Source organism: Nyctereutes procyonoides, unplaced genomic scaffold (assembly GCF_905146905.1).
Source record: "Nyctereutes procyonoides isolate TBG_1078 unplaced genomic scaffold, NYPRO_anot_genome, whole genome shotgun sequence".
Taxonomy (NCBI): domain Eukaryota; kingdom Metazoa; phylum Chordata; class Mammalia; order Carnivora; family Canidae; genus Nyctereutes; species Nyctereutes procyonoides.
The window spans coordinates 10,973,067-11,117,245 of record NW_026575049.1 but is presented as its reverse complement, the minus strand read 5'-3'; the positions used below and the strand labels follow the sequence as shown (position 1 = coordinate 11,117,245).

Here is a 144,179-nt window from a genome sequence, read left to right as displayed (position 1 = left end):
ATTTGCTCTTCTCATAGGTTGTTTTCACTATTGCTTTAATGTCTTTATTTCCAGTGAGGTTAAACACTTTTCCATACGTTAGTCATTGTATTTCCTCTTTTGTGTATTGTTGCAAATGCTTTCTGCCTGGACCATTTCCTTCTGAGTCATGATTACCTTGACACAACTTTTTTTCACTCCTAAAAAATATATTATGTATAACCTCATATCAAAACTCAGTCTAAAATTTCCTTCTATCTAAAGTCCTATCTTATAAAATGAAGAAAAAAGGTTTTTAAAGATTTATTTATTTGAGAGAGAGAGAGAGAGAGAGAAAGGGAGAGGGGGTCCCAAGCAGGCTCCTCGCTGAGCACAGGGCCTGACTTGGGGATCAATCTCAAGACCCTGAGATCACAACCTGAGCTGAAACCAAGAGCCTACACTTAACCCACTGTGCCATCCAGGCACCCCTAAAATGAATTAAATTTTTAAGATATCTAAGGAAATATATGCCCTACAAACTTATTGTAACCATTCATTGCCAAAGACATTTTTCATCTGCACCTGATACTTCAAATATGACTTAAATTTCCTTTCCTCCCTCCTCTAAATATGCCCAAGAAGAATTTTTAATTAATATGTTGGAATATTAAGAAATTTTATTTATACAGCATAAAATTATCTTCTGAACAGCACTGAATAAATAAAATTATTTAGGGAAAAAAATGTGCCAAACAGACCTAAAAAAATAAGCCTACTGGGCTGGAGCTAATTCTTGGTCTATTTTCAGCAATCAACAGAGCTATCAAGGAACTTTCAGGACACACCTGTAGTGCCATAGGGGAAGCAATCATTATTTTATTTTCACGAGTCAGGGACTTTATTATATAAAACAGTGTTTTTCAAACTGTGAGTGGGTTAAGAAATCAGTTAAGTGGGTCAGACTGGCTTTTTTTTTTTTAATGAAATAGAATGGAAAGAAAAATAAAAAAAATTAAAAAGAGCATCACACGTAATTAAAGGTAAATCTAAAAATAAATAAATTAATTAAATAAAGGTAAATTTTCATGTGATGTGCCAAGTCACTATGTCAAATGCATCTCTACCTAGGCTGTGGTCAAAAAGATTTAAAAGTACAGGACTTCAGGATGTTGCAAGAAGGCATCCCTGAGAAGGCAACATTGCAACAGAGTTCAACACTTTTTTTTTTAAAAGATTTTATTTATTTATTTGAAACAGCACAAGCAAGAGCAAGCATAGGAGGTGGGGCAGAGGGAGAGGAAGAGAGAGTCTCAAGGAGACTCCGCACTGAGCACCCAGCCTGACATGGGGCTCAATTTCATGCCCCTGAGATCGTAACCTGAGCTGAAACCAAGAGTTGGACACCCAACCGACTGAGCCACCCAGGCACCCCAAGATTTAACTTTTTAATCAAGCATTTTAAATGTGATTTTTAAATCCAAATGAACATGTTAATAAATAATAGTGGACAATTGCTGAGATTTAAGGTATATGAACTGTTTGATGCCCTATTATGATGAATATTCGTTTTCATACATATTGTTAATCATTTGCTCAACAGGTGTTTATTCTGTGCCTGCCAGAGGAGGCTCGCCTTTGTACTGGGCCTAGGGCTTGAACTGAGAAAAATATCAATTTAGTTCCTGCTCTGAGAAGTGCCCAGTCTACTGGGGTATTCAAAATTAGAATGTAGGCCAAGACAATCACAATGTGCTAAGTATATGATAAGAGAGTAGAGGGGGCAAGTCCCTACTTAGGGGATCAGGGAAGCCTTCCTTGGAGGAATGATGACGAAGCTGAGGTACAAAGCATGACATAAAATTATAGTGACTTCCAAATTGTTGGATTTGCCCTCATTTAAAGTCGTAGTTGAGCCCATCGGCATTTCAGTGGTGCTAGCTAGCACTGGCTTAGTCCCTACTCTCTGTTCGGAAACATACAGAAGGTTAGGGAGTGTTTACCCACCTGTCCCCAGTAAAGTTAGATCTCTAATGATTCTTTATCTTGTGATCATAAAGTTAGGTTTCTCCTTGTTTACTAAGAAGGGCAAAGAGCACTCCTGCAATACTCGGAGGTGTGTTTTCATAGGTGAGCTGTTGATTCATCCCCTGGAGACTGTGAATGTTTGTCCTGCAGAACTGCATCTCCACCTTAGAGTGCTGTTGCCCAGAATCCTGTTTCTTCACCTGACATTGCAAACTGTTTGTCATAGGAGGTCAGACTAGTTCGCCAGCCTTGTGATAATGAACCAGTGCAGACCTCGCCGATGCTGCTGTAAGGAACCCGATCACTATCAAAGGCTGTTGGTGTTCTTGGCCTAAGGAAGATCCCTGAAGCTTCTTCCTCCTTGCGGTGATCAGGCAAATAAAATAGATAGGGGAGCCTAACCCAGTTCATCTTAAGCAGAACCCCAAATCTCATTGTGACCAAAGTCGGGCCACCAGGAGGAACACGGAGCCCAGGACTCCAGGTGGAGGGAACTGAAGACTGGGGGTGGGGGTGGGGGTGACAGGCCAGTGCAGGTGAGTCTGTTTCAGAAAATTAAAGTGGTTCAGCTGCAGGGCTTCTGGGGATGATGGCAGGCTGGCTAGATGTGGGGCATTTCCCTCCCCCCGCCAAACTTCATGTACTATTGCAGTGTCCTCCCCAAGTGGCTTTTCATAACCATTCGCAGTTTTAGCCAAAGCATTTAGCATTCTCTAAAATACTAGATGATGTCTTACCCATCTATCTTCTCCCTCTCCTTAGAATGTAATTGGCTCCTAGACAACAGGAATTCTTGTCTATTTTGCCTACTAACACCCTGCACCCCGAGAATGGGGGACTAAAACCTGTTCGGAAGCCCAAGAACAAGGCTTATTATTTTTGATCTCCACTCTAGGTCCAGAGTAATATGAGTGGATTCTTTGCTGGCCCTCTTCCCACCCCTCATCCTTTACCCCCCATGTTAGTATTTTTAAGTATTTCCCTTTGGGCTGTAAGAAGAGCCTTACCATCTCTCACCTGGAGGGTAACGTCTAGAAAACTGTCAGATTCTGAGAGCTGAGTGGGGACGGAGGCCTGGGAGTTCCTGCATTTAATGTTGTGGGTTTGTTTTTTTTTTAAGTCAACATTTCCACATTTGTAGACTTGTGAGAGCAGGTCTATATCCACATCAGCTCAGCTCAAGAAATAGAAGCGAAAAGCTGATTGTACCATTTCTTCCCATTTTTATGCTTTAAACTTCTGACAGTTTTCTCCAACAGTCTCTCTTTGGTCCCATTTATCAATGCAAATATTAAGATGTGTCCATTCACTTACCTTAAGTCTTTAACATGCTTCTTGTGGCTCTCTGATCCGACTCTTGTTCTTCTACGCACCACCCCCTCCCCCATGAGTCACACCTTCTCTCTCTATTTCCTTTACACAAAGGAAGCAGAAGCCTCATACAGGACTGAAGCCACATGTATTTCTGATCAAAGAGGAGGAGGTGGAGGGAAAAGGAAGCAAGGGAACTGGCTGGAAGGCCAGGAGCTCCCTAACACAGCACATACAGGATGTTTATGGAAAGATCGTGGATTTCCTTAACTCTACCACATGTATATAAAGGTTCCAGCTGACTTTACATGGACTTGATGAACTTCATTTATCCATGAAGTCACATTGGCGAGGAACACGGTCTTCAATATCAACTCCTTCTTTGCAAACCCTTCTACTAATTCTTCAGCTTCCAAGCTACCACGTGCAAATGGGCTGCAAAGACAAGTCACGATCGCAATTTCGACAGCATTTATCAATGGGGACTGTGAAACTCTCAGATGATGTTACCTTTCTTGAACAATATTGATACTTTACCTGATGGTGCTTCACTTGATTTTTTTTTTTAACATGGCAGCCAAAACACAAATTTGCTATTGGTAACAATGAAGAAATGTTTTTTAGTAGAATTCTTCTTGGGGAGAACACTGTTTTTGAAGCAATGTCTTGGTAAGGTCTTTTGGGAGTATAAAGCAAAGACTAGCGACCCAAGTATCCATCAGTGGATGACCAGATAAATAAAATGTAGCATGTACATAGGATGGCATATTATGCAGCCTTAAAAAAGAAGGCCATTCAGACACGTGCTTTCATGTGGATGAACCTTGAGGACACTGCTAGGTTAAATAAGCCCATCACAAAAAGACAAATACTCTATGATTCCACTCAGATAAGGAACTAGGGTAAACAAATTCATTGAGACAGAAAGTAGAATGAAGGGGCCCCTGGGAGGCTCAGTTGGTTAAGCGCCTGCCTTCAGGTGGGCTCATGATCCCAGAGTCCTGGGATCAAGCCCTGCATCCTGCACCGAGCTCCCTGGTCAGCAGGGAGTCTGCTTCTCCCTCTGCCCCTCCCCCTGCTCATGCTTGCATGCTCTCTGCCCCTCTCTGAAATAAATAAAATCTCAAAAAAAAAAAAAAGAGAGAGAGAAAGGAAAGTAGAATGAAGTTTGCCAAGGGCTGGCGTGGGGGAAATGAGATGTTTTTAACTTTTAATGGGTAAAGTTTCGGTTTTGCAAGATGAAACAGTTCTGGAGATGGGTTGTGAAGATACTTAACACTACTTAACTGTAGTCTACTTAACTGTAGACTTAAAAATGGCAAATTTTATGTGTATTTTACCACAACTAACAAATCTTGAAAACCTGTAAAAAAAAAAAAAGACCAAGAAATACAATACTGAAAGTAATCTAACATTTTAAAGGTTTACTGATTTAAGTATAAATCAGTAAATTAAGTATAAAAATAAATTAAATATAAATAAACCTTTTGGTGGCTTTCAAGCTTATACAGTTGTTTCTAAAATAAAAAATATATAATACAGATTTTTAAGAGACTATCTTTACATTCTTTTTCTCATAACTCTTCCTGTCCTCCTGACACTTTCATACCCCAGTCCCACTGGATTGGGGCATTGACCACTGTCCCACAGCATTCTATTTGGGAATGGCTGGATCAACCTAGTAAGGTAAAATTAACAAACTCCTTATTTTTGCTGAGGGTGATAGTTCCCAATACAGAGTTGCAGAGCCTCTACATAAGTCAACATTGTAGGTCAAAAAAGGATTGATTGGTTGATTGATGATTGATTGATTTTCTATATATTTTCTCACCAGCAACCTAAGTCCACAGTGGGGCCAGGAATCTGTGTTTTTCAAATGGTCCCAAAGTATTTATGATGATCAGCCAGGATCACCAGACTAGAGGGGAAGCATTAAAATATTTTCATGGACAAGAAAATAGTTGGGAGTAACACTCTAAAGTGACTTTGAAGCTCTTACTAAAGTTCCAAGTTTAAATTAGAAGACTCTTGTCAGGAGAAACCCTTACACTAGCAAATTGGTTTGAAATTCTGTTTTCTCTTACACAAACATCACAATCATATAAACAACTTGATTTCCCTCCCTCAGTTGTTATAGGGTATAGCATAGGCCTAGCTGAAAGTGTGTTAGTATTCTTACCTGTGCTGCTGGGAAAGGTAGGCTCAGAGCTTCCTGGGCTTGAGACCTATGTAGTCACTAAAGGGTCCATACTTAGAAGAGCCCCATACTGGGCCTGATGCTCTCCAGTTGCCGTCTTGAAATTCTTTTTGTTTCTTAGGTTTTAATTTTAATTCCAGTTAGTTAACATACAGTGTACTGTACTATATTAGTTTCAGGTGTACAATATAGTGATACAACAATTCCATATGACACCTGGTGCTCATCACAACAGGTGTCTCCTTAATCCCCATCACCTATTTAACCCATCCCGCCAGCCCCCTCCTGTCTGATGTTATCAGTTTGTTCTCTATAGTTAAGACTATTTCTTGGTTTCTCTCTCTCTCTCTCTCTCTCTCTCTTTTCCTCTGTTCATTTGTTTTGTTTCCTAAATTCTACATATGAGTGAAATCATAGGTATTTGTCTTTTTTCTGACTGATTCACTTGGTGTTGTACTCTCTAGTGCCAGGCATGTCATTGCAAATGGCATGATTTCATCCCTTTTATGGCTGAGTAATATTTCAATATACATATCAGATTATATATATGCATATATAAAATTATATATTATCCATTATATATGGATATATTCCATGATATATATAAAATGGATATATTTATATATATATGATATATATATCACATCTTCTTTATCCAATCATCAACAAATGGATATTTGAGCTATTTCCAAATCTCAGCTATTATAAATAATTCTACTATAAACATGGGGTGCATGTATCCCTTTGAATTAGTGTTTTTGTATTCTTTGAGTAAATACCCAATAGTGTGATTGCTGGATTGCTATCTTGAAATTCTTTTTTTAATTCTTAATAACTTTTTAACAAGGGGCCTCACATTTTCATATTGCACTGGGCCCCAGAAATTATCTAGCTGGTCTAGATCTTGGGGTACTGATTGATGCTCTGGGCTCAGTTGGGGGAAGGGTTATGTGAGCAAAGAAGCAGGATTGTCCCTTTTATTCAAGATTCAATGTAGCTATTTTATACAAAATTTTCATAGTGATTTTGCCATATAGCATGGCAATACTAACACTAGAACCCACAGTTTAAAGAGAATCTGGAGCACATAATAGTTACATACAGTTTCAAACAGAAAGCCTTACAAAGACGGGTGTAATTTTCTCATAAATATTTACAAGTTTCAAATTGCTGGCTATCAGTCACTCCATTTATCTTGGTGTTTCTTTGTGAATGAAGTCTATCCAGTGTCTACATCTTATTGAGAAAAATCTGTGAAGCTAATGTAGTAAGATGAATCAAGAATGCCAAAAAAGAAAGTTTCCATCCTGAGCCAAAGAATGAATCACTTGTGCATTCATATGTTGTAGAAATTATGATTCCTTTTTTCCAGTTTTACAAGGCCGACACCTATCAGAAACACTAATTCTTACGTAACTGATTTAGACGAGGGCTCAAAAGCCATAAAAAGGCTGTTCATGGAAACAAAGAATGTATTTGTATGCTTATCTGGGAATTCTTGCCAGAATCCATTCCAAATCAGCAAAGTAACACTTACTTTTACATTTGTGCTTTAGTGAATTTTATGAACCCCAAAGGTAACTGATTTTTGCTTATAGAGATATAAACTGATATTAGGAGAGGAGACTGGGGATATGACAAAACTGAAATGTTTGTGCCTATTTATTAGGCATGATTTTCCTCGGGGCGCCCGGGTGGCTCAGTTGGTTAAGCGTCTGCCTCCAGCTCAGGTCATGGGCCCGAGGTCCTGGGATGGAGCCCCCGCATCAGGTTCCCTCTTTCTGTCAAATAAATAAATAAAATCTTAAGAAAAAAATCTTTAAAAATCCTTTTAAAAAGCATGATTATCCTTCCTCATCAGAAATCACCATAAGTCAGCTTTCTCAAAAGGCACTGACATCCAACGTCTGTGTTTCACTTCCTCCTTAAGGCACCTAATAATGCTGGCACGTGAAAAGTACTCAGCAAACCCTCTCTTCACCCTCTCTCTGATTATGGCCTCTCAGGGATCAAGCTCCTCCCTCCAGCTAATTTTCCACCCTTAACTGTCCTGACTGGGCACACACCCACAGGTAGTCAACTTTTCGTAGTCTCTCTTGGATACTTCCATTACAATTTACTCGTTCTTGGTCCCACTTCTTCTGATTTCCAAAATCAAAATAATCTAATATTAGGATAAAATAATTTCTATCCAAGGCTCATGTTTCGATGAATTAATGTATTAACAATTAGCATTCTATTCTCCTGTCTGTTTTGGGGGGTGTCTTTTTACAATAACGGTGTTTCAAGACAGTAGCCAATGAGTGACTGTGAAAGTTGAAATTATGGCTAGGCAACTGGGAGTCTGAAATACCTCTGAGTCTCATAATTTAGACAACAGCCTATGGGCAGGATTGGCTCTTTGTAAAAGATGCTTAATCATTTATTTAAGCATCAAACATGTCCTAAGGACTTAGCCTGTGCCAGGGCATAACACATTGAACAAGATGATCAGGTCCCTGTTCCCTTGGAACTTACATTCTAGGCATGTTCCCCACATAAATCTGTAAAAAAAATTATAAGGAAATATTTGGTAATGATCACTGCTATGATGAAAATAAGACCTGGTAATGTGAAGAAAAGTGACCACCAGGGCATGGACTGAGGGCTACAGCTGAGTAGTCAAAGATGTCCTCTCTGAGGAGACGACACTGAGGTTAAGACCTGAATGATAAGAAGGATGACATGGGATGGTCTAGAAAAAGAACATGTCTGACATGTGGGAAGAGCTAATGCAAAGGTCCTAAGGTTCCAGGGTCTTGTGGCTAGAATGTAGGTCACCAAGGGAGAGGTAGGCAAGGGCCAGTTTATGTGGAGTCATAGAGGCCAGGAGGAGTCTTTGGGTTTGATTCTTAGTGTGACTAGAAGCCACTGGAGTGTTTCAAACAGGGAAATGACCAATTCTGCTTACGTTTTCAAACAACTTTGTGGCATTCGGGTTGTGACTTGACTGTAAATGCCAGAGAGGGAGCAGAGAGGGCAATGAGGACAGAGATGATGGTGGCTTTGGATCGGGAAGGCACAAGTTGAGGTGTCAGCAGCAAAGTCAGGATATATTTGGAGACTGACTCAACAGAAATTGCTGCTATATTGCATATGGCAGCGAGGAAAGGAAAGAGGCGTCAAGACTGTATTCCTGGGTTTGAGTTTGAGTAACTGAATGTATAATTATAGTGTCATTTTCTGAAATGGAAAAGCTGGGGAGGGGTTTGGTAGAACAAGTTGTAAGGGGGAAATCAAGAGTCACATCTTCAAAAAAAAAATACTGAGTTTGAGATTCCTGTTAGACATCCAGGTAGAACTGTCGCATGAGCGTTTAGATATCTAAGTCCAGAGCACAGAGAAGTCGGGGAAAAAAATTTAAATTGGGGACTCATTGGCATATAGATGGAAGTTTAAGCCATGGGGTTGGATGAGATTATCTAAAGACAGGGTAAATGGAGAAGCTGAGGAGTCAAGAACACCACCACTTAGAGGATAAGCAGAGAAGTCAACAAAGGAGCCATTGAGAAGTGGCCATTGGAGGTCTTTGGCAATCTTGACCAGGTAGTTTCAGGGTGATAGGAACAGAGTGAGGGGATTAAAGAAATATAGACACATACTCCCTAAGCTTGGGCAATACCTTCCAAAGCTGTGCTGGTCTAGGAGCATACCATTTTTTCCATGTTTTTTTTTTAATTTGTTCTATGCTATGTGGCATGCAGAAAATATGCAACAAAAAAATACTGCGAAGTTTTCACTGCCACCTACATCGCTCATAAATCTTGTGATGCCCTGAAAGAACCACCAAATAACCAGCATTAATAATTTTATGGGGTAGCTCTCCAAGCCAGCATGGAGGAATAACTAATAAAAGCAATTGTAAAAAAGGCTAACAAACATAGAAAAGCTGACTGGGAATAACTTATGCCTGACAAATCTCTATGTTGTAATACTACCAAAGCTACCACAAACACATGGTATTGACTTCTGTAGTTAAGGCATTCACATTATAACCAATCCCACAACTAGCAAAATATTTATCTAGAGCTATGACAGGCTTATTTCACTCGTCGCAATGTGCTACTGAAAGAGCATCTATTGCGCTGAATTCAACAACTATTTTTGTTGATGATGCAGATGGTGAGGGGAAGGGGCTGTGATTACTGCTGAAGGAGATACAAGGATGAGTCATAAGCTGTTCCTGCCTTCAAAAAGCTAGCAAGAACTCTCCTATCATCGGGCTGCCACCACAGCAGGGGCAGGGGCTGAGTCTCTCTGGATTACCATTGCAACCCAACACCTAGACATGGAAGGTGCTGGTCTTGGTCTGTTCAGGCTATGATAACAAAATACCAAATACTGGGTCACTTAGGAATAGAAATTTCTCACAGTACCAGAGAATGAAAAGTTAAGGATCGTGGTGTTGGCAGATTTGGTGTTTGGCAAGAGCTTCTGGTTCATAGACAGCTGTCTTTTTGCTATATCTGCATATGGTGGAAGGGGCTACGGACCACTGTGGGCTCTCTCTCTCTCTCTCTTTTCTTTTTTTTTTTAATATTTTATGTATCTACTTGACAGAGGGAGAGAGCACAAGCAGGGGGAGCAGCAGAGGGAGAAGCAGGCTCCCCAATGAGCAGGGAGCCCGAAGTGGGGCTCCATCCCAGGACCCTGACCTGAGCCAATGGCAGACGCTTAACCGACTGAACCACCCAGGTGCCCATAGGGTCTCTTTTATAAAAGCTTAAACCTATTCATGAGGGCTCCACCCTCATGACCTAAGTACCTCCCAAAGACCCCACCTCTTAATATCCTCACCTTAGACTTAGGTTTTCAACATAGAATTTTGAGGGTCATAGCGGCACCCCAGACAACAAATGAATAAATGAGTGAATTTAAAGTACAGAAAGACCGGTGTATCTGGTGCAGAGTAGCTATTGAGCAAACAGCTCAAAATACATTACAGGATAAACAGGAAAAACATAAACAAGGGGATATAGGACTATGACTACCAGAAAAAAATTTTTTTTGAAGACTGTGATTCTTAAAATATGCCTTGAAGGCGGCACCTGGTTGGCTCATTCAGAAGAGCTTGTGACTTTTTTTTTTTTTGAGCTTGTGACTCTTAATCTTGGGGTCATGAGTTTGAGCCCCATGTTGGGTGTAGAACTCACTTAACTAAACAAAACTTTAAATGGGAGGAGGGGCAGAGAAGAAATATAAGACTTTTGAGCACATAAGGAGATCCTTTAAAGAGGAAAGAGAAAGGATGTACATGCTAAAGGAGGCCCTTCACTGCCAGCCACATGAAGCCTACTGCTTGAGTTCCTTATCTAACATAGAGCCAAATATCCTGTAGGGATAATGGGCATCAACGTCCTGGGTGGGGGTCCTACAGGGGCAACTTTCAGAGGAAGCCATTTTCTATGAACTAGTACCTACACCCCCCACCTCACCCCCGCTGACCTTATCTTCCTGGGAAATAGTGGTTTGGGTTCGGTCACCTATAAATTTTGGATGAAGATGCTCAGCCATCCAACTCCAGCTATCATGCAAATAGACTAGAGAGTCTACAAGACAAGTAGAGCTCAAGTCCCATGCCCTTCCGACCCATCTGGAGGCTCAGAGAGGTGTACACGGGCAGCCACGAATGGTTGGCCTTCCTACCCGCTTTCAGGCAGGAGCACAGGCCAGCATCAAGGTCATGGAGGGCTGACTGACAACCTGGAGCCTCTGTGGAATCTTGCCCTGTTCACCCCCTTCCCAGCCATTCAGGGGCAGATGGCGAAGATCCTGGCAGGTCTAACAGGCTATTAGCAGGACAAACTGGGGGAAAGTGCCTCTTGCTCGCTCTCTCCTTCCTGTCCCCCCTGTCTTCAGCTGGTGTCTCAGAAATGTCCCAGGTGTGGTTTAGTAGAAGGGAGAGAAGTGGAGCCAGCTTCGTGAGTGTGGGACCTGCACAGTTGCTCAGGGCTCTTGCTTTCGCCGTCTTGAAGTTCTTACCAATCTTTGAACAAGGGACCTCACAACTTCATTTTGCACCAGACCCCACAAATTGTGTGGCCAGTCCCAGAGGCAGATGCTGGTCAGAATTAGCCCGTGGGGAAGAGCAAGCTCAGGCCTGACTCTCACCGGGGCCTTATTCTGGTGCTGTTGACCGCTTCTGGGCAAGTTCTTTCTCCTCCCAAGCACACCCAATGTCAGAACGGAGGGACCCGGGACTCGCTAACCAGGCTCTGAGGGAAGAACAGGGAACAGTTCTCAACTGTGACATTTCTTGCAAGGCTTATATTTTATCCTAAAAAAAAAAAGATATTTGCATTCTGTCCCATAATATATCTGTTGGGTACTTTTTGAAAATAACCTAGGCCTTTCCCCCCAAACAATCTTGACGTAAGACTGACACTTGAAGAAGACATCCCCTCCTTTATCCCTTGTGCATAAGGGCTTTCTGCCACCTGCCCCCCAAGTAACCTCCCAAGCTGTAGCAATGGGGGCACAGGGCTCAAGGAGAGGCTCTGTAGCCTCCGGCTCAGCAAACACCCCTCGCAGGACTCCAACTTCCTCTCTCTCCTCACTCGGCCCTCCCCGTGGCCTTCCTTGGCACATTATGTAACTCACGCTTTCTGGCTCCTTTTTCTCTGCTCTTCTTCCTTTTCCTCTTCTTATAAAGGAACTCACATGTGCTCACTAGAACCCAACCCTAAAAGTGCTGTTTCCCCTCTCAGTCTAGAGGTGCCTCTTGGCCAGGCTGGTTGGCATCTGATTAGGCCTCCTGGCTCCTGGTAAGGCTCTGCTGTTCTGGGTCCTCCCCCATGTCCCAGAGTCCACCCCTCTTCCCTGCTCTGGACCCAAAACCAGAGTTGGTTACACATGGTTGGTGTGTAACCAATTCCAACCATGATGACAGTCAGGGCTCCCTGTGCCCTCCCCGGTCTGCACACACAGTACCTTCTTCTCAGAATGCTTAAGGACCCCTACTCATCCTTGGGGCTCAGTCTAAAGACCACTTCCCCTGGGAATCCTGCTTTGTACACCCCACACTGAGCCAGTCCCCCCTCACTGTTCTTTCTTCCCCTTTGAGGCATCCTTACCACTTTGTACTCCCTACATTCCTGCCAACTTGCCTGTATCTCTCACTAGGGCCCCAGCATGAGCAGGAAAGGGAACCTGCTAGCCTTCTTCTCCATTATACTCCCCAAACCTGGCAACAAGAAAATTGTGGAACGCTGTTGAAGGCTCGGCACTGCTAAGCGATCTTCATTTATCATCTCACAACAATTCTAGAAGGAAAGGATTAGGTGTGCCCGTTTAGCAGATGGGAAGAGCAAGGCTCGGAGAGGTTAAGTTGCCTGAGGTCACACAGTAGGAGGTGGTTCCGTCGGGTTGTGAGACCTTAAGATCTCTATGTTTGGGATCCCTGGGTGGCGCAGTGGTTTGGCGCCTGCCTTTGGCCCAGGGCGCGATCTGGAGACCCGGGATCAAGTCCCACGTCGGGCTCCCGATGCATGGAGCCTGCTTCTCCCTCTGCCTGTGTCTCTGCCTCTCTCTCTCTCTCTCTGTGACTATAATAAATAAATAAATAAATAAATAAATAAATAAATAAATAAATAAATAATAAAAAGACTAACATTTAAAAAAAAAAAAGATCTCTATGTTTAACTCTGTCAGTTGGAGCTCAGTTAGAGAAGGAGAACCACCAGGAGTGATAGTGAGGGGTTTGTTTTAGGAATTAGACCTAGACGGGGTCATTGTTGGCGCCCATAAGTGTTCGGTGTGAGGCTCTGGCTCCTGCATCTGGTGCTGGGCCTGCAGGCCAGATAGTGGGGAAGGAGAGGGGGAGAAAGCAAGGCCACTCTGGAGCCTGCGGACACCCGCGGGACCCCCGTGGGTATCTCCCTGCCTCCGGGCCTGCAGCATCCATGCGCGGATAACTTCCAGGAGCGGCAGGCACCTCTTTCTGGGGTACCCCCCCCAGGCCTGGGGTCACAGAGGCTGACAGAGGAGAACTGGTGGGGTCTCCGGAGCTGAGGGCCATGCCACCGAGTGAATCAGCAGGGATGCGACAGTGTGTCGGAGCTGCTGCTGCCTCTCTGGTGCCCTGCCCTGCCTTAATCTGTATTCACTCCCCTTCCTGCTGGCTTCACTGTTACAAACCACAGAATAAGATTTCCATTCCCGAAATTCAATGTTTGCAACATGATAAATCACATAAAAGTACGTAGTTCACTGATGTCCTCTGTCCTCAATCATTATTTGGAGGCCAACTGTATCCCATGATTCATAAGTGGAGGAGGGGAAGGTCCTTGCCTGGGTCAGCCATCCCATCTCATGACTAGTTTTTCAGGGATTTCCCAAAAACTGTACTTGGAGTACAAAACCCAAAGCAGTTTTCCAAGCTTGCCACTCTCCCTGGAGCTCCGTGTGCTCACCAACCCAGAACCTCCCCGAACCCTGTCCTTTTGGGGCTTTACATTCATTTCATAGACATGATTGATTGAATCATTGATCATTGGTCATGATCCAACCTCCAAGCTCCATCTCCCTCTAACCACGGAGGTGGGACTGAAAGTACCAACTTTCTATGTTTTATAATAAATTTAAAATTCAATTAACATATAAGTATTATTAGTTTCAACGATAGAGCTCAGTGATTCACCAGTCTTATATAACACCCAGTGCTCATCACAGCACGTGCCCTCCTTAATGCCCGTCACCCAGTTACCCCATCACCCCCTCCCCTCCAGTGGCCCTGAATTTGTTTCCTGTGATTGAGAGTCTCTTATGGTTTGTCTCCCTCTCTGAGTTCACCTTGTTTTATTTTGCCCTCCCTTCCCCTATGATCCTCTGTTTTGTTTCTTAAATTCCACAGATGAGGGAGATCATAGGATAATTGGCTCTCTCTGATTGATTTCTATCTCTCAGCATAATACCTTCTAGTTCCATCCACGTCACTGCAAGTGGGAAGATTTCATTCTTTCTGATGGCTGAGTGATAGTCTATCGTGTGTCTACAGACCACATCTTTATCCATTCATCTGCCCATGGACATCTGGGCCCTTTCCATAGTCTGGCTCTTGTGGACATCGCTGCTCTAAACACTGGGGTGCAGATGCCCCTTCAGATCATTACATTTGTATCTTTGGGGTAAATCCCCAGTAGTGCAGTTGCTGGGTCGTAGGGCAGCTCTATTTTCAGCTTCTTGAGGACCCTCCACACTGTTCTCCAGAGAGGCTGCACCAGCCTGCCTTCCAACCAACAGTGCAAGAGGGCTCCCCTTTCTCCACATCCTTGCCAACACCTGCTGTTTCCTGACTTGTTCATTTGAGCCATTCTGACAGGTGTGAGGTGGGATCTCATTGCAGTTTTGATTCATATTTCCCCGATGCCGAGTGATGTGGAGCATTTTTTCATGTGTTTGTTGGCCATGTGTGGGTTTTCTTTGGAGAAAAGGCTGTTCATGGCTTCTGCCCATTTCTTGATTGGATTATGGTTCTTTGGAGGTTGAGTTTGATAAGGTCTTTATAGATTTTGGATACTAGCCCTTGTCTGTTGAGACATTTGCAAACATCTCCCATTCTGTAACACTGTGTTTTGGTTTTGTTGTTGGCTGTTTCCTTTGCTGTGCAAAAGCTTTTTATCTTGATGAAGTCCCAGTAGTTCATTTTTGCCTTTGTTTCCCTTGCCTTTGGAAATGGGTCTAGCAAGAAGTTGCTGCAGCCGAGGTCAAAGGGGTTGCTGCCTGTGTTCTCCTCTAGGACTTTGATGGATTCCTGTCTCACATTTAGATCTTTCATCCATTTTGAGTTTATCTTTGTGTCTGATGTAAGAGAACAGTCCAGTTTCATTCTTCTGCACGTGGCTGTCCAATTTTCCCAGAACCATTTGTTGAGGAGACTCTCTTTTTTTTCCATCGGAGAAAGTTCCAACCTTCTAACCAGATGTCTGGTTCTCCTGGCAACTAGCCCCCTCCTTAGGCGTGGCCCAAAAAATCACCGTATTAACATAACAAGAGACACCTTTAAACTCTCATCACTTAGGAATTCCCAAAGGTTTTAGGAACTCTGGGCCCCAGGGGTGGGGGGGGTAGGGAGCTTATCCATAAAAGCACGCAAAGAATCAACAACAGCCAGGGGACATTTTGACTATAAATACCAAGACTGTCCAAGAACGTTTGGTTCGAGCAAGGCGACACGTAGCTGATCTAAACAGCTCTCTGAAGACCTGGGGGCAGTTAGGCCTCCCCGGTAAGGGCCTGCGGTGGCCTGAGCACCAACTCCTATAAAGATACACTTCAACCGCATTGAGACTTTATTCCTTTTTTCTCTGCTTGCCTGGAATTATGTGATTAATCCATCACTGGTTTGGGGTATGTTATTTCTTTATTAGTTCATTAAGAAACCTTACCCTGTAACGCTCTGGGCTTGTGAGATTCCCACAGCAAACCTGCATTAATTGCTGGCAAAGACAAACTCCGTCTCCGAGCATCATCTGCCTTCCAAAACAAAACAGCCTATGATCTCAATATTGACTCTGATGTGTGTGAAGAAATGTAATAAAAATTACATGAGCATGTAAAATAGAGCATACAATTGTCTCTGTCTGGGCCCTCCACTTCTCCTTCAGGTTTCAACTGAGACACACCTTCCAGAAGCCTCCTCTGGCCTCCACTCATGCCCACCCCTACCCGACTAGCAACTTCTGTTAGTCTGTGTCACAACATCCTACAATGAACATGGTCATTGAGTGGCTGGTTGTCCGAGCCTTCTCCAATAGAATATGGACTCTATTAAAGTGAAGATTGTTTCCCCATCTACCACGGCATCCCCAGTGCTGAGCGTATTATGAAAAGTTCAGTAAGTAATTACTGGTGATGAAGGACAGTTGGAAGACAGGTTGGGCAGGGACAAGGGGCTCCCTGCCCCAAGCGGAAACCACCCTTAAAAGGACTTTGCACCCCCTTGGAAGGAGCCCTGAAGCCTTTCCCACGTGATGCATAGGTGACCTGACTGGGTGACAGGAACAGGGAGGGGTAAATAGACTAACAGCCCACCAAGGAGCCCATACAAACCCCTAGACTTAGGAACCCGGGTGACAGCCCCCTGGGGTCCCCTCTCCTTGGGAGCTCCATGCCATCACCTGGCAATGGCTCAGTAAACCTTGCTCACTGCCCACCACTCATCTGGTCTACCAAGTGGCGTGACCAAGAACCATAGGTACCAACGAAGGAGAGAAAAAGCCCCGAAGCACCGGCACCCTGACTGGATGAATCAGTTAACCATGAGAAGACAAGAGAATTTGTTTTGGGTATGGTCTAAATGTGTTTATAATTTGATTTTGTGGAATCCATAGTTGAGGGATAAGATTTAGGCTGTTTTCATAAGAACCACGAGAAAATAAATGATTAGATTGTGGTGTCTAAGTGTGGTGTCAATTGGATGAGGGCCCCCAAATGTAGGGTGGAACCTGTGGCTGGGAGGGGGGTAAGGATTCACCTGAGGCAGACCAAAGGAGATAGACGTTTATTGAATCCACGGCAAGGGAAGGGAGGGCCCTACAGGGAGGGAGGGAGGGCCTGTCTGCCTGGAGGAGGAGGGGGCATGGTTGTTAAAGGGGGAAGGGGAGGAGGGGGGACGGCAACATGAAATTCTCCCTTTTCTGGTGACTGGCTGGTTAGTGAGGGCCTAGGAGTGTTTTGAGGTGGATCCCCTGTATTCAGTCCAGGGCTTGGGGTCACTTTGGGCCCTTGCATCTTGATCAGGTTTCCATTGCTCAAGCCTGTTGTCTAACAGCAGCCTCTATAGCACTTCTGGGCCTCTTGACTACTACTACTATTGATCAAGTGTAGTATCCGTTCTTATCAGGTTTTTTTTTTAAGATTTTATTTATTCGTGAGAGATTCAGAGAGAGAGAGAGAGAGAGAGAGAGAGAGAGAGAGAGGCAAACGGAGAAGCAGGATCCCTGGGGGAAGCCCGAGGTGGGACTCGATCCCAGGACCCCGGGATCACACCCTGAGCAGAAAGCCATTTAAAAGCAGCCTCTGCATAGGTGAAACAGAACTTTCAACTACATTCAATTAGTCTCTTTGTCATTCTACTTTATGTACCTCTTTTTCTTCCTTTCTCCCCACTCCCACTCCTTTTCTTTTCAAGGCAAGTGTGGGATATTAACAAGTCAGGGGGTTTGTTTCTCAATTATACAGGTTCATTGTTGTTGTTATTGTTGTTGTTTAATGAGCCAAAAGATCGCTATTTCTCAACATTTGACACAAAGTAGAGAAGGCAATAGAATTCAGTAATTACACCATTTCCTGAGAGACACGAAGACATTTATCATCATCAGATGGTTTGATAGCCACATCATCTAATGACCGGATGAAATGCTGCTAAATGTTATGACCTTGCCTTTGGAAACTTGCCTTCTCAGGCCCAGTAAGCTTTCTTTCAAATTTATCATATATATAAAGCATAGCAGGAAAAGTATTTTGTGCTCAGAGACCACGCTTTTAAGAGAAAAAATCATCATCCTAGCAATTGCTCCCTGACACTAAATTATTGGAATTGATAAAAATCTATCGGGATGCCTTGGTGGCTCAGCGGTTGAGCGCCTGCCTTCAGCCCAGGACGTGATCCTGGGGACCCGGGATTGAGTCCCACGTCGGGCTCCCTGCAAGGGGCCTGCTTCTCCCTCTGCCTCTCTCTTTCTCTGTGTCTTTCATGAATAAATAAATATAATCTTTAAAAAAAAAAGGTAAAAATCTAACCCACGGTTGGCAGTAGGTTGGAAGATGCTAGCATGTAGAAGTAAAAGAAATAAATGTATATCAGACCTGGAGGTATTTTTCTGGACTAACTTAAATTTCACCCTTGCTTAGATTTTTTTCCTGACAGTGGTTCTCAAGTGGTGTGTCAGGGACACACTGGAGTGTGGGATCCAACTTTGATCTGATGAAAGTGCAATTCGGTTTCACTGTCAGTAGGTAGAGAAAATGTTGAGGGAAGAAGGTCATGCTATGCAGTGTAGGATGTGGTCCAAACTGCTAAGGATAAGATGTAAGAGGCAGAAAGTAAGGTCAGGCCAGCTCCCAAGAAAGGTCACGGGTTTCTGAGGACATACGGTGTTCTCTAGTAGAGAATGTAAGCTACATGAGGGCAGGGATTTGGCCCGTCTTGTTCACAGCTGTAATCCCTATTGCAGTGCCTGGCACAGAGTCAGCAATAGGTATTTGATAAAGGAATGAGTGAGTGAGTAGATGGAAGTGAGAGAGTGGATCAGGACCGTATGTAGGTCTACGCCCGCGGTGGCATAGCACTGAAGGGGAACCATGGAAAGAGGGATGACGGTGGACGCCTTTACAGTCATGCTACATTTTGTCATACTCTTCTAGGAAATAAGCTGTGCTTTTTGATGACTTAAATAGCATTTTTCAGTCCTTTAATTTTTTTTCTGTATGCCATCAAGAATTCTAGAATCCAGGGGTGCCTAGGTAGCTCAGTTGTTATGTGTCCCACTCTTGGTTTTGGTTCACATCAAGATCTCAGGGTCATGAGATCAAGCCTTAAGTTGGGCTCTCTGCTCAGTGGGGTGTTTGTTTAAGGTTCTTTCCCTCTCCCTTTCTCTCTCCCCACTCATGCTCTCCCTCTCACTCTCTCTCACATAAATAAATAAATAAATAAATAAATAAATAAATAAATAAATAAATAAATAAATAAAATCTTTTAAAAAAAAAGAATTCTAGGATTCAGAACTTTATCTTCCTGAATTCCTATTCTTTATGAATCTCCTAAGGGAATGCTAACATATTTACAGTTCTACATCCTAGATAAAAAGAACAACTTTGCTTGGATTTTGATAGCTTCCATAGCAAATAGAAAACATAATCACCATCCCTAGAGAAATGCTTGTTAAAAAGATGTACAATTCTTAAAAGGGGGGGGAACAAAACAAAAATAGGTGCAGTACATGAGACAGAGTTCTTGGTTTAAACAGAAAGCTTGAGTTAGGCTGTGTTCTTTAAATTTCTGGGTCCCACTGTTCAGATACCATTCCTTGGTAGTCAAGGAGAAGGATCAAATCTTGGACCTTCATGGACACCATCTAGCTTTTCACTAACAACTTCCATATGCTCTGCTAAATATCATAATCTTTCTATTCTGCAACATTATGAAGTCACTTTCTTCTTTTGTGTTTATCAAATAATGGCAAACCCAGTTTTGGTGAAGGGATAGATCTGATATGGGGGAGCTGGTGTGCAAGAGGTAGGTATAGTGCTGCGAGAGAAGTTCCAGAAGAGTCACACTTGACATAAACACCAACCCCTCTTAGATATATAGGAAGCAGCAGGCAGTGGAAAGAATCAGTGAGTGGCATGAGGACAAGATATCATTCATTTTACATGGGAAATTTCAAGAATTTACCTTTTTTAAGGTGATTTTTAAGAGCCGTTTTCTGTTTACAATGAAACTGAGAAAGAGGTGCAGAGGTTTCCCATGTACAGGTATCCCCTGCTTTTCAAAAGTTCGTGATACACCACTTTGCTTTTACAAAAGACCTCCATGAGTGAGGATCTGTTTCTGATTTTTACAGAAAAAGGTGAAAAGGAAAATTAGCCTTCAGTGACCGCTTTGCAGCAAGCCACCACAGAGGCAGCATGCACCCCAAGCAGTGGGAGTGGCCCCACCAAACTCACCGCGCTCAGCCTCTCAGCATCGAGGCTCCATGGCTCGAAGCTTGTCTGTGAGCATCTCCGTTTTATCTTGATTATTGTGTGCATCCAGTAACAAGGTGTGTCCTAAGATATCAGGATATTGTGGGGGTTCTGGGAATGCCCCCAAAAAACTTCCACGTGAGTTAATGACAATCATTTCTTTGCTTTTGCCAGTTAGCCTTATGAAAGTTCTCGTTGGAATGCTCTACTTCTGATAGCGGGGGGAAGCCTGTACCCCTGCCACTACGCATGGGTAGCCTCTCGCATTATGAGCATCACTCGCTAGAATGGCACATTTTTCATGGAGGATGAACCTGTCTAGACCCCTCAGAATCATCCAGAGTCCCTAGTTACCTTAGGGCTCGCTCTGGTACGTTCTATGTGTTTGGACAGATGTATAATGACATATAACCATCATCATCACTGCCCTAAACACCCTTTGTGCTCTGCCCATTTACATCCCACCCACCTTGGCACTACTGATCTCTTTATGTCTCCACAGTTTTGCCTTTTCCAGAATGTCATATAGTTGGACTCATATAGTATGTAGTCTTTTCAGATTGGCTTCTTTCTCTCAGTACTATGCACCTAAGGTTCATCCATATCTTGTCATGGCTTGACAGCTCATTTTTTTCTTAGCAGTGAATCGTGTGCCATCACTGGATTGTACCACAGTCTATTTACCCATTCCTCACTGAAGAACATCTTAGTTGCTTTCACATTTTGGCAATTAGAATAAAACTTCTATAAACATCTTTGTGCAGATTTTTGTGTGGACATGTTTTTATATCATTGGAATAAATATCAAGGAGCAGGATTGCTGGGTTGTATGGTGAGAATTTGTTTAGTGTTGTAAGAAACCACCCAACTGTCTTCCAAAGTGGCCACATTGCATTCCCACCAGCAATGTATTAGAGTTCTGTTGTCCCATGTCCTCACCAGCATTTGCTGTTTCAGAGTTTCAGATTTTGGCTATTCTGATAGGTTTTTAGTGGCACCTTATTGTTATTTCAATTTTCATTTCCCTGATGACATACGATGGGGAGCATCTTTTCATACAATTATTTGCCATCGGTATATCTTCTTTGGAGAAGGGCCTGTCAAGGTCCTTGCCCCATTTTCCAGTCAAGTTTGTTTTCTTATTGTTGAGTTTTAGGAGTTCTTTGTGTATTTTGGATAACAGTCCTTTATCAGATGGGTATTTACAAATAATTTCTTTCAACCTATGGCTTGTCTTCTAATTGTCTCTCGATATTGTCTTTTTGCCAAACAAAAGTTTTTCATTTTAATGAAGTCCACCTTATCAGTTTTTTTTTTCATGATTCATGGCTTTGGTGTTGTATCTCAAATGGCATCAACACACCCCTGATCATCTAGGCTTTCTTCTATGTTACCTTCTAGTTTTATAGCTTTGTAAGTGTTACATTTGTGAAGAGTTATAAGGTCTATGTCTAGATCCATTGCTTTTTTGCCTGTGGATATCCTGTTGTTCCAGTAAAATTGATTAAACAGACTATTTTGGGATCCCTGGGTGGCGCAGCGGTTTGGCGCCTGCCTTTGGCCCAGGGCGTGATCCTGGAGACCCGGGATCAAATCCCACATCAGGTTCCCGGTGCATGGAGCTTGCTTCTCCCTCTGCCTATGTCTCTGCCTCTCTCTCTCTCTCTGTGTGTGTGTGACTATCATAAATAAATAAAAATTTAAAAAAATAGACTATTTTGCTCCATAGCATTGCTTTTGTTCCTTTATCAAAGATCAGTTGACTATATGGAGGTCTATTTTTGGACTCTATTCTGTTCCACTGGCCTATTTATCTCTTCTTTGACCAGTGGAGTACCACTACTTTGATTACTGTTGCTTTAGCATAAGTCTCAAAGTTGGATTGCGTCCATCCTCCAACTTTGTTCTTCTCTTTCAACACTGTGTTAGCGATTCTGGGTCTTTGGCCTTTCCATATAAACTTTAAAATCAGGCCATCCATTAATACCAACAAAATAACTTACTGGGATTTTGACTGGGATTGCATTGAATCTATTGAGCAAGTTGGGAAGAACTGACATCTTGACAATATTGAGTTTTCCTGTCCCCAAACATGGAATATCTCTCTGTTTATTTTTTTGAGACCGTTTATCAGAGTTTTATGGTATTTCTTATATAGACCTGGTACATATTTTGTTGGTTTTATACCTAAGCATTTCATTTTGGGGGGTGCTAATGTAAATTAATTTCAAATTCCACTTATTCATTGTTAGTATATAGGGAAGCAATTGCCTTTTATATATCAACTTTGTATCCTGCGGTCCTGCTATAGTCACTTATCAGTTTCTGCAGCGGTTTTTTAGTCAATTCTTTTGGATTTTCTGCACAATCATATTACCTGTGAACAAAGATAGTTTTATATCTCTTTCCCAGTTGTATGTCTTTGCTTTTTTTTTTCTTATTGTATTAGCAAGGACTTCCAGTATAATATTGAAAATGAGTAGTGGGAGGGGGGACATTCTTGCCTCGTTCCTGATCTTGGCGGAACACCTTTGAGTTTCTCAGCACTAAGCATGATGTGAGTTATAGTTTTTTTGTAAATGGTCTTTTTCAAGTTGAGAAAGTTCCCCCTTTATTACTAGTTTACAGAGAGTTTTTTAATCGTGATTCGGTGTTGGATTTTGTCAAATGCTTTTCCTGCATCTATTAATATGATCACGTAGTTTTTCTTTTTTTAGTCCATGAATGTGATGGATTATATTAATTGATTTTTGAATGTTCAATTAGGTTTACATATCTGGGATAAAGCCTACTTGGTCATGGTGTATAAATCTTTATATACTTCTTTGGAGTTGATTTACTAATATTTTTTAAGGACTTTTGCATCAATATTGATGACAGATATTGGTCTATAGTTTTCTTTTCTTATTATCTTTATCTGGTTTTAGTACTAGGGTAATGTTGACCTCATAGAATGAGTTAAGAAGTGTTCCCTCTGCTTCTATCCTCTGAAAGAGTTTGTAGAGGATTGGTATGATTTCTTCTTTAAGTGTTTGGTAGAATTTACAAGTAAACCCACCTGGGCCTGACTCCATTTGGGAAGGTTATTAATTATTGATTCAGTTTCTTTAATAGATATAAGCTAAAACTTGTCTCCAAAAAAAGAAAGTTATTAACTTGTAGAAAATTAGTAAGATGCTAACAATTTCTGCTTTGTAAAGAAGATAGCACCAAAGGTTATAGTTTATTGTTCTGTAGAACATTAATCAGATATACGTCTAATTTCACAATAATTTAGAATGACATCAGTATTTTTTCTCATACTGATGTATACACACTCTTTCTCTTATCTTTCTTTAAATGAGATTTGTTTACTGCTAATTTTCTTGATAGTGAGTTAAAATAAAAACCCCACCTGTGTTTAACTGTATTTGTATGAGAATTCTTTTTTAACATTTTGAAATTACACTTTTGACATTTTATAGGAGTACAACTTGGTCAAATATTTAAAAATCTTAAAAACACACATGCTCTTTTACCTAGCAATTGCTTATCTAAGTATTGATCCTAAGAAGATAGGATGTGCCCAAAGATTTAGCTCTAAGAGTGATCATGGGTGTGCTGTATATAAAAGCGAGATAGAAACAACTATGCGACATTAGAGGACTGATTGATACCTAAATTTGGTTTAAGAATGGTTTTTTTCTGGGGAAGTGGAATTTGTAGGTTGCTGAAATTTCTTTTATGTTGTTCATATTTTGTGACACTTTTGGAAGAAGAAAAAAGAAAGCTTAAGGATCACAAAGTCTAGTTACACTTCTCATTCTTGTTGACCTCTGTTGAGGTATGTAGCCCATAGCTATAGTCTTTCCCTCTGTTCCAGTTGCTGCCACTTACTCAGGGACCTTCGGCGTCTTTGAGTAGGATTGATCTCCCACTCTCACTTTTCAGTCCTTTCATGTCCCATTTCCAGTGGCCTTCTTCAGTTCTATAATTCACTTCATTCTTCTTCACTTCTGCAATTCAGCACAAAGAATTTTAGACCCAGTGTTCATTCATAACTGTCCATCTCCGATGTTTCTGTGCTTTTTGCTTTGTTCTGCTTTTAGGTGAAAATGCCTTGTTTTTCCGATTAAAAGAAGAAACACATTTGCTGTAAAATTTCTTCAGAAAATACAGAAGGTTTCAAAGGAGAGAATCAAAACACTGCAATCCGGGGCATACCACCCAGCATTTTTGCAACCTTTTAAACTTGTTGTCAGGAAGAGTTTTTTGTTTACTTTCCAAAATGGAAATTTTACTTTTATTCTTTTTACTTTTATCATCTTGTTTCTGCCACTCGATGATTTACGTTTCCAACCCATAAATACAGATCCGCATCATCATTATTATGGCTGAAAAATAATTTATTTTATGGATGTAATATTCTTTATTTAACCCAGGATGTCTCAACCTCAGCACTAATATTTGAGGCTGGACAATTTATTATGGAGCCTGTACTGTACATGGTAGGATGTTTTGCAGCATCCCTGCCATTTACAGGTTACATGCCAGTAGCACCATCCCCCTAGTCCTGACAACCAAAAATATTTCCAGCTAGGGGCACCTGGATGACTCAGTCAGTTAAGCATCTCAGACTCTTGATTTCGGCTAAGGTCATGATCTCAGGATCCCTGAGATCCAGCTCTATATCATGCTGTGTTCAGTGCAATAGTCTGTCCTTCTTCCTCCCCACCCCCCATCGCTTCCCCTCTGCCCTTCCCCACCCCCCATGCCTGCAAGCCTGTGCATACCCACTCCATAAATAAATAAATAAATAAATAAATAAATAAATAAATAAATAAAATCTTTTTTAAAAACATTTCCAGCTATTCCAAATGTCTTCTGTGGGCAATCTTGCTCCAGTTGAGAACCACTGATACAATCAATCTGCTATTATTCGACATTTACATTTATCTATTTTTTTTTTACAAATAAAAACAATGCTGTTAAGGGCGCCTGGGTGGCTCAGTCAGTTAAGCATCTGCCTTCGGCTCAGGTCATGATCCCAGGGTCCTGGACTCGAGCCCCATGTTGGGCCCCATAGGGAGTTGGGGAGTCTGCTCTTCCCTCTCCCTCTGCCCCTCCCCCCACTTGTGCTCTGCTCTCTCGCTCACTCTCTCAAATAAATAAAATCTTAAAAAAAAAACAAAACCAGTGGTATTAATAAAGATCCTAACACATAAACTCAGCACTTCTTTGAATTACCTGCATAGCTTAAATTCCTAGAAAAGAATATATTTTAAATGTTTAGACCTATTCCCAGATAGCCTCCAGAAGTGTTGTCTCAAGTCACAGTATCATTTAAACAGCAGAAATGCCATTTCCTCAGATCTTGTCCAAGTGCTCTCCATCTTTTACATCTTTCTTAATGGAAAGCAAAACATAATACTACTTTGCCCTTTAAACTTAAGAATTCAAAAAAAATAAACTTATGAATTCTTTGATTGCTAACCAGTTGGTAGCTTTTGCTATGTTTATTGCTCATTTGTAGTACAACTTCTGTGAGCTGCCAATTAATGTCTTTTGTCCATTCTTGATTTTTTATTTATTTATTTATTTATTTTTAATTTTTTTTATTTATTTATGATAGTCACAGAGAGAGAGAGAGAGAGAGAGAGAGGCAGAGACACAGGCAGAGGGAGAAGCAGGCTCCATGCACCGGGAGCCTGATGTGGGATTCGATCCCGGGTCTCCAGGATCGTGCCCTGGGCCAAAGGCAGGCGCCAAACCGCTGCGCCACCCAGGGATCCCCCATTCTTGATTTTGTAAGAGCTAATAATTCTTTCTTCCAGTTTGTAATTTCTCTGGTCAACATTGATGCTGAGTTTTCCTTTACAGAAGGTAAACATTTTTCTGTTGTCGAATTATCGGCTCTTTTTTTTTTATCAGCCTCTTTATTGGGGTTTTACTGTTAGTGGTGTTGTATTTAGAAAGATCACCTTTGACATCTTATGTTTTAGTGTTTTACTGTATCAGACCAACCTATTTTTCCTTCTTTCTCATCACACCTTAAGCCTTTGCAACCTCTAAACCAGTGCAAATCAAATTCAAATATGCATATGAATTAATTGGAATCGTACTAAAATTCACGTTCTGATTCAGTAGATTTGTAGTGGGCCAAGGGATCCTGCCTTTCCAAGGGGCTGACCAGCGATGCCAGTGCTGTTCCTGGACCACACTTGGAGTCCCTAGGTTTTAGACCTTCAGCCCTCAATCCTCTGTACTCTACCTCCATTCTCTGGTCAGCTCTCCTCTAGATTTGCTTCCCTCCCTACCTACTATGAACCTCAATGTAATTTCAATTATACTTCACCCCTTTGTTTTTCTGGGACAACCCTTGCGGTGTCCACCCAGGACTGACAAAGCCACCATTTCTCCAGTCTCCAGCACCACTGAAGTAAACCCTAGAGCTGCTACTTTCTTCTATAACAAATGTATCATTTCTGAAGTCAGATCTGCAAGCTTTCCCTTTGTTCCTTGTCAGCATCCTTTCCCATTATTATAGTAACTTTGCCTAAATGTGACCTCCTCAACCCCATTCTGTCTGCTTGGAGGCCTCTGAGTCGATGAACAACAGTGAAAGACCCTCTTCGAGCCATCTAGTACAAGCCACATTTAGCACAGTCACTGCTGCATACTTTCTAAAAAGCTGCTCAAAACCCCAACGTCCTGTTAACCCCGACTCTTAGAAGTCTGCCGAAAGGCTTGTGAATGAAACTAGAGTATTAGTACACCACCGCGCACAGTCCTTACAACTTTAGTTAGGCAGGTGTAATCATTTCCATTTTAAGGACCAGGAAAGGACGGCACAGCGAGTTGACACAACCACTGAGAGTCAGAGCATGGATTAGCACCCAAATCGGGTACCGCTAGTCTTGGGGTTTATCCATCCAGGCTCTGCTGCCTGGGAATCACAGGAGGCCTCATTGTTCCCAGGAGCTCAATTCTACAATAGTGTCTGTATCCGCAACAAAGAAGAGGCAGGCAAATCGGTCGCGGGTTTCAGCTCCTGAGGGCATGTTTGATTCACTCAAGGCACTTTTTAAATAATGTCCTTTCCAGGACCTCATCGGGAGAAATTCTGTTCAATTAGTTTTCAGTGGGACACTACTATTTTTAACCAGTTGAAGAGGAACGTTATCCCAAATCAGTGCTTTTCAAGCTTTTTAGACTTGCTGCACCCTTGGCATGAACCTCCAATTACTGACAGGTAATGTGTGACAGGTGCCTGAGGTCTTTGCCCTCACCACAGACCGCCTCTCGGGTTGGGGTGCAACCTTTGTTACCCCTAGTGCAAACGTAGACCACGCAGTCCTCCCAGAAAGCAGCATTTAGGAAAGGAAGAAATTGGCCTAGGGAGGATTGGCGGAGGGAGTGTTGGACTTAAAAATCGCAGCTTTGCTTTCTTCCATGTGATTTCTAGTGTTAAATTTAACTGATTTAATCAATCTCATCCGCCAAATAAATTTGTCAGAAATTTTCCTGTACTCCACAATTGGCAATTTAAAACTTCGACACCCGTGCGTTCTTCTCTCCTGAATCCCAGCGCAGGGCTGGGCAGCCTGGCGCAAGTGGGAGCGCGGGCCCTAAGCTCCGCCGCAGGGGCCCGTGAGGGCAGGTGGGGCTCTCCCCGCATCCTGGGTGCCAGGTGAGCCAGGGCTCAGGAGCCCGTGAGGGCAGGTAGGGGCTCTCCCCGCGTCTGGGCGCCAGGTGAGCCAGGGCTCAGGGCTCGTGGGGCCAGGTGGGGCTCTCCCCGCATCCCGGGCTCCAGGAAGCCAAGGACTCAGGAGCCCGTGAGGGCAGGTAGGGGCTCTCCCCGCGTCCGGGGCACCAGGTGAGTCAGGGCTCAGGGCCCGTGAGGCCAGGTGGGGCTCTCCCCGCGTCCGGGGCGCCAGGTGAGCCGGGACTCAGCTCTACGGCTGCAAACTCCCAGCAGCTGGCGACACCCAAAGCCCGCGCCCCCCGCCAGGAGCCCCGGTCGCGGGGAGGACACTCTTCCAACCCTGGCGCCCGCAAAACCTGGGGACGTGACAGTCTTCCGCCGCCACCCCCGGGACCGCCACCCCCACCCCCTCCCCGCCGCCCCCGGACCCCCACCCATCCCCGCTCCCCGCCGCCCCCCGGGTCCCCGCCGCCGCGGGCCGGGATCGCCCAGGTGCGAAGGGCGCAGGGGCGCAGGGGCGCAGGGCCGCCCCGCCCCGGGGATCCGCGGGCGCCCGACTGGGCGGGCGGGACGTCCGTCAGGGGCGGGGGCGGGGGCGGGGCGGCGCCCGGGAGCGGCCGTCCCCCGCGTGGCTAAATGTCGGGTCCCCGGGGCGGCAGGCGGCGGGCGGCGGTGCGCACCGGGCAGGGGTGAGCTGGGCGCGCCGAGCGGGGGTGCCCGCTGCAGCCGCCGGGGGTCCCCCCCCCCCCCCGGGGGGGGGGGGGCCCCCCCCACCCCCCCCCCCCCCCCCCCCCGCCCCCCATTTCCCCACCAGGGACCCCCAAGGGGGGGGGGGGGGGAAAAAGCAAAAAAAAATTGGGGGGGGGGGGGGGGGGGGGGGGGGGGAAAAAAAAAAGGGGAAAAAAAAAATAATATATATAAATAAAAAAAAAAAAAATAAAAAAATAATTAAAAAAAAAAAAAAAAAAAAAAAAAAAAAAAAAAAAAAAATAAAAATAAGGGGGGGGGGGGGGGGGGGGGGGGGGGGGGGGGTTTTTTTTGTTTTTTTTTTTTTTTTTTTTTTTTTTTTTTTTGTTTTTTTTTTTTTTTTTTGTTTTTTTTTTTTTTTGTGTTTTTTTTTTTTTTTTTTTTTTTTTTTTTTTTGTTTTTTTTTTTTTTTTTTGTTTTTTTGTGTTTTTTTTTTTTTTTTTTTTTTTTTTTTTTTTTTTTTTTTTTTTTTTTTTTTTTTTTTTTTTTTTTTTTGTTTTTTTTTTTTTTTATTTTTTTTTTTTTTTTTATATTATTTTTTTTTTTTTTGTTTTTTTATTTTTTGTTGTTTTTTTTTTTTTTTTTTTTTTTTTTATTAAAAGTAAAAATATAGAAAATTTTTATGGTTGTGTGTGAGAGAGCGTGAGTAGGTAGATTTTTTATTGTAAAATAGTATAAATTGAAATAAATAAAAAGTTATTAATAGTTTATAATTAGTAGTATTTATTTATATTAAAAATTAACAAAGTAAAACAATAACCCCAATAACCCCGATAGACAGGCCGATAACGCGCCATAGAACGGCCCGAGTAACGGGCGGCCGAGAGACTGGACGTCCAAGCTCGCTCAGCCGCGCTCGTGTCCCCGCAGAGCATGCAGGTCGCGCGCCTGTGCCTGGGGCTGCTGCTGCCCGCGGCGGCCGCGCTGGAGTTCGCCTACCACCACCAGGAGCAGATGGAAGCGTTCCTGAAGACCGTGGCCCGGAACTACAGCTCCATCACCCGCTTACACAGCATCGGGAAGTCGGTGCAAGGTAGGGCGCGTCCCGGCCGCTCCGCGCCGCGTCCCCGCCCTGCGGCCCCCAGGGCGCCCGGTGCCGGCGTGGTGGCCCCGGTGCCGCGCGTCCTGCCGTCACTGTGGGGAGCAGGAGGAGGACCTGACGGACACCAAGCGCCTCCGCTGCCCTTCGCGGTCACCGAGCCCCGTGTTAGGGACGCCCTTCCTTCGGGCTGGCGCCGGTTGCCCGAGGGGCGCCCTTTAGCTTTTCTTGGTGGATGAACTTTGTGTCCGGACAGCGTCCGGGGGGCTGTCGCCTTGCGCTGCCTTCTTGTTGGCTTCCTTACCTGTGGCTTGCACCGTTCGCTTACTTGGTTTTCACGTCTCCCGTAAGCTGCAGTGATTCCGTTCTGGCGGTGAGGTTTCCGTCGTGTGCAATTAGCCCCAGGACTTACAGTGATGCCAAAACCATCATTTCTGGGGATTCCTGGGTGGCTCTGCGGTTGAGCGCCTGCCTTTGGCCCAGGACGTGACCCCGGAGTCCTGGGATCGAGTCCTGCATCCGGCTCCCTGCATAGAGCCTGGGTCTCTGCCTCTCTCTCTGTCTCTCTCTCTGTGTGTCTCTCTCTCTCTGCCTCCCTCTGCCTCTCTCTCTCTCATGCATAAATAAAATCTTTAAGAAAAACCCATCATTTCTATAAGTTTCCTTTAACGTTAAATAGTATCATTGGTAAGATTTGTGTCCTGTGTAATTAGCCCTCTTAAAGTTATGCAAAAGAGTGGCTCTGATCATGATTACTGGCTGTTTTAGAATCACCCATTTGAATAGGACGATTGCCTGATAATAAATGGATGCCAGCAATGACTGGGAAGAGCATTTTCACATTTATCATTTAATTGCTTCGTTGTTTTAGAAACTATATATTAAGTATAAATGACTATACGTTGTTTCGTTTTTATAGACAAGAATTTGAATCAGAGAGATACTAAATGTTTTACTCCAGATCACCAGATGGTAGATTTTATAACCAGGACTGGCATTCAGATCACTCTACTTAAAGGCAAAGATACTCGAGGATGCGGCAAATAGTTTATCAAAACATTCTTAATGTTTTTATGTTGGTACCTTTAAAGGGATTACCTGATGCTTAAATCAAAAGTTTGGTCAAGTTTATGCATCTCTTAATAAGGTGCGTTCAAACTCTACATCTAGGTTTTAGCTCTGAGTCTTTGATGCAAGGAGTGTCTCTTAATTACCATATTCTCAGTCATTTAAAAAAAATTAAAGTCCTGGTTTTTATATTAAAGAAGACCTATTACACAAACTTACATGCAGTACAAAATAAAAAACGCTGGGTCATGTGTGTGATGGTATCTTTTTCAAACAACGTTGCCAGAGAGTTGGTGTCAGAATTACTCTATATTGCTCTAATAATCCAAATTACAGAGGTTGGGTGTGTGAGAAATCGTGTCTTGAATCAGCATATGTACTCAGCCTTTTGAAATCCTTTCCCCCTAGGGCTAAAGAAGAGCAATTTTAAAAGATCTAAGAATACTAATTATCTTAATAAAGCAAATATGGAACACAACTATCTTGAGTTATTGTTCAGTCATCATTTAAACCACAAGATGATGAGGGTGTTGCTAATTTTAAGTACTGAGCGATCTGGCAAGTTTTGGCAATTGGGGAATCTCTTTCCTAATGTGAACCGATCCATCTTGCATGATATCAGACCACAGTAACAGTGAGAGCCCTTAGCCTCCCCCCACACTTTGTATGTCTGTACTCTTGTGGTTAAAGGACTGAGAAACTATCATGGAAAAATAAAATCTGATGCCAGTAGTCAAATGGCTGTGTTGAATATTGTTCTGAATAATTCCTCTGATTAGGAAAAAGGTTCCAAGAGGTGGGTGTTAAACTGTACACTGTGTCACTGCATGTGTGATATTATGACCATTGAAAATCAGTGCTCAATTGTTGACACCCTTTTCACTAGATAGGCAGTTTTCCCTGGCCGTCCCACCCTCTGGTGTGGGATACATTTGCTTGGCAAACAGCTTTTACCATACATGTTATTTATTTTTATTATGAACATGGGCAATGTACCTAGAAGAGAGTAATATTCCTATCTGGCCAAATATATTCTTAGGTTTTGTAAATGCACATCACCTGTATTTTTGTTGCTGTAATCATGGATCCTAGTCTGCCTTTCTCCTCAATTCACACAATTTCATTCCATATTTCTGCAAACTGACAAAGTCTGCAGATGTAAATTGGTTGCCTGCTATATAGTGTTTTATCCTCTTGGCTATGTGAATGGTCTTAGTCATTCACCTTTTTTGGGGCATCTAGGTAGCTCTGATCTGTTACAAATCATGATACAAGTTGTGATGATTATCTTCCATTATAATTAAATTTTTTTTGTTTTTTTTAAAGATTTTTTTTATTTTTATTTATTTATGATAGTCACACACACGAGAGAGAGAGAGAGAGAGAGAGAGAGAGAGAGAGAGAGAGAGAGAGGCAGAGACACAGGCAGAGGGAGAAGCAGGCTCCATGCACCGGGAGCCCGACGTGGGATTCGATCCCGGGTCTCCAGGATCGCGCCCTGGGCCAAAGGCAGGCGCTAAACCGCTGCGCCACCCAGGGATCCCTAATTAAATGTTTTAATACAAGTTGTGATGATTACCTTCCATTATAATTGGTGGGTTTTTTTTCAATTTTTTATTTCGAAATGCTTGAAACCTACACAAAAGTTGAGCCCACATATACGCTTCACCCGGATTCATCCATAGTATACTGATCATATTTCATTTGAACCTTTTGGAGGAAACCCTGTTATCTAATAACCTAGCCAAATCCTAGGTGAAACAAGAGAAGCAACTCAAAAAACTGACCACCAAATTGAGAAAAACTAGAAAGGGGACAATATTCAGTGGTTTACTCATTCCTCCATTTAGTTAAGTGAATATACCACCACCACCATCCCTTTTTTCCCCCCACTCCTAACCCCCTCTGTCTAGCACAATGTTGGCCCATATTCAGTAATTTATATGTTTGTTAAATGAATATTTGCTGAGTGAAAGCCGTGGGAAGCAAGCAAAATTGTGTGCCATTCATTGCCTGCCAGTAGGTCGCCCCCTTTATTTTATTTTTAAAGATTTTATTTATTCATGAGAGACAGAGAGGCCGAGACACAGGCAGAGGGAGAAGCAGGCTCCCTGCAGGGAGCCTGATGCAGGACTGGATCCCGGGTCTCCAAGATCGTGCCCTGGGCGGAAGGCAGACACTCAACCCCTGAGCCATCCAGGCATCCCTAGGTAGCCCCCTTTAAAGGACAAAAGTATTTATTGTGGATCCCCAACAAGCCTCTTCACACCCCCCAAAATTTTATATTTTTCTTTTTGCCACCACTTTTTTTTTAGCTTTTTAATTCCAGTTAGTTAACATACAGTGTAATACTAGTTTTCAGCAGTTCTAAACAACACCCAACGCTCATCACAAGTGCCCCTCTTAATCCCCATCACCCCTTCTCACCTATCCTGCCCTCCCCTCCCCTCCCCTCCCCTCTGGTAACTCTCAGATTTCTATGAGTCCATTTCTTGATCTTGTTTCTCTTTTTCCTTTGTTTCTTAAACTCCACATATGAGTGAAACCATAAGGTACTTGTGTTTCTCCAACTGACATCTTGCTTACCATCACACTCAAGCTCTATCCATATTGTTGTAAATGGCACGATTTCATTTTTTTATGGCTAAATAATAAATATTCTGGTGTGTGTGTATATACATATATGTATATGTATATACACACATCATATTTTCTTTATCCAATCCTCAGTCAGTGGACACTTGGCTGCTCCCCTATCTTGGCTATTGTGAATCCTGCTGCTACAAATATAGGGGTACACATACCCCTTTGAATTCGTGTTTTGGTATTTTTGGGGTAAATACCCAGTAGTACAAGTACTGGAGGGTAGGGTAGTTCTATTTGTAACTTTTTGAGGAGCCTCCATTCTGTTTTCCCAGAGTGACTGCACCAGTCTACATTCCCAACAGTGAACAAGTATTTCTTTTTCTAGTTTTAGGACCATTTAACATGAGATTTTTCTGCCATCTCAGTTTTAAGAATCTTCCATCCTGCTAAGTCTAACCTTTATCTGAATAAAGAAGGTTGCAAAGGGCAAGGAGTAGATAATAAAAATCTATTAGCAAGTGCTTTCCACCTTACAGGTTTTAATACATCACTTCAATCTCAACAACTCCTGAGTAGGTATTGTTACCCTTGAGTTTACAAAACAGGTCAAATAAGGCACGGGGGGGGGGGGGGGGGCGGGGATCCCTGTGTGGCTCAGCAGTTAAGCACCTGCCTCTGGCCCAGGACGTGATCCTGGAGACCCGGGATCCGGATCGAGTCCCACATCGGGCTCCCTGCATGGAGCCTGCTTCTCCCTCTGCCTGTGTCTCTGCCTCTCTCCCTGTCTCTCATGAATAAATAAACAAAATCTTTAACTTCCTGTGCCTTTTTTTTTTTAATTGCTGAAGCTCACACAGCCAGTAAGTGTTAGAGGATGCGAATACAGATCCGTGTACCTCCCAAGCACCTCTCTTTGCCCTTTAAAGAAGCAGTTTGACACAGATGTAGATAGCTACATGGAGATTGAAGTTGTTAGTGGAGGGTTTCAGAGTCCTGGTTTGGGCACGTTTGATTTGAAAGTATAGCTTCTGCCGAAGATCTACAGCTGGGTTGTCCATCACAGTAGGAGTCACCCGGCTATCGAGCAGTTGGAGTTGGAATGTGACTAGGGAAAATTGAGATGTGCTGAAAGTGATTTTGCAGCCTTAATGCAAAAAAAAAAAAAAAAAAAAGTTTGTGTTGATCACTTGTTGAAATAATTTAGAACTATAGGTTAAACGTATATTTAAAATTTCACCTGCTTCTTTACTTTTGTTAATGCAGTCACAGTTACTAGAACATTTTACATGATACGGCTTGCAGCATATGTTGATTGGGCTGTGCTGACCTAGACGGACATCGTTAGTAACTTTTTTTTTTTTTTTGCGTGCAAAAAGAATCCAAGTTCATTTAGAGAATTTGGAAGATACAGCAAAGCACCAAGAAGGAAATTCAAATCTCACTGCACAAAGCAAACCTTTGGTAGGCTAAAACCACTGCGTGTGCTGTTCTGCGCCTTTCCCTGCCTCGCGCTAAGCCAATGATCGTGTTTGTCCATGCAAACGTGTTATTTCCAAAATTTGACTTTTAATGCCTGCCTTGTGTCCTACCAGTGGATATCTTAGTGTCTATTTAACTTGTACCCCACTGATGGGCATGTAGTTTGTAAAGTTTTCCTGTTAGAAACAATGCCATTGTGTAGACATCTTCATAGCTAAGACAGCAAAAGTTGTTGGGATGTGGACTTTGGAACCTCAGGCCCGAGTGCAAATTCTAGACCCTCTACTCTGTAGCAGTGTGACCTGCAGTTGCTGGATAATTGGGGCACATAGTAAGTGCTACATCAAAGCTGCTGCTGGGGATACAGTAGCTGCTACAGAGGGAGAAGTTGCCCCAAAGGAAACTACCAGATTGTAGGCAGGTTAATGTATTTGATACATGTAACCAAATTGCTTTCCCAAAAAGATTGTCTTGACTTTTATGATCTCATAAGAAACGTATGCTAAGAGAAAACAACTTCTCTAAATCTTCTTTTCTTCGTAAATCAGTATGGACGTTAGTGGTTTGAAAGGTGACTGTGGTATTTGTCAGTATGGAGTTTGGGTTGTACAAGATGAATCTGTTGTAGAGAGAGGCCTACTTTCCTGCCTAGCACCCACGGTTAACAACACTGTACTGTAAGCCTAAAAATGTCCTAAGAGGGTAGGTCTTATGTTGCCTTCTTATAAAAGGCATAATAATAAGGATTATTGAAGACTCGAATTTTCATTGTTTAATGAATAGGGGAGTATTTCTCATGCTTTTCTCCCAACAACACTTACCTTCACGTATTCATTCGATAGATATTAATTGAACTACTGTGCCGGGAGTAATAACCATTTCAGATGCTCAGTAACCGCCCCCCCCAACCCGAGAATTGGTTTAGACTCCTGCCCCAAAGAGGCATGTGCTGTGTTCTCCTACACAGATCTTTGTCCACCGTCCTCAATGGGGGTAGATTTTACCTGGTGATTTTCCCTCAGAAGAGAACATTGTGTATAAAACGTTGCCACAACATTTGCCTTTCTATCACACTCTCCATTTCTCAAGTGTGATCATAAAGCCACTTTGCTTGGGACCCTGTATTAAATGTTCTTTTTTTTTTCTTGAGCAAGAGGGGGCACATATGCACACAAACAAGGGTGGGGGCAGAGGGAGAGTGAGCCCACTTGACATTCTCCATCTCATGACTCTGAGACCACGACCTGAGCCAAAATCAAAACCTGAGCCTGAGTTTAACTGACTTAAACTAAGATGCTTTCCTGACTGAGCCACCCCGGTGTCCCTAAAATGCTTATTATGATGTAAATACCGACATATTGAGGACCAAATATCAAGAAAACCATTAAAATCTAAGAACTTCTGTAATGTATGTGACTTAAAGCTATATTGGCTTGGCAAAACTTTCTGCTCCTTGAACAGTTTAAAAGGCAAAATCCGGGATCCCTGGGTGGCGCAGCGGTTTGGCGCCTGCCTTTCGCCCGGGGCGCGATCCTGGAGACCCGGGATCGAATCCCACATCAGGCTCCCGGTGCATGGAGCCTGCTTCTCCCTCTGCCTGTGTCTCTGCCTCTCTCTCTCTCTGTATGACTATCGTAAATAAAAAAAAAAAAAAAAAAAAAAAAAAAGAATGCTAAAAAAAAAAAAATAAAATCACGTTGTCTTTAAAAAAAAAAAATAAAAAAAAATAAAAGGCAAAATCCTTTTCTGAAACCTATTACAAATATTAGCTTTGTTGTGACCATTCAAGGTTTCTTAAAGATCTGCCTTTTTTTTTTAAATGCAGAAATGATTTAGGGATCCCTGGGTGGCTCAGCGGTTTAGCGCCTGCCTTTGGCCCAGGGCGCAATCCTGGAGACCTGGGATCGAATCCCACGTCGGGCTCCCAGTGCATAGAGCCTGCTTCTTCCTCTGCCTGTGTCTCTGCATCTCTCTCTCTCTCTCTGTGACTATCATAAATAAATAAAATTTTTTTTAAAAAAAGAAATGATTTAGACTTCCCCTACGTTTGTTCTATATTTTATAAGAGGAATGTGAGACCGAATATCCACAGTGACATAGAATTTTACTCTGCTTCTTAGATCTAGTAACTATTTTTATTCCAAGTTTCAAACATATCTAAACAGCAACACTTTAGGGACAAGTGGCATTTGAGACTTTTAAAAAATGACAGCCAACATCAAGTAAGTTTTACTATTTGGCTGGTACTTTACATGTTTCACCTGGTGATTCTAACAGTGGTTTGAAATACCATTATTATCCAATTTACACATGAAGAATTGAGATTAAATGAGTTGTACATAGTAAATGACAGAGGAACCAAATTATTAATGATTGAAACCAATGTCTGCCTTGTGCCAAATACTGAACCTTCTTTACTATAAAGTTTCTCCAGCTACTTTTTCCTCTGCCCTGTTCCTTACCTCCTCTGCTCTGTATGTCCTGCCCACCCCCATCTTGCCTCTGACCCTTGATCTGAAAAAGTTGGCAAGCATCCTCGATCATCCAAGAAAAGTCTTACGTTAATTTTTTTTTAATGTGTTAAGTGATTCTCTGTGGAATTCCTTGACCCCTTTTAAGTATTCGGTTTCATCTAAACCAGTTCAGATTCCATCTTTTGTTGTAAAGATAATTTTTTTTCTATATGCAAAACTCTGAGTATGAGGTGAAAGGAGACTTCTGAGATTCTGGTTTGCACACTTAAGGGGCATCCACCCACCGAAATGCCATCTCTTCGGAGACTGGCTATTCTCCTTAAGAGCAGTACCGCCCCCTGGGGGAATTTTGGAAATGTGAGCTGGAGGTTTAGGCCATAACTTAAAAATCTTTGGGGGGTGGTGGGAGAACCCATCTGATGCATTCTTCTGATCTTGTCAGCAATGCACGAATAGTTATGCAGAGGAAAGAAGCTGTCACTCACATTTCCTAATGCCCTCTAAGACCAGTTTACAGTTATCTGAACCTAACACTACATTCTGTTTTATGTACAAATAAAAATACTTTCCCATAGTCTTAATATAAACTGAACTTTTCAGGAATGTAATTGTATGTCAGTTGAGGGGAAATTCTATTTTCCGCAGCTCTGAACTTGACTGAGGGGGACTTCACATTCATAAAACCCTGACACCAGTGACCACGCAGCTGAATCAGTCAGCCTTTGTAGCAGATGCATTCGTGGTGACTTTCAGGCACAGACATAAGCATCTCACTTTCTCCTGTCTTTTAGTGAATCATGCCCCAGTTCTTACCTAGTGATCCCATACACTATTCTAAGTTGTTTTCCTTTTATTTATCTTTATATAATTTGACTGTTCTATCGATCTTCTTGAAATCATGTATGTAAATGTGTTATGCCAGCATAGTAAAGGAAGATAGATTGGACCTGAAGAAAAGAGGCATAAACTGATAGGGTTAGGAACTGTTGAAGTAAAATCACAGACCTAAAAAAAATAAAATAAAATAAAATCACAGACCTAGATTCAAGTTTATGTAGCCAGCATCCAAAAGGTGTTTGGTCTCTGTTCTTAATCAATGAATATGTGTGTCTGGAGGTAACACTGGCGGTGACAGCGGTGTCTGGAGTCAAGCAATAAAAACTGCCATTAGTCCTGTCTCCTTCTTTTAGTTTATATATCTAGAATGCCCTTTCTTTAAGAGTACCTAAGATAAAAAGAATTCTAAAGGAAGAAAAAAAAGTTTAAGATTATTTCAAATTCCAACTTGCCTCTGGGTTAGGAGAAAGTGATTTTTTTTTTTTTGAGAAAGCGATTAAATCAGATGGTCCTATCTAGTGATTTAAAGCAATTGGTGCTCCTCCTAGCTCCCTGGTGATTGAATGTAATAGAGTATGGTGGTCTGCTGAGAAGTTACTACATCCTAATTTGAGTTTGGTTAAAAGTTAATTATAGAGCTACCCTACAACCCAGCAATTGCACTACTGGGTATTTATCTCAAAGATAGAGATGTAGAGAAATAACAGGACCCCTGCACCCCAATGTTCACAGCAGCAATGCCCACAATAGCCAAATGGTGGAAGGAGCCATGATTAGGTTTGACAGATGAATGGATAAAGATGTGATGTGTGTGTATGTGTGTGTGTGTGTGTATGTAATATATTAATATGTATATATTTATATTTCTCAGCCATCAGAAGAGACAAATACCTACCAATTACTTCGATATGGATGGAACTGGAGGGTATTATGCTGAGTGTAATGAGTCATTCAAAGAGAATTATCATTGGTTTCACTCATATGTGAAATATAAGAAGTAGTGAAAGGGACCACAAGGGAAGGGGGGGAACTGAGTGGGGAAAAATTAGACAGGGAGACCCCTAAGTCTAGGAAACAAAGGGTTGCAGAAGGGTAACTGGGTGATGGGCACTGAGGAGAGTACCTGATGAGATGAGCACTGGGTGTTCTATGTTGGCAAATTGAATTTAAATCAAAAAAATAATAAAAGGAAACAGACAAGAGTTGCACATTAAGAGTGTTTCTCATCTGTAAGGATTGCTGCGTGTCGGATGTTTTAAAGTACAAACTTTCTGGTCTGTGACCCATGGCATAATAGCTGCAGCAAGCTCAGCTGGAGGGCTTGGTCTCCATTAGAAAAAGGCTGCCAACTTCAAACAAATTACCTTTAAACTGGCGCCCCGGACTTATCGTGAACTTACCCAGAGCCGCAGATAACAACAGCCTTCGTGGGGAAGGGGGGGGGTTATAAAGGCATGAGCAGACGTGCTCATGTATTGGAAGGGTTACCCTTTCGCAGAGTTCAGTGGAAGAAACCAAGGAAATCCCCCTTCTAAGTAAAGAGCTTCCCACCACTTGCTTTCCCAGATTTTTAATTTCTCTGATAAAAATCTCTGAGGAAACTAGAACCATACTTGAGCAAAACATGAACAATTATCCAAATACATGCCTAGGATACCTTTCTGACAAAGAACACAACTATGCTATGAACACAGTCAGACAAAATTTAGTACAATGTCCCATTTTTAGAGTGAGAATGGGTGTCCCAGGCCTTTTGATCACTCATTCAGTTCATTATGGCTTAGTTCTAAATGTTAACTCTCCCTGGAAGCCTTTCTCCATCCCTCGGGCAGAGTTAGCATCTCCCTGTACTCCTCTTCCTAGCACCTTCGGGGGCTTTAGCTCCGTTTGCACCTGGGGAGGGGGTCAGGGTTCAGGCTGTGTTCATCTTCATATCCTAGGCCTGGATGCGTGCTTCTGAAAGGACAAGCACTGGTGTCAGCCCTAAAGAGTTTTTCCACCCATAGTAAGTGAAACATGAATATAAATCTACTTTCATACAGTATAGAACACAGTCACCTTATTACACTATATGCTCTTATGCAGTTACATTTCCCATCTCCAGCTTTAGGTATACAACTTTGTATCGGTACATAAATTGTATGTAGTAAGTACTTCAGTCTGTCAAGTATTTTATGGTATTTTTATGGTATTTGAGTGTCTAAGAAAAAAATAAATAGAAAATAGAAAAAAATTAAAAATAGAAAAAAAATGCATTCCCCAGTTGAGTAGCCTGTATCTGAAAGTAGTATTATGGTGTAAATAAATCTAATTAAACAGTAATGAGGAAACTGTTGAATTGCTCTTTTTATGACAAATAACCTAAGTTGGAGAGGTAGATGCCGCAGCTCCAGGATAAGTCACTGGGGCGTAGGAGGTGGTAGGAGGACGTGAGTGTCTTCAGGCAGTGAAGGGGATAATTGAATTATTCTGACAAGCCTAGAGTCATCGGGTCCCCCAAATGCTAACTAAACATGTATTAAAAGAGAGTAAATATAGGAGATATGCATGCACCTCCTGTAAGAAGACTTTGAGTAAATATCCCTTGTTTTATTTGAACAGTGCAAAGACAATTTAAGTGTCTATTTAGAGAATTTAAAAAGAGAGGAAAAGAATCCTGTGATGAAATCTGCCCCCTGCTCCCTGACAGTTCAGCAGAGAATGGAAACCTCTCTATTCAAAGTGTCTTTTTTTCTTTTTTTCCATCCACTCTCAGGAATGTTGTACAGATTTAAGATGAAGACCTCCAGCATGTTTAATTATCCTTGCTTGGAGTGGATCAGAAAGGCAAAGGTACTGCAAATTCCCAGGTAGACAGACTGTGGAAGAACCTTAGTTTTTAGGTCCTACTAAATATTCATTCCCTTGCCCACCATTGGTAACTCAGTAAGTTCCACCCATTAATATCTTCTTAAAAGCAGGAGGTAGTAGTCATTTTTGTGAGTAAAGATGCCTCAAGATGTGTAGAGCACACAGATCGTTTCAACATGCAGCAATTCAACAGCTTCCCCATTACTTTTTAATCAGAAAGATTTATATGCCCTTTAATAATAATACCAGGTGTACATGCAGTTAAATTTCAGATAAAGGCTATTCAATTGGAGAATTTTTTTTTCCTATTACTCTTAGGAACTCGGTTGAATAATCTTAACCATCCTAGAGGTAAGCCGAGCTGGTTTATCATTTGCTACTGGTAAGTTCCTTTCTGTTTTTAAAGAAACAAAGATAAACTGGGATATACCACATTCTGGGTTTAATAAAAACAGTTTAATTGGGCTTGGTCATCTTTTGTTTTAAGAACATGTACTTTTAAGTGCACAAAATGTGTTTATGGGATCTACAGCAAACACTAGTTCCAAACGCAGAAGTGGGCAACAATCGCCAAGGCCCTGAGGTGGACAGGGTTATTGCTGTGTTCTAAGAACAGAAGCAAAACCAGGCAAGCTGGAGCATACTGAGCAAAGGGAGAGTTATATTGGGTGACGTTGGAGGTGCGTGCAGGGACAGATCGTAGAGTACTTTGCAAGCCAATTCAAGCGTAGAAAGTTCAATTCTGTTCTGAGGATAATAGGGAACCATTGGAGGGTTTTAAGGACAGCCATATAAACTGAGGCAGATTTTTTAAAAAGTAACTTTGGCTGCTGAATAGAGAATAAGAAAGGGGCAAGTATAGAAGCAGAGAGAATAATCCAGTTATTATAATCCAAGCAAATGGTGATGGCGGTGATTTTGATTAAGATGGTGTATTAGAAATGGAAGGAAGTGGAAGGATTAGAGATTTGTTCCAGAAATAAAGCCAACAATACTGGCTAATGGATTGGAAGGGGAAGGGGGAGATCAGGAGGGGGGAAAAAAAATCCAGGAATGACCTTTAGCTTTTGTGCTTAGCTAACTGATTGTGGGGAGTATGATTGACCAAGATGGGGACAGCTAGAAAAAGACAAGTTTGGGTTGAAATCAAGAGGTTTGATTGAGACAATTTTTGTAAGTTGAAGCCCTTAGTAGACAATCATTGGGGATGACCAGTAGTTGGGTATGGGTTTAGAGTTTGGGGGAGAGGTTGGCTAGAGAAATAAACAAATACACTTGAGGGTCATCGATATATAGATAATTTTCAGTTCCAAGAGTTTCAATACTAAAAGTGAATGAAGATAACACCAGGATAGAGCTATAGGGCACTAGGCCATTAGAATCTGGTAAAGCCAGAAGCCAGTAAAGGAGATGAAGAGCAGCAATATAGTAGGAGGAAAAGTAAGAGTGGGGTCACAGGCATCCAGGAAGGGCAGCATCTCAAGAAGTGGTTTTTGGGGTCCCCTTGACCACCCACTAGGAGCAGCAGCATAATGATCTACATAGGCGAAGACCCAAAAGGTCAGCATTGGCTTCTTTACTCTCCCTAAAAATCTGTGAGGCCCCCCGGATAGGTGTTTTTCTCCAGCTGTGAACTGTCCCTCCACCCAAGGAAGGCCACTCAAGTCTTGGCAGTCCAGGGCCCTTCAGAGGAGCTGGTCATGTGACTGTGCAACCATCCAGAGTGCAGGCTTCTGCGAGATACCAGGTGCACCTCATGAATCTTCGTGTTTACTTTAAACGACACTTTGGCCTGGTGCGTCCTGGCCTTCCCTGGACGTGGGGGTACAAAATCCCATCGTTCATTAGTGAACATTTCAGGAGTACAGTGCTCAGAGTTTGGCTGGGGTCCTTACTGCTACTGCAGGTGTTCCCAGAGGTAAGCAAGAAGGGAGGAAACAGGCTGTGTTAACTCTTTCCTTGCTGAGGTCGTGGCTAACCCACCATGTGGAATGCTGCTAAGACTGGAAATCAAGGGCCCTAGAGTGATGGGAGTTGAATTGTCTGCTCTGTAGATCTATTTATTCCATTGATCCCGAGGACATTTATGGAAGGCCTAAAATGGTTTGTGGCACACACTAGCTAGCAGAGAAATATAGAGATAAAGAAGTTAAACATGGTCCCTGCCCTCATGGGGTTGAGGGCCTGAGAAGTGATTAGGAGGGAAGAGATCCCCCCCCCAGGAGATAAGGTATGGGAGCCACGGCAAAGAGATGCCCGTGGCTGAGACCTACAGGCAGCCAGGTGAGGGGGAAGGTGAGGCCGTAAACAGCACGTTCAAAGGCCCGGTGGTGAAGAAGCATCTGGACCTTGAGGAACGCAAAGTTCAGTGCGGCTGAAGAGGAGAGGGTGGAGGGGAAAGGAGGCAAGGTGGGAGGGTCAAGGAGAGGACCTTGTATGCTTTGTTGAAGATTTTTTTTGCTTCATCCAGGAGGAGCCAGAATCCTCCTAGGGATTCATACCTGACGGGAAAATGACAAATTTGTTTTCTGGATTGGAAATTTTCTGATTACTGTAATACAAAATGAAATGTAAAGTTAAGATACCCTCTAAGAAATGAGGTGGTGCAGCCATTCCGGGGCAGGGGGAGGGGGGGAGTGTGGTGAGAGTATACACACCGGACTGAGACAATGAGAACACCAACAAGATGAAGGATCAAGTCTGTAAAAATAGCCGTTCCCAAGAACTATCAATGTGAAAACTTCTGATTTAAATCCCATAATTGGATTGAATTGTTCATTTAAAATGTAAAGATTATTTTACCAATACCGTTTATTAGAGACGTTTCAATAGGGACTCCTGGGTGGCTCAGCAGGTGAGCATCTGCCTCCGGCTCAGGTCCTGGGATCGAGTCCCATGTCCAGCTCCCCGCAGGGAGCCTGCTTCTTCCTCTGCCTGTGTCTCTGCCTCTCTCTCTGTGTGTCTCATGAATAAATAAATCTTAAGAAAAAAATTTCAATACTGTATAACACATACTATCTTTTCTTTTTGCCCTCACAGATCACATGAAAGGATTTTTTTTTAATCAGCAATTTTGGTGATTAAGATTTTTACAGAAACTGATAAATATTAATACAATTATTATATTAATTATAATTATATTAATAATTTATAATTATAATAATTAATATTATAATAATTTATAATATATAATTCTAGATTTATAACATAAATCTAGAATTCAGAAAGAAATGCCGGAGGATGTAGAAACTGATACTTTTTTCCCAGCTGTACTGAGATATAAGTATATAATACAGTATCATGAACTATGGTCCCCATGCCATACATTAGATCCTCAGAACTTGTCCTAGAAGTTTCTACCATTTGATCAGCATCTCCCCATTTCCCATGCTCCCTGGTCCTTGGCAATCACCAATCCACTCTGAGAGTTTCACTTTTCTTTAGATTCCACATATAAATGAGATTATAGAATATTTATCTATGTCTGACCTCCTTTAGCATAATGCCTTCAGGTTTCATCCATGTGGTCTTAAATGGCAGGGTCACCTTTTTGTGGTTGAATAACTTGTATCCCATTATATATCATAGAAAATTTAAATGTAACAGGCAATTTAAGATATTTATAATAGACTGTATACGTAGTATGTGTTTTACTATATATGTGTTTTGTTTATCCATTCATCCATCTGTGGGCACTTAGGCTGTTTCCATGCCTTGGCTGGTGTGAATAATGCTGCACTAAACATAGGGGTACAGATACCTCTTGGAGATAATGAGTTCATTTCTCTTGGATATATATGCAGAAGTGGGATTGCTGGATCATATAGTAGTTCTAGTTTTAACTTTTTTTTTTTTTTTGAGGAACCACCATACTGTTTTCCATAATGGCTGCACCATTTGACATTCCCACCAACAGTGCACAGATGCTTGCTACTTAAAAATAATGTTGGAATATTGTTCTTATGAAATACAACCATTTGCATTTCCAGGTGGCAGTGGCAGCACTGAGAAGGAACTTAATCATTTTCAAGGGAGGCTATTCGGGAGGAACAGCGAGGATGGGAAATGAAAGAAATGCAAGGGCTGTTTACGGAGCACTTGTTACATCTCAGGCACTGTGCTAGGCCCTTCACAAGTTTTCCTCATTTAAGCTATGTTAAAGACTCCGAATTCTTTACATTTCCATTTTAGAGCTGAGAACAGATTTCAAAGATGAAGCACTTAATGACCCAAACTTTCATCTTGGTAACTAGTAGATTTGGGTCATTAACCCAAATTCGTCTCTTAGTTATTTACTTATATATTGATTCAAATATTCAGGGGGCTCCTGTTGTCTACTGGGATCCGTGTGAGAGGATACAAAGAGCGACAAGGCCTGGACCTTTCTCTTTAGGAACTAGAGCTGGAGGCTCTACACCCAATCCCTTTAATGGGAAAAGCACCGTAATGGGGCAATGGACATTCAGAGGCCTAACTTCCAGGATGCTTGGTAAAATGGAGAAAGGCTTATCAGGGGAGCTGATGCTTTGAATGTTGTCAAGCAGACAGGTGAAAGGATGAGAATTCCAGGTAAAGTGAATGAAAAAATGGACCACAGCCTGTGGGGCGTGGTGAGGTTTGCTGCCTGAAGCAGCTGGAGCATGGAAGCTGCGTGCCCATGATGCCCTTGTAGGTATGGTCAAGGATGAAGACCACTTGCTGGTGACTGTTTCTACTGTATCTTAACATCTACGGTATCTTAGTTTGTGCTCACTGGAAAATACCAAGTTTTAGAAGGATTCTGGTCATTATGGGGCTTTTTTTTTTTATAAACAGATTGTTCAAAGAACAGTGATAAATAGGGAAAATATTTTGACTCCCGTAACTCTGCACTAAATATTTGTAGCCCTGAGGGAATCATGTTTCCATAGGACATTCTGTTCCCTGTCCTTGGGGGGGGGGAGTTTTAAAAGGAAGAAAAAAGGGTATTTGAGGATTAGTAATAAAGTTCTACACTTTACTGAATGCTTACTATGGGCTGGATACTTACTTGTATGCATTCTTTTAAATCCTGGTATCAGTCTGGGAACTCAGTGGTGGTCTCTCTGTTTTATAGATGGGACACTGAGACTTGGAGAAAGATGAGATGCCCAAGACCCTTTAGCCAGGAAGTGGCAGGGCTGGGAATTCATACCCAGGTCTGTGAGAAATCAGAGCCCCAGTTCCAGTTTTCAAACGGTCTCTGGAACCTGGAGGCTCCTGTCAGGGGGACTTGGGACTCCAACAGGGAAGGAAACAGTAGACAGCTTGGGTTTTCTTTCCCTAATCCACAGCAGCTCAGCTTTAACTTTTTACATTGGATTTTACACTGAAATTTTTATTCAAAAAAAAAAAAAGGTCGCATGACCAGCAATGAATATCCTGAAAATTACTGAATTGACCATGGTACCTTTGCAAGACTAGACTGAGGATGTGCCACAACAAGACAATGTGCCAGGCTCTCTGGTGGGTGCCAAGGAGTATCATCTGTCCCTGGCCTTTGGGACATATGTGTTATACTAAGGTTCAGAGGCCTCTGAAACCGATCAAGACAAGATTGTATCCATTACAGAAATTTTTTTAAAAGATTTTATTTATTCATGAGAGACAGGCAGAGGGAAAAGCAGGCTCCATGCAGGGACTTGGGACCCGACATGGGACTCGATCCGGGTCTCCAGGATCAGGCCCCGGGCTGAAGACAGCACTAAACCACTGAGCCACCCAGGCTGCCCACCATTCACTCTTTTTTGTTTTGTTTTGTTTTCTGTTTTTATTTTATTTAAATTCAATTAATTAACATATAATGTATTATAGGTCTCAGAGGTAGAGCTCAGTGATTCATCAGTCTTAAAAAACACCCTGCACTCATTACAGCTTGTGCCCTCCTTAGTGCCCATCACCCAGTTACCCCATGCCCTCCCCTCCAGAGGCCCTCAGTTTATTTCCTGTGATTAAGAGTCTCTTATGGTTTGTCTCCCTCTCTGATTTTATCTTGTTTTATTTTGCCCTCCCTTCCCCTATGATCCTCTGTTTTGTTTCTTAAATTCCACAGATGAGGGAGATCATAGGATAATTGGCTCTCTCTGATTGATTTCTATCACTCAGCATAATGCCCTCCAGTTCCATCCACGTCACTGCAAGTGGGAAGATTTCATTCTTTCTGATGGCTGAGTGATAGTCCATTGTGTGTCTACAGACCACATCTTTATCCATTCATCTGCCCATGGACATCTGGGCCCTTTCCATAGTCTGGCTCTTGTGGACATCGCTGCTCTAAACACTGGGGTGCAGGTGCCCCTTCAGATCATTACATTTGTATCTTTGGGGTAAATCCCCAGTAGTGCAATTGCTGGGTCGTAGGGCAGCTCTATTTTCAACTTTTTGGGGAACCTCCACACAGTTCTCCAGAGCGGCTGCACCAGCCTGCCTTCCCACCAACAGTGCAAGAGGGCTCCCCTTTCTCCACATCCTCACCAATACCTGCTGTTTCCTGACTTGTTCATTTGAACCATGGTGTGAGGTGGGCTCTCCTTGCAGTTTGGATTTGTATTTCCCCGATGCCGAGTGATGTGGAGCATTTTTTCATGTGCTTGTTGGCCATGCGTAGGTCATCTTTGGAGAAAGGGCTATTCATGTCTTCCGCTCATTTCTTGATTGGATTATTGGTTTTTTGGGTTTTGAGTTTGATAATTTCTTTATAGATCTTGGATACCAGCCCCTTATCTGATATGTCATTTGCAAATACTTTCTCCCATTCTGTTGGTCGTCTTTTCTTTCCTTTGCTGTGCAAAAGCTTTTTATCTTGATGAAGTCCCAGTAGGTCATTTCTGCCTTTGTTTCCCTTGTCTTTGGAGACATGTCTAGCAAGAAGTTGCTGCAGCCGAGGTCACAGAGGGTGTTGCATATGTTGTCTTCTAGGATTTTGGTGGATTCCTGTCTCACATTTAGGTCTTCCATCCAGTTTGAGTCTGTTTCTGCATATTGTATGAGGAAATGGTCCAGTTTCATTCTTCTGCATGTAGCTGCCCAATTTTCCCAGAACCATTTGTTGAAGAGACTGTCTTATTTCCATTAGATATTCTTTCCTGCTTTGTCGAAGATGAGTTGACCATAGCGTTGAGGGTCCATTTCTGGGTTCTCTATTCTCTCTATTCTGTTCCCTTGACTGTTCACTCTTTTTATAGAGGCTCCTTTAAAACCAGTTTCCATCTGGCACTCACTCTAGGTTTTTAAAGTAAGTGGTAGGGTGAAAATTGAGTGTTTAGCAAAGTAATCTTAATTTTTAAAATCTTGGCAAGAAAGAGATCTTGGTATCAGGTATTAAAGTTAAGGAGCTATCAGAATAGAGGGAAATATCATTTATATCCATATCTGTAAATACAGATACTTGAAAGTATCCGTACTGTAAATACAGATATTTGAAAACAATCATAAGCCTGTTTGATAGTAGTTAAGACTGTTATGCTCTTCAGTAATCATGATTTTGAGCAAGTTTCTTAGCCTTTGGGGGCCTATTTCCTCTTTTGAAAAATGGAAACATATATAATATACATAATAACATAATAATAACATACAATAACAGTATTAACCTTATGGGTTTGGGAGGGTTAAATACATAGTTATGAAATACTTCGGAATGTGATCACATAAGAGATGCTACAGGAGTGCCTGCTGCTATTGCTGTGACATAAACTGGGATATAGAGCACTGACACGTGTTTTGGTGTTGAAAGCAGTGGAAGCTGCCATTCATCTTTGGGAAGATGCCCAAAGATGAGGGCATCTCTGCCATCTGGCACAGGAAGAGGCAGTGTTTGTGCTTTATCTCACTGAGCTTTTATAGCTCTCTATGAGGTAAATACCAACTGACAGCCTTGGAGACTGACTTGCCAGTGGCTCAGTAACCTGCCCAGGGCCACAAAGCAATTAGTTGGCAGATTCAGAGCAGAGCTCTAGGTCTTCAGAGCTTGGCCACTCCCACACCTGTAGGTTTAGGCTGATTCCTGCCAGCACACCTTGTGACCTGGGCCATACGAGTTGTAGCGTCCGAGCCAGACCCTCCATTGAACAAAAGAGGAACATCAGGCTGTTGGATTAAGTGATTTGCCAAAGGTCCCTCTCTAGTTAGACTGTGAAGTCCACATTGGGAAACCAGATCTAAAAATAAGGCTGTGTCTCTCTGGGTAGGGCCCAATTGCTTAAGATCTGTTTGGTCAAGAAAAGACTCAGGGTAAGTTGTCAAATACCAAAACACTGATTCCCCTGGGATTTAGCATATACACGCTCAGATACTGGATGACAAATCATCTTTTGCTCCAGTTGGCTTGTGTTTATATATTGGACAATGTCAGTGAACGTAGAATAATAAGGGATTTTGTTTTTCATTTTCTCACTTTTGTATTCGTTTTGAAAATTTGCCTCTTTAAGAAGTTTAAAATCATATTTAACAATAATGTAATCTTAGGAAAAGACCAACCCATATTTTTATCATTGACCCTCAGCAGATGACAGCTTTCTATTCAATAGAGAAGTACATTGGAATGAAGTATATTTAAGGATGTAGATTTGTAGCCTTACTTATAACAGTAAAAAATGGAAATGATCATCATCTAACTAATGCTATTAGATTGTATATGTAAAGTAAGACACATTTTATGTTTTACCACAATTTAAAAAAAATGTAAATGCCCAAACCATCAAATTGTACACTCCATCCACGTAGGTGAATAGATAATATGTGAATTATCTCAGTAAAGCTGTTCAAGGGATGCCTGGGTGGCTCAGTGGTTGAGCGTCTGCCCTTGGCTCAGTGACCCTGGGGTCCCAGGATCAAGTCCCACGTCGGGCTCCCTGTATGGACCCTGCTTCTCCCTCTGCCTGGGTCTCTGCCTGTCTCTCTCTCTCTCTCTGTCTTTCCTGAGTAAATAAAAAAATCTTAAAAAAAAAAAAGAGAGAGAGAGAAAAGGTGTTCGAAAGTAAAACCATGCATTTATCAATAGGAAATGGATTAGATTAAGCTATGCTCAGTCTATGAAATCTTATGTAAACTTTATAAAGAGATAGATTTATGTGTTTGATAGTGAAGACTATATTGTGAAGGAAAAAAATTCACGTCCAAACTTTTTTCTGCCCACGTATATATATGCACATGTCTATAGTTTTGTTTTTTATGAGTATCACTACCTAATAAGTATGGTTATACAACTTGCCTTTTTCACTTAGGTGTGTTGGGGGGTTGGTGCACATAGTACTCCAGGTGTCCCCTGCTGTCTGAAGGTAGAGCGTCCCTATGACCACTTCGCTCAGCCCAAATGGAGTAAAGTGAGTAAATTGAGACACCAGAAAGCATTGGTTGGACATTAATGACTCTGCAAGAACTGGAAGTAAAGTGAGGAAGAACTTACCATTAATTTATATGGAAAATTATTTGAGTGTTCGAGTGTTCACACACCCAAAAAGTAATAGGCTTTTCTGATACCTTAGGACACCTCTTACTAGCAGATGCACAAAAAAGGAGATGCACAGAGGCTCAGAGACCCACTTAGGTGGTGGCTTGATGCTGAGATGCTGCATGTGGTCCGGGGGTAGGAGCGTGGCAGGGCCTGGGTCGCTGCTGGTCGGGTGAGCTGCAAAACCAACACCGGATGCTATTGTCTCTGTTTGCCTTTTTTCATAAAAATGAAGTGGGGTAATGCAGCCTTTCAAAGAGCCGGAACAGTTGTGCCTCATTGTCTTTAGCTGCTTCCTACCATGCATGGTTTGATTTTTCTCAGAGTTTATTTCATCATTTCCATATTGATGAGTATGTAGGGTATTTACACCTGGCAGATATCGCAATGTTACAATTGATACCCTTGAACAAGCACTTGGCCTCACTAATTTCTCACGGAAGGCATTGCTGAGTCAAAAGGTACGTGCGTTTTCATATTTGGTGGGTACTGGCAAATTGCCCTTCGATAAGAGAGATTATTTACATTCCAGCACCACATGAATATGTATGTGCATTTCCCCACATCCTAACCAACACTTTAAATTTTTCCGATCCAATCAGTAGGGGGGAACAATCTCCATTTTATTTTATTTTTTTTATTTTTTTAAAGATTTTATTTTATTTATTCATGGGGGCGGGGGGGGAGAGACACAGGCAGAGGGAGAAGCAGGCTCCATGCAGGGAGCCTGCCTGACATGGGACTCGATCCCGGGTCCCCAGGATCAGGCCCTGGACTGAGGGCAGCACTAAACCACTGCACCACCACGGCTGCCCAAAATCTCCATTTTAAATTGCATTTTCGTGATTGAAAATCCTAAGGAGTATGTTTTCACATTTACTTAATATTAAATAAACACTGAGCCTCTGTGGTCGATGATGGAGATGGCGGTGAACAAACATAAACCCCTGCCCCGCTGAGTTTACTTTCAAAGGTAATTGGCCATTTGTACCTCCTCGTGCCTTTTGCCTCTTTTTCTGCTTATTTGTAGGCCTTAGATATTCTGGACATTCTTTGTGATACATGTGGCAAATATTTTCACCCATTCTGTGGCTTGTCTTTAATTGTTTAATATGTATACAATATAAATAATGTCTTCAATATTTTTTGGCCTTACATAAGTTTTTAATTTTTATGAAGTCCTGGTCATTAATCTGTTTCTTTTTCTTCATGCTTTTATGTTTTATGTCTCATTTAAAAAGACTGCCTTTGCCCTAAGGTCATAAATATAGTCTATACTTTTTTTTTCAATATTTTGATAGCTTTAGTTTTACATTTGGCACCTGACTCCGTCTGGAATCTATTCTTGTGAACGGAGTGTGTGTGGATAGATTCCACATCCTACATACAGTGTATGTATTTTGGAATGTTCAAATTTTTAAACAGTGTGTATGATTTCTTTGTGTGTGTGTGTGTGTGTGTGTGTGTGTGTATGATTTCTATAAGCAGAAAGAAACATGGAGATTTTGAAAAGACACAAGGTATCTGGCTGATTGGGTTGATAGAGTGTGTGACCCTTGATCTTGGGGTCTCGGGGTTGTGAGTTCATGCCCCATGTTGGGTGTAGATATTACTTAAAAATAATACCTTAAAAAAAAAGGAAAAAAGAAAAAGACACTCAGGGAGTAGATGTCCAGAAGAAAAAAGGTAACATGATGGGAAAGAAGGCTGCGGTCTGTCAAATAAATTGAGTCCTAATGGGTCCAGGGAGGGACAGGCAAAACGCTGACCTTGTGTCCTGGTTGCTCAGGACATACATGAAATTTCTCAAATACATGAAATATCACAGCTTCAGATACAAAAACCGGAAAATAAGCCAGAATGATTCAGAGATTGGATCCTTTGGTATTTCTAGTTGTAATGTAATAGGGTTGTTTATCCATCATCTGGGACAAAAAAAAAAAAAAAACTTTGGGATAATATTCTAATTTTTTTCTTTTTTTTTTTAAAGATTTTATTTATTCATGAGAGAGAGAGAGAGAGAGAGAGAGAGAGAGAGAGAACCAGAGGGAGAGGGAGAAGCAGGCCCCATGCAGGGAGCCTGATGCAGGACTCCATCCGGGATCTCCAGGATCATGCCCCGGGCTAAAGGCGCTAAAGGCGGTGCTAAACCACTGAGCCACCCAGGGATTCCCATAATATCCTATTTAAATTTAACCCAACCTTGGAAAAAAAAAAGTAACCCCACTTTGGATTAATGACTGATTTTTATTTGCATTACTTCTGGATGGACTGCTAACTCACTGGTATGTTAATTAACCCTTTTTAGATTTAAGAGCCTCTTCAGGGAGTTTATATTTTACAGATTCTGTTGTTTAATGCATCTGAAAAGAATGCGTATACAAAGAATTGAGACACCAGAAAGCATTGGTTGGACATTAATGACTCTGCAAGAACTGGGATTTGGGGAAGGTGGAAGAGATTACCTAAACTTTTTTAAAAATAAGAAACTACAACCAAAATAAACTGATAAAATCTCTGTTAACCCTTAAGAGTCTTCATAAGGCTCTCCCCATATTTTTATAAAATTAGGGGGCCTCATGTGGCTGCTGAAGGATTCCTCAAGTGCAAAACAGAAATAGGGAGGTGCCTGACTGGCCCTGTGGTGCTGAACGCTGTCCCCCCCCCCCCCCCAGCTTCTTACTGAAGCAGGTCTCCAGCCTCTGACCTTGAAAGAGGATGTTGTGTGGCCCAAACACTGGTGACAGATGAATAAGCCTTCAGTGGATGGATAATTCTTTAAAGCGGGTTGGCGTGGGAACTGGTCTGGGCCAATCCACTCAAAATCCCCTCCATGCCTTTCTTCCTTTGGACTTAGAACCACACAGCCCCGTGCTGTGTTACACCGGTGAGCCCAGAAATGCCAGTGCATCAAGCACATGCAACACACGCGACTGCTTGCTATGTGCCCGGCCCTGTTCTGGGCGCCCTTCCAAGGCCACTCCTCTTGCTCCTTCCCATGCACCCCCCCACCCCCCCGCCCACCAAGGTGCAGGAGTAACAGGTCGTCTTTGACACAGGAGGACCTTCAGACTCCAGGGAGTTCAGTTGGGTGCCCAGGTCAAAATCCCAGCGCTGCCCCAGGTGGTTGGGCTCGGGGCAGGCACCGCCTCCCTGCTGGTGCCACTCGCCGTGTGCAAGGGGCAGGGCAGCGAGACCTCTGCGAGGGTTCCCAGGCCCCCCGGCGGCCCATCCTGGCCGAGCCGTGGCCCTCCAGGGACCTCCGATGGGGCCTACGGGGCCTCCCCGAGTGTCTGCCTTGCACCATGCACAGCGCTGCGGCCCAGAGCGTGGATGGTTCGCACATATGCACAAGGGTGCGCGTGGAGCCACACTGGGGGCGCTTCTAGGGGGCTGGCTACAAGCCTGCGGGTTTAGCTGATACAATCCCGTTGCCACGTGTGTGTCCTAAGTCACTAAGGGGTTTGCTTTTGGTTTGGGTGTTATGGTGCATGTTGCACTCAGCTGAGCTACTGTGAAAGATGCAAACTCCTGAACGCTCGTAGAAAGGGTGGCATTTTGGGGGGGCCCAAGGGCTGCCTCTTTTAACTAAAACCCCAGATAATTCTGCTGCAGGTAGTCTAGAGGCCTGCCCGGGGGGTTGGTTTTTTAGAAGATTGATTTATTAAGTAATTGTTACCCCCAGCGTGAGGCTCAAACCCAGCACCCCACAAGGCTTGCGCTCCCCCCACAGAGCCAGTCAGGCGCCCCCAGAGGGTGCTTGTGACATGTAGCGCCGCCCGCCCCTGCTCCAGGCCCTGCCTGCTGTGCTGAGCTCTGGCCCCCTCAGGCTGCATGAGCACAGCCAAGGATTACTTGGGAACGACTGAACTCCCACTGGAGGATAGATCTTACATGAATCTAAAAAAAAGAAATTGGGCAGCCTGGGGGGGGGGGGTGGACTCAGCGGTTTAGCACCTCCTTTGGCCCAGGGCGTTGTCCTGGAGACCCGGGGATCGAGTCCCACGTCGGGCTCCCTGCATGGAGCCTGCTTCTCCCTCTGCCTGTGTCTCTCCCTCTCTCTCTCTCTGTCTCATGAACTAAATAAAATCTTTAAAAATAAAAAATAATAAATCACAAAAGTGTAGCAACCCTGTCTAAAATTGCTCCAAGATTTCTCTGAATCCCCGTCATCCCCCCAGGAGGGGACGCTCCAGCTCTTCCTACGTTAGAAGGGCAGGAGGATAATCAGGTGTGGGAGCCTCTGCCCGACCTGTGGCCACCCCCCACCTGCCTGGGCAGAGGCGCTCACACCTTCTCTCCCCCCCCCCCCGCCCCCGGGGCTCGAACCGGGCACCTCCAGGTGGCTGAGCTGAGCGGTGGGGAAGCCGGCGGGCCTCCTCGCTCTCTTGCCCTCCAGCCGTCCAGCCCAGCCCCAGGGCGTGCTCGGCCAGACCCTTTGGGCTCAGGGGAGGTGGAGGCACAGGGTAAGATTCGGGCTGCCAGAGGGGTCCAGCCGAGGCAGGTCGGGGAGCAGCCGGGCTGCACGTCTCCTCGTGACAAAGCGCAGAGCAGAGTCACCAAGCGCCCGGGATGGCCCCCTCGGATTGCGAGCCTTCGCCCCCAGCTTCCTGGGTCAGCGCCTGTGGAAAGGTGGGGGCCTCGTGCATTCCCACGCCTGCAGTCTGTCCTGGGCCTTCGGAACCGCGTCTTGGCCGCTCTTTTTTTTTAAGCAATCAGTGCCCTTGAGAAGCTCTGGGACTTTTTTTTTTTAATGCTGCTACATAGAGAAGTTGCTTTTTTTTAAATCCCAGTATAGTTACCATCCGGTGTAATATTAGGTTCAGGGATACAATGTAGTGTCCGTCACTTCCATACATCACCCAGGGCTCATCATGACACGTGCTCTCCTTTATATAAAAAAAAAATTTTAAGAGTTTAAATTTATTCACAAGAGACCCAGAGAGAGGCAAAAACAAGGAGAAGCAGGCTCCACGCAGGGAGCCCGATGTGGGACTCGAACCCAGAACCCCAGGGACACACCCTGAGCCGAAGGCAGATGCTCCACTGAGCCATCCAGGCTTCCCTTAAAATTTTTTTATTGAAATTTAACATATACTGTATTATTAGTTTCAGAGGTAGAATTTAGTGATTCATCAGTTGCTACAACACTCAGTGCTCATTACAGCACGTGCCCTCCTTAGTGCCCATCACCCAGTTACCCCATGCCCTCCCCTCCAGAGGCCCTCAGTTTATTTCCTGTGATTAAGAGTCTCTTATGGTTTGTCTCCCTCTCTGATTTTATCTTGTTTTATTTTGCCCTCCCTTCCCCTATGATCCTCTGTTTTGTTTCTTAAATTCCACAGATGAGGGCGATCATAGGATAATTGGCTCTCTCTGATTGATTTCTATCACTCAGCATAATGCCCTCCAGTTCCATCCACGTCACTGCAAGTGGGAAGATTTCATTCTTTCTGATGTCTGAGTGATAGTCCATCGTGTGTCTACAGACCACATCTTCTTTATCCATTCATCTGCCCATGGACATCTGGGCCCTTTCCATAGTCTGGCTCTTGTGGACATCGCTGCTCTAAACACTGGGGTGCAGATGCCCCTTCAGATCATTACATTTGTATCTTTGGGGTAAATCCCCAGTAGTGCAATTGCTGGGTCGTAGGGCAGCTCTATTTTCAGCCTCTTGAGGACCCTCCACACGCTTCTCCAGAGCGGCTGCACCAGCCTGCCTTCCCACCAACAGTGCAAGAGGGCTCCCCTTTCTCCGCATCCTTGCCAACACCTGCTGTTTCCTGAGTTGCTGATCTGAGCCATTCTGACAGGTGTGAGGTGGTGTCTCTTTGTGGTTTTGATTTATATTTCCCCGATGCCGAGTGACGCAGAACATTTTTTCATGCGTCTGTTTGGCCCATTCTTTCTTGAGAAAGAATTGCCAGTGGGCAATGTGCTCTGTGACCTAGCTGCCTCATATCCTTGTGAAATTGGCAGGGCATGAATTGCTAAATATCTTATAAAGTACCAAAGATCAAGATAAGATGTGCTTAAAAAAATGGGTGAGTAAACTCAGGTGGCTTATTAGCAGCTGCATTTCCTCATGCTTCTCAGAAGCGGGCATTTCTCAACCCACATTGTAAGGGGGGAGCTGACCTGAGACATAAGCTTAATTGTACAGTTTGATAAACCCAAAGAGGTGGTCCTGAGAGATTTTCTGACCTTAAAATAGCCCACGCAACCTTGGATCTACTCTGGCGGGCGGTCCAGAGCCTGACCGCTCATTGCTGCTGCTTTAGGCATATTGAGCAAAAGCTGTAGATACAAGTACAAGGTGGCATCGGTAAAGCCACAGTCTTCAGCTTAGAAAAGACGTAAGGCGAGCCAATGCTAAATATGCAGCCAGAGAAATAGTTGGGAAATTTAGCAACTTCCAAAATAAATGCTGGTTCCTAAAAAAAAAAAAAAAAATGCTGGTTCCTGGTTCGTGTGTGTGTGCGCGCACGCACAGGCCTGCCTCACAAATAACATTGACTTTGTTTTTTGAGGGGGTAGGAAAGCGGCCTAAAACGTTTCCTTTTAAATTCAGGTGTATATATGTATAAATAATATCAGGTGTAGTTGGCACACAACGTTGTACTAGTTTCAGGTATACGACATACTGATTCAACAAGTCCATATGTTACACTCACCACAAGCACAACCACCCTCTGTCCCCACATAAAGCTGTCACATTAGCATCGACGGTATTCCCTGTGCTGTGCTTTCATCCAAATGACCTCCTCATTCTTTTTTTTTAAGATTTTATTTATTTATTCATGAGAGACCCACAGAGAGAGGCAGAGACACAGGCAGAGGGAGAAGCAGGCTCTATGCAGGGAGACCGATGTGGGACTCGATCCCGGGACCCCGCAGTCACACCTTGACCACCCAGGCATCCCAATATATTCATTCTGTAACCGGAGGCCTGTTTTGCCCATCCCCATCCCTCCACCCATTTTGCCCATCCCCATCCCTGACCTTGGCAACCCCAAGTTCTCTGTATTTATAGGTCTGTGTCTGCCTTTTGTTTATTCATCTGTTTTGTTTTTTAGATCCCACATATCTGTGAAATCCTAGGATATTTCTCTTTCTCTGACTTACCTCACTTCGCTTCATACCCTGTGGGCCCGCGTGTGTTGTCACAAATGACAAGATCTCCTCCTTTCCTAGGGCTGCGTCTAGTTGTACGTACACACCGCGTCTTTAGCCATTTGTTGGCCGCCGGACGCTTGGGCTGCTTCCGTACCCTCCCATCGCTAGTGGCCCTGCAGTAACCCTAGACGTGCATAGGTCTTTTTGAATTCATGTATTTCCTTTTGGTAAATGCCCCAGATAAAGTGGATTTTTGAACGGTAAGCAGTTAGTTTCTCAAAGCTCCGACAGCCCCAAAATCAGCATATGACTTTCCAGAAGACGTCTCTCCTTGATGAGTCCAAGGAGGTGCATGTCGCCATTGGAGAAGTGACTTAAGAATTGCTTCTGTGTCTGTGTACTGCGTGTGTGGTGTCTGAGTGGTGTGTGTGGCATCCGTGCATTGTGTGATGTGTGCGTGTGTCATATGTGGTGAGCGTATGATGTACCTGTGGGGTTGTGTGGTGTATTTGTGGTTTGTGTGGGGTGTGGTATTGGTGGCCCTCTCTGCGTCATGTGTGCTCTGTGTGATGTATGTGGTATAGAAGCACGTCGAACGTGAGGTGTGTGGTTGTTGTGTTGTGTCTTCATGCATGTACAAGTGTCATGTGTATAGAGTACACGCATGTTGTGTGTTTGCGGTATGTTTTTTGTGCTCTGTGTGGTATTTGTTGTGTATGTGAGGTGTGTGTGGCATATCAGTGCACACACCACATACACCAAACACCACAATAATACCACTCACACCACCACAATAGCACTCATATACACCACACAACACCACATATATACCACCCATTCATATACACCATACACAAAACATACACTACAATTACCATACCCGCATCACACACACAACACCCAGAACTGCAAAACACTCCTATATACGCCACATACAACACACATATAACCCCCCAAACAACACACACAGGGCACACATGTACATCGCACACACACAACAAATAACATAAAAACACAGGCCTCACATGGGTCTCACACACACACACACACACACACACACACCCCGCACTCCCCAACACAGGCCATACGTACACACACCACATACAGCACAGACACACAAGTTGCTCTTGTGGGGTGGGGAGAGGAGTGAGGAAGATGAAGCTCTTGTTCATCTTGGGAGTTAGATACCCCATGGGTTGGGAAGCGAGACGCCTCAAGTTCTCGGGTTAAGGACGGTAACTATCCCAGCTGAGCTGGCAATGACTTCTCCACTCGGAGGAGCCCCGTAGGCCAAACATTGGTCTTAGTGTGAAGCAAATAAAAACCACTTAGGCGGGGATCCCTGGGTGGCTCAGCGGTTTAGCGACTGCCTTTGGCCCAGGGCGCAATCCTGGAGACCCGGATCGAGTCCCGTGTCGGGCTCCCTTCATGGAGCCTGCTTCTCCCTCCTCCTGTGTCCTACCCCTCTCTCTGTCTAACGTAAATAAATGAATAAATCTTTAAATAAATAAAAAAAAAAACACTTAGGCTCCAAGGCCCAGCCCGTTACCCCGCCTGTAGAACGAGGACAGTGATGCCTGCCTTATGCATCTCGGGGGCTCCTGTAAGGACTAACTACTCTGATGAAGTGCGCGAAAAATGCCCTGGAAAGTATGTAAAATACCAATATTTTAAGCAGATAGGATTCCCTAAAGTTTTCGAGTTGTTCCTCCGACTTCACAATAGGACATCACTTGAATAGGCCCCTTCCTTGGCAATCCTAATGATCAAACTCTCAGTGAAACCCTGGAAATGCCCAAGATGAGCGGAAACTCCTCCGAGGGCAGTGAGCTGTGACCCCTGTGACATCGTGCGGGACCCTCCTTGGCCCATCGCTTCATAAGCCTGAGAAGTGTGTCCACGGTTTCCCAGGTAGGGCTGTGGCAAGGCCCTCAATGCCTGGGCGCTGGCTCTGTTTAAGCCCATGTTTGTATTTGTGTCCACTTTGTGACAATAGGGACAAGCAAACTGCTACTTTGTTAGAGGAATTAATCAGCATAGCTAGGGCACCTCCCGGGGTGGAGCCGCCACTCTTGGTCTCAGGGGTCATGAGTTCAAGCCCCACACTGGGTTAAGAGGTTACTTAAAAATAACATCTTTATTTTCATTTTTATATTTTTAAGATTTATTTACTTGAGAGAGAATTAGAAAAAGAGTTTGAGCCCAAGGCAGGAGCAGAAGGAGAGGGACAAGCAGATCCCCCATGGAGCAGAAAGCCTGACACAGGGCTTGATCCCACGACCCCCCTGAGATGATCATGGCCTATGCCAGAGTCAGACGCTTACTTGACTGAGCCACCTAAGCACCCCAAATATAAAATCTTAAAAAAAAAAATTAGCCCCAGGGATGCCTGGGTGGTTCGGTGGTTGAGCATCTGCTTTGGGCTCGGAGTGATCCTGGGGTCCTGGGATGGAGTCCCCCATTGGGCTCCCCGCAGGGAGCCTGCTTGTCCCTCTGCCTGTGTCTCGGCCTCTCTCTCTGGGTCTTTCAGGAATAAATAAATAAAATCTTATTTAAAAAATTAGCACCAGCTGATGGTGCTGGGTACCACCTAGAGCTATAGTGTTGAAGTATGTTCATATTCTTGGCTGCATTAAAAATGAACAGAAACAGAAATGTAAGTAAATCTCATATCCACCACTACTTTGAAAGTGCTCGAGTGATAATCATATAGCTTCTCAGGTTCATTGACCTAAGAAGCAAATACGTGCTGTGGTTTTGTTGTTGTTGTTAAAGGATAAATTGAAAGGACCTGTGAAAGCCACAAACCTGTGGCCCTGCACTGACGTCCGTGGGGTCAAGTAGGGCCTCTCCTGAGTGTCTGTGGGGCCGAGTGACAATGGTAGGCCCTTGTCGTTCAGACTGGGCAGCTCAGCAGCCACTGTCCCTGCGCCCCCTCGCCCTCCCTCCCCCGTAATAGTTTTGCTGCTCTGTTCCAAAGAAGGCCTGCAGGGGAATGGTGATCAAATTGAGGCAGATAGAAGAATTCCAACCATTTACATTCCTTTTTCCCCCTGATCCGAAGTCCAACCTTGAGGAAGAGATGGGAGTCATGATTCAGTTGCCCAGCACCCAAGCTTTCCCGATTCCTTATTTGTATCCTATGTTAGTCACTTGACCTTCATGAGCTTCATGGCTTGGGGATCCGAAGGCTCAATGGTTACATAAATCATGTGAGTAAAAATATTTTTGTGGTTTGTTTTCCGGTTGTGGTAAAAATTAAAAAAAAAAATGTCCTTTAGTTCACATTCATGTTTACACTGGGATGATTTTTCATATTTGTGGAGCTGTAAGAAGCTAACTAGGTGCTTTGGTTTGAGGTATTGGACCTAGTAATTTCTTAACTCCTTTTGGAGGATAATTCTGTGTTTTCTTTGGGAAAAGGCTTCCGGTGACTATGTTTTCCTCCAGGCCCCCACTCCCTTCCTGATGGCCTCACCTTTCAGGTGAACAACTCTGACTTTTCTCCATCCTGCGTCTCACCTTCATACGCTGCAGGAGCCAGTGGGTCAGGCCATGATTCCTCACCTTTACTGTTTCGAAACCTCCCTTCTCCCCAGCTCTTTATTTTGCAATTTTTAAAACCTATAGAAAAATTGCAAACATAGCAAAATAAATATTCACACAGTCTTCATGTAGAACCACATTTGCCTTGTCTGAGCTCTATAGGTTTTGCTAACCTATTAGAAATGGTAAGTGGCATGCCACATTGTCTCTAAAGACTTCAGCATGCGTCACCAAAAAATGACTTCATCCTACCTTACCACAACACACCATTATTAAACTAACAAAAATATTAATGAATAACATATTCCATTTAAAAGTTCTCCAATGATCCCAAGAATGCCTTTGTATAACTTATGGGTTTTTGTGAGTTTTTTTTTTTCCTTAAGGATCCAGTCAAGGTCCACACGTTGCATATTGTGTTAATGTCTCTTGGAGTCTCATAATCTGGGACAGTCCCCTCCCTTATGTTGACTTCGACCCACTCCTATTGAACCAGTTTTATGTCATTGGTTCCTTAATGAGCCAATTCTTTATCTACAAGCTCTTGGGTTGTGCTCTTTCAGGGATGAGTTGGAGCCTCTCCAGACTGGAAATCCTAACGTGGTTTCCAGCCTCATTAGCCTGGAGTTAAAAAAAAAAAAAATCTGTGTGATGGCTTCAATCACTTTGGCAATAAAAAAAAAAAATCTGTGTGATGGCTTCAATCACTTTGGCAATAAGACACGTAAGAAGACGTGAAAGACGTGTTTATGGTTAATGGTTCAACGCAATTAGCTGAGGTGACCGGTTTCCTAACCTGCCCTCTGGCCCTGTGTGCGTGCAGATTCCAGGCTTGACACCAACCTCAGGCATCTCATCCTGGGAATTCTCCATGGGACTCAGGGCTGGGATTGAAAAAGTAAACTCACTGGATGTCTGGTGATGAGAATATTTGTGACTGTTTGCTAACAGATTTTGAAGGACCTGTTTTCTCAAGATAACCCCTTCTACTTTGTGGGTCCATCCTTCTATTAAAAAAAAAAAAAACCTTAAGTGGGTATTGGTCTTTCTGAGCATATCTGAGCTGCAGATCTTCTGGAACATACATTGCTGCTGACTCTTGGCAAAAGGTCTCTATCCATACGTATGGACACTTTACATTTGAAATTTTTCTTTAATTGCTCCACTGTTGCGTCACCTGCTAGAGCCTAAAGTTCGTCCTCAGCCAGTTCTGCGCACTTGACGCCCTCCAGCAGACATGCGCTTACCACGTTTCTGGCACTGTCCGTAAAGCTTGTGGGGATTAAAAGAGAGCAGCCCCATGAGGTGTGAGTATTCTTAATCCCATAACAAAGACAATAAAACTGATCCAGTCAGGCAGATTAAGCAACTTGCCCAATACCACATGGCTAATAAGTGGCCAGGGGTTAAACCCTGGCAATTTGATTCTAGAACCTGCGTCAGTATATAAAGTGCCGCCATAGGGATACTGAGTATCTTTTAAGAAATCCCAAATGCTGTCTATTGACAGATGAATGGATAAAGAAGATGTGGAGTGTGTGTGTGTGTGTGTGTACACACGATGGAAGATTACTCAGCCATCAAAAAAAAAATGAAATCTTGTCATTTACAGCACCGTGGATGGAACTGGAGGGTATTATGCTGAGGAAAATAAGTCAATCAGAAAAATACAGTTACCATATGATCTCCCTCATATGCGGAATTTGAGAAACAAAACTGGATCATAGGGGAAGAGAAGAAAAAATAAGATGAAATCAGGGAGACAAACCATTAGAGACTCTTAATCATAGGAAACCGAGTTGCTGGAGGGGAGGGGTGGGGGGATGGGGTAACTGGGTGATGGGGATTAAGGAGGGCACCTGATGTAATGAGCGCTGGGTGTTAAGACTGAGGACTCACTGAGCTCTACTTCTGAAACCAATAATACATTATATGTTAATTGAATTTAAATAAACTAAAATAAATCCAGATGCTGTTTCGAGGCAGATGGTGTGTCACTGAAATATGGGTTTTGATGTCTTTACTAAACTATTGATTCCTTTACGAGATTTAAATCTCAGAACAGCGGTACTAGTGAGAAGTCCACCTTCGTTAATCCCACCAATCCATCAGGTGCCCTGGCTTTTGGCGGAGTGGAGTCCTTGAAGGAACCTCATCTCGGGTTGGCGACTGCGGGGCTCCTCCTGCTGTCAGGGGCTCCACATCCTTCTGTTCCGACTCTGGCCCACTTCACTCTCAAATGAGAGCATTTTAGGGCACAGGTGCAGGGAGTGGGATGATGGAAAGGAAAAGTTCTGTCCTCCCAAGTTGCTCATGAGGAAACCTATAATAAATTGCCATTATTCCTTGCCACTAAAAGATGAGTTTTTTAGGGTCATAATAAATAGGCAGTAAGGAGAAGCCAGCCTCCAGCAAATGATCTTTTTCTGGGTCATATGGATCTGCATTGACCTCCTCACAAATCCCAGCTCTGTGACACCTACAGGAACTCCTAAGAAATCCAAACAACTGGGAAGAAAGAACTGGAACATCAATACTGAGTGAGCACGCTCCTGACGCACCATCAAGGAGAACTCTCAAATGGACAATTAATGAGTAGTGCTAACTGTAATTATTGCATCCTTTAAAATAAGATTTTAAAAATCTCCTTAAGTCCTGTTTGTGTTTTAAGTTAATAGTCAACGTGGCTACTATGATTGCTCAACTGTGATGATCTGATTACGTTTGACTTCTCTCCCGGGGGACCAAAAAGGGAAGTTCTCAGCTTTTTATAGTATGAGGCCTCTAGAGGTTTTCACTTTGGGGATTCAAAAACAAGTTTCCTGTCTCTATATGAAAAAAAAAAAAAGACAACGACGAAAACTAGAGAAGAATATAGGGAGATTATGGTGGTTGGGGTATGAGAATGATGGCCAGTTCTTAAAACTCAATTTTTAAAAACTTCTTATAATTTACAGCTCAAAAACTAAAATGTTTAGAGGAAGGGGAACAGATTCAGCCTCTGACCTGGAAATAGAGCGGGAGAACTCATGAGGGTAGATTTGCCAGAACAGAAAAGCAGAGGAATTTCCTAGGATCCTCTTGTTTCGGTTGCTGGTTGATGATTAATGAGACAAGATGCTCTGCTTCTCTGGGAGTCGTGACTAGTTTCGAAATTTAAGAAGAAAAGAAAGTTTACCCGAACTCAATGCATCTTCAAGTTTTTCCTGTTTTTCAATGAAACAAGGAAATGTCTCTCAGCAATCAGAAGAATCCTTGACTTGGAAACTGAAATCTCCAATACCCTCTCCCATCCCATTCACCTGTTCAGGAAGAAATAAAATGGAACCTAGATATCATTTCAGAACATTAGTGCCACGCTTCGGGACAAATGTGTAAGCAGATGAAATCCCAACTCCCATAATGTGGGAAGAGTCTCACTCAAAGCCAGATATTTGGTTTGGACATCTGCACGCTCCCATGGTAATGCTCCAAGAGGGTTCGTGTGCTTTGGGATTGCAGTCTAGGAAATTGGATTCTTTTCAGATCCCACCCAAATGGTACTTTGTAGACTAGCTGCAGACTTTTCCATCTAGTCTCTGGACCAGGGGTGACCGCAGCTCCAACTGGACTTCTGAGTTGTTGTTAATTTATCCAGTCACCAATTCACTCAACGATCATGTATCGATCGTCTACTATGTATGTGCCAGGCACTGTATGAGGTTCTGCAAGCCCAAAGATACACCATCCCTTGTTGCAGGAAAACCTGTGGTTTCAATAAGCGTTAGGAGAGAGGCTGCAAAAGTCCCATGAAGGTTCAGAAGGGAGAGTAACTCAGGCTGGCAAGGGATAGGACCGAGGGAGGAGGAGAAGGGTAAGAAAAGTGTTGGCTTTTGGTTGAGCCTTGAAAAGGCCAGTGGAAGGTAGCTTCTTTGGTGGGTGGACAGAGGATTATTTATCCATTAAGAAGAAATAGCATGCATTAAAGGTAGAGGCAGGTGGTTGGGCTCCTTTGAGGACGACACATAATTAAGAATGCCTAGAGCCTGGTGTATGGGATTGCAATTGTGGGGAGGATGCTGAGGCAGCAAGTGGACAGACTGAGGACAGACGTGCCATGCTGAGGGCTTGGGTTCTATCTTAATGCCCTGGGGAACTATTGCAGGATAAGCAGCAGAGCCATGAGATTTGATTCACATTTGATTGACCCCCCCCTCCCAAATAATGGAAAGTTTATAAGACATTGTGCTTCATGTGGACTTTTTCCCCCCCCAAATGATGAGAGTGACCTCAGAAATCAGAAAATCAGGGGACAGCCCGGCTGGCTCAGTCAACAGAGGGTGAAACTCTTGATCACAGGGTTGTGAGTTCCAGCCCCATGTTGGGTGTAGAGATTACTTAAAAAAAAAATGACATCCCAAAGTACTTGAAAAAAATAGAAAATCAGTGTTTTCCAGGCCAGTATCATCAGTGACTTACAATTGTTCCAGCTGACTAAATGCCAGACTCAGGCTCGGGACCCCATACCTATTTATTGAATGAATAAATGGGGAAATGGAAGACTAAGCCTTTGTACAGGATAGTAGCTTTCACGGTGAAGATGTATCTGCTTTTTGTCAGGCCCGTGCCAGGCCTTCCAGAAGCATCTGTAAGCAGGGAAGCACTTAGTCCAGCAGGGCTACAGCTGCTGGCTACGGTGCTGGCTGCTGCTCTCAGCTCAGTCTCCTAACCGTGGGTTAGCAAAGCCTTTGCTGGCCTGTTCCTGGCTCCTGAGGTCAGGCAGGCCTGGGTTCCAGGAGCCACCAGGGCTACCGCTTTGCCTATGGCTGTGCTTTAGTACATCGGTTTACCTGGCTTCAGGCCGTCCCACGTTGCTTCCATGTGACATGTACTTAGGTCCTTTCTTGCCCATTTTTGTCGATTCATGTCCAACTTTGCACTTCTGTAACTCAAAGTATTATTTCAGCTCTGGAGTTGTGTCTATGTACAAATACTATTTGATGATACAGGCAGATATGATGAGATGATCCAGAGGAAAAAAATCCTAAGAGATAGGCTTTGCCAATGATGTCTTACCATGATATTATTATTATTTATTATTATTATTTAGAGTGAGCACAGGCATGGGGTGGGGTGCAGGGGTTGCAAAGGGAGAGGGAGAGAGAGCAGACTCCACGCCCTGCATGGAGCCTGACGTGGGGCTCGATCCCACCATGAGATCACAACCTAAGCCCAAACCAAGAGTTGATGGCTTAACTGGCTCAACCACCCAGGCGCCTCCTCCCCACGTGAGTGGTTTTAAAGCAATGTTTTTAAACTTTCCTCACCTCTGTGTCATCCCCACGAAACCTGTCTGGGGGAAAAAAAATTGCAGATAACCAGTGTTTTGTCTTAAGAATGATGAGCATTTGGTGGCAGGAAGGATCCCTTGGGGTGGGTTTGTTACGGAGGGCGTAACAGATAGGAGAAGCTAAACTCTACCCCAGAAACTTTTAAAACCCCAAATCTCAACGGGTGATGACAACAACATGAAGGCTTATATCTTTCTCACGTTACACGTGTATCACAGGTCAGTTGTGACCCTGTTCCCTGCCGTCTTCCCCCAGGACCTAGGCTGACCAAGCAGCTTCTGCCAAATGCTGCCTGTCTTGAGATGGAGCCAAAGGAGGTGGCCACCCTACACTGGCTCCTGTAGCTTCTTCCCAGAAATGCCATGTGTGTCGTTTCCACCCACATCTCATGGGCCGGAGTAGGTGACCACACCTGAGCTCAACAAGGCCCCAGGTGTGGCGTCAACCGTAGTGACCCAGGCCCCTGCTGGCCCCACCTGAACCCTGGTGGCTGGCCATGGTGTACGGCAGCCAAGAGAGGAGGCTCTGACCACGCAAGCCGTGCCAACAACACTGTTGAGAAAACAAGACTGTTCATGTGAAACCCTTAGAAAACCAACTGAAAGGGAGAGTTGGGTTTTATGGACCTATCACTGCCCCGGATGTTCTAACACCAAAGCGTGCAGTGTCATTTTATAGAAATACCTTAGAGGAGAAATTAGCACGGATCTGAGCAATCCAGGGAAACTTCTGGAATTAGGTTTTGGGGAATGCACAGGATTTGAAAAGGCTGAAAGTCCAGTGACGTGTTCTAGGGCAAGGTGGGCAGAAGCAAGGACGAGGCTGAGCCAGGGGGCACAGCGAGGGGCCTGCTGCCAGTGAGAGCACCTGTCCGCAGGTGGTGAACAGTCTGGGCGGAGGGAGGAATTTGGATCTGATGTGCCAGCGTTTACGAAGAAGTAGTCCTGGAGCCGCTTCAGTAACCATGGAAGGCTGCGTAGACATTTATTGGCCACCTGCTGCGCACCAGGCACTGTTAGCTAAGCGCATAGCCACGCACTGAACGCGCAAACCCGACAAATAGTGAACACATGGGGGGTGCTCTGGATGTTGCGTTCTAGTCAAGACAGACATTATGCAAGGGAATAATTAAATTTACAATCTTTTTTGTTAAAAGATTTATTTATTCATGAGAGACACAGAGAGAGGGAGGCAGAGACACAGGCAGAGGGAGAAGCAGGCTCCCTGCGGGGAGCCGAACGTGGGACTCAATCCCGGGTCCTGGGGGTCACGTCCTGGGCCAAAGGCAGGCGCCAAACCGCTGAGTCCCCCCCGCCGGTGTCCCTAAATTTACGATCTTAATGAAAAATGCATGAAGAAGAAAATACACAGGCTTGGGGAAGGACCGGGGTGGCCGTGGGGGGTCATGTCCAGCCAGGGGGATGGGCCAGGGAGGACCGGACGGGAGGGCTGGCACACTCAGCGGACCGCCGCCTCCTCATCCAGGCCTGGCCACGGGTGGACGGCATGCGGGGTGCCAGGACGAGAGGCGGCGGCCCCCTGGCATCTGCCGCCCGCGGTTCATTGGGAAAGTGCTGAGGCTCCGGATCCGGGGCCCGGGCTGTAGGGCCCGCAGTGCCCCTGGGCCCCCGCACCAGGACCGCCCCAGGGCGGCAGGAGCCACGGACCCTAAAGCTGCCCGGGAGTTCCCCCCATGGCAACCTGCACTCAAACCCGTGGTCCTGCGTGGCTCTGGGCATCGCCCGGCCGCCTCCAGGCAGCTCCCCCTGGCCCTGCAGCACTGGGGTCCCGGGGCGCCCCGGTCCCCATCTACAGCGCGGGCCCTGCCGCTGAGCCCCTCTGGCCCGGACAAGAGCAGCCCCATGAGGATCCAGCAGCTGTCACCGGGGCTGTGCGAGGACCAGCTCTTGACGGGATGCTCCTGACCCCCACCTGAGCGCCGCGGGGGTTGGCCACCAAGGGAGGGCATGGGCGTGACCTGGGGGTCCCAGACAGGCTGTGCGGGGTGGGGGGTTGCCCGGTGTTTTCTGTCGCTCCCGCGGGCAGAGGGCGAGCGATGCCGGGAAAGCCCCCAGCGCCGGGTGCCCTGAGGCGCACCCACTCCAGATCCCCCCCTCGGGGGGCCAAGGCCCAGGTCCCGGAATCAGGGAGCTGTCTGCAAAGCCAAGGGAGCACGTGATAGCCTGGCTGTGTCCACGCCGCCTCCTGGGCCCTCACCGTCCTCCTTGGGGTCCGGGTCCCCACGGGGGAGGGAGGGGGTTCCCAACAGCGCAACCCATGCCTGAGGCCTGGGGCGCCGGCCCTTGATATTTCTGGTTGTCGTTGACATTTTGCACATCGTGGGGAGCTAGAGCACGTCGTGGGGAGTTAGAGCAGCGCGGCACTGTGCTTAGGGGTGCGGTCCCTGTTGGGGCGGGTTTTACAAACCAGGGCGCGAGCACCCCCGGGCTGTGAGCTGGGAATGAGGATGTGGCCGAGCAAGCAGAGGCAACCTGGAGACCTTGGCTTTTGGTCCCTGTTTGCCCGTGTGTGTGTGTGTATGTGTGTGTGTGTGTGTGTGTGTGTGGTTTCTGGAATGAGCCCCTTGGCAGGAACCTCTTTACCCCCCACTCCAGAGCCGGGGGACACATGACGTTTGGAGGCCAGGCGTTTAGCGTGGCTCGGCTGGGCAGCAGGCTGTGTTCACCCCGCCACTAGCTAACGTGCAGCCTCGGAGCTGTGTGCTAAGCTGTGTGTGAGTGTGAGTGTGTGAATGGGAACGTGCACCAGTGAAATCAAGGCCGTGGCGTCAGGCATTTGGCTCCCCCTCGGGAAGGCGAAGCAGCCTTAGCAGAGCCCACGGAGCCCGCCTTAGCCCCGGGTGGGCACCTGGGGGGGCAGCGGTGCCGCATCCCCAGACACCGGAGCGTCGCGGCCTCACAGACACACGGACAAGCCTCATCAGCCCGGCAGCCCCCGGGGACCAGGCCGCCCCATGGGAAACCGTGGGAGCAGAGAGCCTGACCCGGGTGCCAGCCCTCAGGCCAGGGTCTCGTCCTGGCTCAGTGGGTCGCAGCCAGGTGGCAGCCGGCTGATGCCCCCGGTGTGACCGTAGCAACACGACATTGAAACAGCTGCTGGGAACGTTTGCCCCGTGCTGAGGCTGCCTCTGGCCCGCCCGGCACTTTCAGGCCCGTGAGAGCAGCCTGGCATCATCGGAGGAATACGGGTTTCAGAATCACACACACACACACACACACACACACACACAAAATCACACACACCTGGGTTTGGGGCCTGGTACCACCACCCAAGTCGGTTTGCTCAACACTAAGCTGTGAGTGTTGCATGAGCTGTTGTGCGGCTCAGGAACAGGGCTCAGCACCGGGGCTGCTGCTTAGGCTCTGATAGAATTTGGTGTTTTGTTTTTTAAAAAACTGGAAGGATAGAGAAGTGGGAAAAATTTTTCTTGGCTTTCTCCCCCCATCCTCCAACCTTCATCGCTCATGGTGAGCCGCCGTGCACTGCTGCAGGCTCATCTGTTAACGAGCAGTCTGTTGGACGTGGCCCTACGTAATACATTTGGGTATTCTGACTTCTTTTGCACGATGAAATAGTGATGTCAGAAATTCTGTATGTCATTTTGGCAGCGATGCTGTGATTCACATAAAACTGCATATTTTTGAACACCTAACAAAAGGGCATTGGCTGAACGCAAGTGCTAATATAGTCAGGTGTTAAAATATTAAGCAGCCAGTTAAAAAGATGTAGAAGTTTATTTTGTTAACATAGAAGCATGTGACTATATGCAAAATGAGATGGTTTTGCCTAAAAATCAAGCGCCTCTCGATCTGTCTGGAGATTCACTGCCTCAGTCTCAGCAAGCTTTCAATTTTTAACGGGCCTCAGAATCACCAAGGGAGCCTGTTAAATGGAGGTTTTGAGCTTTACCCCTAGAATTTGATTTAGCACATGGGGCTCGGGGGTTGGCATTTTTACAGGGATCCAGGTGGTTCTGATCTGGGCATGACACTTCTCCCATTTCTACTCTTGAAGCTATACTTAATTCTCCAAACTTCTCCATCTGCTTTCTCCTGAACTCCTAAAAAAGTACTTTGTGGCACTTATCGCCTGCTGTTCTTGTCTTTGGGGTTTTGTGAATCCTTAGAAGTTATAAAGCTTTTCCTGATCTTCCAAGCAAACCGTGTCACACCCCGTGTTGGGCTCCTGTGTCACACCCCTGGGATTTGTGTCAAGCTTCGAAGTTCCCGAATATAATATAGATACAAAAATATTTGGAATCCGGGACGCCTGGGGGACTCAGTGGCTGAGCACCTGCCTTTGGCTCAGGGCATGATCCTGGGGTCTTGTGATCGAGTCCCACATTGGGGTCCCCACCGGGAGCCTGCTTCTCCCTCTGCCTGTGTCTCTGCCTCTCTCTCTCTCTCTCATAAATGAATAAATAAAATCTTTAAAATAAAATAAATAAATAATAAAATATTTGGAATTCAAGTTTCATTTACTTTGTAGTAAAGGGAAAGGCCAAGCATTTCAGAACTCTTCAGCACACCAGGTATTAGAAAGGGGGAATAAGGGTAGCCTTTCTGACCTTGATAGGGGAAGAAAAAGATGGTGTTTAAATTAACCTTCCACTGGAAATCGTGCTGTGAAACGTCAAGTTTGTCCTTTGTGCATTTGCTCTGGTCTAAGCCGGGGTGGCTGGTGTTCATTGGAAAGGGGAGTTAAAAGCCTTCAAGATGCTTGTCATTCCAAAAGCATTTGCGTGAATATCTTCCAGGGTTATTTTTTTAATAATAAATTTATTTTTTTATTGGTGTTCAATTTGCCAACATACAGAATAACACCCAGTGCTCATCCCGTCAAGTGTCCCCCTCAGTGCCCGTCACCCATTCACGCCCACCCCCCGCCCTCCTCCCCCTCCACCACCCCTAGTTCATTTCCCAGAGTTAGAAGTCTTTATGTTCTGTCTCCCTTTCTGATATTTCCCACACATTTCTTCTCCCTTCCCTTATATTCCCTTTCACTATTATTCATATTCCCCAAATGAATGAGAACATACACTGTTTGTCCTTCTCCGATTGACTTACTTCACTCAGCATAATACCCTCCAGGTCCATCCATGTTGAAGCAAATGGTGGGTATTTGTCGTGTCTAATGGCTGAGGAATATTCCACTGTATACATAAACCACATCTTCTTTATCCATCATCTGTCGATGGGCACCGAGGCTCCTTCCACAGTTTGGCTATTGTGGACATTGCTGCTATCAACATCGGGGTGCAGGTGTCCCGGCGTTTCACTGCATCTGTACCTTTAGGGTAAATCCCCAACAGTGCAATTGCTGGGTCGTAGGGCAGGTCTATTTTTAACTCTTTGAGGAACCTCCACACAGTTTTCCAGAGTGGCTGAACCAGTTCACATTCAGAAAAGACCCCGAATAGCCAGGGGAATTTTAAAAAAGAAAACCATGGCTGGGGGCATCACAATGCCAGATTTCAGGTTGTACTACAAAGCCGTGGTCTTCCAGGGTTATTGATTGGTTTTCATTCTCAAACTTTGTGCCACTGAGGTTATTCAAGGTAAATTTCTCATCTTGCAGTTCATTTAGGGGCCATCTGTGCTAAAATTGGGATTGAGTTACCCACCAAGTATTTTTCACTTAGGTTTTATCGATCTCCCTCCTTCCTTATGCCAGCTGATACCAGATAGCTGTGTCAAGTCAGGTTTCGTTGTCTTTTTTTTTTTTTTAAGATTTTATTTATTTGAGACACAGAGACAGAGAGACAAACAGGCAGAGGGAGAAGCAGGCTCCATGCAGGGAGCCTGACGTGGGACTCGATCCTGGATCTCCAGGATCACGCCCTGGGCCGAAGGCGGCGCTAAGCCGCTGAGCCACCGGGGCTGCCCAGCTTTCGTTGTCTTACCCTAGTCTTATGTGACAGACCAGCTGTTGCAAATTGGTTGTTATGTCGTTATAAATATTATGTTGAGATGCTAATGAATTTTCCCCCTTGCCTGTGAAGCAACTAAATCTTCTTCTGTACAAATCCATGATTATTCTAGCTTAAAAAGCATTAAGAGCTACCAAAAAAGAATTCCTCAGAAGGAAACCTAAAAAACCAGGTTTATTAGCTCACTCAGAAAAAGTTCTTCCTTGGGGCGCCTGGGTGGCTCAGTTGGTTAAGCATCTGATTTTTGATCTCAGCTCAGGTCATGGTCTCAGGGTTGAAAGTTCAAGACTTTTGTTTTTTATTGTTGTTTTTTTTTTTAAGTAGGCTCCACACCCAGCCTTAAAAAAATTTTTTTTCTTCCTTGCTTACATGAAAATATTAACTTTGTAGAATTGAAATTCTAGATGACCTGAGAATTCATATCAGGTTCTGGTTACTGAAATGGTTCTGGGGCAGCCCTGGTGGCACAGTGGTTTAGCACCACCTGTAGCCCAGGGCGTGATCCTGGAGACCCCGGATCGAGTCCCACGTCGGGCTCTCTGCATGGAGCCTGCTTCTCTCTCCTGCCCACCCCCTCTCTGCATCTCTATGAATAAATAAAGTCTTAAAAAAAAAAAAGAAATGGTTCTGATGGGAAATCACTGGACGGATTATACTTGTCCACGTGGCAAACGTGGGAACCTTCTTCAAAACCCTGCTCAGAAGGCATCTATAAACTCCTAGATCTGTAAACCTTTTCATGATCCCCCTCCTTGGAAAGAATGAACCATTTCTTTGATTCTACATACACAACAGTACCTTCTCCCCACTTCTTTGGCCGTATAGGTCACCGGCTAATGTAATTATGTGTTTGCACGCTGCTATTCTCCACTAGATCAGAAACTCACTGGAGTCTGGTCACCTGCCAAAATGCCCGGATACGGTAGTCCCAAGTGAAGGAATGTGTGAGCCAATTCGGGTTCTGTTCTAATCAGTCCGATAAACGGCTTTTTGTGGGTATTTTCTGAGAAATCCTGCAGTTACTAAATTTAAAGTGTCACCCTATCATGAAAAACTTCCCTAAAATATTAACAGTAAATGAAGAATGAATGGGGAAGGGGCGCCTGGGTGGCTCAGCCAAGTGTCTGCCCTTGGCTCAGCTCATGATCTCAGGGCCCTGGGATGGAGGCCTGCCCTGGGCTGCCTGCCTCTCCCTCTCCTCTGCTCCTCCCCCTGCTCATGCATACACTCTCTCAGATAAATAAAATCTTTTTTGATTTATTTTTTTTTAAGATTTTTTTTTTTTCACGAGAGACAGAGGCAGAGACACAGGCAGAGGGAGAAGCAGGCTCCATGCAGGGAGCCCGTTGTGGGATTCAATCCCAGGTCTCCAGGGTCAGGCCCTGGGCTGAAGGCAGCACTAAACCACTGAGCCACCCGGGCTGCCCAATAAAATCTTTTTAAAAAGAAAGAAAAGGTGAAAAAAAAAGAGGCCGAGTATGTGTTTCTCCCTGGATTGGCAGCCGCGTGCCCACAGCCTGGGGGACCCCTGCCCTAAGGGGCTAGAGCCGTGATTGCACCCAAGCTGGTTGAGTTCCTCCCCTGGGCTCTCGGTGCCCCCGAAGGCTCCGACGTCACAGGACTTTGAACTTTGTTACGTACGAGACAGACTTTGAACATCGTCCTCGGTGTCTGATTTTAAAGTCTTTGTATGAAAAGAGCCTGATGGGCTAAAACAGGTGACTTGGGGCCAAGAGGGGCCCCCGCATGTCACCCATGAGGGAACTTCATGCGTGGAAGTGGAGCAGGTCAGGCCTTGGCCTTAGGGCCCAAGCCACTGCCCCCCCCCCCCCCCCCAGCTGCCCGATCCTAAGCAGCCTGGGTGTTTGGAAGATCCTGAAACTCTGTGTTAGCGGGTGGTGGTGGGGGTCCCCGGGGTGCACGGTCCCCACAGCCTGTGTGCCCAGGATGAGTGGGGGGCTACAGCCTTGCCCCCCCCCACCGGGGCATTGGGGCTGCGACATCTGTGCTCCAAGAAGCCACCCCGATGCGAGGCCCAGGGCTCTGCGCCCCCCTCCCCCCCGCAGCCATCGGGGGACCCAGCGAAGGTGCAGGGTGGTTTCTCCAAAGCACCAGGAGCTCTGAGGCATCAGCATTTGGGGGAAATGCAGAGGCTGCGGCCTGAGGCATGTTGGATTCTTGGGAATCGCATCCTGGGATCAGAGGGGAGCCCGGAGGGGGAGGGCTTGGGCCAAGGGGCCCCCAGGACTGTGAGCCTGACCCACAGACCGTCGGACAGACGGGCCGACGTTTCTCCGCACCACCTCCCAGGGACACAACTTACTTTTCTATCCTTGTCTTTGCTGTACAGGCAGGAACCTGTGGGTCCTGGTGGTGGGGCGCTTCCCGAAGGAGCACAGGGTCGGGATCCCGGAGTTCAAGTACGTGGCAAACATGCACGGAGACGAGGTACGTGTGCGGCCCGGGCCCCGAGCCAATTGCCAATTCAGTGTCTTTTTTGTCCCCCCCCCCGCCCCCACCAAGCTCCTATTTCTTAAACATCAATGAATTACTTTTACTAGGGTGGGTTATTTGGGTAGCCTTTCGAAATATCCACATCACACTTAGAACTTCACATTTGGGTGCCATTCATTCGTAGTTCTTATGTTTTAGGTATATAAGCTAAAAGCAAAAACAATCCCTGGATAATAGTGACCACATTTTTTAACCTAAAAATACAGAATAAATGGATAAATGATTCTCACACACACCTTCTAGGCATATAAGAGACGATTTATGAGATGCAGTTTGTGTGCTTAGATGTTTGTATTAAATACCCTCTAGGGTATTTAATGATTTATATGAACACCAGGCCATAATACCTTAATTTTGCCTGGGCTGGAAAATCTGGGATGTGTAGTCAACATGCAGTACAGGTTCCAAATGTACTAAAAAAAAAAAAAAAAAAAGTAAAGCTTGTCCTTCCAGATGTCATTTGCCAAGTTCTTTTTTCCATCATTATCCCAGATGGTAGCAAAATACCCTCAGTTAGGCAGTGTGGCTTTAGATTGTTAATTTTTTCCTTTTGGAGTTAGAATTAATCTTTATTCCAAGTGAAGGGTCTGATTCCTTTTAAGCATGTATTAAATTTCTCCTGTAATCATGCTTTTTCTCTCCATCTCCGCTTTTGGTGAGGTTAGGCTAGGGGATCAGGTACCTTGAGTCCCTGGCATGACCTGAATTGTATGTAAGCCCCCGCCCCTGTGAAAGTTGTTCAATATTGAAAATCGTTCAAAGGAAATAACTTGATGATTGGTACATCATCTGCCCTCGTTTAGCAGCTTAAGTCTTCACGTTTTCAGAAATTTCCTCCTTAGAAGTCTTGACCTTGTAGCGGGTTTGTCAACAGTCCTCAACAATTGTTTATGGAGAACATGCTATCCGCAGAGCTGGGCAAGTTACGGGGCTACAGAGAGAGCCTCTTAGGGTCCCTGCCCTCAAGGCTTAGGAGGGAGTGGGGGGCAGGGTGGTTGGTCAAGGTCGGTGGGGCCATTGTAGATGTATGTGCGCTTTTAGGGGAGCACAAGCCTGCAGAGCTCTGGAACCCTGGGAAAAGTGTGCTAGATAATGTAATATTTAGGCTAATATCTAGACAATCAGACAAAAGAATTAAATAGATAACACACTGTTTGGGGAGCCCCAGAGCTCACAGGCTTATTTTTCCACCGAGAAGCTGCACTATAACGTAGCATTTTTAAGACAGATTCCGTCGTCGGGATAGCTGGGTTTTGCTCTCACTCTCATGTGTTGCCTAGATTGGTGACTCTTCAAAAATTTATTTCCACTGTTATAAAACATTCTTCAAAGAGCTAGAATGCATATTTTGTCTCTCTGGCAGATTCCACCTTGACTGGAAACTAAAACTGATGGAGAATTTATTTGCTGCATTTGGATTATTACCATTTTAACTGGCTGATGAGTGATCAGGGAAAGGCCCCCAAACCTGGCATGTGCGTCCAGCCTCTCAGTGTCTTCGGGAGGGATTCTCATATTCAGTCTTCACCCTCACAGGAAGTGGGCGTGCTAAACGAAAGCTGGTGAAGCTGTTGGGATTGCTTTGACCGTGATCCTTTTTAAAATTTGGACCCTCTAAGGTTTCATATTCAAAGACTTAATTTTTAAAGAAGGGAAGTTTATGCATAAAACATGAATGAGTGCTTGAAACATTTATATTAAGGTTGGGAAGAATTAATTTGAATAATATTTGGCATAAATCTGCTGTTAGGAAGGCAGCGAAATACAGCCCCAACAGAAAGAGAGGACTTTAACTCCCTGAAATTTTAGCTGTTTAAACTCAGCCTTTTAAAAATTATTCTCTTACTTGGTGTTTTACCATTTTTCCAAGATTTTTAAAATTTGTCCTCTGCAGTTAAGGACTTGTGATATGTTTTTGGGATATGGAGACAGAAAGTACTTTGGTTTTACATTGGTTTACTTGAAAGAATCCGGATTTTCTTGGTCTCGTAAAAATAATAAAGGTTTTCTTTTAAAAAAAATGCCAGAAAAATAAAAGGAGTAAAAATCATTCAGAATACTAGCACTCAGAAACAACCATCATGAATAGTTGCCAGATATCGTTCTAGACATCTTTGGATTTCTGCAGTAAAAGAATGAGGAGGATTCAAAGGATATAAAATAAAATGGGGTGTCAGACTATGGTACCCTTTAAATAAGCATGAGATTTCATGTTATGTGAACAGAATAAAACTGAGGTGAAACTCAAGTAATTGGTAGACTTGATAAATAAGTTCTCAACCTAAGGAATTACCAGGTTCTTCCAAAGTCAAGAAAGAAAATTGGGGAAAAACTTTTTGAAATTGTAATCATTTAAAATATAGCATTTTGGGGGATGCCTGGGTGGTTCAACAGTTGAGCATCTGCCTTCAGCCCAGGGCATGATCCCAGAGTCCTGGGATCGAGTCCCACGTCGGGCTCCCTGCAGGGAGCCTGCTTCTCCCTCTGCCTGGGAGAGGCACACACACACACACACACACACACACACACACACACACACACATATTTATCATTTTTAGCTTTTGATGGGCTCTCATGCCCCCTTCCCCACTGGGCAGGGAGCCTGGTTTGGGGCTCGATCCCAGGTCCCCGGGATTATGACCTGAGCCCAAGGCAGACGCTTAACTCACTGAGCCAGCCAGGTGCCCCACAAGCTAATTTTGACTGTAAACACAAAAATCAAGGTAGTAGTAGTAGTAGAAGATAGAAATAAGTAGGAAAAAAATTGAAGTCAAAATTGAATATATTTCTGCTCTGGACCTGATGGCTACCTGTAAACATATAATTCACATATTCCAAATTTTCTTAGTCCCAGTTCCAATGGTTCCATGTTCATGGGGATTACAAATTCATAAAATGTAGTTTCTTTGCTTGCCAACGAGGGGACTACAGTGAGAGATTGCCATTCAAGGCTTGCTCATCCGTTGTCACAACAGTGAATTCATACAGTGGGGTTTTCATTGGAAACTCTTGTCCTGCTCATGCCTACACTGGCGCCTCTACACCGCAGCCCTAAATCACCTGGTGCCCCAGATTTCCCAGGGACTGACCCCACAGCAGCATCTGATCTTAGGTAAGAGGCCAACGTTCCTACAAGGAGATTTCCTTTGAACCCAGGATTCTAGAGACAAGTTGACATAGCCTCGTCAGGCTAGTTCTATAATCAGGTTGTGAACTGCAAATTACTTTTTTTTTTTAATAAAAAATGTAATTCTCACTATTGAGGATTATGAAGCAAGATCTCTCATGGGTCTTGAGGTCCCCACTCGCTGGTGATACATCAGATAATGGTAGCTGGATATGATCATCTTTATTTTCATGGTCCTGCTTTTCAAACAAGACCTATCTGGCAAAATGGTTAAGGACACAAAGGTTTTCGTTTTTCTTGTAAGTAAAAGTGAGCTGATTTAAAGAAAATAGAAACTAAGCAAGAGGGATCCCTGGGTGGCGCAGCGGTTTGGCGCCTGCCTTTGGCCCAGGGCGCAATCCTGGAGACTCGGGATCGAAGCCCACATCGGGGGCTCCCGGTGCATGGAGCCTGCTTCTCCCTCTGCCTGTGTCTCTGCCCCCCCCTCTCTCTGTGACTATCATAAATAAAAAATAAAATTAAATTAAAAAATAAAAATAAAAAATAAATAAAAAAAAACTAAGCAAGAGTATAGATAATATGCAGATATGCCCCTCCCCCCCAACAAAAGCATGATGTGCAAATGGCTGAGGTTGCAGAAACCCAAGAAGGCGGCAACCGGGGCTGCACAGACGGGGCTGACCTTGCTCACTGTGTGGATACTTATTACCAACCAGGACTCTTCCCTCTTGGAACCCACGTGTGTCTGAAACACGGCCCGTGGGTCGCCATCCATGTGTTCTTGGGGGCTGGCTCCTGCCCCCTGCGCCCCCCCCCGCTCTCCCCCTCCAGTATTTCAGAAGGCAGAGAAAACGGAGATGATAATAAGAATAACCTTTATTCCACCTAATTCATTATTTTTTTTAAAAAAAGAAATTCTTGGGGCAGCCCGGGTGGCTCAGCAATTTAGCACCTGCCTTCGGCCCAGGGCATGATCCTGGAGTCCCGGGATCGAGTCCCGCGTCGGGCTCCGTGCAGGGAGCCTGCTTCTCCCTCTGCCTGTGTCTCTGCCTGTCTCTCATGAATAAATAAATAAAATGTTTTAAAAAATACTTTTTAAAATGCTTTTTAAAACATTAACTTTTTTTTTTAATACCGCAGGCCGCTGAGCGGTGGCCCCCTGCCCGAGCGCCGCGTGGGGAGGTCACCGTGGTGTCAGGGCAGGCGTGGGTGGCAGTGGGAGCTCTTGTTGGGGAAACCGTGCCTCCGGACGACGCTCCTCACCGTCCTCCGCCTCTAGTAACACCCCGTTTTCTCTCTCAACCTGCGCAGACCGTGGGGCGGGAGCTCCTGCTCCATCTGATCGAGCACCTCGTGACCAGGGATGGAAAAGACCTGGAAATCACGAACCTAATCAACAGCACCCGGATGCACTTCATGCCTTCCATGAACCCCGATGGGTTCGAGGCTGTCCAGAAGCCCGACTGCTTCTACAGTAACGGAAGGTAAGGGGGCCCCCGGCGCCCCAGGAACCAGCCCTGGCCTGGGCCGCTCAAGGCTTCAGGCCACTGCCGGAGGCGGACGAGTGAGGGCTGGAGAAGGCGGCCTTCCTCCTGGGCCACCTACCGGGCTCCCCTGCCCCCCCGGGCCACCCGCTGCTCAGGTCTCCTTGGGGATCCCTCCTGACTGGGCCCAGCACCTGTGAGCGCCCCGGGAGGGGCAGGAGTCCTGTGGCCCGCGTTGTGCACTGTTAAATCTCGGGGCCTAAATCTGCAGCAGGGCCCCTGGGAATTACCAGTTGGTTTTTTAAAAGCCAGGACAGGAACTGATCAAAAGAAGAAGAGGGGGTCAGGGGGCGCCTGGGTGGCTCCTCAGTTAGGCGTCTGGCTCCTGTCCTCGGCTCAGGGGCGACGTCAGGGTCGTGGACGGAGACCTGCGCTGTCGCTGCCCAGCTGCCCCTGGGGGGGGGGAGCTGCTGCTCTCTCTGTCCCCCCCCCCCACTGTTGACGGGCATGTGCCCGCTCGCTCGCTCCCTCCCAAAAAATTTTTTTAAAATATTTTATTTATTTATTCATGAGACACACACACACACACACACACACACACACACAGAGACACAGGCAGAAGGAGAAGCAGGCTCCATGCAGGGAACCTGATGTGGGACTCGATCCCAGGACTCCAGGATCACACCCCGGGCTGCAGGTGGCACTAAACCGGTGGCACTAAACCGCTGTGCCACCGGGGCTGCCCCCTCCCAAATAATCTTAAGAAAAAAAAAAGAGGAAGAGAGAGCCTTGTACTATTTCTGATTTAAACAGTTTATTTTCTCGCAGTGGCCCCCGGGGGGTTGATTTCTCAGGGGTCTGCTGGACACTGATATGGGGGCAAACGTTTGTTTGCTTTTACCAAAAATAAATATAACCTCACCAGTCGATGACCCGCTATGTCGGGCCATCCTGTGGGCACAGGGACAGCGGCCGCTGCAGGAGGGGTCGGCACTGAGGAGGTTCCTGTCGCCTCTCCACCCGTCGCTAGGGAACCAGCACCCCGCTCAGCGACCTAGACCCTCCCTGTTCACCCTGGGCCCTGGAAGGTGGGAGTCCGGGGAGACTCAGTGGCAGCCCCCAGTCTCGCGGCCAATGGGGCCCTCGGGCCTCGGGGGGGGGGGGGGCGTCCAGGGCAGGAGCCCCCGAGTGCCCCCAGCCCACGGTGAGTCCCTGGGCGGCCACTGGGGGCGACTTGGGCCTCCTGCGGGGGCGTCCAGGGCAGGAGCCCCCCCGTACCCCCAGTGCCCAGCCCACCGTGAGTCCCCAGGTGGCCGGTGGGGGAGACTCGGGCCTCCAGGGGGGCATCTAAGGGCCTGAGCCCCCCACGTGCCCTGCCCACCGCCCTGGGGGCACCGGCGCCCGCCCACCGCCAGACCCGCGCGGCCAAGCCCCTTCCCCGCCTGCCCCAGCGCACCCCGACTCCTCCGTCTTCCTCCCGAAGGGAGAACAGTAACCACTACGACCTGAACCGCAACTTCCCCGACGCCTTCGAGCCCAACGACGTGTCGCGGCAGCCTGAGGCGGCGGCCGTCATGGCCTGGCTGGAGGCCGAGACCTTCGTGCTCTCCGCCAACCTGCACGGCGGCGCCCTGGTGGCCAGCTACCCCTTCGACAACGGGGTGCCGGGTAAGGGGGCCGTCGCCCTGCGACACCCGCATCTGAGGCCTGAAGGGGGGTGGGGCTCCCCGAGGAGCCCCGGCCTCGTGGGGAGGAGGGGTGCAGGGAGCCCCCGAGGAGCCCCGGCCTCGTGGGGAGGAGGGGCGCAGGGAGCCCCCCGAGGAGCCCCGGCCTCGTCCGGGAGGAGGGGTGCAGGGAGCCCCCGAGGAGCCCCGGCCTCGTGGGGAGGAGGGGCGCAGGGAGCCCCCCGAGGAGCCCCGGCCTCGTCCGGGAGGAGGGGTGCAGGGAGCCCCGAGGAGCCCCGGCCTCGTGGGGAGGAGGGGCGCAGGGAGCCCCGAGGAGCCCCGGCCTCGTGGGGAGGAGGGGCGCAGGGAGCCCCCGAGGAGCCCTGGCCTCGTGGGGAGGAGGGGCGCAGGGAGCCCCCCGAGGAGCCCCGGCCTCGTCCGGGAGGAGGGGCACAGGGAGCCCCCGAGGAGCCCCCGCCTCGTGGGGAGGAGGGGTGCAGGGAGCCCCGAGGAGCCCCGGCCTCGTGGGGAGGAGGGGCGCAGGGAGCCCCCGAGGAGCCCCGGCCTCGTGGGGAGGAGGGGCGCAGGGAGCCCCCCGAGGAGCCCCGGCCTCGTCCGGGAGGAGGGGCGCAGGGAGCCCCCGAGGAGCCCCGGCCTCGTGGGGAGGAGGGGTGCAGGGAGCCCCGAGGAGCCCCGGCCTCGTGGGGAGGAGGGGCGCAGGGAGCCCCCCGAGGAGCCCCGGCCTCGTGGGGAGGAGGGGTGCAGGGAGCCCCGAGGAGCCCCGGCCTCGTGGGGAGGAGGGGTGCAGGGAGCCCCCGAGGAGCCCCGGCCTCGTGGGGAGGAGGGGCGCAGGGAGCCCCGAGGAGCCCCGGCCTTGTGGGGAGGAGGGGCGCAGGGAGCCCCCGAGGAGCCCCGGCCTCGTGGGGAGGAGGGGCGCAGGGAGCCCCCCGAGGAGCCCCGGCCTCGTCCAGGAGGAGGGGCGCAGGGAGCCCCAAGGAGCCCCGGCCTCGTGGGGAGGAGGGGCGCAGGGAGCCCCCCGAGGAGCCCCGGCCTCGTGGGGAGGAGGGGTGCAGGGAGCCCCGAGGAGTCCCGGCCTCGTGGGGAGGAGGGGCGCAGGGAGCCCCCCGAGGAGCCCCGGCCTCGTCCAGGAGGAGGGGCGCAGGGAGCCCCGAGGAGCCCCGGCCTCGTGGGGAGGAGGGGCGCAGGGAGCCCCCGAGGAGCCCCGGCCTCGTCCGGGAGGAGGGGCGCAGGGAGCCCCCGAGGAGCCCCGGCCTCGTGGGGAGGAGGGGCGCAGGGAGCCCCCCGAGGAGCCCCGGCCTCGTCCGGGAGGAGGGGCGCAGGGGGCCCCCCGAGGAGCCCCGGCCTCGTGGGGAGGAGGGGCGCAGGGGGCTCCCCCGAGGAGCCCCGGCCTCGTCCGGGAGGAGGGGCCTTCGCACGGGAGGCGGCAGCGCCAGGTGCTTCCCGCTGGGCGCCCGCCGAGACGTGTGGGTCCCCCGCAGCCACCGGGACGTCCCACTCCCGCAGCCTGACCCCCGACGACGATGTCTTCCAACACCTCGCCGACGTCTACGCCTCGAGAAACCCCACCATGAAGAAGGGAGATCAGTGTAAGGACAAGATGGACTTCCCCAACGGAATCACCAATGGCTACGCCTGGTATCCGCTCAGAGGTGGGTCCCCCCCCCCCCGGGCTCCTCGGCTCTGGGAATAGGGGGGCAGGTGAGGGAGGGCACGGGGACACCCCCCCCCCCCGGCGCAGGGATCCCGGGGGCGGGGGCGGTAATGTTCCCATAGAAGGACTAAGGTAGGTGGCAGCCCGGGGGTAGGAGGAGAAATGCAGGCCGGGAGCGGCGGCAGGGCCGGAGGCCGGGCCCTGAGGGGAGCCCCCCGCCCCCCCCAGAGCTGCCACCCCTCAACCATGCGCGCTCCCCATGGTGGCCTGGGGTCCGCAGGCCGCACCCGAGAGCCCCAAGCGGGACCTGTGCGGCCTGGCCCCATCGGGGTGGCCCTCCGTCCCCCCCCCCACCCGCAGGCAGGGTCTCTAACCCTGGGGACGAGCTATGAACCGAGCTATGAACCCTGCGTGCGCAGCTCCCACCGGCTCCGAGAGCCCCCCCCACAGGACTTCGGCTTTCTGTCTCTTCCTCTATTTCTTGGTGAAAACGAGGTCAGAGAGAAACACAAGTACAAGCCTTAGAAGGGAAGTAAGTACCAAGAACAGAGAAATCCTTCCCGCTAGAATCTAGACCTCCGCAGCTGCTACTTAACGTAAATAACATGTTGATAATAGTTTGACTATTTTCTTAGCATGAGGCTTTTTGCTAAGTCAGTACTTCCCAAGTACCCTGCTGGCCTGCAGTGATTTCACCAAATCCAAGATGCCACTGAGGATAAAACACCGTACCTCCAAGGATGAAAGAAAAACGTTTCTGGCCAAACTAATGACAATTGGGTTTTTCAGCCATCAAATTTAACACACCTCCCCACTCAGAGATTTTTAAATATGAAAATTTTTGCATCTTAGAAAATATGAAACAGGATTATGACCCTTTAGAAATAGTCTCCATAGGTGAGAACTGGACGGTGAGCTTGGGCACCAGTGGCCTCAGGGGGCCTGGGTCCCTCCGCTCCTGAGAGCTGCCCTGCACCCTCTCTCTCACCCCCAGATGCAGCTCAGCCTAGTGGGTAAGAGCACGGGGCCTGGACAGAAGGGCCTGCGTGCTGGGCTCTGCACTCACTGGCACGTTCCTTGACACCTGTGATGGTCTGTCTGTAAAACCTGGGGAGTAGCTGCCTAACAGACTCCTCAGCTAGTACCCGCTGACGGCACATGCTCGCTGACCCTTAGCCATTGGCATTCCTCCGAATGAGTGTATGTAGCTTCACATAAGAAGTGTAGTTATGGTTTCTAAGCAGTTTTTTTTAGAAGTATCATTCCATATCTGTCTAGGATATAGCTAGAAGTGTACAGTGTACAGAAGAAATGTACACTGATGAATCCTTTTTGTAAGTTATGATTGGAAAAAAAATAGGACTGACCCTTCCCCTCCCCTCAGGTGGCACACAGCTGAACTTTAGTCTGCTCCGACCCAGGTACCCACGTGGGAGTGTTAGATCGCCTGTTCACACCTGGCTAATAAGATGTCAGGTCCTGATTCTATAATGCTAATACGTCAAGTTCATCTTCTCCTGTTTACATGTACTTTCCTTGTAACTGTCTGATTCACTTGTCCCCAAGGTTTGGGATACTTAACACTACTTCAATTTCAGACTTAAAAAATTAAATATGCTTGTGTTTAGGTGGAATGCAAGATTACAACTACATCTGGGAGCAGTGTTTTGAGATTACGTTGGAGCTGTCATGCTGTAAATATCCTCATGAGGAGAAGCTTCCGTTCTTCTGGAATAAAAACAAAGCTTCACTGATTGAATATATAAAACAGGTGCACCTAGGTTTGTAAGATTTTTTTTTTAATTTCTTCTAACACAAAACATCATATCTGGCAAAAACTTTGGGTTGAAAAAATGCAAGCCTCTATTGGTTTTTCCGGGTACAGCCTCATTCTGAGTACCAGAACTAATGATTAAGACTTTTCTTTGCATGAATATCTGGAGCATGTGAGAAATTCAGTGCTCATCAGTTCATATAAGAGAAACCATGATGTATGTTACTTTAATATGAGGGTGGAAAATCCAGAGTACTTCAAAATCTTCATGTTGACTGACTGAGAAGTCTGGCAAAAGATCTAGAAAAACAAGTTATTACTCCGGCATTTTCTAGATGGTGATGATTCAACAGTTTGCTTGTCACACAACATCATAGATTCAGAGGACACTGGACATGCTTCCTAGTACTGGGGTGGTGACCTAAACCCCACCACCTGGCAACTCTGCCAAGTGACCTGGTCCTGACAGTCTTCCCAGTCTGGTCTTTTAGACAGCTATATATCCCTTAACACAGATGGACGGACTAAATGGGACATGGGTGGTAGTTCTCAAACCTGTACAGCAGACTCACTGGAGGGTTTGTTAAAGCACAGATTGTCAGCCCCATCCCCATGACTTAGTAGATCTTGAATGGTTCACCTTTCCCAAGGAGATGCTGCTGGTCCCAGGAACCATGCTTTGAAAACCGCTGTACCAGAGAAACACAGTGCTTGTGATGGTGGTGGAGTCATGCAGTTCAAGTTTATTGAACAAGGCTGTGTCTCTGGGCAGGGTGTGGAAGGCTCTCCTGCATTGCCAGGGTATAAGTTATTTTTCTCCATTCAGGATGGCTTGGGGAAAGAAACCTCAGAATTTGCTATCAAGTAACTGGCACAGTAGTTATGCTACTAAGTCAAGCTAAAGTAGGTGTGGGTTTGGGTCGAGAAGGTTTTACCTCATAGAACTGCCACATAACTGCACAGCTCCTGGAATTTTCTGCATACTTCACACCAAAGCTTTCCACCTGCTAAAGAGATGAGGGAAGAGTAAGAAGCATAGTGGCTCCAGAGCTGAGCTTCCCTCCCCAATATGAGCCCATATCACCAACCTGGGTGCCCCTCCCCCAGAGCATGGGTGTGCAAAGATTACTGGTGAATTCACCGGGCTGAGACATTCATGAAGTAGGCCGATTCCCTGTGATAAGGGATGTTAAAGAAGTCACTTTTCATCAGCTTCTTAGCATTTATTAAGACTATTGAGTCCTCTCTCGATTAATATTCCGGTATTTTGCTACTAGATTTTCCTCATGAGTCACATACTAATTTAGCCTATCATATTTCTGTATTTAGTATTACACTGCCTAATATAAAATTTCTCCTTCACCTGTATCAACATGGGAGTGCAACTGAAAATTAAATATGCTCCACATAACTGCACTACTATTTTTGGAATTGCAATCTAGTGCTAAAGGTTATCTTCCAAGCACTGAATTAAGGTGGGCTCTGAAGTATCACACTGACCTAATAATGCCAGTGAAGGAGCTTTGTAACTGTGAAGTAACATGCAAATTATAGCATGACTATTATTAATCTGGAGAGCTTACAAGTCCATTTACACTAGGTTTTATAAAGAATATGTATCTCCCTGTCCCTACAATCAGGTATGCACAAGCTACCTAAAATATATATAAGCACACCAGCCCTGCCCCCTTGTGGTTTAAAACAGAGGCTTTTTTTTTTTTTTCCAATTTAATAATGAAACCCGATGTCCAGTTACTTGATAGGTTCTCTCCATTGCAGTGTCTGGTAGGAAGCCAAAGACTGCCTTTGCTTAGAGATGATGGGCGCAAACACCTTCTTATTGGTATTACTGTGGTTTAAGGAAAAGTACTGATATTTGACAAGTGGTGTTACAGTCACTGGCTTAGCTTCCCCACTTGCTATGAGACATCTGAGACTTTGACCCATCTGGAAGTCTCTGGCTTACCTTGCCTGGAGAGGAAAAGCCTCCTGAGCCAGTAGAAGGGCCTGGAAGGTGGTACATATCACTTCCATTTTATAGGTGATGAAAGTGAATCTTGGGAATGTGTAGTGACCTGGGATTTACACTGTGACCTGACTGGTACATATCTGTACTTACCCTAATGTGTCAAAAGATCTCCTGAGAAGGGCACAGTGAAAATATTTCTTCAAAGAATAATGCCACTGGTATCCAATGAATAAATGTGTAATTGGGTTGTTAAATCATGACTGATGTTTATGGTTGGGTCCTACCTAAAAATCAAAAGGATACGTACCAAGTAGTAGGAATAAATATAGATGAAACTTTTAGAAAAGGCAGGAGGACAAATTACCTGAAAACAGAGGTTACACAGCTGCTACGTGTTGAATATGTGAGAAGGAAATAGGGCATTTAGTAATTTCTGTGCAGGGGGGCCAGGCGGGCACAGGCAACAAAGAGTCAGTTAGGAAACAAAGCAAAAGGCAACGCTTAACCTTTGAGACAAAGATTTTGTTGCCAAGTGTCAAGACTTTTACATTTCATTTTCAACTTTTCTGAAGGAAACCAATCTATGTCTAGTAGTTTTCTGCTGTAAATAATTACTAAGTATAATGACCTGGGAATAGTGCAGGGTCATTTTTTTTCATTGTAGCTTCTTCTCACTGGTTAAGATGATTTGTCACTGAGTGAACAAACTGGAAGGTGATGTGTAACATTTAAAATGGCCTTTTCACTTCTAACTCTGGGAAATGAACTAGGGGTGGTGGAAGGGGAGGAGGGCGGGGGGTGGGGGTGAATGGGTGACGGGCACGGAGGGGGACACTTGACGGGATGAGCACTGGGTGTTATTCTGTATGTTGGTAAATTGAACACCAATAAAAATTAATTTATTAAAAAAAAACAAAAGATCAAAATGGAAAAAAAATTAAAATGGCCTTTTCTTAACTGTATTCCTGAAATTCTGAGATGAGGGGTATGGTGTCAGGTTCAGTGTGGACTTACAGCCTAGCTGTACCACTCAGCTCTAGGAGCTTAAGGTTATTTAATAATCCAAAGCCTTAGTTTCCTTATCTGCAAAAGTGTGATAATATTGCCTACATCAGAGTTGATGTGAGGAGAACATGCATGGCAAGCACTTGCCACAGAGCCTGAAATATACTAACTGGTCAGTAAATGTTCACTCCTGTTGTTAGCAATAGACACCATTAATTACAAGAAATCTTGTGATTGTAACTTTCTCATGGAGTTTGACCATGAGACAAAACTATTGAGTCCCTTGCATAGCTAAGTATCTTCTTGTAAATTAATACACTGGCATTTTTTTTAAAAGTAATCTCTGCATTCAACGTGGGGCTCAAACTCATGACACCAAGATCAAAAGTCACATGCTCCCCCAACTGACTCAGCCAGGTGCAACCACCTCCTCCCACTTTTGTATATACACTGGCATTTTTTAGTTTAGGATTTAATGAACTCCACCAAGAGCAATGCTACAGTAGTTTGGACAACTTGGAAAGGACAGGAATGGATTTAGGTTGTCATCAAGGTTCTCTCATTTTGATAATAGGTGCTATAGATGGAATATCTGAAACAAACTTTTAAGTTACATCAAAAATTAGTTTACCAAGTTCTGGTTCAAGGTGGCAATATAGGAGTATCCTGAATTCATCTCCTCCCACATTCTGTGGGACCAAAAACACCAAATCTATAGCTACATATGGGACACTTTCCTCTGAAAGAAACCAAAAACTGCCTGAGCCATTCCCATGCATTGGATGAATGAAAATAAACCTATGTTGCAAAAAGTAGGAGAGGTTGAGATTTGATCCTGCCATACGCCCCATCCCTGGTACAGCAACCCACAACAGGAAGGTACTCACAACTCCAAGCTTCTCCCTGAGCAGCAAAAGGTATGAACCCCACCCACATCTGGCACCCCAACTGTTAAAAGCTACACCCAAGAAACAATCCCTGAAAACATCTAGCTTTGAAAGCCACTGGGGCTTGCATCTACAAGACCCTCAAGGCTACAGCAAACTGGGAAATAGTTCTTACAGAATAACACCCAGTGCTCATCCCGTCAAGTGTACCCCTCAGTGCCCGTCACCCATTCACCCCACCCCCCCCCTCCTCCCCCTCCACCACCCCTAGTTCATTTCCCAGAGTTAGAAGTCTTTATGTTCTGTCTCCCTTTCTGATATTTCTCACACATTTCTTCTCCCTTCCCTTATATTCCCTTTCACTATTATTCATATTCCCCAAATGAATGAGAACATACACTGTTTGTCCTTCTCCGGTTACTGTGGCCAAGTTCAAAAAGGGTGTTGCCTGAGTTCTCCTCTGGGATTTTGATGGAATCTTGTCTCACATTTAGATCTTTCATCTATTTTGAGTTTATCTTTGTGTATGGTGCAAGAGAGTGGTCCAGTTTCATTCTTCTGCATGTGGATGTCCAATTTTCCCAGCACCATTTATTGAAGAGACTGTCTTTCTTCCAGTGGATCGTCTTTCCTCCTTTATCGTATATTAGTTGAGCATAAAGTTCAGGGTCCACTTCTGGGTTCTCTGTTCTGTTCCATTGATCTATATGTCTGTTTTTGTGCCAGTACCACACTGTCTTGATGAACACAGCTTTGTAGTACAACCTGAAATCTGGCATTGTGATGCCCCCAGATATGGTTTTCTTTTTTTAAAATTCCCCTGGCTGTTTGGGGTCTTTTCTGATTCCACACAAATCTTAAAATAATTTGTTCTAAGTCTCTGAAGAAAGTCCATGGTATTTTGATAGGGATTGCATTATACGTGTAAATTGCCCTGGGTAACATTGACATTTTCACAATATTAATTCTGCCAATCCATGAGCATGGAATATTTTTCCATCTCTTTGTGTCTTCCTCAATTTCTTTCAGAAGTGTTCTGTAGTTTTTAGGGTATATTTTGAGAACCATTTGAATGGTAAATGGTTCTCCAACCTTTTATTTTCAGGTTGTAGGTGTCCTTCTGTCTAAAATGAGTCTCTTGTAGACAGCAAATAGATGGGTCCTGTTTTTTTATCCAGTCTGAAACTCTGCGCCTTTTGATGGGGTCATTAAGCCCATTCACGTTCAGAGTTACTTGAACTTCTTCTTAAAGGGGAGTTTTAAGAGTCCCCCTTAAAATTTCTTGCAGAGCTGGTTTGGAGGTCACATATTCTTTCAGTTCCTGCCTGTCTTGGAAGCTCTTTATCTCTCCTTCCATTTTGAATGAGAGCCTTGCTGGATAAAGTATTCTTGGTTGCATGTTCTTCTCATTTAGGACCCTGAATATATCCTGCCAGCCCTTTCTGGCCTGCCAGGTCTCTGTGGAGAGGTCTGCTGTTACCCTAATATTCCTCCCCATGAAAGTCAGGGACTTCTTGTCTCTTGCTGCTTTAAGGATCTTCTCTTTATCTTTGGAATTTGCAAGCTTCACTATTAGATGTCGAGGTGTTGAACGGTTTTTATTGATTTTAGGGGGGGATCTCTCTATTTCCTGGATCTGAATGCCTGTTTCCCTTCCCAGATTGGGAAAGTTTTCAGCTAGGATTTGTTCAAATACATATTCTGGCCCTCTGTCCCTTTCGGCGCCCTCGGGAACCCCAATTAAACGTAGGTTTTTCTTCCTTAGAGTGTCATTTATTTGCCTTAATCTGTCTTCATGGTTCCTTAATTGATTGTCTCTTTTTTCCTCAGTTTCCCTCTTTGCCATTAACTTGTCTTCTATGTCACTCACTCGTTCTTCCACCTCGTTAACCCTCGTCGTTAGGACTTCTAGTTTGGATTGCATCTCATTCAATTGATTTTTAATTTCTGCCTGATTGGATCTAAATTCTGCAGTCATGAAGTCTCGTGAGGCCTTAATGCTTTTTTCTAGAGCCACCAGTAGCTGTAGAATAGTGCTTCTGAATTGGCTTTCTGACATTGAAGTGTAATCCAGATTTTGTAACTCTGTGGGAGAGAGGGCTGTTTCTGATTCTTTCTTTTGAAGTGAGGTTTTCCTTCTAGTCATTTTGCTCAGTGCAGAGTGGCCAAAAACAAGTTGTATTGGAACACGGGGGAGTATCACTGGTCCGTCCAGCTGGTCTTCTGGGGGAGGGGCCTGCTGTGCTGATTTTCAGGTGTTAGCACTTGGGGGAGCTGCTCTGCCCCTGCCTGCTGCAGGGCTCAGCGGGGGTTGTTTACCCCGTGGGCCCCAGGAGGAACAGCGCAGTTGCTATGGCAACTCTGGAAGCCTGGATTCAGCCTCCGCAGGAACTACGGGGCTCGGGGCTCTCGGCTCTCCGTCCGCAGGGCCTGGAGGCTCCGGGGCGGGGCCGCTGATCTGCTCAGCTCGGGGCAGGAGCGTCCTTGCTGTCCTGGGCCCTCCCGGCCTCTGCCTGTCCCGGGGGAGGCCGGATCCTGGGCTGTGTCCCGGCGCCCTGTGCTCCGGGGCCTGCGCTGTTGGATTCGCGCTCCCGCCCCGCAGCCCCCTCCGCTGGAGCCGCCGCCCGAGCCCCTCCGAGCTGCTCCGGTCGGTCCCGCCGTGCGCGCTGCAGCCCTTAGGGAGCTCGGAGCACTCTCCCGGGGCGCAGGTGTCTGTTAGTGTCCCCGGGAGCCCGAGGGCATCCCCGCCCTCCTGGGTCCTGCTCCAACTCCCTGCGAGCCCCTTTCCGCCCGCCGGGAAGGTTGGTGCAGCTCCTGCTCCTCCGGGACGGGGCTCTCCTGTCCTGGGGACACTCGCCCCGGCCTCAGCCCGGCTCCTCGCGGGGCCCCTCCCCCTCGGAGGCCTTTTGTTCCTTTATTTCTTTTTCCCCGTCTTCCTACCTTGATAGAAGCGCGAACTCTTCTCACTGTAGCATTCCAGCTGGTCTCTCTTTACATCTCAGGCCGAATTCGTAGATTTTCAGGATGGTTTGAAGGTTATCTAGGTAATTTGGTGGGGACAGGTGATTTGGGGACCCTCTGGGAAATAGTTCTTAAAGGTCTGCACAGGTGCACCTGGTTGCCTGAGAGGGCCCAGTGCCAACCCAGTCAACTGAGAGATGCCCAGTTTTTCTGCAAAAGAGGCCTACTTGCTGGTCTTAAAGCTTTGGCTTGAGGGGCAAGTATCTAGCTTAATACACATCTAGGGGTATCCCAAAATAGTCTCCAGAGATAGAAGTTGGCAGAAACCATATTTGCACTCCCTCTCCCTCCAGATCAACAGTCTCTCCCAAAAGGGAGCCTGTGCACGCATATGGTGCCCCAGTTTTGGGGCTACAACCAAGTGAATACCTCTGAGCTCTGGTAGCCAGTGGGGTCTGTGTTCAGGTTTCCAACAAGAGACTAACAAAGAAACCGGTCTTAACTGGCTATCACCCCAGGGGGTCAGTGTAAAGGGAACAGAACAGGGAGATACATCTATTCTCCAGTCTTGCCCTAAAAGAGGTTTATTTGCATACTTTAAAAGCCTCTGCCTGAGGGTCTGGCATCCAATCAGCCTGAATCTGGGTACCAATAGGTCTTGGCACAACCTCAACTACTGGAAACTCCTCAGAATAAAGTGGGCTGTTTAGACAATCACAAAGGTTTGAGAAACAACCAAGAGCTAGGTCAGAGTTGAATGATAAGTTTCATTAACAAAAGACCACTCCTTCAGGACTGGAAGAGGTGTTTTATCTAATGTATAGAAACCAACACAGAATCAAAGAAAATGAAGAAACAGAGCAGTATATTCCAAACAAAAGAATAAGATAAAGCCTCAAAGACCTTACTGAAATGGAGATAGTGATTTACCTGATATAGAATTCAAATAACGATTATAAACATGCTCACTGAGCTCAGGAGAACAATGAATGAACAAATGAGAATTTCAACAAAGAGGGACTATAAGACACCGCCAAATAAAAGTCACACAGCTGAAAAATACAGGAATAGAACTGAAAATACAACAGAGGGGCTCAACAGCAGACTAGATGCAGCAGAAAAATCCATGAACTTGAAGACAAGGCAATGGAACTCATCTAATCAGAGCAGCAAAAAGGAAAGAATGAAAGAGTGGAGACAGCTTAAGGGATTTATGGGACAACATCAAACATACCAATATTTACATTATAGGGGTCCCAGAAGAAGCAATAAAGGAATGGAAAACTTTTATAAAGAAAGGATGACTGAAGAGTTAGTTCCCTAACCTGGGGAGGGAAACAGACCTCCAGATCTGGGAGGGCCAGAGAATTCCAAATAAGATGAACTCAAATCCACACTAAGATACACTATAATCAAAGTGTCAGAGGTTAAAGACAGAGAATCTAAAAAGTGGTAAGAGAAAAACAACTTGTTATATACCAGGGAATCCCCATAATATTATCAGTGGATTTTTTTTTTTCAGCAGAAACTTTGTAAGCCAAAAGGTAGTAGCACAGTATATTCAAAGTGCTGGAAAAAAAGAAATTGCTAACCAAGAATACTCTATCTAGCAAAGCTGTCCTTTAGAATTGAAGAAGAAAGAATTTTCCAGACAAGCAAAAGATAAGGAATTCATCACCATTGGACCAGCCTTATAAGAAAGGTTAAAGGAACTTCTTTAGGTGAAATGAAAGGGTACTAATTAGTAACAGAAAACTCACTGGTAAAGGTAAATCTTTAAAAAAAAAAAAAAAAGATTTTATTTATTAATGGGGGGGGGGGGCAGAGACACAGGCAGAGGGAGAAGCAGGCTCCATGCAGGGAACCTGACATGGGACTCAATCCCAGGTCTCTAGGATCAGGCCCCTGGGCTGAAGGCGGCACTAAACTGCTGAGCCACCCACCTGGGCTGTTCTGGTAAAGGTAAATCTTAAATAAAATTCAGAATAATCTAATGTTGTAAAGGTAGTGGTTAATCACTTACAAAGCTATTATGAAGATTAAAAGACAAAGTGGCAAAAATTACTATAACTACAATAATTTGTTAATGGATACATAGATAAAAAGATGCAAAATGGGCACCTGGGTGGCTCAGTGGTTGGGCATCTGCCTTAGGCTCAGGGTGTGATCCTAGAGTCCTGGGGTCCAGTTCCACATCAGGCTTCCTACAGGAAGCCTGTTTCTCCCTCTGCCTATGTCTCTGTCTCTCTCTCTCTTTCTCTGTGTGTCTCTCATGAATAAGTAAATAAAATCTTAAAAAAAAGATGCAAAATGTGGGTGATGGGAATAAACATGCAAAGGTTTAAAATGAAATCAAGTTATTATAAACTTTAAATAGACTCTTATAGTTATCTAAGTGTCAAGGTAACCACAAAGCAAAAACCCTATAGATACACAAAAAAAGATGAAGGAAGCTAAGCATACTATAGAAAACCAAGAACAAAGGAATTACAAAACAGCCAGAAAACAATCATCAAAATGGCAATAACTACATACCTATCAGTAATTACTTTAAATGTAAATGGACTAAATTCTCCAATCTAAAGACAGAGTGGCTGGGTGGATAAAAAAACCAAACAAACATAAGATCCATCTATATGTTGCCTGCAGGAGACTCCAGATATAAGGACACACAGAGACTGAAAGTGAAGGGGTAAAAAAAGATATTCCATGCAAATGGAAACGAAAAGATAGTTGGGATAGCTATACTAGACAAAACAGACTTTAAGACAAAGACTAATAAGAGACAAGCTTATTACAGAATTATAAAGGAATCAGTCCAACAAAATGTTCTAGCATAGGAGTACTTAACTATATAAAGTGAGTATTAACAGACCTAAAGGGAGAATAGACAGCAATATAATAATAATAAGAGGCTTTATTATCCCACTTTCATCAATGGACAGGTCATCCAGACCAAAAATTACTACAGAAATACCTTAAATGACATAGTATTCCATCCAACAGCAGCAGAATACACATCATCTTCAAGTGCACATGGAACGTTCTCCTGGATAAATCATGTGTCATGCCACAGGATGAGTCTCAATAAATTTACAGATATTGAAATCATATCGGCTATCTTTTCTAACCATGGTGGTATAAAACTAGAAATCAGTTACTAGAAAAAAATTGGAAATTCACAAATATTCAGAAATGAAACAACATGCTACTACATAACCAATAGGTCAAAAAATAAAAATCTTGAAATGAATGAAATGAGAATACAACATACCAAAACTTATAGGATGCAGCAAAAGCAGTTCTAAGAAGGAAGATCACAGGGATAAATACCTACACTAAGAAACAGAGATCTCAGAGAATTGTTGAATCACTATATTGTATACCTGAAACTAATATAATACTGTATGTTAACTATACTGGAATTAAAATTTAAAAAAAAATCTCAAAACAACCCAACTTCATACCTCACCTAGCTTAAAAAAAGAATAAAATAAGCCTAAATCCAATCATGAAATGGGCAAAAGACATGAACAGAAATTTCACAGAGGAAGACAGACATGGCCAACAAGCACATGAGAAAATGCTCCGCATCACTGGCCATCAGGGAAATACAAAACAAAACCACAATGAGCTACCACCTCACACTAGTGAGAATGGTGAAAATTAAGAAGACAATGTTGGAGAGGATGTGGAGAAAGAGGAACCCTCTTGCACTATAGGTGGGAATGTGAACTGGTGCAGCCACTCTGGAAAACTGTGTGGAAGTTTCTCAAAGAGTTAAAAATAGATTTGCACTGCTGGGGATTTACCCCAAAGATACCAATGCAGCGAAACGTGGGGACACCTGCACCCTGATGTTTATAGCAGCAATGTCCACAAGAGCCAAACTGTGGAAGGAGCCTTGGTGTCCATCAACAGATGATGGATAAAGAAGCTGTGGTCTATGTATACAATGGAATATGACTCAGCCATTAGAAACAACAAATACCCACCAATTGCTTCGAAGTGGATGGACCTGGAGGGTATTATGCTGAGTGAAATAAGTCGATCGGAAAAGGACAAACATTATATGGTCTCATTCATTTGGGGAATATAAAAAATAGTGAAAGGAAATAAGGGGAAAGGAGAGAAAATGAGTGAAAATATCAGTGAGGGTGACAAAACATGAGAGACACCTAACTCTGGGAAATGAACAAGGGGTAGTGGAAGGGGAGGTGGGCGGGAGGTTGGGGTGATGGGGTGACAGGCACTGAGGGGGGCACTTGGCAGGATGAGCACTGGGTGTTATGCTATATGTTGGCAAATTGAACTCCAATAAAAAAATAAATAAAAATTAAAAAATAAAGCCTAACATTAGGAGAAGGAAGAATAAAGATCAAAGAGGAAATAAATGAAATAGTAACTAAAAAGACAAGAGAAAAAAATCAATAAAACTAAGAACTGGTTTTTTAAAAAAGATAAACCTTTAGCTAGACTCACCAGGAAAAAAAAGAACTCAAAATCAGAAACAAAAGAGATATTACAACTGATAGCACAGCAATGCAAAGGATCATAAAAGACTACTACTCTACACACCAAAAAAGTAGGCAACCTAGATGATAGTTAAATCCACAGAAGCATCACCTACAAAGACTGAATCATGAAAAAACAGAAAGCCTGAACAGATCTTTTACTAGTAGGGAGACTTTTGACATGTTTTTGATTCCTAATTCAAACAAAAGCCCAAGACTAGTGGCTTCATTGGTGAATTCTACCAAACATTTAAATAATTAATACCAATCCTCAAACTCTTTTCCAAAAAAACAGAAAAGGAGAAAACACTCTCAAACCCAGCTTTACACTGATAGCAAAAATGAATGACACTCCAAGAAAATTACAAGCCAATATCCCCGATGAACATAGATGCAAAAATCCTCCAACAAAGTATTAGCAAACCAACTTCAACAATACATTAAAAGGACCTTGATCAAGTGGGACTTATTCCAGGGATGCAACGATGGCTCAACCTCTGCAAAGTCTATCAGTGTAATATACCATATCAACAAAATAAAGATAAACACAATATGATCATCCCAATAGATACAGGAAAAAACCATTTAACAAAATTTAACATCCATTTATAAAACTCTAAACAAGAAAAATCTTGAACTATGTTAACTAGGTAAATTGTGATCATTTCACAAATATACATATATCAAATCATTATCTTATACATCTGGAACTATTGTTATATCCCAATTATATCTCAATTTTTTGGAAAGGTTTACCTTCCCTTAAATACTTTATTATTATCATTCTAAAATAGCTTAATAAATAATTGGGTGTATTTTTCTCAAATACTTACAAAAAAATTTTTTTCCATACGTCATAAAATGTACTGTTAACATTTAATGCTCTTTTTGTCTTGCAGGTGTAAAGGGTCAAGTTTTTGACCAGAATGGAAATCCATTACCCAATGTAATCGTAGAAGTTCAAGACAGAAAACATATCTGCCCTTATAAAACCAACAAATTAGGAGAGTATTATCTTCTCCTCTTGCCTGGGTCCTATGTATTAAATGTAAGTATATAGCCCTCGTTATTGTTATTAAAACATTTCAGAACTTGCAGTAGTTACCCAGAAGGAATCTGAAATAAGTCTGGAAAGTCCCAAAAGTGATTACATCAGGATAGAAGGAAAGGACATCACCAGACTTAAATTTGGCAGGGAGTGGAAGAGGTGAGAATGATAGGAACAAACCAAACAAATCACAATTTTTCCCACCTGGCAGTGTTAACAGAAGCCAAATCCTATTTCTTGTGATATATTTTATGATGAAAGGTGGAATGAACTTTATTATTAATAAGAATAATTAAACAATGTAGCCAAAGTGCTTCCAAGCTTCGTGGAATACCATTTTAACACCCATTTCATGAAACATAATTTCTGCTATTAAAGAATGGATTGGGACACAAGTTCCTTAGAATTCATTATAAATAACATTTGATCCACAAACTTTACCACTATATAAAAGCAAGTGGTAGACATACTTTGCAGCCCTTTCATAAGCAAATGATGGTGAGTTCCAATTTATACAAGTAAAATTCCAGGTTTAATTCTATGAAGGTGTTTGAGTCATTTCCTAGAGGGAGGCTTTGTGCCCAAACAGATTTATCTGAATGAACTAAGTGAATTAAGTACCTGATTTAATTGGCCAGACTGTGCTTCTTCCTCTTTGATACGACTTTCTCTAAGAATCTCAAGATTCTTCTGCTTTGCTTAGTGGGTCTGATGCCAGCTACAAAGCAGTCTTTCTGTACGAAGTGACTCCTTGGAAAAGGTGGTCATCTGCTGGGTAGTAAAAACTGGCTTTGTATTTTGTTATGTCCTAAAGGTAAAATGGTGAAAAGCATGTTATTCAATTCATAAAAGTTTAGGATGCAGAGCTTCTCTATTCCTATAGGTTATTCCCCTGGTGCCCAGCAGTGGGGCTTATCAACGGCTAATCCTCTTAAGAATCGCCCCTAGAACTGGAAGGGCCGCAATTCACTGTGACTCTCTGCCTAAAAAGTCCCTTTATTTTCCTGTTATAGTGACCTTTCTATTCCATGAAAAAACAAAAACAAAAAAAAACGGGGGGCTTTGGGAGAGTCCTTGTAATGAGTCTAAATTATCATGTAATCCCCAAAATAAGCCACACCTTTATAAAGTTATTAATTGTTCATTTCCATTTAGACTAAGTACCTGTTAGCCTTAGCTACTAGTTCTAGGACAAGGGTGGAGGGCAAGACTGGAAGCTGAAATGAATGACTAAAATATATACCATCTGCTGCTTATGTAAATAATTGTCCCCATTCTCTTCCTTCTCCATATATAATAAAAGTGTTTCTCAGGGGTGCCCTGGTGGTTAAGTATTTGCCTTTGGCTCAGGTCATGATCCTAGGGTCCTGGGATGGAGCCCCACACCGGGCTCCCTGATCAATGGGGAGCCTGCTTCTCCCTCTCCCCTGCCCCCCGCTGGTACAAGTACTCACTCTGGCGCACGCGCTCTCACTATCACTCTCGCTCTCTCCATGCTCGCTCTTCTGTCAAATAAATAAAATATTTTTAAAAGAAAGTATTTCTCAGTGGACATCATCTGTAGTTTGGCTTTTGTCCTTTCTCCTGATTTCCTCCATCAATCAATCCAGCTTAAGATTCAGGCTCAGGAAGAAAGCCAGGTAAAAACAAAGCCTTTTGAGGAAGCAATAAACTTGTACACTCAGATCAGCTACAAGGAAAATGGAATAAATTGAGAACAGAATTCCACGTATAATCTCGATACCCAATCAGGATATTAAGTATAGACTTGGGACAAAGGGAAACAGTCAACTTTACCTTTGTTCTCCATAAAAATGATGAGAGAATCAGCCTACGGTTTCCTTCTCTTAGCTTACATCTCCTGATAAAGGACCTGTCTTTATTGCACTTCATAACTCTGGGCAACAGGCATTGGACAACTCATTCAGTGAGTAGGCCTAAAGCTGTTACTAGCCTGGGAGGACGGGCAGATGGTTATGTGCAACTCATGAAGGCTGTGTTTTAGTGGTGGATGTCGGTGTTTTTAGTGTTGGCACCACAAAACATCTGAAATCACTCAGATGATTGTTTTTTTGTTTCCTCTCAGGTTACAGTCCCTGGACATGATCCATACCTCACAAAGGTGGTTATTCCAGAAAAATCTGAGAAATTCAGTGCTCTTAAAAAGGATATTTTACTCCCATTCAGAGGGCTACTGGATTCTATCCCAGTATCAACTCCTTTATGTCCTAAGATTCCTCTGTATAGGAATTTGCCAAGCCACTCAGCTGCAACAAAGCCTGGTCTGTTCATATTTCTAGTGACTGCCTTTCACATATTTGTCAAATAAAGCAAAATGTGAAATACAACCCCCCATCATCACCAGGAATCAGGAATTTCATGCCAGGTTACTGCAACTCTTAACTCTCCCTGTGGGATCTTGACTCAACAAACTCCATGGCCCTTCCCAGAGAAGAGAAATGGTGGTTTTCAAATCACAACAAGCAACATGTGGTGGTGATAACAAAAGGAATGATTTGATCTTGATGAATGGAAGATACTGACCTTTCAAGTAGTCCACTTAATCTTGAAGTTGTCTTAGAAATTTGTAAGAAAAACTTGAGAATCAAGAAAGAAGTTTCTGCAAGAAAAATATGAAGCAAATTTTGTACACAGAGAGCCAGCTGAATATAAGCAATGAAGATGAACATTCATGGATTACCTACTATATCCGAAATCTTGCCATGAGTGCCATATGTGAAGATAGAGGAGGTGCCATTTTTAATTCATTCCCAGCACAGGGGAAAAATGATGGTAGGACTGAAATATTTCATTTCATAAATGTTCTAAGGAAATATGAGAGAAAAGAGGCAACCATGTCTCAATGGCCCAAGAAAATAAGGGCCTGATGGAATGGCAAGGTTCTAACTACAGAGCCCCAAAACAACAGGTCACTTAGGTGTCCCTGCCTTTCTGCAGATGCAGATGCCATAGTTCTGTTATGCTGATGACCCCCAAAAGTGTAGCTCTAGCATCTCGCCTGAGCTTCAAATTCAAGTGCAGCTTCTCACTATATATATCCACCTGGATGTGACCCACAGGTACCTCAACTCATCATGTTGAAATTAAACATATTTTCCTTCCTGGAGCTGCTTTTCCTCCTAGATTTTCTCTGAACCACCAAACGAGAAACCCTCTTGAGAGTCGTCCTTGATACTTTGTCCTCTTTCCTCATCCCATATATTCAGTCACTTGCGATTGATGTTAATTATAAGTGTTATAATTATATTATAAATTATAAACCCTCTCTCCGTGGCTAGTAACATTGTCAAGTTTAGGCCATCACAGCTCACCGGCACCACTGCAGCAGCTTTACTGGTCTCTGCGCCCAGGCTTCTCCTCTTCAAATCCACACAGAACTTGGAAAGTTCTACTTAAAACAAAAAACAATCAACTTGCTTAAAATTCATGTTTATCATCTTCAGAGCCCAGGACAGAGTAGAAACCAAATGAATGAGTAAACAAAGAGTTCTAGGAACCTACAGTCCCGGTCCCTCCCACAAGCTGTGTTGGGCTTTGAGTCATTTTGTCAGATGAGGGCCTCTGCGTTGGCAATCTCCAGCTTAGTAGTCACACTGACAGAAGAGTTTTCAATTATGTCTCAACAAATAAATTTGAATACAGTGTTTTTACTATGCTTTGCCTTTATCCTAAGGTTCGTAGTAAACGTATTGTTACCTGTTAACAACACAAGCTACCTTCTTTTGTCATCAGAAAACAAAAGTTCTACCATTGGTACTCAGCTTGAAGCAACTGTTCTCCACCTGCTATCATGAGAGTTAACCTATCTTAGAACATTTTATCTAAGAATTGAGAGGGGAAGCATCAAACAAAAAAACAGCAACTCATAAGCAGATGTCTAAGTGCTATATATTGCTCATGGAATGTAAGTTGCCTTGGGTCTTTCAACTGAGAGTTCTCTAGGATTTGAAAATGAAACTATACTGGGCTTGGTACGTGATGAGTACGTGAGAACCACAAACAAATGGGAGCTATTCCTGTGCCAAACTTATTCCATACACACAAATCATGCTTGTTAATCTAAACAGAATTTGTGATCTTCCTATTTCTTATAAAAGTCTGGTAATAACTTGAATTATCTGGATCATTTTTATTTAAATAAACTAATTTATACTTGAATGTATTACTATTACAGAAAATGATTTTGGTATGCTATAAAGCACAGAAAACTCGATTTATCATCAAGCCTTGTTTTTCAGTCAGTCTGAGTCCCAACTTTTCTACAATACCAATTTTCAAAGGGACATGAACCAAAATCTGAACTGGTTCACAAGCCTTAATGTAATTTCCTTAAGGAAATAATGTTTTAAAATCAGAAATTTTATCAAAATCATTTAGACACAAGTAAAACAAAATAATCTCCAAACCAAATCTAAACCAAACCTGAGTTTAATACAGAGCACGCTCAGGGTACCTATTTTGCAGCAAAGTACTCAGAAGTAAACTTTGTAGTGAGGGTTTAGGATAACCGAATCTCAAGTATACTCTCCACCAACCAAGTTCAGTGTCCAAGTTGGAGAATTCCAACTCTCCTTAGACCAGAGCCCCAAATCTCCCTGCATCACTCACCTCTTTTCTACTATCTCTTACCCCCTTATGGTGGTTATGCTCCTCAGCTTCTAAGTTCAGGTATAAATTTCCTTCTATGGAGAAAACAACATGGTAAAATTTTACAAGATAAAAGAACATGGGAGTTAAATTTGCAAGAACCCCATGTTCAAACCCATCCCACGTTCAGTTTCCTTACCTGTAAAATGAAGACCCTTGCTTGACTGTTTCTGTGACTATCTAAAAGCTGTGGTTTTAGATGCCTTATTTTGATGTCATTCTTGGTGCTTGCCCAGGCGCAGAGAGGATAATTAACACTAAGTGGCATAAATATTTTGAAGGCAGCATAATATATCTTATTAAAGACCAGGTCTTTTGCCTCATAACAAACAGAATTGACCGGAGAACTGAAACACTGGTTAGCTGGGATGAGCATTTACTGTTTAAGGAATCTCCTGAACTAACACAACTTTTTTTTTTAATCTATCTAAATTATGATAAACGTTAACGTGAATAAATCTAAATGGAGGGGAGGAAAAAAATAAAAAAATAAATGGAGGGGAGTATTGTAGAGAAATGTGAAGTCCCCACAGGTAAATGTCAATTTGATTTTGGTGCTTAATTATCATGTTCAGACTTGAGCTGTTACATGTATCAGAGATATTAAAAGCTTCTCAGCATTTTTTAAAGTCTTAAGAAATCAATGTTGTGTTTTGTTCCAGAAGCAAATTTGCATTTGTAATTTTTTTTTAACTGTTGTAAGAAGTTACTTCTAGCTTTAGAAAGTAAAAATATCTGATACTGGATTGGAAATAATCTTTTCCTAGAGAATCCAGAAAAAATGAGCACATTACAACAGGGTAAGCTGCTTATCGAGAAGTTTAGAGATATTATGGTTGTCTTTTTTATGACAGGTCCCTTATATCTTCCTCATGGCTTTAGAAGGGGGGAGAGAATGATTATTGAAGAACCAAAAAAAAAAAAAAAAAAAAAACCAAAAAACCAAACACCACATCACAATACCTAAAATAGAAGTTTAGGAAAAGAGTTTGAGTGTTTGAGTTCATTAGAGACTTTACATTATATCACTAAGATCCTCTCCCACTCAGAGAACATTTTATCCTACTTTAGCATATGAACTATTCCACAGCGTTTTATAGATGTTTCACAGTTGATTTTGTAAGTTTTCTCAGTGACTTTCTTCTGTACTATAAGAACGTTCACAAATTGTCTAAGACAAAGTTTACTGGGTAGGGGTCATGACTACCTCTGAACTTAGTAAATTTAGAATATTCCTGGTTCTTTCTTTAAACAGATTTTTATTTGAGAGAGAGAGAGAGAGAGTGCACAGGAGGGGTGGGGGCAGAGGAAGAGGGAGAAGCAGACTCCCCACCAAGCAGGGAGCCTGATGCAGGGCTCAGTCCCAGGACCCCCAGCTCATGACCTGAGCTAAAGGCAGATGTTTAACCACTGAGCCACTCAGGCACCCCCTCCTGATTCTTGATAAAGAATGTTCTTATAAGCAATGAATACTGTTTCTTTGCATTACTGTTACCTTAAAAACAAGCAAATATAACAAAGTCCACATACTAGACAGAACTGATTACCACCAAATAAAGCCTGGACAAGACCAAATTTAATGATCTTTTTGTGAGGCAATAATATTACAACTCTTCAAAACCCAGTCCCCCCAGAGCAGCTATGATACATAGCCTACCCTAAATCACTTTGTACCATGAGAGAAATGACAGATGAAAAATGTGCCTTCTGATTAAAAACAACAAAAAAACCTTTGCGACCGTTGAATACACAAGGTATTTAATGTATTAATGTAAGTAAAAGTGCTGAGAAATTATGCAGGATTCTTAACATATTTAGCCAGAGAACTATTACCTTAAATAATTTAGCCTAGGACCATCCCTCTGAACTTAAATTCCTTGATTACCAAACACATTTTGGGAAATGCTGGTATAGGGAGAAGTCTTTTGTCCCAAGTATTAAATTTTGATTTTAAAGTGCTTTTGAAACACAGAGTTATTTGCCTTCTGTAGGCATTTGAAAATTAACGTCCCTTAACCCTTATCACTGAAACCCCTGATGTCAAATTTCTAGCCAAGGAAAGAGGCTGGACTCAAGTTAGCCTTCTGAGACATTTTATACAATAGTTTAAATAAGACATGGCTGAGCACAAAATGGCTAACTTAGAGGTACCAATTTCTAAAAAAATAATGAATATCCCAACTTAGTGGGGCACCTGGGTGGCTCAGTGGGTGGCTCAGTGGTTGAGCCTCTGCCTTTGGTTCAGGGCATGATCCTGGAGTTCTGGGATTAAGTCCCTCATTGGGCTCCCCATAGGAGCCTGCTTCTCTGTCTGCCTCTGTGTGTCTCATTCATAAATAAATCTTAAAAAAATACTCAGTAAAGGGGAAGTTTTTTGATTTTCCAAAGAATTCATTATATATAGGAACCCCTTTGGCAGAAGTTCCCTGGAACATTTTAGCTAGACTTCAATATTTACAGCTCTTCAGAGGGTCCATTATTCCCCACTCTCCCCAAAAGCAAGGTACAATTTTAAAATGAACAAAATTTTAAAATATTAGAGTAGGGGAAATGAGTAAAACAAGTGATTAGACCATTCTTTGGATAGCAGAATTCTATGCCTTTTTCCTACTTCATTTTTTGAAACTTTCTAGAAGTTTCCAATTTCAATTTTTTATTTAAATTTTAATTTTTATTTATTTATGATAGTCACACACAGAGAGAGAGAGAGAGGCAGAGACACAGGCAGAGGGAGAAGCAGGCTCCATGCACCGGGAGCCTGACGTGGGATTCGATCCCGGGTCTCCAGGATCGCGCCCTGGGCCAAAGGCAAGCGCCAAACCGCTGCGCCACCCAGGGATCCCCAATTTCTATTTTTTATAATGAGCGAAAAGCAAATAAAGAATGGAACCTCAAATTTTAGAGGCACCAGTTACATAGGTAATTGCTACCCCCTCCTATGTAGTTATTAATTTCCAGCGTTCATGCTGAAATAACACTGTTAAACTTAAAAATCGTTTTCCTTTATTGACCAAAGACATGAAGTTCTGAAGGATGAACACGGAAGGATTTCAAGACCAAAATGGCAAGTTTGTGTTTTAACAACTGAGTGCGTTCCATCGCGTCTTTGCTCTCTAACCCAGCAACCTCTCCCCGGAGTGCTGGGTCCCCACTGTTAGGGGCCTACACCACCGCCCATTAAAGGATGCCTGCAGAGAACTCCCGGAGTAGGATTAGCACTTCCACTGCTGGCTAGCAAAGTGGAAGACATTTGGTCTTCCCACTTGCCTCTTTAAAAAGAACAAAATAAATGTGAGAAAAGGGGGAAAACTTTTATACAGGGGGTGTTTTAAGCAAAGGTTTACCAACTCTGATACTGTATAAACCTTTGAAAACCACTGTTTTGTCAGAATGTTTCTCTTGCCATGGAAGTAATTTATTGCAATTATTGCAATACTGCAGACTAAGATTACTTTTTCTGGATGTTTTTTAAAACTGTCTTTTCCTCTTGTAAATTTAAGAAAACTCCATAGCTGTTTTTCCTTGACAATCAACATCCTTTACTGAATGCCCTCTGTGCATTCAACGAGCTACAATAGGCAACCTGGCGGGAAAGGAGATACAAATAGATGTTACAACCTGCTTTTGCAGAGAAGATACAAAGCAACCTATGAATACATTTAAGTGTGAACAACTTAACAGTAATGCAGTTGAGACAACATAGAAGGGGAAAAAGAGTTAATTCAAGGCTACTTCAGCTAGATTTTGGAGTGGTTATGGTCATAAACAGATACAGAAAAGTATTATTAAAAGCTGCCATTTATAGTCTTTACTACTTGCAAGACCGTATCATAGGCTCCATAGATTCGTCTCTAAGGTCACAAAGTACCAGATCTATTTGAATTTAGCCATTCCCACTCCATTAGGATAAAAATAACTCATGAGAGAGGATGCAAATGAACTTTGTTGTGGCAAAAGAGTTTAAGGATATGGTGAAAGTAGCTGTGTCATAGACATTCATGTCTAAAAGTCTAAAACACCCAGAACATTTGAGATAATATCCAACAAGGAATAGAATCACTGAAGTTTTTTCTGTATTTAAATCAAGGAAGTAACATAAAGCTATCTGTAAATTATCTATAAATGAACCGAAAATGGGGGAGACCAAAGGCAGTGAAGTCAATTTGGGGGGGGGGTGCTGTGATCTTGGAAGAAGACCTAATACAGGGTGTGACCTGGAAAGGTATAAACTAAAATTAACACATAAAAATACTAAAATTTAACTGAGAAAGGTTTATTTTTTTTTTCTGAGAAATGTTTAAATGGAATTCATTCAATATGACAGGAACAGAAAAATGAGGAAAAAGGCTGAAATTTTGCAATTCGGAATATTACTGTAATAAGTTGACTGTTAATCTAATTATAAATATATTTTTTTAAGATTTTAAGAGAGAGAGAGAGATAGTAAGAGAGAGCAGAAGGAGGAAGGAGAGGGAGAAGCAGGCTCCCTGCTGAGCAATAAGCCCTATGTGGGGCTCCATCCCAGAACCCCAGCATCATGACCTGAGCCAAAGGCAGACAACCAACAAGCCACCCAGATGCCCTACATAACTGTATTTTGAAAGCAGATCTGTGGAACTGAAACAGGATAAGAGGAACACATCTATCAATTTTTAAAAACTTTAAAAAGTTTTTTAAAGAATCTTTAAACAAGAGCTGTAAAAAAAATAAAAATTCATGTTTTAGGATCATCTAAAAATAATCAATAGGATTCTCTTATCCAAAATATTATTCTAGAAGGTTAGTACATCATTTCAAAGGTATTACCTATAATAAATTACTGAACATGTAGAGTCTCCCATCTGCTTACACTTGAGACTACTATGTTCTTTTGCCTTTTTATCAAGTTCCTATTAACAGACCATTTTATAACTGCACCATATTCAACACTTCTGAGCACCTTAGGAGCTGCTGCTTTATCTTTCTAAAAAAAATTTAGAAGATTTTACTTATTTGACAAAGAGAAAGAGAGAAAGTACAGCAGAGGGAGGGGCAGAAGCAGACTCCCACTGAACATGGAGCTCGATCCCACAACACTGGGACCATGACCCGAGCCAAAGGCAGATGCTTAACAGACTAAGCCACCCAGGCATCCCTATTTATCTTTTTAAAGCAATATTTCTAGGGGCACCTGGGGGGCTCAGTGGTTGAACATCTGCCTTTGGCTCAGGGCATGATCCCAGGGTCCTGAGATGGAGTCCTGCATTGGGCTCCCCTGCATGGAGCCTGCTTCTCCCTCTGCCTGTGTCTCTGCCTCTCTGGGTGTGTCTCATGAATGAATAAATAAAATCTTTTTAAAATAAATAAATAAAGCAGTATTTGTAAATGTCAAAAATTCCCTACCATATAAAAGTGAAAGCTGGCTCTGTATGGTAGACAATATGGCCACAAACTTTTAAACAGTTGGTAATTTTTTAAGCTGAAGAAACTTTTTTGTAAAGACGAAATCAAACCCCAGTTCAAAATCCAAACAGCAAATGCAACTATGAACCTTCGTCCATGCCATGACAGCTTGCAGTTACCACCCTCAACCAACAGATGTCTACATACGACACACTAATCAGTACCTTTAAAACATTCATTAAAAATGAAAGTGAACGAAATGATGCCAACAGCTAACCCTAGTCTGGCTTTAGAACCCACAGACTCCTGCTTTGAAGTCCGCTTCAAGATAGGTCCCAATGCTTTGAGATTCACTCAATAAATTCTTATTGATCACCTATATGTCAGTGTCAGAATCAAAAAGAGGTTGTTGGCCTCATGGAATTTAGCTTCACAGATGATGCAGAGAAATTACAGAAAATTACAAAGGGCTTTTCATGCTGACAAGCAGCGGGGTGCTTAGCTCTATCTCCCCTCCCTGGCCCAGTTACATCCCTTCCAGAACATTCATCATCACTTCTTGAGAAACCAACCTGCCATGTGATAACACAAGTGGAACAGGAGAGAAAAAACAGCATTTCATGGCCCTACTAAACTTTGTAACATCGTTCTCTCAAGTTGAACCTTATTCAGTGCCTTGGAGGCTCCCAACTGCATCAAGTTGCCACAATGGACAGTCTTGGCCATTCCAAAAATAGAAGCACAGAGTTGTACCTTTGATTACCCAAATAATATTCAGTATTCAAGTTTAATTTCTATTTTAACAAAACTCATTACAAAAAAGTTTTTAAGACCCAATAATCAATCACATTGTTGAAACAATTCTTAATCATTTGATATTTTTATTTGTAAATCAATAAATATATACTAAGCCTAAAAATTTAGACAATTTAACGCATAAGCATGGTGAATGAAACTATCTGCAGATTTGAATGTTTTGTAAGGACATAATCACTGCACAACATATGCTGAATGTACATATATTTAAATATTCTATTTATATATTTTTTAAATCAGATACTTCTCTAAATTTTAGAAGTGGAAATCATTTAAAATATGAAGAGTAAGGGTTAGGGATGAGCTATATATCCAATTCGAATTACATTAAAACCCAAATATAAAATATAAACAAAAGTGAAATTTTTCTTAAAAAAAAGTATTTACTATTTCTCCTTCCAAAATAGGTAAATTACACTACAGAGAAGAAATCTATATGTACAGATATGAGATCCCCCTTTGATATGTGTAAAAAACAATAATTTTATGTTGTCTAAATTTTTAGGGTTATATAGTTAGAAATATAGAATTCTACTTTTATAGACATGTCCATTAGGGGAAATAAGTTAGCACAATCATTTGAATTGGTTGTCTACATACTGGACAGGGCTTATTCCTTTTCTTTAGCTTCTTTGCACACGTGAAGCATGCCATAAGATGTCCTGTTTTGCCATGAACAATGCAACCGTTTTTAGGTCGACCTTGGCAAATCACACAAGGTTCAATGGCATTAAGGGGAAAACTAGATTCCACAATTTCTTCTTTGTCTTGTGTTTCTTCTCTCTCAAATTCTTTGACATCTTCTTGGCTGCTATAAATGATGCTGTTAGAAGTTGATGGCTGAGAATAGTCCTCACTTTCTTGGGAGTGGGAGGCTTGTGTGATTTTATCATCAATTTCCTCAGCACATGATTCTCTGGAATCACTGGCTGCAGTTTTTTTACAATCAGGGACATCAAAGCCCTCTTCTACTTGTGTTGAGTTCTCTGGTGTGGCTTTCTCAGGGATTTTCCCTTTATCTTCAGGAAGCCAATTCTCACGAAGGGCCCAACATCTATTGCAATGAGGTGGAAGAGGAGGATTCATTTCATTGCATGAGGTACACTTCCAATAGTCCTTCAATGAAAAAAGAGAGTTTCTGTAACCCTTTAACAACTAGTCATAGCCAACATGAGCAATTTCCAAGATGTCTGAGGTAAAATCTACCATACAGTTCAATTTCCAGCATTTCATGTTTTATATAAAACATTTGACATGTAACAGTCTTTCCTCAAGAATGATTATAAAGTACAGAATTTTTTCCCCAAACCATGCTAAAGAATCCAAAAAAAAAAAAAGTATTCACCGTGATCTTAACCATGTACCAAATAGTTACGTTTAAGGACACAGATACAGTTGGTTCATTTAGTTGAAGCAAGCGTGATGCAGTCTTACTCTGAAGTGAGGCCTGTATCCACTTCACTCTCTTAAAGGTTTAACCCTAGATACCATGCCCAATGCCCACCCAATCAATCTAGATGAAACTACTGCCCAATGCGTCATTGAGACTGCCTTAGAAGTGCTCTAAAACCTGGGTTCAACTGAGTGTTCCCTAACTTCATCCACAAAGGAAACACTAAAAACATTCTTCTCAGCAATCTTTGCCTGCTAAAATCTGTCATCCTTGTCACTATCCAAAATATAATGCCCCTTACTTATCCATACTCATCTCTTTGTGTATTGCTTCTCTCATACCTCAACCTACTTCCCAAACCTTTCTGCCATCACAGAGTTTGGATAATAAACTCCCTCCCTTACATCCATCCTCAGCCTTTTTAACAAGCACATCCTGAGATGCCTGGGTAGCTCAATGGTTAAGTGTCTCCCTTCTGCTCAGGTCATGATCCTGGAGTCCCAAGATCGAGTCCCACGTCGGGCTCTCTGCATGGAGCCTGCTTCTCCCTCTGCCTGTGTCTCTGCCTCTCTGTCTCTCATGAATAAAAAAATAAAATCTTAAAAAAAAATAAGGAACATATCCTTATCTTAAATGAAGCATGGTTTTTGCCTGAGGACAATGTCCATGTAAAACATGCCATGAACAACCATTTTTAAATTGCCTCACAAATGACCTAAAAAATTAGCAGTAAGGATGGAGACTGTTCATTCTCCCACATGAGTTCTTTCGAGTTCCCAAAACAGGCTGCTACCCAACTGATAAAGGCAAAATTTTTGTAATATGGGAGAGAAAGTGCTTCAAAGAGCCCAATAAACTGCAGGATCTATGTCTGACATCAAATGAGTCAACTAGTTACTTGAATTATTTTCTAATACGGTAAAAATTTTTTCAAAAGTTTTACAATTTCATCTTTTTTACATTTGGATAATTGTTTTCAACTCAGCAAAAAAAAAAAAAGAAAATGAAATTTCTTATTCAAATATAATTAAAGGCAGTATTAACAAAAATTAAAGCATTAATATTCAGTTAAAAAATCCTTCCATAAAATAAATTAATTATTAAAAAGAAAAAGGAAAAAAAACGAACAAAGGGTGGTAGAAAGGGAGGTGGGCGGGGGGTGGGGGTGATTGGGTGACGGGCACTGAGGGGGGCACTTGATGGGATGAGCACTGGGTGCTCATTCTATATGTTGGCAAACTGAAACCAATACAAAATAAATATAAAAAATAAAATTAAAAAAGAAAAAAAATCCTTCCAATACCTCAAGAACCTAGTGAAGCATGAAACATAAATGTTACAAGTCCTGAATTCTTTCTTTCATTGTTACTTTTTTTTTTTTTAAGAGAGGAGAAGAGATAATTCTAAGCAGGCCCCACACTCACCATGGAACCTGATACAGGGATAGACCTCAACAACAACCTTGAGATCATAACCTAAGCTGAAATCAAGAGTTGGAAAACTTAACTGAGTGAGTCACCCAGGTGTTAGTCCTGAATTTTTTTTTTTTTTAACATTTTGTTTGAGAGAGCATGCATGCATGGGGGTGGGGGTGGGGGCGCAGACGGAGAGAGACAAGCAAACTCCACCCTGAGCCTAATGTGGGGATCGATCTCACAATCCTGAGATCATGATCTGAGTCACAATCGAGTCCGACACTCAACTAACTGAATCATCCTGGCACCCCCCCACCCACAGTCCTGAATTCTTACAAGGCAAATCCTACACAAATCAGCAAGACTGGCAAAATGTTGCTAACTGTCAAAGCTGGGTGATAAATACACTAGAAATACATAATACTATTCTCTATGCTGTACATACTTGAAATTTTCAATTAAAAAATGTTCAAAGTTCCAATCCTGGCACCAAAAAAAAAAAAAAAAAACCCTAAAAAATGCAGTAACAGATTCCAACACAAAAAATAAAGACAAAAAAAAAAAATAAAGACAAAAATGCTTTAAAACTTTTCTAGAAATTACCTCACGTCAGGAAGCAGACTAGGCATGTTTTTCTAACCTTAACCTCTGTATTTTCTTGATTCCTTAAAAAAGCAGATGTATACTTACAGCTAAGGAAATTTCAGGATCTTCTTCAAATGAATCTGTATCACTCTCCCCTGCCTGATACACAGTTACTCGATACACCTAATAAAACAAATCCATTAGCATCAATCCATCACCTTTTTTCCTTAACCAGAAAGGCTTCTTAGTGATTAGTCCTAAACGAATAGCATGTACTACTGTGTATGAGAAAAATCTGAGACAGAGGTCAAATGGAATAAGTGAGTATGAAGGGGGAAACGTGAAGGAAATCCTGAAATCCTGACCCATTATGGTTAAAAGGCAACAGACACAGGATATTTAAAATGAGTAAGGCAATAAATTCAGGATAAGCATTTCTATTTTATAAATATGGAGATATTAAATAACTGAAATAGCTAGCAATGTTGAAGGTGGTCACCTCCAATGAGTTTGACTGTATACTGTACTTTTTTAAAAAGTAAGTTAATATTAAAGGAGGGAAATTTATTTAAGCAAATTCTACCCCCCAATGTGGAGCTCGAAGTCATGACCTCAAGATCAAGGGTTGCATGCTCCACCTACTGAGTGAGACAGCCAAGTGCCCCAAAGAGGGTAATTTTTTTTAAAAGTAAGACTATTATAAGAATGTTCACTAAGGACTATTGACTTTTTGACACTTACAAGTATATAAATTGAACCAGAAGGAACTACCAAAGCCTTAAGTCCACAAAACAATATTCTAATTTGAACAAAAGTCAAAGATTAAGTGAAATCAGAAGACGTTAATATTTCAACTATTATCAATCAATACAGAAAATATTGAAGAACTTTAGACTGTAATTAGAGAAATAAAACTACCTCATCATCTTCATCTGAGAGTTCTTGTCCTTCTTCACTAAGGCTATAATCTTCTGAATCAAGAGACTCAACTTCAAATTCTACACTGAATTGATCTGAAACTGAATCCTGATCCAACCAATCACCTGAATGTTCACTTACACCAGCATCAAGATCCTAAAATCAGAAGGGAGAAAAGTTGTTAGAGTACATTACCTGCTGGCCTCTGTAACAGCTTCCTAGCTCATCCCCATAGTCCTATTTCCTCCTTAGATCCATACTACACAATGACACTAGATTAAGATTCTGGGTTATTACATTACTATTTATTTTCCCTGTTCAAAATCTCATTTCATAAAGGAATAAGGCCAAATCCCCTGGACATTCCAGGTTCACACAGTAGGACCATATTAACATTTTCATCTTATCTCCAACTAGACACTCCTCTCCACCCCCCAAATATGAACAATCAGCCAGATGTACATTTTTATCTAAACCAAACTTGGCACTTCAACTTTCACACATTCCTTCTCACTGGAATTACTAAGTTCTACTCATCCATTTCTGCTAAAGCCTCTGTCATTTCCACCTCTAATTATCTTCACTACTTACATATTTAACGTATTTTTATGTATAGATCTATAATTATATATTTTGCATGTAAATTATGCATACTTTTGCATACATGAATCTTAGATATCTGAGTTAAAAACATGTTAATCTCTTTATATCTTCAGATTGGTAGAATGCTAGTAGCTACAACCCACAGTAATTATGAATTTTTTTTAATGATTTTATTTATTCACGAGAAACACAGAGAGAGGCAGAGACACAGACAGATGAAGAAGTTGGCTCCTTGCGGGGAGCCAGGTGTCTCATTATGAAAATTTCTTTTTTAAAGATTTTTATTTATTCATGAGAGACACAGAGAGGCAGGCAGAGACACAGGCAGAGGGAGAAGCAGGTGCCCAATGTGGGGCCCAATCCCAGGTCTCCAGGATCACACCCTGGGCCGAAGGTGCCGCTAAACTGCTGAGCCACCCAGGGCTGTCCTGAAATGTGTTTTTTAATAAACTTTTGCTAATTTATTTGAAAGAGCTTTCAGGCATAATTTTAAAAATTTATTTTAAGAATTCTGTATCAGCTCATATGGTTCCTCAATTTATAATATAAGAACCATAATAAAACGATTAATCCCATAATATTTGCTGTCAGAGGCTAAGAATAGGCACCTATCAAAGCCAAAAGCTAGAACTACGAAAAGTACATTCCTCTAAGAATCAGGATACAAACTTTCTTCTCAATTTGCCACTAAGTAGCTATTTAACCTTGGACATATTTAACTTGTAAAGACCACAGCTACTTCATCTATGAGAGGAGTCTGGATTAAATGATCTTTAATATTTCTATTATCTATAAAAACAAAGTATTTTACAAACATTGAGGTCAAAAGACTTTTTAAAACTGATGTTCAGGGGTGGCTCAGTGGTTTGGCGCCACCTTCGGTCCAGGGCCTGATCCTGGAGACCCGGGATAGAGTCCCACGTTGGGCTCCCTGCATGGAGCCTGCTTCTCCTTCTGCCTGTGTCTCTGCCTCTCTCTCTGTGTCTCTCATGAATAAATAAATAAAATCTTAAATAAATAAAACTGATATTAAGAAAGTAGTAGTAAAAGCAAAATTGACAATTTATAGTTCTAATTCTTAACAAGGACTCTATAGTAAAGTAACCTAACAAACTGGATACTTCCATTAACTAGCATTTAGTGTACTAGGTTTAGAATATGAGGATAAATCACAAGACATTAAAGTGTCAGCAAATATCTTTTTTTTAATAAAGATTTTATTTATTTATTCATAAAGATAGAGAAAAAGAGAGAGGTAGAGACACAGGCAGAGAGAGAAACAGGCTCCATTCCGGGAGCCCAATGTGGGACTTGATCCCGGGACTCCAAGATCACGCACTCAGCCAAAGGCAGGCACTAAACCGCTGAGCCACCCAGGTGTCCCATTCAGCAAATATCTTCTATGGTAAGTATGGCAAAATATGGCCTACTACTCATCTATTTTTATAAAGTTTTACTGAACACAGCCGTTTCCTGTTCTCTAACAGCTGCTTTAGCCCCACAGCAGATGTGAGTAGCTGCAACAAAGACAATGGGCCCACAAAGCCCAAAATAAATTACTATCTGGCCCTTTACAGGAAAGGTTTGCTGACACTGTTCTAGGGTGCTATGGAGAAGGCAGATTAAAAGCTATTTTTTTAAAGTTGTGGCTAATGTTCGAAAAAGAATGACCCACCCAAAAACTTTTAAAATACTGCACATGTAAAAAGCATCAGACAGGCTAGATCTGGAAAGATTAATTTTGAAGTCAGAAGTCCCTGGTTTTGCCTGAATTCCAACTATGACAATTATTAGGTATGGGATCTTAAACAAGTTATTTCAAACCCGCAAGCTGATCTTTCCCATCTATAAATGGAATTTGAGGCTGCTGAGATAATATCATGTAAACTGCCTAGTACAGAGCCTAGAATAGAGCCTAGTAGCTTCAATTTACTAAACCCAAAAGAAAGATGGAAGGCAAACGCATGTTCCTTTAACCCCTTCACAAATTGGTGAACACCATCACCAAATGAGGACTACAACATTCTCATATCAGATAAGCTAAGATGAAGGGAAAAAAAATCTTGCCTTACCAAAAGCTTTCACAACTAGAAACTCAGCCTGAAAAACCATTGATTTTTAGTAGACAAGTTTTATTTTTTAAGATTTATTTATTTATTTATTCATAATAGACACACACAGAGAAAGAGAGAGAGAGAGGCAGAGACACAGGAGGAGGGAGAAGCAGGCTCCATGCCAGGAGCCCAATGCGGGACTCGATCCTGAGACTCCAGGATCGTGCCCTGGGCCAAAGGCAGGCACTAAACCACTGAGCCACCCAGGGATCCCCAGTAGACAAGTTTTAGAAGACAGGAAAGACTAGGACTAACAAAAAGAAAATTATCCTCTGTTGCTTTGGTAACAAGGCAGTGTCCCAGGTAGAAAGCAAAAACAAGGACTTTAAATGTCATTTAACTAGAATTCTGAGACTTTAACAAAGACTAAGTTTAAAGAGCATAGGAATTCTATTTAAATCATCTGTTAAGGCTTCCTCTCCCTGAGACGCTTGAGGTGACCTCCGGAGATGGTTCGCTACTCACTGGACCCAGAAAACCCTTCAAAATCATGCACGTTGAGAGGTTCAAATCTTCGTGTTCATTTTAAGAACATACATGAAACTGCCCAGGCCATCAAGGGTATGCATATCCAAAAAGCCACCAAGTATCTGAAAGATGTCACTTTGCAGAAGCAGTGTGTGCCATTCCGTCACTACAATGGTGGAGTCGGTAAGTGTGCGCAGGCCAAACAGTGGGGCTGGACACAGGGTCGGTGGCCCAAGAAGAGTGCTGAACTTTTACTGCACATGCTTAAAAATGCAGAGAGTAACACTGAACTTAAGGGTTTAGATGTAGATTCTCTGGTCATTGAGCACATCCAGGTGAACAAAGCCCCCATGATGCAATGCAGAACCTACAGGGCTCATGGCCAGATTAACCCATACATGAGCTCTCCCTGCCACATTGAGATGATTCTTACTGAAAAAGAGCAGATTGTTCCTAAACCAGAAGAGGAAGTTGCACAGAAGAAAAAGATATCCCAGAAGAAACTGAAGAAACAAAAACTTATGGCCCAGGAGTAAATTCTGCATAGAATAAATGCAAATAAAAATTTTAAAATAATAAATAAATAAATAGATAGATAGATAGATAGATAGTAAGGAGTATAATTATCCAAACATGAAGCTTGTGTCCATGTCAAGTTTTCTTTAATTGGATTTAATTTTCAGATCACATGCATATGCTCTCAAGAACCTGTGTTTTCCCCCACAGCGTTTACTCCAGTTCTTAATTACCTGTTTAATTGTTGATGACACATCTCCCCATGAGGGCAGGGACCATATCTACCCTGACTACCACTCCACCCCACTGCTAGACAGAACCTGGCACAGAAAACACTTACAGACCCACTGACTGAAGAAATTGCTCTCAAGGCCATCTAGTGGCCACAGAAGTAACAGCTCTATGAAATTCTAACTACAGGGCACATCTGTATCCTTAGAATCACTGAGTTGGAAGACAAAAAGAAAAATGTAAACAATGTTAAGAAGTAACATTACAGAAAAACTAAGAATGAGGTTACTAGCACGCAACTGATTCACTCCCTACACCTTCCAAGAGATATAAAACGATCACTAATACCCAGAATAATGATCACAAGGTACCGGCATATCACATGTTCCATTTTTAGTATTTTAAAGACAAATATGGGGAACCTCAGGTGGCTTGGTGGTTTGGCACCGCCTTCAGCCCAGGGCCTGATCCTGGAGACCCGGGATGGAGTCCCACGTCGGGCTCCCTGTGTGGAGCCTGCTTCTCTGTGTCTGCCTCTCTCTCTCTCTCTGTGTCTCTCATGAATAAATAAATAAAGTCTTTAAAATAAATAAATAAATAAAGACAAATACTTAATGACCAGAAAGAGAATATTCCATTTGTCAGGCATTCTTGTTAGCAAAAACTTTTTTTTTAACCAAACTGTTTTCAATGACATCTCTTAAGAACTTCTAACGCTTTGGGATATCATATTAATAATCAAAAAGTACTAAAGTACGTCCATGCAAAAACATACCTATATTCCACAGCCTTAGTAACAGACTTTTCCTGATATCTAAGCCTAGGTACGACAAATGTGTAGTTTAGACTATGCTGACTGATTTGCTGGTAGCTAATAAAAAGATACTGTTACTCTCAATATTCAAAACAAACCTGCCTTAGAGTTCTAAGATATTTAACTGAACCAAATTTGCTTTTTCCCTTATTTTTTAAAAAGTAAAACTATAAATCCTCAGACCACTCTATACTCCAATTTATTTGAATTGAGTTTACTATTGGTACAGGGGCCCACAAAGATTCTCCAATATGTAGGATGATACTAACAACTATTAGTATCGGTACAAATTTTATTCACACACCCCGCAATTGCATTATCTCCACCCTTCTCTCAAACCTGGGGTTTTGGGAGTAGAGAAAATTTATACGGTTGTTTTATTTGACAGAAAAATTTACCACAGTGTAGGACAGCAAGTGCATAGCATACACGTATGTGCATTCTGTCCAAGTGGACTGCTAGAACTAGATTTTGAAAATAAGAGTCTTGTGTTACTTAAAATGAAAATATTACCGGATTTGATGGCGTCCCTGTTGACTCACTGCTACTGCTTCTTTCACAACATATCTCCCTTATTACACACAGAGCAAGGCTTTCATCAAAGGAAAGGGAAATACTATCAGATTTGTGGCGCTTTCTCTGCCGTTCACCAGGTAAATCATCTGCATGTTCTTCTGTATGCATAAACAAAGACAAGTCAATTAAAACCCCATACTAGGATTCAATTTAGCAAATGAACTCCCTTGAGTACCCAGTTGTACCAAAATTTAAGTTCAATGAAATTAAACAGAGAAAATAGTCAATTACTACTGTTTCAAAAGTCAACACTTCTAGTGGATTTGTCCAACTGAGAGCTACAACAGAATGCTGTATTTATTTTAGAGTAAGCACTACGCCAAATGTGGGGCTTGAACTCATGACCCCAAGTTTAAGAGTCACAGGCTCTACTGACTGAGCCATCCCCAGAACACTGCATTTTATTTTTATTTCTTAAAAAGATTTTATGAAAAAAAATTTATTCATTAGAAAGAGAATGCTCACAAAGGGAGAAGCAAACTCCCCTGCAGAGCAGAGAGCCCAATGTGGGGCTCAATCCCAGGACCCCAAGACCACAACCCAAGCTGAAACCAAGAGCTGGATGCCCAACCAACTGAGCCACCTGGACACCCCCTACTTAGAAGGTATTCTTAACATTTCAATTTCCTCAGTACTCTGTATTTTCAACGGGAATCAAACCAGTGAAAATATAGTCTATTTTGTTTTAAAGAATAAATGACTTAAAGTCAGAATGTCACCAAACCTGTCAGGAAGATAAATAAGAGTCCTACTGTGTAGTATATCAAATATAAAAATAAATTCCAAGTGAATTCAATAACCAAACACAAAGAACAAAATCATCCAGATACTTGTAAGAGAACATTCTTATAATACCGGGGTAAAGGGATCTCTGGGTGGCACCTTTGGCCTAGGGTGTGAGATCCTGGGGTCCCGGGATCGAGTCCCACATCGGGCTCCCCACATGGAGTCTGCTTTTCCCTCTGCCTGTGTCTCTGCCTCTCTGTCTCTCATGAATAAATAAATAAAACATTTAAAAAAAATTTAAAAATACCAGGGTAAAGAAGTATGATATAGCACTACAAAACCCTCAAGAAAAGTTTATCAAGATTAAACTATATCAATTAAGGCCTATGTGGCAAAATAAACAAAAGTAAAAAAGCAAATGTCAGACTAAAAGAAAATATCTGCAGCATACTTAAAATGGTTACTATACATTATATACACCAATCAAGTAAAACAAAACAAAATTTGATTAAAAAACAAAAAAAGTCAAAAGGCACCTGGTAGCTCAGTCAGTTAAACACCTTCGGCTCAGGTCTTGATCCCAGGGTCCAGGGATCAAGCCCCATGTTGGGCTCCCTACTCAGCGGGGAGTCTACTTCTCCCTCTCCCTCTCGCCCCCCCTGTTCCTGATCTCTAATAAATAAAATCCTTAAAAATAAAAAAATTAAATTAAAAAAACTCAATGAAAAAGCAATTCACAGAATACAAAGAATAAACATATGAAAAAAAATCCCCTACCTCCTACTGACCGGGGACACATAAATTAAAACAAGATACCATTTTTTACCCACAAGAATTAGAAAAATTAAAATGAAAGTTTCAAGAGATTTGAGAATACATTTTTATACACTGTAGAAATCTAAAATAATACATTTTGTGGGCAATCTCTAGAAATAGAGAAATACCTGCAATATTACTTAAAGATGTAAGTAGCAAGGGTGTTCACTGCAGCCTTTTACTGAAGTAAGTACCAAATAGGGTTATTAATTAAACTATAATCCATATGCCTGAAACAGGTACAACTCGCATACTTCTGCTCACTCCATGTCCTTCTCTTGACCGTCCTAGCCAAGACATTTTTTCCTCTGAATTCTCCACTTTTATATCCTATATTTTAAGTAATTCTGTGTTGATCTCCACAAGATCACAAGTTCTTGATTTAAGTTCTTAATCATGTTTTATTCCTTATAAAAGGTGATCATGGTTGAAGCCTAAACCATGTTGATTTGTAATTTTTACTTCCATTAAAAATAGTAGTTGGGGCTTTTCCTGATTATTAAAATATATACTCATCATAGAAATATTTAAAAAATAGAAAATTTTTAAAAAGTAAATTATTTCTAGTGCTACCATAAAGATAACTACTAACATTTTACTGTAATAATTTTCCAGTTTACATTTTTTATTTCCTTTTTTTTTAAAAAAAGATTTTATTTATTCATGAGAGACAAAAAGAGAGAGAGGCAGAGACACAGGCAGAGGAAGAAGCAGGCTCCATGCAGGGAGCCTGACATGGGACTCGATTCCGAGTCTCCAGGATCACACCCTAGGCTGCAGACAGTGCTAAACCGCTGAGCCACCTGGGCTGCCCTTATTTCCTTTAAAAAACATATTTGAGGGATCCCTCAAAACCCTACAAGGCCATGATCTACGTTTAACCTGACTTTTGGCCAACTTATACCAACTGATATACCAACAGTCTATCACAGCCAACACACATGTTAATAAGGATGAGTCTGACATGGGGCTGGATCCCAGGACCCAGTTTCTTTACAAGAGTTGCAATAATTTGATAGCCTAGAAAAAACACATTTGCATTTTTTATTGTCTATAAAGCAAAATCACTAAAATCCACCCCCCTTTCATATTTTAGTCATTTTATATTTACTATGAAAAATTTGGGTTTTTGCTTTTTTAGCGATATGGATCTTTAATATTTTATTCAATTTGGGGGAACTTTGTATGTGATAAGGGTATTAACACTATCAAATTTAAAGCGAATATCCATCAAATATCTTTTTCATTTATCTTTTAAACTCATTTGGAATTCATTTTCACATATGGTACAGATAGAACTTGTTTTTTCTTCCCCAAATAACTAACCATTTGTTCCAGTCCCATGCAGTTAACAAATATCCTCTGTCCTTTCCGCTCTCTGCCTTCATGGACATACTAGTCTGGGTTTTTATCTATTCTATCTCACTGATCTGCTGAATTCTTCTTTCATCTCAATCACAGTTTTAGTTATTATGACTTTTGATCAAGCAATAGCCTTCTCCACTATCTTTTCTCTATAAAAATGTTCTCCGCTATTTTATCTCATTGTCAGTTCTACGATGTTATTTACTTTGGTTTTAAACACTTGTGTATTTTATCACTTATTAGAAACAATAAATATTTTAATCACTACGGTAATTAAGAATAAAGGCTAAAATAGTTTATATACTTGTCCTCTATTATCTTGAATAATAGACAGCTAACTATAAACTCCAGCGGGGCCCAGGAAACTGTGCCTGCTATAGTCAACCAGAAAAATGTTGCTAAGAAATTTTTAAGCCAAATAAATCATATAAAAATAGGTATGAAAGAAACTCAGAAATGCATTCATCTAAAAGCAAAAAACCCCACACAATTTCATTTAGCCTAAATACATTAATTTTATTAGAGAATAAACAGTCAAAAGCTATTTGAAAGTGCCAATTAAATAATCATACATACCTGTCTCACTAATTGTTCTCCTTCTAGATGAGGTAGATGGTCTAGAAATCAAATCTGAAGATGAAGGTTTCTCTTCCTGCAACTCTTGCACAGGGTCCTTAAGCATTCAAGGCGGGGAGGCGGGGCGGGAGGGGGGGCAGTGTGGAGGGGAGAGAAAAAAACAAAAACGAACTTGTAACACCAGGAAGCTAAAAATTACTTGTTTAAAATAATCTAACTTTCAAGAAACATTATAAAATGTGTTCATTCCCAGATTACCTTTTGATCACTCCCACCTTCACGGTGACAGCTATTTTCACTCACAGATGTGCCTGAATCTGATGGTTCTGATGTGGGGGGGGGGGGGGGAGGTAACAACAACAAAGAATTACAAACTAGGAAAGAAACTAGTTTTCAGGCCAGGACAAACTTAAACAATTTAACCTTTCAACAAACATTAAATGTGTATCTCCCAGGATCCAACCTCATGCTAGATATCAGAGATGTAAATAATTCAATTTTAATACAGAGTAGCATTACATTAGAAGTAGTAAAAGCATAATAAACATGATAAAAGTATTGTAAGATAAATCACTGAAGACGAGAGCAATCTGGTAGGGATAGGGCAGGTCTGAGGAATAAGGAATCAGGAAAGGTTTTACAGTAGAATATGAAGAAGTAGGACTAAGCAGGGCTATTCCAGACAGAATACTCCATGAAAAAAAGCATCCAGAAGTGAATTACCAATGTTTGTTGCAGGGAACTATAGGCAGTTAATTATTACCGGCATGTAAGCAAGCTCATAAAGGATTCTGTGTGTCTTGTGAAACAGCACAAGGATGTCAACAAGTAGCCCTCATGCTGTCAATCCTGCATCGTTGCATCCTTCCCGGCTGACACTTTAGAATCTGGCCAATGGCGCTGTTGCAACCACTCACCGTTAAAAATGTTTAATCCAATAGATAAAACTGATTTGCAATACACAGCAAGTTTTTTATCCAGAGAACAATAAGGAACCCCTACATGGTCACTTTAAGCAGAGAAGTGACATATCACTTTGGCAAAATGGGGGGGGGGGGAGGAGCAGGGAAGCCAGTAGTAGACAGTAACTGCAATAATACAAATGCCAAAGTATTAAAGCCTAAACTGGGGCATGGAAAAGAGATCAATTCCAAATAAGTTAAAAAGGTAAAAACCAACAAGGCCAGGCATCAGATACACGAGGCAAAGGAGAAAGGCATCATGGAGGATGCCAAGATTCTGCCTTGGGTGGGTAAACGGGTAGGATCATTCACCAAGAGAGAAACTTCAGAAGATAAACAAATTAGGATGGAAAGATAATGAACTAAATGCATGAAACTCATTCTGGTAGGTAGGTTTATCTTGTAGTTGGATGTACAAGACGTGGAGTTCAGAAGTCAAAATTTCAAATATACAGAGAATATACACAGTTGCCAAAGATCATAATCAAATACCCTTTGTTACTCCCTTGGAAACATTTTCACCTTAATGGGAATGTCAGGCCCGCTCACTAACATTTTAAAATTAGGCACATTATCATAACAGTTTATTTCTTTATATCACGGGTTATGTGGATTTTAAGTTGTAGATACAGACAGGTTATATTTCATTTTAATATAATAAGTAATATATATTATATTAATATATTATTATATCTGTATTATGTTACAATACAGATGTAATAAAAAGGAAGTTTCCAGGAGTGATAGGTTGGTAACAGTTACAGAAGTGCAGAAATGAATTCTACTAAACTGAAACCTGAAACAAACTCAAAATGGAAATACCCAAATAATCCACAGGTTACCAACTCATTAATATACAATTTTTCTAGTAATCTACCCAAGGTTTCTTTACATGAATGAATACATGAAAGATAATATTTAAGAAAACTGAAAATGCTACTACAATACTATAGTTGCTTGCTTTATTTGCCTTCACTTGAATTCATAAAGAGTTTTTGTAAAACAACAAAACATGTCACCAAACTAACAGTCACTTCTACTCTAGGATAAGACAGTGATGTCCTTTTCTGGGTCTTAAGTCCTAGCTTTGGAAGAGCATTCAACTCAACACATTTATTAAACATATTAATAAAACACCATACTGTTAATATATAATGCAAACCTGCTTAGGAAACAAGAAACAGAAATACAAACAAGTATAACAAAAGAATGTAACAAAACCTAAATACACAACAGTGGAAGCACAAAAGAGTGGCCAGTTCATTGTACGAAGTAAACAAGCTTCTGAGAACAGTTCTTAAAATTATAGTTGAGGGGAGGCTATAAGAAGTCTATGTTAAAAAAAAAAAAAAAAAAGTTTATGGTGTGCTGAGAGCCAGCTCCTACCCGTACTCAAAGCTGACTGTGTGCCTCTTTTCACCAAGTCCATGTATGAAGCCTGAAAATGGCCAATGTATTTACACCATGGGATCAGAAAACACCATAAATCAGGGCATTTCCCCCAAAAAAGTGGGTTGTTAAAGATTTACCAGTATATCACTGTATATGTTTATGTGTATCTCTACTAAAATAAGAACCCAATGCTTTCATCAGATTATCCAGAGTATGTGACCTAAAAATAACCAGTTAAGAACTGTAAGTCTACAGGTAGGGAAATGCCATTTTGAATAAATTGATAAAAGTTTTGTCTATTATAAAAAAAAGAGGGCTCATTCATTCATTCATATTAGATATCTATATAACCAAAACCTTTCCAGTACACATTTCAAGGGGTGTTATACCTCTAATAAGCATGACCTTGAATTTATCTACCTTTCAGAAACAACAAATGTTGGTAAAGATGTAGAGAAAAAGGAATCTTCATGCACTGTTGGTGGGAATGCAAAATGGTGCAGCCACTGTGAAAAATAGTATGGAGGTTTCCCAAAAATGAAAAATAGAATCACCATATGATCCAGTAATTCCACTACTATTTACCCAAAGAACACAAAAATAACAATTCGAAAAGATATACACAGTATTCTTTACAAAAGCCAAATTATGGAAGCATCCGAAGCGTCCACCAATGGATAAATGGATAAAGAAGATGTGGTACATATCTATACAGTGGAATAGTATTTACCCATAAAAAGAATGAAATCCTGCCATTTGCAACACTATGGATGGATCTAGAGAATATAACGTTAAGTGAGATTAGTCAGAGAAAGACAAATACCATATGATTTCACTCTTATGTGGAATTTAAGCAACAAAACCAAGAAAAGAGATTCTTAACTATAGAGAACAAATGATGGTTATCAAAGGGGAGGTTGGTAGGGGAATGTGGTTAAACAAGTGATGGGGATTAAGGAGTCCACTTGTCATGATGACTGTCAGTTAATGTATGGAATTGTTGAATTACTCCATTGTACAGTTGAAACTAATATAACACTGTATGTTAATTATACTGGAATTAAAATAAAAAGATAAATTTTAAAAATATTTAACAAATACTTGTGTACCGCTCCCCAAAAATCCAGAAAAGAAATATTTCAAAACAAATTCTAATACTGATATTCCAAGGCTTAAATTGATGGAATAAAGGTATTTAACTTTACATATCACAAATCTGCATTTGAACCTTAGTATTATGTTGCTTTAGTTCATACAATTCATTTCTTCCTGTTAAATGACTCCACATACACAAAATGTCTTTAAAATATTTTACAGTGCTTATTTATGGTATTCAAAATTAACTTACCATGTTGATTGACTACTACCAAGTTTCTGTAGATCATTGTATATATTTTCCTAGTAGGGACGGGGAAAAAAGGAGATGTACATCTTAAAATAAAAATATATTAAATAGGACTTCAGATTTTTATATACACGTTAGCATCAACTAAATTGTACAAAAGCTAAAAATTTTAAATCACTGCATTCAAACTATGTCACTGGCAAGCAAGGCCCTAAAAAGCATCATGATAATTAGTTGTACAATGATTACATAGTTACTCTTATTAATCACAAAGATCTCTCTCACTGGAAGGATTTCTTATCTCCATTTCCTGAAATATCTCTTGTTTGGACTTTACCAAAAGACCCCAGAGAATGAGTGTGAACGCAGAAAGAGGGTTGATATATCTATTTTCAAACAAAAAAGAAAATTTCTATCTCTGTGCTTAAAGTTTAAAAGTAGACTGCCTAGGGACACCTGGGTGGCTCAGCAACTAAGTGTCTGCCTTCAGCTCAGGGCGTGATCCCGGAGTACCTAGAACAAGTAAGTCCAAGTCCCATGTTGGGTTCCCCACAGGGACCCTGCTTCTCCCTCTGCCTAATGTCTCTGCCTCTCTCATGAATAATTAACTAAAATTAAAAAAAAAAAGGCAGTAGACTGCCTACAAAGACAGTGGATCATGCAAAATTGTAATTTTGACTTCTATCAACCATGGATCAATCACCTAATGGATTTTCTTTCTTATATTAAAATCTATTAAGAGATGAAGCTTTCTTCATTCATTTATAAACACAGACTGAAAACCTAGTATGAATCAGTCACTATTCTAGAAACAGGAAAAAAAGAAATAAAATGGAAACAAATCTCTGCCCTCATGGAGCTTACATCCCAATAGAAAGACAATTCACTTATTTTAATTTTCACTGATATTATGGTATACTTTCTTTTAAGCTAATGATTTTGGACAATGTTACTGGTCACATGATATAATTTCTAATTCTCATCATTAAGGGGAAATACCATTCCCAAATATTTCTTTTCCCCTTGGGACTAATGATACAGCTCCGTAAACTTATAAATATCAATATTCCTATTCATATTCTTTTTCCCAGTCAATAATTTCCCCACTGTTCAACTATTCAACACAGTAGAATTCAAGTCAAAGATAATTTTTTAAACTATGCCTTCAAAATGTGAGAGAAATATCAGAAAGGGAGACAGAACATAAAGACTTCTAACTCTGGGAAATGAACTAGGGGTGGTGGAGGGGGAGGAGGGCGGGGGGTGGGGGTGAATGGGTGACGGGCACTGAGGGGGACACTTGACGGGATGAGCACTGGGTGTTATTCTGTATGTTGGTAAATTGAACACCAATAAAAATTAATTTATAAAATTAAAAAAATAAAAATAAAAAAAATAAACTATGCCTTCAATCTGAGAAACTATAAAATCATACCCCAGAACATTAGCTGAAGATTCAACACTCAAATGGTACCAAGTCACCAATACAGTTAATTCTTTTTTTTTTTTTTTAAGATTTTATTTATTTACTCATGAGAGACACACAGAGAAAGACAGAGGCAGAGACCCAGGCAGAGGGAGAAGCAGGCTCCATGCAGGGAGCCCAACGTGGTACTCGATCCCAGGTTTCCAGGATCATGCCCTGGGCTAAAGGCGGTGCTAAACCGCTGAGCCACCCAGGCTGCCCTAATTCTTAAATTTATACAATAAAGCCTAGATCCCAAGGTCAAGTGCAAAATAGTAATATAAATTAGATAAATATTTATACAGTGTTAAATTAAAAAGCATGACAAAATTCAACATAGTATGTTCACAACTGAGTCAAAACACATCTACATGTAATATAGAAATGACAGGTTAAAAATACCATTTGATGACAAACTAGACTTTTTTTCCTATTCTTCGTTTTATGTCTTTTCCTACTGTCCAATAATGAATACATATTATGCTTATATAATGAAGTAGTTTCAAAGTTATAAATTTTCCATTTAAATACTATCTTTTTAGCTACACTATTATCGAACATTATACTAGTAGAATCTAGTTGTTTCATGTGAAAGAGTATTCCTCCCATTTATTAAGCTACACATCATACTAAGGCTCCACACGGACTGTACTAAACCAAATGGGAAAAGGAATTCCAATGTAAGGAAAGAATGACTGAAAAAACAGTCTTCAGTTCCTAATAGAGTAATTCTAGAAATGTTAGCTGGGTTAAATTTAGCTGATTAAGTGCTATGATGATGTATGACAAAATATTCTCCAAAGTAAGGCTCAAACTTAAACCTTTACCACAGTGTGGCCTAAAGACTACCTTTCAAAGTAACTGCAATAATATTTTTAAATACACAGTAATTGTGACTAACATTTTTTTGGTAAAGATTGTATTTATTTATGAGAGTATACACATGCCGGGGACGGGGAGAAGGAGAGGGAAGAGCAAACTCCTCACTGAGCAGAGAGGGAGCCTGACCCAGGGCTCCATCCTAGGACCCTGAGATCATAACCTGAGCTGAAGTCACCTAGGCACCCCTGTGACTAACATTTAAATGCCTTCTCCGTTTCAAGCACTGCTTCTTACATATTGTTTCTTCGTAATTTACACATGAGGTATTTATATTATCCCTACAAGTAGGGCAAACTGAGGCTCAGAGAGGGTAAATCAATTTACCCAGTCACACAGCTAGTAAAGGACTGAGCTAGGTCTCAAACCCAGATTTATCAGATTCCAGAATTCAGGTTCTCAAACAATATGCTATATTCAATTTCTACATGCAACAATTTTTCTCTAACAAAAGGAGGAGGTAAACTGAAATGTTTGCCCAGCTGGCTTTTTACAATGGACTAAACTGAAGAATTTACCTGTGCTCTTTCACAGAGAAGCTTGGCACTCCAAACAAATCTCCTAGAAGATCATTGGAACAATACACAATATGCTGTTGCTTCTCATCATACAATCGTTTAGTCATAATATACTGGCCAAGATAAAATATCACCTGAAATAGAAATAGGATTTCTGAGATTAAAGAAAATTAAATGTTAGTTTCAAATACATTCAACTTCTCATTTATCTAAAGATGGTTAAACCAGCAACCATACCCAAAATGGTCTAGAATAACAACTATTCTGTACTCTTAAAAAAAGCTGCTTCTAAATCTTTTCCTTTTAATTTATGGGAGTAGACATTGCTTCTCCAATTTACTTAAATTATGTATGTGTAACGGACTTTAACTCTGCCCAGATACCTAGGTACTATGTATATACATACTAGAAGGGAAAAGGCAGCAAAATGCAAAACCACTGAGAGCAATAAAAAGTTACAAAATCAAATCATCCACTGAAATATAGCAGTGACCTGAAGTCATTTATTAAATAGTCCCAAACACCATATAGCTCAACAGCCTGAGGTCATCACAGGTGAGAACGACAGGAAAGGGACCAATTACATCTACACAACAGTTTGGAAGAATTTGGTGAATAAAATAAACTCTTGAAGACATCAATATAATCTATCAACAATAAATAATCAAAACAGTAACCGTGAATCATGCATATACAGTTAAATATTGTATGCTCCACTAAAACAATGAAATAAGTGATACACCTTAAGACATCCACATACAAACCTATTAACCATCTAAATATCTATGGGTTTTTGTGTTGGGTTTTTTTTTTACAGTTTAAATGTACTTTAACAAGTACTATCTCATTCTTCTGATACTTCATAGAATTGTTTTCACTGTATTAGAGATAAGGAAATGGGACCTGGTCTTCTGACTCCTAAGTCCAGAGTTCTTTCTACTTCCCCATACTAGCTGTCATCACTCTCCCACATGCCCCAGAACAAAGATCCCACAACTGGAAACTCAATCAAGCTTTCTACACCTTTATAATGGCCTAATAAATTTCCCCCTTATTTCTATCTACTTTTAAATGTGTACCTTTTGTTTCCTTAACCAATTACATAATGATGAGGTCAAACCCAAGTTAACAGCCATAAATACAGCTTTAACCTCAAAAACATCCTTAACCTCCATGCTTCCCTGCAAGCTCCCCTACTGTCTGTAGACTTAACTGGTTAAACAGGCCTCAGACTTAAAAGAATATTACCTGGTGACTATGGATTGAAGACAAGTTGATAGTGGGAAAGGAAGAAGACTCGTACACTCCTACCAAACATCCCATAAAGTTTATACAAAGTGTGGCTGAAAAAGAAAAAGGTGCAGAGTCTCTTCCTGACCCACTAACCTGATGTAGATAAGGTACTTCAGTGTTTTAAGCACTCTGGGCCCCACAAACTAAGTGGGAGAGATGGGGAAAAGGCAAACTTCATTCACAATGAAATTGTGCCTAAGATGGCCCAATCTCTCACTGAAAATCATGCTTCTGTGCACAAATTTAAGGCTAGAGAACAATACATTGAAATGTATCCGTTAAATAGAACATATGTTCGTGAAGCAGCTCACCTCTATCCCAGAAAGATCAGTATACTGTACTCATGTATCTCTAGTGCAGAAGTTCTTAACCTGGGATCCATGGATGCCCAAGAAGTCCTTGGATAGAATTCAGGGGGTCCATTAATTTGGATGGAAAAAAAATTTCTATCTATATTTTCATTACTTTTTAACTGAAATTTAGCTTTTCCTTCAATTATGAATATAGGCAACAAACCACAAAGTATTAGTAATACCTGTGATTATGTCACCAGTAAAAATCACAAGTGTTTTCATATCATACTATGCTTGGTGTAAACATCTCAAAATAGTAACTATCCTCCTCACTACTTTGAAATTACATAAAATCTCCTGCTAAATCTTATTATTCAATGTGCTAACACAAAAAAGCACATATCACAAACTTGTTTACTATTTTGATAACTGTATTCTACGTAATTTGTTTTCCTTTGTAATCCTATACATTTTGGTTTATGCATTTAGAAACTAGATTCTGAGAAGACTTTTCCAGTCTGCCACCTAAGTCCACAGCACAAAAATGCTAAGAACCCCTACAGAGCCTCCCTTCATCTCAAGAATTCCTACCTGACAAATGATATTCAAGTATAATTAGAATTTCAGCTTCAATTTATAATCTAAATGACAATACTTAATATTGCTGCTTACTAAAAAAAAAAAAAAATTCCCTCTATATGGCCAATTTCTCCCCATGGCCACATGTAACTAACAAAACATTGTTAACTCTTTATTTAGCTTACCTCTTTCATAGTATAAGTGTCTTTTTGTGCACCTACAGACTTCAACAACTTCAAAAGCAATGGCTTTGGTCTAACCTACAAAGAACAAAAAGCTGCTATTATACTTCCAAAATTATTCCAGAGCTATAATCCCCACAGCAAGCATGTCCATGAAGAACTTCAATAAAGGTAGATGTTGTATTTAACAATCTCACAAGATTAGAACTCAAAAATTAAGTCATAATGTTTTCACTAAATGTAACAGACAATAGAAACTGAAGATCATAGACTTATCAAGGCAGTTGGGAAAAAATGCTGATTTCATTACTATGCAAATAATCACAGAATCCTCAAGTATCATCAGCTGCAATCACAGTATCCATGCCAAGGCAGTGAAAACTATTCTTTTCCTCCAGCTATTTCTATTATTTGCTTACTACCTTAAACTTAACTATAAATGGAATACTCCAATAAGATTACCACAAACTGAATTGCAAAGTCCAAGAGAAAAGAGTAATTAAGTCTTTAAGGTAATTCTGTTTCCCAATCTTTTCTTCCCACACATTAGGCTCCTAAAGGCTAGACTTAAATAACTAACTCAAACTGACAAGGATAATTAAAAGCAGATCTGAGGCTGCAATTCACAACCCTCAACTACAAACCAGCATTTTCTTCCTACTATATCATGCTGCCTCTTAGGTGATCTACATTTCAAATACCTACTGACAAGTATTTACTTAGCTTCCACCACGCACCAGACAGCAGAAGGTACTGGGAGGGCAAATGGTAAATAAAACATGAGCTGTGTTGAAGGAACCCACCAAACAGATTGGGAGTCAATTTTTTCTATAAAGAGCCAGATGGCAAATATTTTAAGCCTTTCCTGCCAGGTCTGGATTCAAACACAGATACTGAACCCAATGGCCATGGCTACACAAATAGGCAGGAGGTCATATACAGCCCACAGGCTAGGGTGTACGTGACCCTCCCTCATCTAGAGATTTTACAATCTCTAGATATTGAGGAAATGACTGGCAAAGAGGTAAGGATATAATATTCTCTTTCTCCCTAACTGATGCTGCATCTAAATCTGTAAAACTCAAGGGTCTTTACAGCTTGCCACCTCCACACAGACAGGTGCCTCTGTTCCTCTTCTCAATATACTCTTGTCCTTTATCTAACTTTGAAATCTAACAGCATCCCAGTTTGGAATATAACTCTCAAAACTAGATTTAAGAAAAACTGCCTATTTCTAGCTAATCAACAGAATATTATCTAATAACCAAAACACTTAAAATAACACAGTAAGTGTGGCGTTGAATCTTTAACTTTTCTGCTCACACTTCTGTGTGTGTCCTTACATATACACTTCACTTTTAGACTAAAGAATGAATTCTCTCTTGAAAGATAAATTTTTTCTCCTGAAATTTATGTATGCTATATTAACTTCAAACTACAGAAAACAACTCAAAATAAAAATCTGTAAAGGAAAGCCATCAGTTTATTAAGACCTAAAATACGTATAAGAAAACTACAAATACCATTCTTAATCTTACATTTAATAACAAAAAGAAATAGATAGATCTAGATGTGAAAATTAAGAATACTACAAGAAAATACAGGACTCTCTCTATATAATCTTGGGATGGGCAAGTTCTTCCACAGCATGATATGAAATGCGAAAACCAACAAGTCCATAAACTGGACTTCACTTAAACATTCTCAATGGGAAAAAGACAACAAAGTTCTATGCAACCTTTGTAAATGACAGAAGTCTAATACATTTGAAACACAAAGAACTACTACAAATTATTAAGAAAAACACAATAGGGCAGCCTGGGTGGCTCAGCGGTTTAGCGCCGCCTTTGGCCCAGGGCCTGATCCTGGAGTCCTGGGTTCCAGTCCCACATCAGGCTCTCTGCATGGAGCCTGCTTCTCCCTCTGCCTGTGTGTCTGCCTCTCTCTCTGTGTCTGTCTCATGAATAAATAAATAAAATCTTTAAAAAAATAAAATAAAATGTGCATGTATGTATGTGGATACACACAGAGAGAAAGACCTAAAAGACAGGGCTGAAAGAGAAGACTAGAATTTTCAGCTTCCAAGCTTTTTTACATTTCCCTGATGCCCAAAAATCTTTACAAGTGTGAGTTAACTTTTGTGACTTTCAGAAACCGTTTCAAAGAGTTAAACATTGACAAGTCAAAACAGAAAACAAATATTGGTTTGTAACGAACATGACCTCAGCATCCACGTTTAAGAATGTAATGGAACTCAATTTTATATCCAGAGTGATAAAGGACCCAAGAGAGAAAACAAGTACCGATTCTTACGGGCTGCTTCACACCTGCCCCTGACTGGCACAGTTTAGTTTCGCTTGGAGAACCGGGCTATAAATGCGGGTCTAACAGAAGTCAGTTGGTCACCCCCATAAATACCAACCAGGGTCTCCTGCTCCGAAGCTGGAATCTGTGAGGTGCTTACAGCACCATCAGCAGACACAGACATGTTGGTATTGCACATTTGCCTACAAGTGGGGAGAAGAAAAGAAAAGAAAAAAAAAAACACAAGATAAAAACTCGAAATAATCAAACATCTGCAGGGAAAAACAACAGCAATAACAAAGTCACACGGAAAGGAGATAAAAATAACGCCCTGGAGTGCTGTCCCAGTTAGAGCAAAGGCAGTAGAGCAAGCGGGGCCTCACCTGGATGCGGGCGGAGTCGGGGCCGCGGGTCGGGAGCACAGGTCCCTATCTCTGAGCGCAGCTGGGGACACGCGCGGCTTAAATAGCCGCAGCTGGAGGCAAGTCGGGGCTTAGCTCCCGCTCCTGCGTGCGAGGGACGTGTCCGAACTTGACCGGCCCCAAGGGAAAAGCTGAGTCAACCTGCCCACGGGACCAGCCCAGACTCGCCCAGACACCGCGCGCGGCCCGCGGAGGCCACACCACAGGCACCTGCCACCGTCGGGACCCCGAGCCGGGAGACCGGCCGCTCCAGCACAGCTCCCGCCCCGCGCCCGCGCCCCCACGTGACCTTGACCCCGACCACCCGCGGAGACCGGGGGGGGCGGAGAAGGGAGGGAGGGGAGGGGAGGGGGAGGGGCGCCCCGGCTCGCGGCCCGAAGCCCCGCCCTCCTCCCGAGCAGCAGCCCCACGGCCCACGTGCCCGCGCCCCCACCCGGGCGCACAAAGGCCGCGAGCCCCGGGTCGCCCGACGAGCCCCGCGGCCGGTACCTGCTGCTCGGCGAGCGGCTCCCGCGACTCCCCTGGGCCCCTCACGGGGCGAGCAGCAGCCCGCCGCCCCCGGCCCCGGCGGCCATGCCCCTGGCGGCGCTCGGACGCCCCGGTCCCGCAGGGAGGCTCCTGGCGGCGGCGCGGGCGCGGCTCAGAGCGGCGCGCGCGGCGGCCCCATGTCCCCTCGCCCAGCCCGAGCCGCGCAGGCCCCAGGAGCCCAGCCGCAGACGCGCGGCCGACGCGCCCCCTGCCGCCCGCCCCGCGCCGGAAGCCGCCGCTCATCCGGGCGTTCTGCGCGCGCGCCCGCCCTCCCACGTCCGCCGTCGGGGGCGGGGCCTCCCGGGAGGGGGCGGGGCCGCGCGGGGAAGGGAAGGGGGCTCGGGGGAGGGGCCGCCCGGGGTGGGGGAGGGGAGGCGGTTCCGGGCGCGGTGCGAGCGGCTCGGAACCGTGGCGGCCTCCGCAGGGCGGGGGACCCGGAGGGCGGGGGAAGGGGAGGAGGAGGAGGGGGAGGGGAGGCGGCTTCGGGGGGCAGGAGAGAGCTCCGGGAGGCTGGGGAGGGGGGCGGCTCGCGCAGCTCCGGCGTGGGGCCGCCTCCGCCTGGCGGGGGGAGGGGGAGGAGGAGGAGGCTGGGGGGGTGCGGGGGAGGCCACCCGGGGGCTGTGGGGGAGGGGGAGGCGGCCCCCCAGGGGTTGCGGGTAGGGGGGCGCGGGGGAGAGGGAGGGGTTGGGGGGAGGGGAGAAGGGAGGAGGCGGCTTGGGGTGCGGGGGGAGGAGGTCCTGGGTGGCGAGGGGGGGGGCGCGGGAGGAGACCCTCAGGGGGATGCGGGTGGGGGGCCTGGGGTGATGGGGGTAAGGTGGGGGGGTGGCCGGGGGGGGGGTGGGGGAGGGAGGAGGCGGCTTGGGGTGCGGGTAGGGGCCCGGGGGAGGGGGAGGGGAGGCCCGGGGTCTGCGGGGGAAGGACAGGCGGCTTGGAGGGGGTGCGGGGGGGAGGAGGCCCCCCGGGGCGGTGCAGGGAAGGGGGCCGGGCCCGTGCACCGACCCCAGTCCCCCCAGTCCCCCCAGTCCTCCCCGGGGCGGGGGCTCGGCCCAGGCCGCCGCAGCTCGCTTGGCGCGCGACCCTTGGGACTCCAACCGTTGCGCTATTTCTGTATTTCACGTGTTTACCGCGAAACTGCAGGCACCGGGCGTATCTAAGCGCCGCTACCAATAGAGAAACCAAAATTGACAGCTGTGCGATATATTAAGCCCACTCTGCCGGCCACTGGAATTGTATACAAACGAGTTATTTCAAGACTTCTATTTTTTTAAAGGACGATCAAAACCACTACAAAATAGTCTTGTATGCGATGCGTACAAATGTTCTAGTCGGAGAAATAGAAGCCTCTCGGTGGCCGCCCTGATGGGGGCTGGCGGGGCAATGAAGAACAGAGGTTACTTTATGCTTCTAGAATGTTTGGGTTTGTTTATGTGACATTCCTTCTCATTAAAAGTATATATTTATATATTAGGAACTCAATAATGAAAGACCTTGCCACTTTTGGCACGTAGGCGTGGCAACTTCAAAAATAAGGACCTAAGACTTGAGGCTGCTCGACGCAAAAAGTAGTCATTGTTAAGAACAAGGTGGTTTGGCCAGGAAGCAATTAGTTCCTTTTTTATAGGGACTTTATATATTATATATATATATATATTATATATAATATATATATATATAACTTTACCTTCCACTCTCTAGCCTACTAGAAAGGAATCTTTCATAAACATACTGATCACTCAATTGATTTTTTTTTTTAAAGATTGTATTTATTTATTCATGAGAGATGCACAGACACAGGCCGAGGGAGAAGCAGGCTCCCTGCGCGGAGCCCGATGCGGGACTCGATCCAGGGACCCCGGGATCAGCCCTGAGCCAAAAGCAGATGATCAACCACTGAGCCACCCAGGTCTTGATCACTCAATGGATTTAATTGTTCATATTATTTTCAGGGATTTGGTTTGGCTTAAAAAAAAAAAAAACTCATCTTTATCATATCAAGTATGCTGAGGTTTGTGGTTGTGACACTGTGCCTGACACAGGATAAAAGAAAATGTCGAGAGATGGAGAAAATAACAGAAATAGGGAAGATGTAATCAGATTCTAAGTATTGGGGAGAGAGATGGATGAGGCAAGGATTTGATCTTTCAAGGCTTTGGTATTTAAAACTTACCACGTGGGATCCCTGGGTGGCGCAGCGATTTAGCGCCTGCCTTTGGCCCAGGGAGCGATCCTGGAGACCCGGGATCGAATCCCACGTCGGGCTCCTGGTGCATGGAGCCTGCTTCTCCCTCTGCCTATGTCTCTGCCTCTCTCTCTCTCTCTCTCTGTCTGACTATCATAAATAAATAAAAATTAAAAAAAAAGATAAAACCCAATTTAAAAAAAAATAAAAAAAAAATAAAACTTACCACGTGTAACAAGCACTAACAAGCACTACCCAAGGCCCCAGGTATTGAACAAGATAGTCATACTCCCTGCTGTCCTAGAACCTACTAGGCTGACTAAATTTCTACCCAAGGCGAAGGATGATACCACTGACAAAAGTCTGGAGAAAACGAAAATTTGGCTGGTTGTTGAGTTTTGCATGATTCATCACAGAGCAGAGTTCAGTGGTAGAAAACCTGCAACTGAAGCTCAGGCTAGAGACCGAGCTCTTTAGGTGATAGTTGGCTCAGAAGGGAAGAACGGATGAGTTCCTCAAAGGAGAGAAGACATTGGACTGGGATAAGGCAGCAAGGGTAGAAACAGCAAAGAATCAAAGAAATGACCAGAAAGCCACCCAACACAGACCACATAATGGTGTCCCCAAACTGGATGAGTCAAATAATGATACTGAATACTGCAGGAGTCAAAATGAGGAATGAGAAATCACGCTGGATCCTCTCTAAAATCTGGGTCCTATTGTTTGTAACTTTACCATTAAAAAATAATAATAAAATAAATTTTAAAAATTTAAAAAAAAAGAGGGCAGCCTGGGTGGCTCAGTGGTTTAGCACCACCTTTGGCTCAGGGTGTGATTCTGGGGACCCGGGATCCAGTCCCACATCAGGCTCCCTGCATGGTGCCTGCTTCTTCCTCTGCCTGTGTCTCTGCCTCTCTCTGTGTCTCTCATGAATAAACAAATAAAATTGTATAAATAAATAAAAATAAATTTAAAAAAAAGAGGGGGCACCTGAGTGGCTCAGTGTCTCTTAGTTTCGGCTCGGGTCAGTATCTCAGGTCATGGGATCAAGCCCCACATTGGGCTCCCCACTCAGTGAGGAGTCTGTTTGGGATTCTCTCTCCCTCTTCCTCTGCCCCCACTCGTGTGTGCACACGCATGCCCTCTCTCAAATAAATAAATAAATCTTAAAAGAAAAAAAACAGCTGCTGCCATTTTCTTGCATTCCAGTATTATCCTATGTCATTCTGCTCTTCTACTGACTCCAAGCTTTTCTGAGAACAAACTTCTTAATTTTTAGAAGCATTGCTCTCGATACCCTCCTTTGTTCCAAGAGATGGAGACACCTTGAGTATCTTATATTCTTTGGAACCTAAATTCTGTGAACACATTTGTAATCGATTTTTGTCCTGGTCCCAGGGCCACTTCTTACTTGCATTTACTAATGATAACTGATTTGTCTTTAAAGAATGGGGGAAAATAAACAAGATTTAGCTCAGGAACAGTGTGTAAACGGTTTAGAGTGCTGAAAGTTTCACAATATTTGACTTATGTTACAGAAGTAGTTCAAATTCCACTTATCTTTCCAAATGTCTGGAGATGAATAGTGTTATTTCAAAAGCAAAATCCAAAAAAAAAAAAAAAAAAAAAGATGCTCAGCGGTTGAGCATCTGCCTATGGCTCAGGTCATGATCCTGGGGTCCTGGGATCAAGTTGCCCATTGGGCTCCCGGCGTGGAGCCTGCTTCTCCCTCTGCCTGTGTATCTGCCTCTCTCTGTGTCTCTCATGAATAAATAAAGTCTTTAAAATAAGTAAAATAAAAGCAAAATCCCACCAAATGGTGAACATAAACACCAGCTTTTTGTTTCTATTTTGAGAATCCACTTTTTGTTTAAATTTGTCAGTTTAGGGGCAGCCCTGGTGGTGCAGCGGTTTAGCACCGCCTTTGGCCCAGGGTGTGATTCTGGGGACCCAGGATCGAGTCCCACATCAGGCTCCCTGCATGGAGCCTGCTTCTCCCTCTGCCTCTCTCTCTCTCTCTCTCTGTCTCTCATGAATAAATAAAATCTTTAAAAATAAAAATAAATTTGTCAGTTTAAAATATGCAGGAACATTCACAGAACAATTAATACCTAATATAACCACTGCCTAGAATTCACATTTGTCATTTCTGATACAGATACACTTATAAAATGGAGTATTTTTAAGTTGAAATTTCCCTATTTTCATTTTTAATCCCATTCCCCTTCCTTTGTGAGGCAATTATAACTGTCAATTTGCTGTACAGCCATTGAGTCCATGTTTTTATAACACTAATTATAAATTTACGAATCTGTAAACAGTAGGCTGCCTACATACAAAAGAAATGACTGGGCCATAGGGTAGTAAGACTTATGCTGAGTTTCAAAATCTAACAAGAAAAGCTGTCTTTTATCGTTTTCAGTATTGTTTTGGCTGTTCTTGGTTGTCACTTCTAGAATCAGTTTGTCTAAATCTTAAAAAAGAATCCTATTGGAATTTTTATTCAAATTGCATTGGGTCAATAGATTAGTTTGACATCTTTTGAGTCTGGATTCTTCATTGTCCTAAAGAAGAGGACTTTTTTTTTTCCAGGTCTCTCTTACCGTATACTTTAACAATGTTTTATCATTTTCTCTTTAGAATGATGATTGACTTTTGTATTTTGATCCTATAGCCATTAATACTGCTGTATTTTGTTTTCTAAATACTGCTAGCTTTTCAGTAGATGCTCTTGAATTTCTTATGAAAACGGTAATATCATCTGTAAAAATCACCAATTTGCCTCCTCCTTTCTTATATCTTCTTTTCTTGTCTTACAACCATTAGAGCATTTATTTTGTTATAGAAGAGAAGCAAAGATAGTGGACATCCTTGTCTTATTCCTGACTTTAATAAAAATGCTTTTAAAGTTTGATGTAAATTTTCAGTAGGTGCCCTTTATTACATTCTAAAAGTTTCCTTTTTTTAAAATTTTAATTATTTATTCATGAGAGACACAGAGAGGGAGAGAGAGAGGCAGAGACACAGGCAGAGGGAGAAGCAGGCTCCATGCAGGTAACCCGATGTGGGACTCAATCCCAGGACACCAGGATCACACCCTGGGCCAAAGGCAGGCGCTAAAACTCCTAAGCCACCCAGGGATCCCCCTAAAAGTTTCCTGCTGTTCATATTTTGGAATGAGTGTTCAATTTTATCTAATATCTCTTTATGTATCTGGAGATGATCATGTGGCTTTTCTCCTTAATCTCTTAATATGGTAAGGCTGTAGTGATAGATTTCCTAATATTGAACCATCCTTGTATTTACTCAGAGGACTCTACTTAGTTATAATGGGTCCTTTTTTTTTTAAATACTGATGCACTGAATTTGCAACAGAAATAGTGTAACAGGATATATAGAGCATAAATGATAGCTTATTCTGTCCTCAGAGGGATTTAAGTCGAGATATTGTCCTGTTGAGAACAGTTACTCAATTCTCCAAGGCTAAATTCAGATAAGGTCTAGTTCTTGACCTGAGATTCTGGTTCCCCCAGGGCAATACAGGCTCAACCGGTTTGATGACTTTTAGCATTGACAGTTTTAAGGGAGGACCAGGAGCAAAACAGGTTACCTTCTGGAGGAATGAAGAGTTTATAACCTCCACTCTCTGCTCCCCAATCGTATCTGAGACTTGGGGCTTATCTGAACGTTGCGGAGCCACTCAAATGGCAAGAGACATAGTGAGGTTGCATAGCACCCCCTGCTTTGGTGTGGAAGGGTTTCAGGAGCTTCTCACAGGTCAGGTCCTTGAAGAAGATGGCAGTGGTATATAAGGAGTTTTGCTGGTAGCCCCCAAGATGCCCACTGCCTTGGTAACAGAACCCTGGCAGCAACAGACACTATAAGATGTCCGTTGATGGAATGTGCTGAGATGGGGCAAAAAAGTTGAGCTTCATCCAGGTCCAGCCTGTCCGCCTTCCCGCCGGGACCCGTGCCATAGATCCTTTGGAGAACTAGAGCTTTTGGATACACATGGAGGGAACTGATATCCAATTTGCATTAAACCAAGACAGACCAAGAGAGACCAAGACAACCAACAGAAAGAGGACAGAAATGTCTCCATCATCTAGCAGGGATTTTTTTCATATAAAGAGAACATGAAGGGCACCTGGGTGGCTCAGTGGTGGAGCATCTGCCGTTGGCTCAGGTCATGATCCTCAGTCCTGGGATTGAGTCCCGCATCAGGCTCCCTGCAGGGAGCCTGCTTCTGCCCATGTCTCTGCCTCTCTCCATCTCTTATGAATAAATAAAGTCTTTAAAAGAAAAGAAAACATGAATATGTCCAACTCATAAAAATACAACAAATTTCAAGGGCAATCATGTAAGGAAAATCATTTCCCCCCTCTCCCCTCAGGGCCAGAGGAGTAATGTAGCAGCCTTCTATTGCTGTGCAATGAATTACCGCAACCATCGTGGCTTAAAGCAATACAAGTATGTTGGCTCATAGTTCTATGTGTAAGAAGTCCAATAAGCTTGACTGGGTTTCTTCTCTGCTCCAGTTCTCACAAGGTCAAGATGAAGATTGGCCAACGTGAGTTCTTCTCTGTAGACTCTAGAGAAGAACCTGCTTTTTAGCTCATTCAGATTGTGGTCCAAGTTCAGTTCTTGGTAATTGTGGAACTGGGACCTTCTTTTCCTTGCTGTCGGTGGGGGCCCTCTCTCAGCTGCCAAGGCCACCTACATTCCTTCAAGCCAGCAACAGGTTGTTGAGTCCCCCTTACACTTCAAATCTCTGACTTACTCCTCTGTGACCAGCCAAAGAGACCTCGGAGTTTAAAGGCTCTTGTGATGAGAATTGGCCAACTCAGATAAACTCCTTTTTGTCATGTCATGTAACAGAATCATGGGCATAATATCGCATCATATTCATCACTTACAGGGCAAGGATCGTTGAAGGTCATTTCTGGAATTCTGCATACCAGTCGTAAGAACAGGGAAGAGGGTGTGGGATGTGACTGATCCATGCCCCACATCCTCATTTCCAATTCCAGATCACTAGAGCCAAGGATTTAGCCCTGTTCTAGTGCATGAGAAAGGAAAGCTTTGACTCGACTATTAATTGAAGTTTCAAAATGAAGGAGTCAGTCCTAATAACTGAAATGAGACTGTTTTGGGCACCTGGGTGGCTCAGTTGGTTAAGCGTCTGCCTTTGGCTCAGGTCATGATCCTGAGGTCCTGGGATCGAGCCCCAGATTGGGCTCCCTGCTCAGTGGGGAGTCTGCTTCTCCCTCTACCGCTGCTCACTGCTGGTGATTGCTCTTCTGCACTCTCTCTGATAAATAAATAGAATCTTAAAAAAAAAAAAAACTACATAGACTTGCCAGTGTGCTGCTGATGTGAAGGGAAAGAGGCTTCAAAAAAAGAAAAGAATTGAGACTGTTTTAATAACTAAAAGAACTGAATAATTGATGAATTTGGGTTTGAGGTGTCATTGAGGGAAACTGCCTCCCAGTGAAAACAGAGATTACATAGTGCAGTCAACAAAACACATTTGATTGAAGTAAAACTCCAATAAGAAACTCTTTATAGGGGCTTATAAGCTTCTGCCTTCGGCTCAGGGCACGATTGCAGTTTCCCAGATCGAGCCCCAGGTCAGGCTCCCCCCTCAGCCAGCAGTCTATTTCTCCCTCTCTTTTTGCCCCTCCACCCACTTGTGCTCACACGCTCTCTCTCTCTCAAGCAAATAAATAAAATCTTAAAAAAAAAACCAAACTATACTAAATATTTTAATTTGGATTTTTTTTTTTTGGTCTAGGTTTTTGAGATTGGTCTAAATTGCTCTTATATACTCGTTTTGATATCGAGGTACTAATGGTCTTACAAGTTGAGTAGTTTTTTTCTGTTCTCTGAAGCAGCTTATATAAGAGTGGAATTTCCTGTCATTAGAGGCTTGGTAAAACTGGTCTGTGAAATGATTAAGGCTTGAAGATGTCTTTTGGTATTGGAAATTTTTGACTACTAAAGAAATTTCAATTTCCCTAATGATTATTGTTTTGATTTCTTGTTTCTCCTGAAGTTAGTCTTGTTCATTTACATTTTTCCTAGAAAATTATGCATTTTAAGCTCACGGCTGATGTAATTCGGTACTGAGCAAATAATTGTGGTACCACCCAGACCTGGCAAATCTGACACCTTCGGCAGAGATGGGCGTCTCTGAATGGCAGGTTGGCATGAGTTTTGAATTAAAATCTCAAAAAAGTAGTATTGTCTTACAGGACTGTAGAGCGGCATTGAAGTTTTTCCTCCCAAGGTAAGTTGGGTGGTGGTTGCCATCCAGGCTGGATGCTTGGAGTGGGTCAGAGAATTCCTGCCCTGCAGGTCAGCAGTCTCTGCTGACCATTCAGATTTATGCTGTTGCTGGTCTCCGAGTTGTTGGAAATGAACAATTACAGCTGGATTCAGATGTTTCTTCAAAGTGGTTAAAAAACACCTTGCCTCCTCCATGATGAGGAGCTGCCTCATAGAAATATGGGGCTTCACATTTTTTCTCATGTGGCTAGATCTAGCAGGGGATGGCTGACTTCTCTGTTTGTCAGTTCTGTAATTCAGGTCACTGTAACACTTGGTTTTGGTTTTGGTTTTAAAGTCACCATAGTCTTTGCTTCTTCACTGTGAGCCAACACTATTAACTTACATAGATTATGTCAGACATTTTGGGTCAAACTGTTCCCCAGAACCCAAAATAAAGGACAGAAAGTTAAGAAAAAGCAGCACAAATAATTGGCCTTCCAAGTGCATGCTCAGCCAAAACTAGCTCAGGATGCCCTCACTGATCAGACTCTTGGCAGCACCAAAAACTTACTCTCTTTGGCTAGACACACGGGCACTGAACACCTGGGGGGGAGTAGATCTATAAACAATACATACTGTAATAGTTTTTTTACTAAGTAGAGAGGTTGCACGTTTACCTCACTACAACTCAGACAGGCAAATAAAAAAATAAAATAACGTTTTAATTTTTTTTTAAGATTTTTATTTATTTATTCATTAGACAGAGAGAGGCAGAGGAAGAAGAAGGCTCCATGCAGGGACCCTGACATGGGACTCGATCCCGGGTCTCCAGGATCATACCCTGGGCTGGAGGGTGCACTAAACCACTGAGCCACCCAGGCTGCCCTTTAATTTCACCTACATTCATTGTAAAGGCTATACCTGGACTTTAATAGGAAACCTAAATGTCCAATTTTATTTAAATCTGGTTGGATGTGATCATTTAAGCAGTCAATTTAGACAGTTTCCAGTCTCTTTTAAGTAGAATTATTTATAGGTGCTTGTGGTATTTAACAGTTTCTCTTAAGGATTTCAGTGAGTTGTCATGCAATAGATATTCTGGTTTAAAAAAAGAGATGGATTGGGGCGCCTGGCTGGCTCTTCTGGTGAAGCATGCGACTCTTGATCTCGGGATTGTAAATTCAAGACCCACCTTGGGTGTAGAGATTACTTAAAAAGAAAATCTTAAAAAAAGAAATGGAAAGAAAAAGAGAAAGAAATGCTCAGTCTCTTAAATTTCCCTCAGTCTCTGCTTTTCTAAGTTTGTATTTTAGTGTGAGGAGGGTAGGTGCTCTGGCCTGTTTGTCCTTTGTCAGTTCTGCACACGTGCACTGCTTTCCAGCCTGTCCCTATCAGGCTCCTCCACGTTTTGCTAGCTTCTCATGCTGCTACTAGAGGCTAATCCCAGTCTCCACTAATAAAATCTAACCCCATTCTCTTGCTCTGTGAGCCTCTTGGCTACAGCACTTACACTTAGATTTGGGAGCTCCCTTTTTATTGGTGGTACAAAAAAGAAAAATCTCTCCTAGTTTCAAGTTATGCTATATATGCATACACGTGTGTGTTTAAATTTCTAAGTGTATAGATATCTAAATGTTGATATTTTACGCATCTATGTTTAAAGGGAGTATAGTGTTTCACCTTCAGCACTCACCAGGAAACCTACTTAATTTTTAAAAATAAAATTGAGGGGCCCCTGGGTGGTTCCAGTTAAGCATCTGCTTTTAGCTCAGGTCACGATCCTGCGGTCCTGGAATCGAGCCCTGTATCAGGCTCCCTGCTCAGCAGAGAGTCTGCTTCTCCCTCTCCCTCTCCTCCTCACTCGTGCTCTCTCTCTCTCTCAAGTAAATAAAATCAAATCTTTAAAAAAAATAAAAATGAAATAATGCGTAAGTTCTTTTAAGAAGGGGACAAGGGGAAATAAATAAATAAAATCAAAAATTAAAAAAAAAAGAAGGGGGCAAGGACAAATCCCCTTCCAGCCCCATCCCCATCCCCATCCCTCATCATCCCAGGGGCAACCTGGCTTATCAATTAGGTTAGTTTGCTGTCGGTCTTTCTTTCACATATTCACACACATTTACATGTGTTCCTTAGGCAATCTGTAATTCCATGCTGTTATCTAGTTTCTTTTTATATAAAACAGCATCCGCCATATATCTGTTACTTGCTTTTTTATCCAGTTGGGCCCGGTGGAGAGCCGTGCAGGTGGGCACCGACTGTAGGACCCCTCTTGCAACGGACTCATACTGGCGCTTACCCAGTTTCAGGGTGCACTTGGTCAGCTCTTGTTCCATTCCTAAGTTCAGTGTTTCTAGCTTTTCCCTAGGAGGAACTCTGCAGTGGGCATGTTTGTACATGTTTTCTTATGCACAAGTGTCAGTGTTTTTCCAAAGTAGACAGCAATAGCTGGAAATGTTGGCTCATAGCAAACATGCATTTTTATGTCACTCAGTATTGCCAAACTGCTCCTCTCCATGATGTATCATTTTATATTCTCATTAGCAATGTGTGTGTATGCTTTCCCACACCCAC

The 144,179-nt window shown here is 43.1% G+C and overlaps 3 protein-coding genes across 7 annotated transcripts; 2 read left to right on the top strand and 1 right to left on the bottom strand.

Moving 5' to 3' along the window:
- The first annotated feature begins 28,515 nt into the window (after window positions 1–28,515).
- On the top strand, window positions 28,516–101,191 carry CPM (carboxypeptidase M). Its single transcript, XM_055328486.1, has 9 exons — window positions 28,516–28,591; window positions 29,520–29,682; window positions 74,744–74,841; window positions 79,346–79,518; window positions 81,002–81,186; window positions 82,682–82,852; window positions 84,483–84,635; window positions 96,864–97,012; window positions 99,099–101,191. Exons 2-9 carry the CDS (start codon window positions 29,523–29,525, stop codon window positions 99,339–99,341), a joined length of 1,332 nt encoding a protein of 443 aa, XP_055184461.1. The 5' UTR covers window positions 28,516–28,591; window positions 29,520–29,522; the 3' UTR covers window positions 99,342–101,191.
- Window positions 101,192–107,923: 6,732 nt separating this feature from the next.
- Window positions 107,924–133,373, bottom strand: MDM2 (MDM2 proto-oncogene). 5 transcript variants are annotated; one of them, XM_055328482.1, is made up of 12 exons: window positions 133,118–133,373; window positions 132,590–132,712; window positions 132,325–132,409; window positions 129,906–129,980; window positions 127,556–127,689; window positions 124,697–124,746; window positions 121,253–121,320; window positions 120,995–121,091; window positions 117,449–117,609; window positions 112,190–112,345; window positions 111,377–111,454; window positions 107,924–108,994 (listed from the first exon to the last, which is right to left on the bottom strand). In XM_055328482.1, the coding sequence occupies exons 3-12, from the start codon at window positions 132,403–132,405 to the stop codon at window positions 108,431–108,433; spliced, it is 1,464 nt and encodes a 487-aa protein (XP_055184457.1). In that variant the 5' UTR covers window positions 132,406–132,409; window positions 132,590–132,712; window positions 133,118–133,373; the 3' UTR covers window positions 107,924–108,430. The 5 variants fall into 5 exon arrangements, with proteins under 5 accessions (XP_055184457.1, XP_055184456.1, XP_055184460.1 ...); XM_055328481.1 differs by lacking the exon at window positions 132,590–132,712 and having other exon boundaries at window positions 133,118–133,372; XM_055328485.1 differs by lacking the exons at window positions 132,590–132,712; window positions 133,118–133,373 and adding an exon at window positions 129,160–129,246 and having other exon boundaries at window positions 132,206–132,343.
- On the top strand, window positions 112,352–117,439 carry LOC129511631 (60S ribosomal protein L17-like). The gene has a single exon (XM_055328487.1). The coding sequence runs from the start codon at window positions 115,356–115,358 to the stop codon at window positions 115,908–115,910; it is 555 nt and encodes a 184-aa protein (XP_055184462.1). The 5' UTR covers window positions 112,352–115,355; the 3' UTR covers window positions 115,911–117,439.
- Window positions 133,374–144,179: the final 10,806 nt, after the last annotated feature.

Coding starts and splice junctions, on each gene's coding strand:
- CPM (XM_055328486.1), top strand. CDS start 29,523: ATGCAGGTCGCGCGCCTGTGCCTGGGGCTGCTGCTGCCCGCGGCGGCC. Junction 79,519..81,001: donor TGCTTCTACAGTAACGGAAG/GTAAGGGGGCCC, acceptor TTCCTCCCGAAG/GGAGAACAGTAACCACTACG. Junction 84,636..96,863: donor TATAAAACAGGTGCACCTAG/GTTTGTAAGATT, acceptor TTTGTCTTGCAG/GTGTAAAGGGTCAAGTTTTT.
- LOC129511631 (XM_055328487.1), top strand. CDS start 115,356: ATGGTTCGCTACTCACTGGACCCAGAAAACCCTTCAAAATCATGCACG.
- MDM2 (XM_055328482.1), bottom strand. CDS start 132,405: ATGTGCAATACCAACATGTCTGTGTCTGCTGATGGTGCTGTAAGCACC. Junction 121,092..121,252: donor AAGGTGGGAGTGATCAAAAG/GTAATCTGGGAA, acceptor TGAATGCTTAAG/GACCCTGTGCAAGAGTTGCA. Junction 112,346..117,448: donor CAGGGACGCCATCAAATCCG/GTAATATTTTCA, acceptor TTCTGATTTTAG/GATCTTGATGCTGGTGTAAG.